At 37.8% G+C, this 144,179-nt stretch overlaps 4 protein-coding genes across 11 annotated transcripts in view; 3 read left to right on the plus strand and 1 right to left on the minus strand.

Moving 5' to 3' along the window:
* Window positions 1-16,972: 16,972 nt before the first annotated feature.
* Window positions 16,973-73,103, plus strand: dnah1 (dynein, axonemal, heavy chain 1). Its single transcript, XM_028446976.1, has 75 exons — window positions 16,973-17,106; window positions 17,648-17,771; window positions 18,890-19,022; window positions 19,104-19,271; window positions 20,107-20,335; window positions 20,411-20,568; window positions 22,352-22,563; window positions 25,595-25,893; window positions 26,005-26,152; window positions 27,347-27,540; window positions 27,626-27,848; window positions 27,939-28,058; window positions 29,106-29,188; window positions 29,284-29,425; window positions 29,572-29,727; window positions 29,830-30,028; window positions 30,126-30,379; window positions 31,774-31,986; window positions 32,067-32,231; window positions 32,310-32,431; window positions 32,718-32,823; window positions 32,919-33,098; window positions 33,227-33,367; window positions 33,450-33,613; window positions 33,695-33,808; window positions 33,877-34,065; window positions 34,148-34,253; window positions 35,541-35,654; window positions 35,742-35,891; window positions 35,972-36,058; window positions 36,129-36,315; window positions 36,400-36,491; window positions 37,346-37,500; window positions 38,868-39,045; window positions 39,119-39,313; window positions 39,421-39,540; window positions 41,341-41,499; window positions 41,598-41,699; window positions 41,787-41,927; window positions 43,309-43,469; window positions 43,578-43,735; window positions 44,200-44,373; window positions 47,280-47,458; window positions 47,667-47,897; window positions 48,091-48,287; window positions 48,874-49,009; window positions 49,793-50,001; window positions 50,086-50,257; window positions 51,264-51,455; window positions 51,550-51,660; window positions 52,541-52,726; window positions 52,801-52,992; window positions 53,649-53,816; window positions 53,921-54,112; window positions 54,393-54,524; window positions 55,428-55,553; window positions 55,687-55,806; window positions 55,900-56,049; window positions 56,823-56,983; window positions 57,074-57,299; window positions 57,379-57,574; window positions 58,281-58,432; window positions 58,505-58,701; window positions 58,792-58,936; window positions 59,925-60,083; window positions 61,008-61,139; window positions 62,022-62,192; window positions 62,284-62,463; window positions 64,377-64,553; window positions 66,560-66,730; window positions 66,813-66,943; window positions 68,100-68,244; window positions 69,762-69,968; window positions 70,093-70,327; window positions 72,719-73,103. The coding sequence occupies exons 1-75, from the start codon at window positions 16,973-16,975 to the stop codon at window positions 72,838-72,840; spliced, it is 12,249 nt and encodes a 4,082-aa protein (XP_028302777.1). The 3' UTR covers window positions 72,841-73,103.
* A 3,443-nt stretch (window positions 73,104-76,546) lies between these two features.
* mapkapk3 (MAPK activated protein kinase 3) lies at window positions 76,547-104,750 on the plus strand. Its single transcript, XM_028447590.1, has 10 exons — window positions 76,547-76,846; window positions 91,653-91,792; window positions 94,883-94,947; window positions 97,373-97,452; window positions 97,525-97,651; window positions 97,807-97,882; window positions 98,978-99,102; window positions 101,067-101,152; window positions 101,224-101,301; window positions 104,286-104,750. Exons 1-10 carry the CDS (start codon window positions 76,547-76,549, stop codon window positions 104,439-104,441), a joined length of 1,233 nt encoding a protein of 410 aa, XP_028303391.1. The 3' UTR covers window positions 104,442-104,750.
* Window positions 104,751-115,787: 11,037 nt separating this feature from the next.
* pfkfb4a (6-phosphofructo-2-kinase/fructose-2,6-biphosphatase 4a) lies at window positions 115,788-139,580 on the plus strand. 8 transcript variants are annotated; one of them, XM_028447586.1, is made up of 15 exons: window positions 115,788-116,080; window positions 117,395-117,460; window positions 124,620-124,736; window positions 124,950-125,046; window positions 125,126-125,189; window positions 125,285-125,359; window positions 125,984-126,040; window positions 126,117-126,238; window positions 127,963-128,170; window positions 128,248-128,394; window positions 129,728-129,832; window positions 132,135-132,264; window positions 134,411-134,473; window positions 134,559-134,623; window positions 135,889-136,472. In XM_028447586.1, the coding sequence occupies exons 3-15, from the start codon at window positions 124,625-124,627 to the stop codon at window positions 135,946-135,948; spliced, it is 1,305 nt and encodes a 434-aa protein (XP_028303387.1). In that variant the 5' UTR covers window positions 115,788-116,080; window positions 117,395-117,460; window positions 124,620-124,624; the 3' UTR covers window positions 135,949-136,472. The 8 variants fall into 8 exon arrangements, with proteins under 8 accessions (XP_028303387.1, XP_028303385.1, XP_028303386.1 ...); XM_028447585.1 differs by lacking the exon at window positions 115,788-116,080 and adding an exon at window positions 116,208-116,346; XM_028447588.1 differs by lacking the exon at window positions 115,788-116,080 and adding an exon at window positions 116,405-116,422.
* A 1,074-nt stretch (window positions 139,581-140,654) lies between these two features.
* Window positions 140,655-144,179, minus strand: part of LOC114463270 (actin-related protein 2/3 complex subunit 4) — a 5,224-nt gene continuing 1,699 nt past the window's right edge. Inside the window, exons 3-6 of the mRNA XM_028446727.1 lie at window positions 144,059-144,170; window positions 143,879-143,974; window positions 141,183-141,353; window positions 140,655-141,107 (exon numbers count right to left, since the gene is read on the minus strand). Of these exons, the coding sequence (XP_028302528.1) occupies window positions 141,102-141,107; window positions 141,183-141,353; window positions 143,879-143,974; window positions 144,059-144,170 (385 nt within the window). The 3' untranslated portion in view covers window positions 140,655-141,101. The remainder of the gene's footprint in view (window positions 141,108-141,182; window positions 141,354-143,878; window positions 143,975-144,058; window positions 144,171-144,179) is intronic.

Genomic DNA, 144,179 nt, shown 5'->3' on the forward strand with positions numbered 1-144,179 from the left:
AAAAATTGGTTACAAAATCAATGAAATTGAAAAGAGAAAATCCTGCAAGGACCGATATTTGTCACTTGCCTGGATATTGTCGGTGCTTTTTGTATCATTTATACCAGTGTTTCTGAAATGGGGGTACGCAATGGCAATACAAGGGGTATTTGAGAAAGAGTGGAAAATTGACAAATGAAAGCATTAAAAATCTGGGTTTATAATGTGTATCTTTAATTAAAATGATCACAATAATAATGATGATGTCATTAAATTATCTTAATTAGAACATGAAGTGAAAATGCAAGGGTCAGTCTCGGTCCCACACCAGGCATAAAATGGCTGGAAATGATCAAAACTATAGAAATAAATCCATTCAGGAGCCACTAAATTTATTCATAAATGTATATTTATATATAAAAAGGGGATGCTTGAGCCAAAAACATTTGAGAACCACTGATTTATACAGCATGTAAAGTGCAAACTTGGGGACATTATTGTTGAAATTGCTAGTTTTACCGCCTAAAATCTGCATCCCACTTAAGATCAAACTACTACGTATTTGGCCCCTGAACTAAAATGAGTTTGACACCCCTGGGTTAGAACAACAAACATTGTCTCAAAAGTTCTGGGCTTGGATACAAGTACAGGACCTCATGCATAGGCTCCTGGTTCTCATGTGATTTTGGGTTCTGACATGTTGTTGTTGTTGTGATCAGGATCCTTCACTCACTGTGACAGAACACACTATTTTTCAGAGATGTATACACATGGATTTATTTATTTTTTTGCTAGTAGAGAAACTTTTGGTCAACTGGTGGTTCACATTCATATTTTATTGTTCAATTTTAGAGAAAATGCAGCAAATATATCACCAAAACATTTAAAGTTTGTCGCCCAGTACAGCAGTTCACAACAGAACTAGAATGTGAGCTTTTTCTTTGCATGTGATTCTGCCATTTGTTGCTTTTCATCTACTACTAAAAGAAAAAACAAACAACAACAAACATACAAAACAAACAAAAACTAAATGTATTGGTTTCCCAGAAACAGCACAAACTCAAAAGTTTCTTCTCGCGGCACAATTGATTGATGCTAGCCTACGTTTCTTGTTTACAGATCGAGCATTATATTATTATTACTGCACCTGTGTAATGTCAAATATTTCAGTTTGGCGTCTAGCATTATCTATTGCCATTGGAGGAACAAATGTGCAATAAGAAGGTTACTGCATGGCTGTGTACAAACACAGTATTTATCAAACTGAGGTGACACTAAAGAGATATTATCTTTAATCTTTCTGCAACAACCGACATTAGACATTGAATCATGGCAAAGTCGGAGAGGAATCTTGTTATTCTTTTCTTCATAATATTGTATCCATTTCTTTATTTATCTTACCTATGGAATCGATCAACAACATTGTCACACTGACATACGGAAAGGCAAAGCAAAGTTATTTGTATAGCAGCAACATTTAGAAGAATCAAAACGTAGTGATATGAGTGGTCAGAACATCCTGAACAATACTTCTGCTTCACTAGATCGATACTGTGTTGATCCTCTGGCTTGGAGATATCATATATCACCTCTACATACGTATATTTGTAAAAGTCAGTGCCTCACCATTAGGGATGTAACGATTCACTCAACTCCCGATACGATTCGATTCACGATACTGGGTTCACGATACGATCCTCTCACGATTTATTTTACAAAATGGGACTGTAGACATGTGATGACTGAAAAATATTCTATACTATAAAAAACTATACTGTTTTCTTTTTATTTTTCATTGTCAAAAGAATCCTTTGATAAACTATTCAAAACAATGCAATTTAACTAAAAATAAATCCTGAATGAAATAAATGGAGTAATAATAAGGAATAATACAAATGAAGAAGAAGCCTATTAATTTTAATTCTGGTTCTATAGTAAACAATGCAAAACTGCATAATAGTTCTTTTTCTTTTTAAAAGTGCAACTGAAAATGTATTTTGTGCCTTAACAATTTGATTTAAAAAAAAAAAAAAAAACAGTCCGCACTGTATTTAGGTCAGATATTTGTTTGGACCAGCAGAGGGTAACCCAGTGGTCGGTTGACATGCACCTAATCTAGCAGTGAAGAAGAGATGCTATGCTAGCAGACAGATCTAATAGAAAAATGTGACTTTTACAGATATTCACGTAATATTACAGATAATCTATTGGTGCTAAAGGGGTAAGGAATCATTTATGAATATGTTTCAGAGTAGAAGGCGGCCAGAAAGAAAATAGTAGCAGATTCCGCCTGCCGCCAACACTTCTGGATAGCGCCCTCTGCTGTTTAAAAAAAGTAGTAATCACGTCAACATTTAGAATAATGACCAATCTTACTTTCATTTTGTGTTTGTTGCTGTTTTATGTTTTTGGGGTCATTTCTATATTTTTCTGTCATATTGTGTGTGTGCTTGAAGTTGTTTTGTATTTTTGTATTTTTATATTTTACATTAAAATGTCATTTAACCTGACTGAAGGCTGCCACTTGTCTGCTCTACATATTCCATCTATTTTCTTTGGTTCTAACCTTTTTAGCTCACTGTTATAGCAGAACTCAGGAATATCTACAACTTACTTTCTCTTTTTTAAGAGAACTCGTCCACTTTTTAGTGCATTCTCTGCAGTTGTCTTTTTCTGAAATCCAACACATCTCCTGCCTGGCCTTCACACACTTCTCAGTTGTTTGTTTACCAATCTCTCAGAAGTATGACAACTTAATTTCCAATCTCATGTGTTTTTAACTATGTTTGGGTTTTAAATGTTTTGCTCAGCTAAAAGTTTGAACATTTTTCCCACGGTCTCTCTCATTGTTTCTGCAACACGTACACCACCCTGCTGTTTTTCACTTTTTATCTCGGTATATTGCACTCAGTAACAGTGTCTGACAGATCTCTACACAATAAAACTCTGAAGGCTGGCCTTCCTTTTCTAAAATCTCACACTCCTGTTGTCTCCCTCCCAGTACGATGTGTGCTGCTTTACTGCAGATTACAGTAAGGCCGTTCATAAAGGATTAACTGTTATCTGGTGATGTTTTTTAGGCAAAGTCATTTGCTGACTTAGAAATCTTTAGCTTGATAGCACGAGAAATTAGATTCCTATATTTTTGATAGATTACGGAAGTAGATCGATCAACTAAAGCAGTGGTTTTCAACCTTTTTATCCCGCGACCCCCAAAATAAATGTTCCAGAGACTGGGGACCCCCACTGTACCCGAAGGTGATTGAACACAGACATGAACACTGAAGAACAGTCATGTGGAGAGAGGGTCATCAATAAGAGGGAATAAAGGGGAGAAATTTTTGGGGTCCATCCATAAAATCAGCAAAATGATGGTCCATTATTTTATCTATCTGTGATAACCACATTTATTTTATTTATCTGAAAAATATCCACTGTTATCCAGGAAGTGTATTATTATTTTGGCCAGTGTAAATAGAGTTGTTTTAATCAGAAATAAAATGGGTTAAAAGTGTCCAAAGATGGTGGAAAAGGGGGTGAAATGAGATTTTAAAAACCACAGAAATTGGTTAAAAGTGGACAGGAAAAGTGGTAAAAAGGGTTCAAAGGTCAATATTGGAACAATTAGTTTAAATGGGCAAACAATGGGCATGACAAGTCGTGAATGTGATTAAATTGGTAAAAATAAGCCTTGAATATGGCGAAAAGAGGATAAAAGTCACAATAAAGGGTTAACACATGCAACATTAGTGGTGGAAATGGTTTAGAAGTGCCAAAAATGTCTTGAAAGTGGAAAAAAATGTGCAGAAGAGGCATTGAAATTTGTCATAAATGGGAGTAATGTAGCAAAAATGCATTAAAGGAGCAAAATATGTCAAGAAAAAGTGATTGTAGTTAATGTAGTTGCAGAAAAAGGGAAGAAATTGGTTCAAAATGGGTTCAAATATTCTTAGTTTTGTGAAGGCTTCTGGTGACCTTCCTCCCAGTGTCTCATGACCGCAAATGGGTTCCTGACTCCAAGGATTGAGAACCCCTAAACTAAAGGAGCGCGGCTATTATCCAGTGAATAAAACATCCAAATAATGTGTGGTCCAGCTGCAGTTTCTGTCCATGTTGATGTTTTATCTGAGTTTGTTCTTCTAAGTCTCTAAAAAGCCATTGAAATTGTAAGTTTCACTGAAGTTTGGGTTCAAAGTTTTCAGGAGAGTCGTTAAAACGTTTTAAGAGCTGAACATGTGATAAAAGCCTGAGCTAGTAAACAATGTTGTTGCTCTTTTTATCTCCAAAATAGAAAACACATTAAACTGTAGTTAAGTAAAGCTTTCTGTGACAGAGGAATGCAATCGTAGCCACAGCCAATTAAAGGCTAGTTAAGAAACATGAAAGACAAAAATAAATATATATATAAATATATCTACGGCAAAATTCCAACATGTGCATCAGAGTAAGGAGTGAAAAATGACACTTTCAAAGCACAACATGCAAAAATCACAAACTTTTGACAAAATTGTTTAACTAAATTCTTGCAAAAAACATAAATCCCTTTATGTATTTAAAAGCTACGGATACTTTTTTACAGGTGGGTGTCTAATTTTTTGAGTTTCACCTGTAAATTGTTTTTTTAATCATACGTGTCTCCTTTGTGTTTCTTTTTGCCTTTGTTATAATTTCTTAGTTGGAGCCATTGAAACAAAAGTGAATTTCCACTTGGAATATTAAAGTAACACTGATTTTGATTTAATTAAGGAACACATTTTGTCCACGTTTTGCAAATCTGTCATGGTACATACATTTTACATGCACCTTATATTTTCATTCATCTATCCATCCTTCATTCTTTGATTTAATTTATGAATTATTTTATGCTGTTTTTTAATTGGGTGGGTAATAAATGTCCATTCTCCATTAACATACAGTGCTAAACGAATGACAAAATCAAACACATACTCATAATAAACAACTACTTCAAGGACTCTTTCCCTCATTTTTGTTAATGATGTCATCAACAATCAAGCTTTAACAAATTTAACCTTGTGCGTCTCCAGCTGCTCCAAATTAACCCAATGTAGCACAAAAAAACATACCCTGGAACTGGTTTCACCCACAGCTAAAATAAACAATGTATAGGATGTCTATACTTGCACTCATGTTTGCGTACATAGACACGCGCGCTGAATTAATCTGTTTCCTCTGTCACTGTTTTAAAAATAAAGTCCATGAAAAGTAACTAAACCCTAAGGTTTTGGCTGGAAATTTAAAAAATGTCTTAATTATGGGCGGGACTCCTGGAGCAATTAGGACCCGCCCAGTCTCTATGTTATCTACAGTTTATGCTATCCTAACTAGCTACTCAATTCTCACTATAGCTTTCTATTCACAATTCTCTCAATCCAACCTACTCACCACAGCTGCTAGTTTTTAGAGGAGGGGCGGAGCCAACTGTGGTGGTTGGTGATGTAAGAAGCCACCAAACCACCATCACAGCCAATAGCAAAATGAAATTCTAATAGCTGTTTTTCAACCATTAGAGGGCAGTCACTCTTACATTTTTGCAACAAAATATGCCAAATTGAAATACTTTGACTAAAATGGAAAGAGACCTTAATACATTTTGGGTTTTGGGGTTGACTGACCAAAATAAAAAAAACACAAAGATGGTCAAAGACTGATCCCAAGAACAAACAGCGATGGATCAAACCTCTATACTGCACAGGAGAAAGACATCTTAAAGACAAGGATCCAACAACCCTTCGGTTTTCAAATGCTCAATTAAAACTGTGGGATCACAGATTAGAAATGAAGAGTTTTGTGCGTGTTTTGTTCTACTCAATATCTATAGAAACAGTTTATCAAGTCACTTACAGCTCTAACAAATGACACATTGTTTTTTTTTGTTTTTTTTTTTAACCTTGTCTGCACATGCTGTTGAAGGTCAACACTACATGTAGTGCAATCATTTTGCAACAGTTATGTGTATTTTATTATTATTGCATTTAAACAAATACATTTATTTGATTGTTTCAAAATGACACATATAGTGATTAAGAAGCGCTGAAAGACAAAAAACAGTGGTGTCAAAACACATTTTAGTTGAGGGGCCAAATATGGACCAGTTTTGATCTCATGTGGGCCACAGATTTTAGGTAATGAAAAAAAAAACAGTTTTATTATTATGTGTGCCCTAGTTTTCAATATCAGTCCATGCCGTATCTTCCCTTCAAAAATTCTTGATTTTTAACCAATTTTTGTGTAATTAAGAGGAATTTTGTGGAATTGTTTGTGAGAAATTAGAAAAATTGAGAAAATTTGCAAGAAAAATGACTGCATTCATGTGATATAAGCAAAGGAAAACTGCAAGCCCTTATAAAATATTGTGGAGTTTCATTAAATTTGTAAATTTATTATTGATTTACACAAAAATTCATGTTTTCTCTCTCATTTGTATTGTCTGCGGGCCAAATTGGATGCTCCAAAGGGCCGGGTTTGGTCCCCGGGCCTTGTGTTTGACACATGTATGTGGTGTAAACTACTCAGCCACACACACATGGATCAGTGTTTAATCACAACTTCTTCACTTATTTTATAGAATAAATAAACTGAATAACATTTCATTTTAAAATGTTGAAATGCCAAAAAACTTTGTCATTGTAATTATTGTATGTTCATTGTTTTTTCCCTCTGTTTTATCTCTGTCACTAACTGTTGTCATGACGACTGTAGTTTGGGTCATTACACGCTAGAAAAACCTCTCTTTGCATTGTCTTTGTGTAAAGATTCATTAATGTTACCTTTTAATAAACTGTGAATGTAGCGATATATATTCATCTATTATTCAATGTGGCCATTCATTCATTCATTCATTCTGACAGCATTCTGCTCCCTCTTTGAAGTGCATTAGTCGTGCTTCTTTTTCACCTAATAAAACATTTTCTTTAAACTTTCTCTCTAAAGTTTCCACAGTCCAATGAGACCAGCTTTCCGTCTCATCTGTTGCCTACAGCGCATGCAACCTCACGTCTCTGATCTACCTCACGTTCTTATTGGGAAAGCCACAAACCTGCACTTATCCTAAACAGTGACAGCTGCCTCTGTGTAAGCTGCTCTTCTTCAGTCTGATCTGAGATCAATGAAATGAAAAAAATACTGTGGTCAGAGGGGGCTTTGGGTAAGACAGGGGTCATTCTATTATCCTGAATCTCCTAATTAATCATTGATGATGTTCCCCACAGGAATGATGAGACAGCAAGAACCTATAGACGGAAACAAGGGAAACAGAAGAAAACAGATTAGTATAAAACCTGCAAACGTGATCAAAACAGAAAACTCAAAAGCTCGAAACCGAATCCCAAAACGTGACACCATGTCGTGACACACTCTTTGCTGAAAAATTTGCAAAACCTCCGAGATTCATATAAATTCTCAATGAGAATTACATTACAAAGAGCTTTAAAGCAGTGGTTCTCGTACTAATTTATGAATCTAAATACCCATTTTGTCTGACTACAACCTTTTGCTCAGAATGCTGTGAAAAAACAACTATGATGGTATGAATGAGTGAAAACAGACATCTTAAAGAATCTAACTTTTAAATAAGTGGAATGAAACAGTAAAACATTTATTTTCATTGTTTTTTTATTATTATTATTATTTGATCTCCCATCTAGTGTCAGACCAACACTGACTCTTGTATTTTCAGTCCATAATTTAATCAAAATCATTTACATCACTATTATGATTAGTTTTAACTAAAAATACACATTATAAAACTTGTAATTTTTAATACTTTCATTTGTTAATTTTCCACTTGCTCTCTCTAAAGGACCCCCTAGAGTGCCATTGTGTATCTCCTTTTGTGAAACACTCCTTTAAAGAACACTTAGTGTACCATAATAAAACAGCATTCAGAAGTACAACACAAAGCTTTTATTGTAGTTAAATATTGAAGGGATCTCTGGGAATAGAACAATACCTTTGGTCACATTTACAACATCACAACTTTATATATATATAAATATAATTTTGATCCCAAACCCAAATCCCGTGCTCAGGGATAACCTACAAGCTCCACACCTAAAAACTGATTACGAAGGCTTGACTGAGAGATGATTTACTGGTATCTGTTGTCATTTCGGCAGGTTCTCAATATTGGAGTTGGGACCAAATTTTGGGTCGTGAGACACTTGGAGGGGGTCACCAAAGGCCTTCAAGAATATATATATTTTTTTTTAACAATTCGAGCCTGTTTTTGCTTAATTTTTTTTACCCTTTTTCTTCAAATACACCAAACTTCCAATATTTTAACCTTTTTCATCACTTTTTCTTGCCATATTTTGCTCCTTTTAACGCATTTATGCTGCATTACTCCAATTTCTGCCACACCTCCATCAAATTTCAATGCCCTTTTCTGCACATTTTTTCCACTTTCAAGACATTTTCAGCACTTAAAAACACTTTTCACCACTTTTCCAACATTTCCATTTCCACAATTTAAAACATTAAAAAACAAACTGAATTGAATGTGAAATGAGATTTTGTAAATGATGCTGCCTATTTAAAGCTGCAGTGTGTATAATTGTGAGACTTGTATGGAATCAACCACACTCCCCCCTCCCCTCCCTGTTTCAAGTTCCCAGGTATGTCACATTTGTTGACCTACTAGTGTCACTTTTAACCTCTTTTCACCATATTTCATGCTTATTTTGTCCTAACCCCCACCTCCCATTTCTGCCTTTTTTAACCACTTTTTCTGGCCATTTTTGGCCACTCTAACCAATTTCTGTGGTTTTTGAAATCCACAATCCACTTTTACCACCTTTTCCACTATTTTTGGTCACATTTAACCCATTTTTTCCTGATTCAACAAGAATTTACATATATAAAATGACTATATACTATGGCTCAAATAATAATACACTTCCTGGATAACAGTGGATATTATTCAGATAAATAAATATATGTGGTTATCATAGATTCAAAAATCTCTCCCCTTTATTCCCCCTTATAAATGGCCCTGTTTCCACATGACTGTTATTTAATGTTCATGTCTGTGTTCAACCACCGTTAGGTACAGTGGGGGTCCCTGGTCTTTGGCACTTTTATTTTGGGGGTCACGGCCTGAAAAGGTTGAGAATGACTGATCTGGGTTGCACAGTGGATTAGTGGTTAGCATGTCTGCCTCACAGCAAGAAGGTCCTGGGTTCAAGCCCTGGGTGACCATGAACACATGGGTCCTTTTTGTCTGGAGTTTGCATGTTCTCCCTTGAGTTGCAAATTTCACCAGGTGCTTTCTCCCACCCTCCAAAAACATGACTGTTAGGTTGATTGGAGTCTCAAAATTGCCCGTGGGGGTGGTTGGTTGTCTTTGTGTTGCCCTGTGATGGACTGGCGCCCTATCCATGGTGTACCCCCGTTACCCCCACCTAACGCCCAATGTGAGCTGAAGATAGGCACTGCACCAGCAGACCCCTGCGACCCTGAAAAAAGGAACAAGTGGGTCAGAAAATGGATGGATAAATGTTGTCATCGAGGTCTTTTTCCCTCTATTCCTCTCCACCGTCCATTAAACCCAGTGAGCCACAAGTCTTCAGTCATTTTAAATCCTTCTTTCTTCTTAAGTCCACAATTTAAAAACCACCAGTTTAAATTCACTTGGACTGTTCTGGTAAACCCTTTTTGTTCTTGCACCACTGACTCTCTCTCATGTTGAGCTTTGATGATTTAAAGGCACTGAATTAGGTTTACCTTCAGAAGTCATTCTAAAAGCAATTGAGCAAAGGAGACGCAAATCCATCTGCTCAGAGTCCAAGCGACTCAGGTTCCAGACCATTTCTCATGTCTGACCACTTTGCAGCTGTGGGGGCCTTTTTTAACTCATTAAACACATCTTTACTAGCATGCCAAGTCCACCTGTGAACCATCTAACACAGGATGGCTACTTCAATGTATAGTACAAGGGCAACTGTTAAGCATCAGTGCTTTGTATGAACGGGAAAGGTCAAGAATCAGGTCTGCAGAGGCAGCCTCGTGCATGTGTTGCACGCATTTGGTCTGTTCTTGTGAAAACACAGAGCCACAAAACACCAGCGTGCTAATGTGACATTTTCTTTGTGTCATCTTTGAACTGACGGTTGTCAGACACTTACTTTAAAAACAGCCTTTAGTGAGCTGTGGGAGTTCAGGATTGATAAGGTCTTCAGCAGTAAGAACTTTAAAAGAAGAATCATGAGAAAAAACTGATAACAAAAGCACTGAGAGAGCGCAAACCAACACCAAATATCCTTTTTTGATATTGGTAGTTATCAGGATCCTTTAAAGGCTTGGAAGAAATTTCCATCACCACTAATAACGATAAAGTAGCTCCAAATGTACTGTAAAACAAATCCACCATTTTTCTAAAGAATCGCGATGAAATGTGCAATCCAATCAAAACCAACAGATACAAACACTTGTTTCTTCCGCCATTTCCCTTCTTAATTCCCGTAAAAGGAGATAGTCATCACACTCATCTATTACCTCAACAAGTGTGATAAGTTAATCGATTTGTTTCTTCACTGGATTTATATTTATATTTGTCTTATTGTTTTTCTGTTACCTTGTGTGTTTTTATTGGGTCAAAAATGCACTGCTACATGTTTTAATGTTGTTATATGTTTTTATGTTTTTATGTACTATATATGTGTTTTATTGTGGCTTGTATGTCTTTTATGCTCCCCATATCTTTGCACTCCGAATTACCCCTATTGGAGACAAATGAGATTGATTGATTGATTGATTGATTGATTGATTGATTGATTGATTGATTGATCCAGACCTGATTGGGATGAAACTCGGCAAGGTAATTCAAGAACCAACCTAACATGGCTGAATCAGATTTTCATAAAGATCTGCCAATCATGAACCGTGATGTACATTTTCGAAATTTCAATGAGGGATAGGGATTGTTTGATTTTTGAGTTTGATCCAGAATCAATATATTGATCCAGATCCCCGCCAACATTTAATGGAGTCTTCCATTACATAAGGTCCGACTTTGGTTAAAATGTGGTCAAAAACCATGAAGCACTTTTTTACTAAGGGTGTAAAAACAATTGAATTTGGCGATATATCACAATATTTCACAGAGTGATTATCGCATTGATCCAAAATATTTATACGTATATATTTGTGCCGACATATGCATAGCACGTAAATGCCTGGTGACGAGGTGTCAGTGAACAACATAAGAAAACTACCTCACTCCTCATTTCATTTTAGCTTGGAAGTTGATTGCACTTTATTTTCATGAAACATACTAGACGCTTTTATAGATGTATATGGTTACTTTTTTTTTTTAAAGAATTTAATAACTTAACAATCAGAATCAGTTGTAGAAGCAAAAGTCAAACTTTTTTGAAAAATGGAATTGACAGTTTAATAAACATTCCACTTGTTTTTGATATTGGTATTCGAATTACAGTTAGTTACCATTTACTTTTTTGCTAGTTTAAAAAAAACAAATAAATAGCATTTTATACAATTTTGTACTTAAAGGTTAAATAAATAGTAAATAGCAAACGTTAAATTTGTAATGATCGATATTGCGATACACAGTATTTTGTACTGTTTAGTACCGGGATATATCGTATCGTGACATGCAAATTTATGGCAATGTACACCCCTACTTTATACATAATCCTGCTAACAGTAAAACAAATAAATAAATAAGTACAATGTAATATTTAATCGTGTCTCTTGGTTTCCAATGATTTTACTGCGAGAAAAAAATATCTTTTCATCTGTTTAATTGGAGCGTGGCGTGACTGCAGGACATGCAACTGCATGGTTTCCATCTTTGTGCTGAAAAAGCAGTGTACGTTGAGGGTGGGCCCACTTTTGTGGTTTTGCATTGTGGGTTTCTGCAGAAGGAAAAAAGGTACGTGGGTATGTGCAAAGGTATGTGAAACCACTTAGGCCTCCTCACGTATTTAACAATGTGACAATAAGAAGGGGATAATGAGTGTTTGATCCTCTCGGCCAACATCTGGCTCTCAGGAGGAGCTAAAGTTAGCGGCACACGCTAACGACGAAGCACAAGTGGTTGAAAGCAGACTTGAGGGGATTTGTGATTACGAGTCAATATTTTTTTTATTGTTAGAATGATTTGGTCAACTTGAGCGTGCTTGTTCATGTTTTATATCCTGTTTTGGTCTGTTAGCCCTAAAAAAGGCATTTTTTGCAGTGAAAGAAGTACAAAAAATTAGATCAAGGCCGTAACAATGCTCATTAGAATGTTACGGTAATTGGTTTTTAAAGAACCACATCTCTATGGTGGCCTTCTGGCTCCAGAATCATCTGACCATAAATGGTAAACAACCAAAGCACGTTGGCTCCTCAAAGCTTTGTGGTTTCTCTGTGGTTTCCTTTGTTACTCTCATTCTATCAATTGCACTGACATGTGTTAATCATTAATAATGGTTGGTGGTCAGAGTGATTTCAGTGCTGAAAGCCCTTTGATATGATAATGTCTTTATTAGATGTGGGTTGCTTAGATTCTACAGGAAGTCTTTCTTCATCATTTCCTTGGTAGGTGAGCTCATAGCACACAAATACATGTATTATGTTGCTACCACAATTTACCACATATTTACCATGCTAATTAGGATATTAGCGACTTTTGCACTTATTGCACTTATACTTATTGGGGAAATGTTTATACCCTTTAATAATAACAATATTAATATTAATAATAAGAGCACTCAGAGAGTGCAAACCTCAGCCAAGCACCAAATATCTTCTTTTGCCAGATATTGGCAGTTATCTGGAAAAACAGTTCACTAAAGTGTGCAATCCAGATGAAACTTGGCTTGGTAATTGAGGAACCCATCCATCATACATGATTAATATTTCATAAATATCCATCAATTACGAACCGAGATGTGAAGTTCTGAAATTTTTCCAATGAATAGATTTTTCATGTTTTTGAAACTGATCCATAATCGGTGTATTGATCCGGATCCCCTTCAAAAATTCCATAGTCTTCCATGGCTTAAGTTCTACCTTTGGTTGTTTTGTCTAACAGACAAACAATTAAATAATAATACTTATTATTATTATTGGTAGTAGTAGCACTACTAATACTAATACTATTACTATTATAGTAATGGCCATGTGCCATATGCCATTGTCCTTATTTTAACCTGTGTGTTTGTGTGTGTTGGATAGGGTTTGTACGGGATGGATGTATTTTTAACTTTGTAACATCACTTAAAGCTGCATTTTTGATATGAAAAGCACTTTTTTATAAATAAAGATTGATTTGATTTGATGATTAATACTAAGAGTACAACTAATACTAATTTTACTACAACAACAACAACTACTACTAACGCTTGTTTTGATTAATAAAAACAATAATAATAATAATAATAATAATAATAATAATAATAATAATAATAATATTGCTAATATTATTTTTTTTTTATTATTGCCCTATCCCTCTGAACCCTGTATTTTTTTTATTACGATCATTTTAATATATTAAAACAATAACGACCACAGATTAGTCAAATCTAAGATCTGCGCAATGACCCAAAGGGACTAAATAAGCCACAAACCTGGTTTTTAAATAAAGAATTCCGTGTTTTATTAAAAACCACATTTTTCGCACGCTGTCTGCGCGCCACTGGTGATGGCGTGCGCGCGCGCGCCAGGCTCATCGTGTCGGTGATTGGTTGATTAAATTGATTGACGTCAGCTGAGTTGGGAAACGCTTTAGTTTTAACAGATTCACCTCCAGAAAGAACAAAAACTGTTTCTGTCAACACTGCCTGTTAAACCAGAAGTGAAAGTAGAGAGCTGCTGTCATAGATGGTGTATTTACTCTTTCAGAATAATGATAAAAAGAAAAGAAAGTTAACAGGGGCTTCCGTGAAATCACGACGGGAGGAGGGACCTCTACGTCTCCATGGCAACCGTGCCACGCTGACACACAACAGTTCACATGCAGTCGGAGATTTGAGCCAATAAGGTATGTACCATAATGTTGAGTTAAAGTATTTTATTTCCTAACTTTCAGATCAAAAACAGGCAAACGCCAGGGACTACTAAAACACTAAAAGCTAATGTTGTTTCGTCTTCATGCTATACTATTTTCATATGTAATAAACTGTTTAGATTATGGTTTAATATTAAACTGCGTTTCCTTTAGTATGAAAATGTTTAAATGCATTGAAAAAGATGTATAAATATGGAGTAGCTACCTATTCTGAATGTTTTTTTATTTAATTTTTTTTTTTACTTATTGCAGTAGTATATTGTTAAAATATACTGCTGTTTCAAAAACATCTTAAACAATTATTTTAAATCACTTCAAATTCATTTACTGTCCTATTTGGCATAATTTCCTAAGTGTTTTGAAGTTCTGTATACAATTTTAAAGTGTTTCTATTTTAATTTCATGTAAAATTTGTCCCGTGAATCTGTGATGCCAATTTTCAGAAAAATCATGCAGTGAAAATCCTTCACCTGTATCTAAAAGCTGCTTTCTTACAGATTTTAAAACACAAATAAGATGTAAACTTGACCCATTTTCGGAGCGCATGTCTTTAACAAAGAAAATTAGACACTATTTTTAAAGTTTTTTTTTTTTTTTAATTCATTTTATTAAACTTGTTTTTTCATGCATTCAAGTTAGGTGTGTTCATGCTTTGGTCATTGGATTATTTTCTGTTTTGTAAATTATATTCAAGAGAGAAATAAAAGAGTGGTTTATTTGAATTTAATTTTAAAACTAGAAAAATAATTGAGATTCAAGGCATTTTTCTTTATCAGTCAATAATGACCAAAACATACACGGACCAAGTTATAACTACCATATGAATATGAAGATAATATAACTACATGTATCTAATCCAAGACTTTTTGATATTATTCAACATGCATAATCATGAAAAAAATAAATATCTCTGGAATTTAAAAATTGATCTACATTGGCTGTTTAGTGTAACAAAGAAGATCAGTCTGTAATACAATTACAACTATTATTTCTTTCAAATAGACAAATTAATGTATAATATATGTATATATACAAATTAGAGCAAAAACAAGAATCAAATCATTTAAATCTATACTATCGTGGGCCATTGTAGATGAGTCAAGTAGCTCACTGTTTGGAAAACTTAATTTAGTTTTTAATGAATGAATGTGTACAAAAAACAATAACATTTTATTCCATCCTAAGTTGTTTTTTATATATAGTTTTAATATTTCAACAGCTTATAAATTCATTCCTTTCACATTCACTGTCCTATTTTACATGGAGATGGGGGACAAATCCATGCTGGGGTCTGGCAAACATTTAGCCCACCAACCTCCAAAATGTCAGACTTCGACCTTCGGTCTGAGGAGCATCCTCCCTTCCTCCAGAAGAAGCAGTCAGTCTGTTCAAAGGAATCACTTTCAGGTATTGCACTGTAAAACAACATCGTATTTTGTGATTTATCTTCTTTTTTTCACATGCATGTTTATGTTTATGACATGAGGCTCTGCAGAATTCAATGAGCCAGTCTACTTCTGAATGCCAAAAAGGTGAGGACCACTGTTTAAGTCATTATCATTTGTTAAATAGTCAAAATTGTAAAAGTATTATATTAGTTCTGCTGGACCTTAGTGCTGCATTTGACACAGTGGATCATGGGATCTTACTCGAGAGGTTAAAAAACTGGGTGGGTGGGTGGTGTGTAGCTCCACGTACGGAGGCTGTAGTTCCTCACCTGCAGCCGGTCCAGGTTCGATTCCCGGCCTGGGACCCTTTGCTGCGTGTCATTCCCTGCTCTCTCTGATCCCTTTCCTGTCAAGCAACTGTCATATAAAGGCCACTAGAGCCCAAAAAAATCCTTAAAAAAAAAAAAAAACTGGGTGGGAATCTCTGGAAAGGCTCTCGAGTGGTTTAGATTCTACCTTGAGGACCAAACTTATTGTGTCGCGATGGGAAACTGTGTCTCAGACCAAATAACACTGCCTGTGGGGTTCCGCTTGGGTCGATTCTGGGGCTCCTCTTGTTCAATCTCTACATGCTTCCATTAAGTCAATTTATATGCAGCAACAATGTGTCCTATCACAAATACGCAGATGATAGCCAGATCTACACTGTACTACTGTGTCATTGTATCAAACAGATTAGTGTGTGGATGCAAAACAACTTCCTCCAGTTAAATACATTGTTTTTGGCCCACAAAGACAAAGAGAGATTGTCATTGGTCATCTTGAGGCTCTTTCACTAGAACCAAAAAATAAAGTTAGAAATCTAGGGGTAATCATGGCCTCAGACTTGAATTTCAACAGTCATACTAAGTCCATTACATTAGCAGCCTATTACCATCTTAAAAATATATATAGTGACTAATTCATGCATTTGTTTCCAGCTGGCTAGACTATTCCAACAGCCTTCTCACTGGCCTTTCCAAACGAGCTGTTAGACGGCTGCAGTACATCCAAAAGGCTGCGACTTGAGTGCTGACCAGAACCAGGAAATATGACCATATTAGCCCAGTGCTCTGGTCTCTGCACTGGCTTCATGTCGCTCAGAGAATAGACTTTAAAATAGCTCTACTTGTGTACAAGTCTCCTCATGGTCGGGCACCAAAGTATATAGCTGACATGTTACAGCCATATGAACCACCTCGGGCCTTAAGAACCTCAGGGAGGGGTCTTCTGGTGGTTCCTAGAGTCCCGACCTAACACAGTAAAGCTGCCTCAACACTGACTATGTTTAAGTCCAGGCTGAAAACATGCTTATTTACTGCTGCCTATGGCAATTTATTGTATTTTAACTCATTTTAATGTCATTGTATTGATTGATTTGTTTTTATTGTATTTTTATTGTTTGTGTGTTTGGTGTTGATGTGAGGCCCATTGAGTTGTCTTGTACATGAAAAGTGCAGTACAAATGCCTTGCCTTAGAAATTCATTATTTTTATTAGCTGCAAGCGCTAGGACCTCATCTGGCCTTTTCAATATGGATGAAATCAAAAATCATGTACCTCGTGCTTTCCTGAACTCTTACTTCCGTGAGGGTGGAGACAGCCCTAAAGTTCAAATACCCTACGAAGTTAAACCTGGACAGATTCCTCGCAAGTTAGCCATTGAAAGGTATGTTGTCGTTCTTCACAACAGAGCAATGGTTCTCAACTATAGTGAGTTTTGTGGAACATGATAAGTCCTTAATAACAGGCCACACCCCAAATAAAGGGAAATGCAAATATTTGCAATATTAAAACATTTTTTGGTTGGTTTTACCATTTCAACTTGTTAGTGAGAAGTTAAAAATCATCAGTAACACTTTACTTGCAGTTTTATTCTTAAGGCTGACATTACGCTGTCATTATTATAACATGACAGCTGTCATTAGCATAAATAAGGCGTCATAAAGGCTGACATTAAGTGTTGTTCACTACCCTTACCCTTAGTTATCCTAACCCCACTATCCCTCCATCTAGCCCAAAAAATGCCAAGATAGCTCCAAAGGTGTCATAATTTAGCAAACGACACTGAATGACAACTTCATGACTCCTTATTCATGCTAATGACAGCGTAATGTCAGCCTTATGTATAAAACTTTAAAAGAAAATGAACCAGTGATTATAAACATGTGACTTTAAAGCAACAGAACAATATTTTTGGTTTTCCACAGACTTCGAAGGGAATACTATAACATAGATTTTGAACAACTGTTAGCAGAGAAGGGCATAGACTCTGATGTCCTGGTATCAACACCAACTTCATCTGATCCTTTGTCACCATTCCTTCCTCTGGAGGTGAGTACTTTATAGTAGATTTTCCTTTTTATGTTGTGTTTTAAATTTCTATCTTTATTGTTTTTGGTTAGATGCAGACATGCGTTACAATAACTTTATACACAGATTATCTCCTGCTCTCGGTATGGTGAAACACACACACGCACACACACACATATATATATATATATATATTCTTCTTTTTTAAACGTACACACAAAGAAAAGAGACACACAATATTAAATGTAAAAGAAATGCTTTCATCATCCCAGGCAGTTTTCTTTTCTTTCTTTTCTTTCACACATTAAATTAAAATCACATTGAGAATGAGCAGGAAACTATTTAAGCAAAGCTGAGAAAAAATGCATATAGGTTTGATAGGTTATTTACATATTAAAGAATCAATATCTAAATAGAAAAAAGAATACATCCACTTTATTTTCACAAAGTCCGGTCCCAGGTGTATAATACTGTACATATTGTGCTCATTTTCCCCCAAATATTGTAAAAAAAAGACCTATTTTAAGTTCTAGTGCAAAGGTGATAGTTTTCCAAATTACATATTTCTGTTATGTCTATCCAATTATTCAATGTTGGTATCGTTTGTGTCATTCACATTTTAATAATTTTTTTACTTGTAAACAAAATTGTCATATTGTTAATAATAATATATTTTTTATATATATTACCAGATAAGCCAATTTATTTGCAATGCAAATTTGTTTGTGTAGCGCAACAGAAAACATTCAACAGCTTAAAAATCAACAAGAACTTTTAAAATCATCAGCAAAAACATTTAAAATCAACAACAAACACAATACATCAACAACATGATGAAAAAGAGTACCTTTAACTTTGATTGAAAAATGTTCCCATGTGATGCTGACTTCAGCTCTGTTGCAGTTTGTTCCACGTCTTTGCAGCATAACAACTAAAAGCAGCCTCATCGTGTTTACTGTGAGCTCTGTGCTCCACTATCTGACCTGTGTCCATAGATCTGAGAAACCTGCGTCCCATATAATCTATTTGACACTTCTCCTTTAATATTTTTTCTTTTATTTTTTTTTAATATCTGCTTTTTAATTGACAGGTCAGGTTTTACATTTTTACAAACATTTCCCCCTTCTTATTTTCTTGAGATTTTTGACGATGAGGAGTATGACTGCCGGACACCAGATGGCTGGCTCTCCCTGGGGACCTCCGACGGCCATTCTGACCATAAACCTATCCCTGCTAAAGCTCTGCTGCCTAATGCTGACCATGCTTCTTCAGGTAACTCCACTGTATTCTTTGTGTTAATAATGGGAATTCTTTTTCTACTCTTTAATTGTTACTTATCTGTCTTTTTTAAAGATGCCACCCTGTGCCAATCTGTGGACTACAGCTGGCATTTAGTGGGAGTTCTTCACTATAGTTTGGAGAAACATCAGTACTTGGTACAGAAAGTTCTCCAACGCAGCGCACTTACCAATAACGATGGAAATTCTGTCAATGGACAAAATGAAAAGAGTGAATTATTTGGTTAGTAGCTTGCTAATGTTGCTTACCGTATTTTTCTCTTATAATCAGGGTTGGGGTCGTTTATAATTGTAATCGTGTAATTGATAAGTCATTACAATTATGGCGTAATTATAATTGTAATGTAATAAAAAAAAATCTGTTGCTGTCGTAATCGTAATGAAATTGTAATTGAGTTTAGATTAATGACTTTGTAAATGTAATTGCCATGAAATTCTATAAAAATTGCCAATTATAATTTACTGCAAAACTGTGGAACCATGTTACAGTTTTATGTACACTTCTACACTTATGTGGTTAACAATTTTATATCTATATATTATATATGGTTTCATATCAAGCTTTCCCACATTTTACCATTTAAAAAAAATTGAAATCTAGGGCTATACTGACACAAATAAGTCTCAGATACCCACACCAAAAATATTAAAACCTATATTTGCATTGATTAGGAAGCCTAACAAGGTAACCAATAGATAGGAAATACATTAAATGATAGATACTTGTTTTTAGTGTATTTTACAGCTTATTTAGGACCCGTTATCATAAGAGATGCTAACACAAGAGGAAGGTTAACTTTTATTAGGTTTTTTTATTTCAGGCTCAGTATTTGTGATTAATTGTAATATAAATTTAGTAATTGAGAATGTAATGGACTTTCTGAGAATAAAAAAATAATTGTAATTTGGAAAAATGCTGTCACTATAATCTTAGTTGAATTATAATTGAACATGGGTAATTGAAAATGTAGTTGAACCCAACCCTGCTTATAATATTCCTTTTTTTTCTTGTCTTGTTTGTCATTGATCTTGAAGCCTTTTTGTTTTCGTTTCTTTAGGAGGCACAGAGTACTGGGTACCCAGAATCAGACTATTATTCAGTGGTGAGGACCCACGTATCTTTGTTGAACGAATTCAGTTTGCCTTAAACCACAGGGCACTGACAGAAGCCCGGCTCTTCCAGCAGCTTGCTGTTGACTGCATGCCTAGAACACCATCCCTCAGTAGTGACAGTTTGCAGCGTATCAAAGCGCTGGCTCTGTCGACTCCTGGCCTCAGATGTGAAACGTCAGTAAAGTCACGTCTAACTGCTGCTTTTGTTCCATTTGTGCGGTTAAAATTAGAAAGTGTGAATGTGTGCAGATTAACAAAGTCTGTAGGTGAATTAGAGGAGGAGATCAAACTGGAATATGACTGCATAATGAACCGTGTGATTTTTGAGCAACTCACCAAGGATGATTTAAAGGATTTTCTGCATTTCACTCTCCCTCCTAAGGAGCACACATTGGCCCCTCTAAAAGGTAGGATCAAACCCTTATTTATTAATACTTTATACCAGGGTTGGGGTCCATTATAATTGTAATTGGGCAGATGTGAAAGTAATGGATTACAAAGACTCAGATTACTACAGTTGAGTTGCTTTTATGGGTACTTGTACTCTTTTGAGTGAATTTGGTTTTACTTATGTGTATATATACAGTATATATATATATATATATATATATATAAAGTACAAGCAAAATGTTATCCTTTATTCTTTTTAGATTTTTTTTCTACTTATGTTATTTTTATTTATGTATAGCTTCTATTATTCTATTGTTCATTTCATTTTATCTTCATTGCACTATTTTTCGAGTGTCTTTTGGTTTTTTCTGTGTGTTGCCTTCTATTGCTTTTTTATTTGAGCTGTCATGTCAGTAAATTTCCCCACTGCGGGATGAATAAAGAATCTATCTGTCTTAAGTACTTTTTAAAAGAAGTACAGTCATTAATTACATTTCTACACCCAAACGTTACTGAGTACATTTTTTGTCTTAAAATAATCAATGGACATTGTGAATCTAACAAAAAATGAAATGACCAGACAACAATCAAATGCATCACATCATAGTCAACCAATCAGATTAAACGTAATGCACAATCAACGTAGCTGTATTTAGAGCCTGAGATTTTAAATTGAATTAATTAGTGTTCTGTTATTAAAAAAAAAAAGTTGTACATTTTGACAAACCTTTTATTTTATACAGATGTTTGTGGAAAATAAATCAAGTTCCAATTCTGCAAGATTTGTTCTCTTCCTTTGTAAGTTCATACATGAGATGTTTACTGTATGCAAGGGAACCGTGGCAAGATTTATTACCAAAAATTAACATGAGGGGTGAAAGTAACTATTAAATTTTACTTTGAGTGCTATTTAATGAAGTAAATTTGTGTATTTTATGTATGATTTACTTGTACTTGAGTACAGTTTCAATCAAGTAACAGTACTTCTACTTGAGTAGCATATATCAGTACTCTTTATATCTCCGTAATTGATAATTAATCACAATTATGACATAATTGTATTTGGAATTGGAAAAATATGTTGCTGTAGTAATAGTTATTGAATTGTAATTCAGTTCAGATAATTGACATTGTAATTGGCAATGGAATTACATAAAACCAATCATTGAAAACGTAATTAAATGCAAACCTGTAAAACCGTGTTACAGTCCTATGGCTTACACATACGTAGTCAACAATTATTAAAATATTTTTCATGTCAAGTTTAGCTGTTAGTTCTCTTTAAAAAATAAATGAAGCAAGGGGTATAGTGACACAAAAAGGCTGCATTAAAAATATTAATACCAATATTTTCATGGATAAAGAACCCTAACAAGGTAATTAAGAGAAACAAATTAGATGATAAATATTGTTTTTAGTGCATTTTACAGTTGATTTAAGACGTGTCAAATGTGTAATAAGAGATGCTAACAGAAGAGGAAGGTAACGTTTTATGGGGTTTTTCATTAAAAGCTCAGTAATTGTGATTAATTGTAATCGAACTTTAGTAATTGAGAGCGTATTTATAATTGACTTTTAGGGGAAAAACATTAATTGTAATTTTAACTGTAATTGGAAAAAATATTGGTCAATGTAATCATAATTGAACATGGATCATTCAAGATGTAATAGTACTTTAAAAGATGTAATTGACCCCAACCCTGCTTTATACACTAAGGATGAGATTAAAAGGAATTAGAATTGGACGTAAAGTACCGTAGTATTCTCTTTCACAATGTTAACATGTGTTTACATTTACAGGGTGTGTTCCTATTCCTGATTATAACTATGAGGAGAATCAAATTGCATTCATCCGCAGCTCATTGCTCGTAGAACCTAAAGTGATCAAGGCGATGACTGAGATCTGGTGTGAATCCAGAAAAGTGGCAAACATGAGACTGTTCAACCTTACCTCCACCAAGCCACTTCGTCTGGAGGAATTTGAAGGAGCACAAACATTAGCTCTTACTCAGGTAGTGTGTTGACTTTTGTCTTCATACAAGTATCATTGTGTTATTTTATTTTTTAATATACATTCAAAGAGGAACTGTGAGGTTTTGGATGATGAGCGTCTAAGTTGGAAATTAAAACAATGCCTTGATTATGAGCTAGGCGTGTTAGAGCCCTATAAGTAACAAGACTCAAATTGTTATTGAAAAAATAATGTAATAAATCTGTAATAACTGGTCAATAATGTAAAAAAAGTGCTGGCCCGAAATAATTTGATTACGTCATAAAGTGAGTCAATGATTTATGGATTAAAGGGCTTATTACTTCAATGTAGAGTGTACTATTACACAAATGTCTACGCGTAAATATGTGTAGATGTAAAAAAAGTGTATATATATTAAAAAGACAAAACGTTTTTACGTTTTGGGCTCATCATCTTGTTTCATTATTGACCAGTTACAATTTTTTTTTATTACATTTCGGGCTTGGCACTTTTGTTACATTATTGACCAGTTTGTACATCTGGGGTTTAATTAAACATTTTTAATAACAATTTAGGTCTTGTTACATTTCGAGTCGTTGTTCTATATTGGGCTCTATCAAGGCTTCTGGAGCTGTTAAGACACGCCCAGTCTATTCTACAGTATAAAATCTCCCAAAGAAAAATCTGTGCTATGCTAACAAGGTATTCAATACTTACTATTAGGGATGTAACGATTCACTCAACTCCCGATACGATTCGATTCATGATACTGGGTTCATCACGATATGATTCTCTCATGATTTATTTTCCAAAATGGGACTGTAGTCAAATGATGACTGAAAAATATTCCTTTATTTTTTTGGGGGAAAAAAATAGAAAATACTGTCCTCTTTTCCTTTTATTTATCATTGTCAAAAGAATCCCTTGATAAACTATTCAAAACAATACAATTTAACTAAAAATGAAATGAATGAAATAAAGGAATAATACAAATGAAGAAGCCTATTAATTTAAATTCTGGTTAAAACTACGTAATAGTTCTTTTTCTTTTTAAAAGTGCAACTGAAAATGTATTTTGTGCCTTAAAGGGATAGTTTGCCTATTTAAGACATGACGTTGTATGCATTCCTCACCAGCACTATAGTGCATACACATTGTCTCACTCAGTGGTCACCTCCCTGGTCCGAGTTCTGGCCACTTGAAGTTGTTCAAGAAAGTAGTCCCGGTTAGTTTCCGGGGCCACAAAACTGCGTTTTTAATAGAAAAAAATACATGCGTTTGAAAGCTTGATTCATTTACATCACAAAACCGCCCACAAAAAAAATTCATACCTCCAGTTTTAATCAGCACTATTTTCTCTTCCGTTTCCATCAATCCGCGCTGCCGTCAACGTCATCGGTGCGCCTAATCCCATCAGCTGTTGATAGCGCGACTCGCGGACAACATGTCTGACTCCGAAACTTCCGATGATGATGAGGATGTAATCGTCCTCGCTGAAGTGAGCACTGCACACACGAAAGTCCTTTGTACTGGATATTTTCGCTCCCGCAGAATAGCCGATGGCAACCAGCCAAAGCTGTCTCATAGTTATATCAGAAACTGGAAAACGATGGAAGCTGAACGGTGATCCCGGCACATTTTTGTGGTCACAACCTGGGAATTTACAAGTTCGTACCATTGTTAATGTACGTACGTTTTACTTTCTCTTGCTTCGGTCTTCCGTCGTTGCTATTAGAGTGTGTAAACCCTATTATCGGAACATGCGCGCTGACGTTGACGGCAGCGCGGATTGATGGAAACGGAAGAGAAAATAGTGCCGATTAAAACTGGAGGTATGAATTTTTTTTGTGGGCGGTTTTGTGATGTAAATGAATCAAGCTTTCAAACGCATATATTTTTTTCTATTAAAAACGCACAGTTTTGTGGCCCCGGAAACTAACCGGGACTACTTTCTTGAACAACTTCAAGCGGCCAGAACTCGGACCAGGGAGGTGACCACTGAGTGAGACAATGTGTATGCACTATAGTGCTGGTGAGGATTGCATACAACGTCATGTCTTAAATAGGCAAACTATCCCTTTAACAATTGGACTTTAAAAAAAAAAACGTCATTGCACTGATTTACGTCATGTTATTTGTTTGGACCAGCAGAGGGCGCTGGTAACCCAGTGGCAGAAATTCTTGCAGTGAAGAAGAGATGCTATGCTAGCAGACAGAGCTAATAGAAAAACGTGACTTTTACAGATATTCACGTAATATTACAGATATTCTTTCGGTGCTAAAGGGATAAGGAATCGTTTATTAACATGTTTAAGAGTAGAAGGCGGACAGAAAGAAAGTAGTAGCAGATTCCGCCCGCCACTTGTCCACTGCTGGACAAGAGAAGGGATAAATATATAGTGCCCTCTGCTGTTTAAAAAAAGTACTGCGATTCAATTTTCAAAGTATCGATGTCAATCGTGATACTTATGAATCGACTTTAAACTGCCTTACGATTAATCGTTACATCCCTACTTACTATACCTCTCTATTCACAATTCTCTCCATCCAACCGACTCGCCACAGTCGCTGAGTCGACAGGTGCTAGATTTTATAGGAGGGGGTGGGGCTAACAGTGGTGGTTTGTGTCAGAAGAAGCCACCAAACCGTCACAAATCACCATTCACAACCAATTGCAACATTTGATCAAAATAGCTGAGTTTCAACCCATAGAGGGCAGTAACTCTTACATTTTTACAGCAAAAGCTTCCAAGTTGAAAGATTTTGACTAAAGTTTCAAGAGTTGGACAATAATCTATCAACAACACTACTTCACACCAAAATACAATTGTTTTCAGCAGGAAAAAGTGGTTTTGACATTTCGTTACTCTTTAAAGTACAAAAAAAAAGTAAAGCATTGGATTTGTTTACACAACAATGTCGACTCGATAAACCTGAGTGCTATTAGGGAACTGTGATCCAATCTATGGAAGTTGTTTATAGCAGTACATTTCCTATTAAGATCAATTTAAACAATATATCTAAATTGTATTTTAGGGAAAAATTATTAAACCTTGACCTCTTTCCTATAGATAAATCTGTATCTGAAGGATGCATGGATGGTCACAATGAGCGACTGCATCCGATCCAACCTGCTGAGTGCTGGCAAGGGCACTTTTGACATAAATCAGTCTAGCTGGACGCTTTACAAGTTGTCCAAGATGTACAAACTGATGACCGTGGTGCGCCTCAACCTGCAAGACGCTCTGCGCTACCTTGTTCAAGACTCACTTACCAGCCTGGCACAGTTACTGTTGGATGCCTGCCAAAGTCTGCTAACATGTCCCTCAGACCTGGTCTGGTGTAATGACCTCCTCTCCAGCCCCTATGTGTAGGTGTCTAACTTCACTTTTATCTGTATAACTTTGGGTCAGCCATGTTTGATTGATATTGAATCCTATAAAATACTGATATTATTTTTTGCACCATTATTTGTGTGTAGGCCAACGAAGAATCCAGTCTTCCTTGTGGATCTGGTTTTGGACCAGACCGGTGTTCATTACAGTACTCCTCTGGAGAAATTTAAAACCACCATTGATCTGTTTGATAAAGGCGTCCTGGCGACTCACAGCTTACCACAACTTGAGACGGTAACCATGAATCTATCTTATAGAGTAGGCCTACAGATAAGCAAATTGAAGAAAATTAAACTTAAACTGATGCGAGTGCAGGGGTCTAACCTTTCTGAAACTGTGAGCTACTTCATGTATAGTCTGAAGGGCTACTAGTTAGAAAAGCACTTCTTAAATACTAAATGTTCATGGTCTCACTTTAATTAGAGGGTAAGATAATAACGAAGGCTAGCAGTAACTTAAAAAGGTCGGAAATGTTTACGTTTCAACATGCAACACTTAATTTCTCCTATTTCATGCAATTGTTTCATTTTCGTTACATTTCATAGAAAATTATCATCTTATTTTACTATCTACTAACAAACAATGTACAAGGTAACAATTACATCATTTTATGAGAATCCACCTTGCGTTTTATAAAAATACTAGTGCAGTGCCCGTAGGAAGTATGTATTGCTTTAGAAAAGTAGGAGGTTAAGTAGCTTTTTTTATGGATGGCCAAATGAGGTTGTGTTTGATCCGCAGAGATATTTGAGGAAAAAACACACACACACACACACACACACACACACACAGACAAACATAGATTATTTGCTTTTAAGAGGTAGGGCTGATGACATCTCTCTTTATACATTGGAACATTAGAACATAGGAATGACATCATCACAGAGTCCATCGACTCAGGGGGTGGGGCGTCCAAACAAATCCAACGTCTCACCCTTGAACCAAACAGCAGCCATGTTGAAACTCTCAGGTCAGTTTGATCCTGTTCCTCAGAGATAGTTGAGGAACACACACACACACACACACACACACACACACGCAGTCAGATTCCTTGCTTTTAAAGAGATATTTTATATATATCATATTATATATAACATACCACTGATTATACACTAAATCTGCAGCACTTGAAAACAAGTGAAAATAAACATTTAAAGATGGTAATTTAGTACTAAAACATTATCAGGTGCAGCAGTATTTAACTTTACTAAGTAAATCTCTAATACGTATTTATCTTTGTGAGTTTGAATTCTGGAAAGTATATCAGATTTTAAATGGCGCTCATTGGAGACTAGAGCTCCTGAGGGCACCTCACATGGTCCACGCAGGCTACCTGGTATTGTATTGGTGACCCTTGTGCTAGTGCATGTTTACTTGTCATTAATATCATATAGAATAATTTATTGTTTTGTTTTTTTACTGTTACAGTTTGTGATGTGTAAATTGTTCACTAGCGGTGATGCAATACTGGAATCGGTGAATTTGTGGGAGCCACAAATTACTGAGCTGAAAGAGAAGGTCGGACATGCTCTGATAAAAGCCTTCATACCACTCAGGGCATATGCTGCTGAATATGAAAAATATTTGGAACTTCAGAACTTGAACATAGACACCTTTCTCAAGTATGTGTGTGGTTTAAAGAGCATTTAGCTGAAAAGGACACTTACTTAAGCCTTTGCCTCTTCATCTCCTTTATTTAAACCCTAGAGCTCATGATCCAGAGCAGACTTCCCAAGAAGTGAGGAAAGAGGTGGAACAACATCTAAAAGAAGCTAAAATAATTGAAGAGTCCTTGCCTTCCATCATCACAATTGGTCTATTTTCCGTTCGTGTTGAGGCTGTACGACAGTCTCTTACAAAGAAAAAGAAAGCTTTAGCCAATGCACTGCTGGGTTGGTTTGCCCAAAACCTCCGTAGGCAAGTTGATGATGTAAGTAATGAACGATAAGAATTTTTTTCCATCTCATCATTAGTGCCCTGTTCTCTTTTTAATTCTATTCCTGTTTTCTTTTGTGTTCAGGCATGTGAAGAGTTTAACAAAATGAGCAGGAAACTCAATGAAAAACCCAACAGCATTGAGGAACTGACTGAAAAGAGTCAATGGATGAAACAGATCCCTGAACAGCTTATACACCATAAGGTGTAGCTTTATGGGATTACATTGATATTTTAATGGCTCTTATTAAGACACGTGGAAAACACAAGGCCCAGAGGCCAAATCCGGCCCTTTAAAGCAGTGGTTCTTCTTTGGTTCAAGCACCCGCTTTCTCTGATTTCTAAATCCAAGTACCCCCTTTGTCTAACTACAACATTTTGCTCAGAATACTGTAAAAAAAACAGCTGTAGCGCACAATGATGGAATGAATGAGCATTAACACACATTTTAAATAATCCCGTTTTTAAAATAAGTGGAAAAAAATAGTGTTTTGTTGCTCATGAATAAATGTTTTTCTTTGGTTTTTATCATTTCTGGTCAACTCCTGCCTTGTATTTTCAGTTCATGTTCTAATTAAGGTAATTTCCATCATCATTATTATGATTATACTTTTTTTAAACTAAAAATAAACATTATTCAACACCATATTTTTAATGCTTTTATTTGTTCATTTTCCACTCTCTCTGTTTCAAATACCCCCTGTAGTGCCATCGCGTACCCCCATTTGAGAAACACTGCTTTACATCATCAAATTTGTCCCGCAGGATAAAGTCGTAATTAACAGAAAACATAAATCATTGTGTAAAAATACTAAGTAGTTCAGTTGTAGATTTCTCAGCCCTTCCAAATACATAAATTCAATTAATATCCACAATATTTGCCAGGGTGCACAGTTTTTCCCACACTTTTATCACACGATCAGTCATTTTTAATTGCAAATTGTTGAAAAATAAATCCTTATCTTTTCCAAAATCCATCAATTTTGTTAAAATTATCCCTCAATTTTTTTTTCCTAAATTAAATAAATATTGGTCACAAACTCAAGGAAATTTAAAGATGGATATTTTCTATAACTTCCAATACTTTACATATATTTACAGGGCAGAATAATGTTAAAAATGCTTGTTTCCCTGCCTAAAATTTGCGGCCCACTTGAGATCAAACTGGTCCGTATTTGGTCCTTGAACTAAAATATGTTTGACACACCTGTATTAAGAAATCAATTAAGTGTCAATCATCTACTTTCAACAGGAACTCTTCGGTGCCATCATGTCAGAATACAAAATGTTTGAAGAGTTTTTCTTCTCGCTTACAACTGACGATGTTAACAAACAGTAGGTGTATTCATTTCATTCTGTTAATGCGTGTGTTTGCTCTCGTTCATCTCAATAGCATCATTAGGACCTGATGCTGTTACCTTTCTGTGCAGGTGGACAGCTCTCGCCTGGCCTCGGAGGATATTGGCTCAGGTGGAGACAGTAGTGAGCCAGCATGTGAAGGATGAGAAACACTTCCATGAAATCCAAATAGCAGAGCAGAGAAACTTTGAGGAGAGCCTAGATTCCCTGCAGGTTTGTGGAGCCTGTAAACATCAGTTAGAACCAATTTGCTCTGGACAATTCATGATTTCAATCACATTTCTTCAGTTTTTCAAAGGTTCTGCACAGTATTTAGGAAAAAGTAGATACGGTATAATGTCTTGAAATTGTGTCTATAGGTGCTGATTTCTGGATTTGCAAACCATACAGACATTGAACATGCCCATGAGTTGGCAAAGGAGGTCAGGCGCATGAGTAAACAACTTAAGGAGTTCCAGACTTTGGCTCAAACTTACAATAACAGAGAACGTCTCTTCGCTGTGCCTCCCACCAATGTAAATGAAGAGTCATACAATCAGCCAAATTCAATTTAGTTCACTAACCTTACAAATATTCAAACTTGTCTTTCTAACTCTCAATTATTATATGGGTTACAGTTTGATCATCTCAAAAAGTTGATAAAGGACTTCCAGCCTTTTCAAGACCTATGGATCACTACCTCTGACTGGCTGAGAGTGCATGAGAGTTGGCTCAACGATCCCTTATCCTCCATCGACCCTGAGCAATTTGAGCGCACTATCACTGATTCACACAACACCATGTTGAAATGTATAAAACACTTTGAGGAAAAGCCAGGTCTGTTTCCACACGTGTGCTGACTCAAACTCTAACTGAGGCAAATAACTTCTGACAGTTTCTCATCTTGACCTCTCTCTATCTCTCATAAATCTAGATTGCCAATTGGTGGCAACTGCAATCAACAACAAAATTGAGGACTTCCTTCCTTACATCCCTCTGATTCAGGGCTTAAGGAACCCGGGTATGAGGAGTCGACACTGGGAGATGCTTTCAGAACGTATTCAGATAAAAGTCAAGCCCAAAGCCAACTTGACCTTGTCTCGCTGTCTGGAGCTTGGGCTGCAAAACTACGCAGATGACATTGCTCATGTGGCCCAAACGGCTGGAAAAGAGTACACGTTCGAGCAGGTACATTTGGCTGTACAGTAACTATACAGTAAAAAGGTGCATGTATTGGTGTTTATAAAACCTTTTCTATACAGTAACTAGGGCTTCATGTTTTTTTAACCCTGCAATATATATGGCGATATGAAAAAATACAGTAATTTTCACCATATGACTCAAAATGCTGCACTGCTGCCATCTTGTAGAAAAATTAATCTGCATCTGTCCCGTGTTTGTAAATCTTTTAGTTCCTTTTCTTAACCTTTATTTAACTAGTCAATGTATCAGTTTCCACAGCCTGTGGATGTGGTGCGTCACGGCTCCAGAACGCGTCCATCAGTCTGGCGCCCTCCGCAACACATACGCAGAGCTTTAGTTTTTGCCAGACGCCAGAGCACGATGGATAACTTCAGCAAAGATAAGCTCATGCGAATCAGGAAGTAGGGCACAGACATAGAATAAAATATCCAGTTTATTTTCAAAATAAAATGCTCCGTGTTCAAGGTGGATCCAGCTTTCTTAGGGCACTAGGTGGGGGCGGATCATATTTCACATACAAATATAGATAATAATCTCCACAAAAGTGGAAGATCTACAGGGCAAGAACAAGTCAATTTCCCTCTGTTCCTCTCGAAGAACACAAACTGTTTATATTGTTTTGTAGTTCTCTTGACTACAACTTGGACCTTCTCGCCTTCAAAAAACACCTCAAAACCCACTTATTTCGGACTGCTTTTAATGTATAGCCATTTTATCTTGTAGTCTACCTATTGTTTATTACTTTGTGTTTTTACTTAAGTCTATGCCTCTGTATTTTTACTTATTGTTTATCCCTGTAAAGCGTCTTTGAGCACTGTAAAAGTGCTATACAAATAAAATGTATTATTATTATTGCTACAACTGGTTATATTGCGCGATTATGCATCAGTTAGGGAGATATCCTGAGTCCTCGCAATACCCGCAATCTGGTGGAGCCACAACCATGGGCATTAAAGACCCAACCGGTCGATATTGACGGACGGAGGAGCACAGAAATGTTCTGCTGTGCAGCCATTCCGCATCCAGTGGAAATCCGGTGTTACTCTTCCCACAACAATGAATGTCGACTCACGGAGATGTTTAGTGGCTTTGCCAGTTCAGTCAGTCCACCAGGGAAGATCGTCTGCACACAATTTATCATCCTAAAGGCTGATTTTACTGGACAAATGTGTGCGTTGTTTGTGTGTAAAAACATTGCAGGACCCGCAATGTAACTTTTGCGCACACGTACATTGTGATGACGATGCTCAAATGATATTATGTGCAATCTTAACAGAAACTGATATTTGTAACTGTGCTGAAAAAATGTAATCTTATTCTTAAAAAGCATCATCATTAAACAGGATTTTTCTTATACTTGTCCACACTGCTCTGTTTAGGCTCTGGAAAAGATGGAACATGAGTGGTCTACAGTCATCTTTAATGTGCTGCCCTATAAGGAAACAGGAACATACATCCTCCAGAGCCCAGACGAGGCGTCCCAGTTATTGGACGATCATATCGTCATGACTCAGAGCATGTCTTTCTCCCCTTTCAAAAAGGCCTTTGAGGAGCGCATCAACACCTGGGAGAGCAAACTCAGGCTGACACAAGTACCTCCTCTTCAGCTTTTGTTGTTTCTCTTTTCCACATCGTATAGTGTTATAATTCTGCCCTCTTTGGGTACAAACAGGATGTGCTGGAGGAGTGGTTGATGTGCCAGCGCTCCTGGCTATACCTGGAGCCAATCTTCAGCTCTGATGATATCAACAAACAGCTTCCAGAGGAAGGAACAAAATTCCAAAGAATGGAGCAAAAATGGAAGAGAGTTATGAACAGTGCATTTAAAAACCCAAAGGTCAAAGCCCTAGCAGCATATTAAACATGGTTTACTCTGATATAGACTTTTTACAGTGGTTTCTACGTCTGTTTATAGGTCATTGAGTTGTGTCCTGATGCTGATCTACTTGAGAAACTTAAGGAGTGCAACATCCTTTTGGAAAAGGTGCAGAAGGGTCTCAGTGAATACCTGGAGACTAAACGTGGCTCTTTCCCCAGGTTAGATCTACTCAGGGGGTCCATTCAGCTCCCCAACTGTTTTGTGTTTGTTTTGAAGTTTAGTTGACTAAATTTTCAACTAAATTCTAATACTTTCTGCTAAACTCCGATCGCAGCACTTATGTATGCTTGTTTGATGCTTTGTTCTGTCCTGGTTTTTTTTTTTGTTTTGTTTGTTTTGTCCTTCATGCTGTTATTATGCCCTTGAATTTGATTAAATGCCTGAAATAAGTATGTAAAAGCAGTAGTTTACTGACAATGTGAAACAGTAAATGTTTTTTTATAGGTTTTATTTTCTGTCTGACGATGAGCTGCTGGAGATTCTGTCCCAGACCAAAGATCCAACAGCTGTTCAGCCACACCTGCGTAAATGCTTTGAGAACATTGCTAAGGTTGGTTCCACCTGGTCTTGGGTTGTTTTCTCCTTTTACTTTATGCACAAAACTACATTTGGTCAAGAAACCTTGTGTTTGTCTTTGGCTTCTAGCTTCATTTTCAGTCAGACCTTGAAATCACGCATATGTACTCTGGAGAAGGAGAGGAGGTGAAACTCTTCTTACCAGTACGACCGACTGGAAATGTGGAGGACTGGCTGAGGGATGTGGAGAAGTCCATGAAATCCACTTTGAGGGATAACATTGATCGCTCGCTCAAAGTTTACCCTGAGGCAATATATCTAATTTTTGCTTTTTTATGTTTTGATTTAATGATTTCCTGTAATATCTGTATCAGGTTTCTTCATGTTTTGGTCTGTATTTTTAAGTTTTAAGCTCTGGTATATATTTTTTCTCTTAGGAACCTCGTACAGAGTGGGTGTTATCGTGGCCGGGGCAGGTGGTCATAGCTGGCTGTCAGGTCTTCTGGACGTTGGAAGTTTCTAAGGCTTTAGAGCAGCAAGATTTGGCCAAACATCTTTACCCTCAACTTAAATCACAGGTCTGGAGCCTGATTGAGCATCAATCAGATTAAATACAGTGAAACCTTGCACATCCTAAATATTTGACATTTGTTTGTGAAGCTGTTTGACTTAGTGCAGCTGGTTAGAGGTCCTCTGTCCACGATGCAGCGAGCTGTGCTCTCCGCCCTTATTGTTATCGAGGTCCATGCTAAGGATGTAGCTGCAAAATTAGTGGAGCAAAATGTCTCCAGCATTGATGACTTTGAATGGATCAGCCAGCTCAGGTGACTTGATTATTTTTTCTGGTATTATGAGACTGTTCTCTGCAATATAAACAATGGAGTGTTACGATTGTGTGTTTGTAGATATTACTGGACAAAAGATGACTTGTGCGTTCAATCAGTGAATGCAGAGTTCTTGTATGGATATGAGTATCTTGGTAACTCAGGACGCCTGGTCATTACTCCGCTCACTGACAGGTAGACGTCTGCCGCCTTTTGTCTGTACCTGGGACACTTTTTTAATCAGGTTTCACTGGTTCTTTCAGATGCTACCTGACCCTAACTGGCGCTCTGCACCTTAAATTTGGAGGTGCTCCTGCAGGTCCAGCGGGGACTGGAAAAACAGAAACCACGAAAGATTTGGGAAAGGCTCTTGCAATCCAGACTGTTGTTTTTAATTGCTCTGATCAGCTTGATTTTATGGCAATGGGCAAGTTTCTCAAAGGACTGGCCTGGTAAAAAAGCCCAAGACTGTCTGCTTAACATTTAAATATAGTAGTAGACACATTTGATTCCTAATCATTGTGTGTTTTGCAGTTCTGGTGCCTGGGCATGCTTTGATGAGTTCAATCGTATTGATGTTGAAGTGCTATCAGTGGTGGCACAACAAATCACGACTATACAAAAGGCTCAGCAGCAGAGGGTAAGTGCAATTATATACCATGATACCCAATCTCTTAATGTGTTGACCAGTCGCTTAATGGTCAAAGAAGTAAACCAAGAAACTGAACATTGCTAGATCGATTCTCTCCCGGATCAACATCACTGCAGATCGTTCCCTAGTACTGTGGGTGGCCAACACCGACCCTTTCCCATAAAAAGTAGATTCAATTGGGCATGATGATAACCTCCAAGCATAATTTCAACATTTGTTGGATTATAATTGTCTTTATTAGTTGTAACTACACAATAGCATTAAGCAGAGATGTAAAGAGTACTGATATATCCTACTCAAGTAGAAATACTGTTACTTTCTTGACTTTGTACGCAAAAGTAAAAAGTAGCTCAATTAAATACTACTCAAACTAAAAGTTACTTGTGACTTTCACCTCCCAGCTTTATTTTTGGTGATAAATCTTGCCACGGTTCTCTTGCATACAGTAAACATCTCATGTATAAACTTAAAAAGGAAGAGACCAATTGGAACTTGATTTATTTTCCACAAAGGCATCTGTATAGAATAAAAGGTTTGCCAAAATGTACAATTCTTTTTAAAATAAAATAACACCAATTTCAAAATAAAAATAAAAATATCAGGGTCTAAGTATAACTACATGTATATACTCTAAAACAGTGCCTTGCCAAATGTGCCATGTGGGTTACAACATAATAGGTAGAAACCCCAACCTGAACCCAAGAAAATAGCTGGGCTTTGATCATAAATTGCACGACTAAGAACATATGGATTATGTTCAATGTACAGTACCTTCATAAACTGCAGACCTGAAATCAGTACAGTACTGTGGTTTAAGGTACTATTTTTTTTTAAATAATTTACTCAGTAACTGTTGGGTATAGAAATGTAACAAATGACTTTACTTCTTTTAAAATGTACTTAATTACTGATTTAGAAAATTTACTTTTTAAAGTATATTTTCTAAATGAAATGTAACAAATCACTTCTTTTAAAACGTACAAGCAAAGTTACTGATTTAGAGTACCCATAAAAGCAACTCATTTACAGTAATGTGAATACTTGTAATCCATTACTTTCAAGTGACACAAAATCATATCGTACAAGTTTAAAAACCCAAGAAGTCTGAACCTAATTGACAAATACAGTATGTTAGAATTACTCTTACAAAATGAATTGGCCTGAACCTTGTAATTTATGCCTCGCTAACATCTCATGTTGACCTACATATCCACAAGAAGTTCACTTTTTATTACATTCAGCCAACAAGTTTTTTTTTGGTGTTTTTTCATTCAGGCTGAGTGGTTTCAGTTTGAAGGGGTGAAGATCCCTCTGGTCTCATCATGTGCAGTCTTCATCACTATGAATCCTGGTTACGCCGGCCGCACAGAACTTCCTGACAATCTCAAGGTCTGAACTTAAGCTTTTCTATCCAATCAAGTGACTGTTTTCTACAGAGAGTGAGCGAATTCGTTTTAACTATTGAGACTTCCACAGGCGCTGTTTCGTCCCGTGGCCATGATGGTCCCTGATTATGCAATGATAGCTGAGATCTCCTTGTACTCGTTTGGCTTCAGTGAAGCCAAGATTCTGTCCAAGAAGATAACCACAACGTTCAAGCTGTCATCTGAACAACTCAGCTCTCAGGTATGAACTTATTAACCTTGCATGTATTTTGCCTTCTATATTGTGAAACTAATTTAAATTTTGCCTGTTTTTCTACAAAGGATCACTACGATTTTGGTATGAGAGCTGTGAAGACTGTGATCTGTGCTGCTGGAAACCTTAAGAGGGAAAACCCGGACATGGATGAAGTAAACTTCTCTTGATTTAAATATCTAAACATTGATAAGCGGCTTAAAGGTTTTTCTTTCTGTCCTTCAGGGTTTAATCGTTCTTCGGGCCATTCAAGATGTCAATGTGCCAAAGTTTTTACAGGAAGATCTGAAGCTCTTCGCAGGCATCCTGTCTGATCTATTTCCAAACACAAAACAAGAACCACTGAATTATGGTCCGCTGGAGGAGTCGATGCGCAGCATCTGCGCAAAGAAGAACCTCAAAGATGTGGATGGTTGGTGTTACTTCAAACTTTGCTAACTCAAGCAGTCTTTTTAATTTGTACAGTGAGTAAAACCTAGCGTTGTGATGATTGCAGGTTTTATTCATAAGTGCATTCAGCTCTACGAGACTACCGTAGTGAGACATGGTCTGATGTTGGTGGGACCTTCTGGTTCAGGTAAAACCAAGGTGAGTAATTAGCATTATCCCTGTGGGATTCTTAGGCTTCTGCATAGGTGAGGGTATGTATCTGTTAGTATTGCAGCCATGGTTGGGGTCAATTATAATTGTAATTGCATAATTAATAAATAAAACAACTTACTGTTTTAATCATAATCGAATTGTAATTGAGTTCAGATAGTTCACTTTGTAATTGTAATTTAAACTCAAAACATACGTAGTTAATTATTAAAATGTGTTTCATATAAACTTTTCCCACTACCTGTCAGTTCTCTTAAGGATCATTTTACCATTTTAATTTTTTTTTATTACATCTAATGGTATACTGACAGAAAAAAGAGTCAGACGCCCCCACACCAAAAATATTAAAACCAATATTTTCATGGATAAGGAAGCCTAACAAGGTAACCAAGAGATGAGAAACAAATTAGATAATAGATCATTTTTAGTGTATTTTACAGCTGATTGAAGACATGGGTCAAAACTGATCCCTTATCATAGGAGATGCTAACACAACATAAAGCTAACATATTTTGATAGCACTTTGAGATGACTATTATTGTAATTTGCACTATATAAATAAAGTTTAATTGAATTGAAGAGGAAAGTTAAGTTATTTATTTCAGGCTTGATAATTGTGATGAATTGAATTTGAACTTTAGTAATTTAGAACGTACATATAATTGACTTTCAGGGGAAAAATTATAATTGTATTTTTAATTGTAATCCGAAAAAAATGCTGGTCATGGTAATCATTATTGAGTTGTACTTGAACATGGATAATTAAAGACATAATTGTAATTTAAAAATGTAATTGACCCCAACCCTGGTTGCAGCCAATGAATGACTACTATGTATTTTAGTGTTATGAGGTCCTAGGTGCTGCAATGACAGCCCTAAAGGGCCAGCTCTCTGTGAGCGGTGGCGTGTATGAGGCCGTTCAGATACATGTCCTTAATCCAAAATCGATCACCATGGGACAGCTCTACGGAGAGTATGACTTACTCACACATGAGTGGTAAGTGATATTTTTTCAATTCAATCCAGGGCCCGGTTTTTCAAAAGGTTTAATCCGAATAAAATGTATCCGGATTTGATAATCAATCTGATCCGGATAGAAACTTTTCAGGATCACCAAATAAGGACAACCTGAGCTCATCTTTGTTTGATGAAGGACAGACCTGACCAACTTCCTGATTTCTGCCAGAACCAGAACCAACAAACAGAACGTGCAACAAGGGACGCAATAGTTTAACACTATTTCTGATTTTGATTTGTTTTGGATTTATCATTGCATGCATCACTAAAAAATCATCTAAAAACTTTCTGATTGTGGTGAATATACATCAGTTAGTGACAGAATTAAATATATTATTTGTGATCAATATTGACAGCTGTTTGAGGGATTATTTTATGAGGCCAAACTCTTTTTTTCTTTGCTGTAGACCTTTACTGTTTTAGCCTACCTAATCGCTGTAGCCTGACAGTTGAACAAATCAAATTAATTTGTTTATATATCTTGTAGGCTACACCGCATGATCTAAATATATTATGAATTTATACACTTTTAAAGTTTCATTACATTTTGGACCTGAAATCCATGCTGAATCCACCTTTCTAATGGGATCAGTTTAATCAGAATCAGAATCAGAATCATCTTTATTCGCCAAGTGTATGTTGTACACACGAGGAATTTGACTCGGTCAACTGTGCTCTCTTCAATAGTGAAAACATTCAATAATAAACAATCAACTAGAAAAGATGATAATAAGTATAAACATAAGTATAAATATAAACAGTAGTTAGACTAGAATGTGCAAACTCGATAAAATAACAAGATGATAATAATAATAATAATAATAATAATAATAATAATAGTATAAAAAAAAAAAAATTAAAAAAAAAAATTAAAAAAAATAAGATAAAAAGAAGGAAAATAATAGAAAAGAAAGATAACAATAAAATATAATAATAATAAAAGGAAAATAGTGCAGTAGAGCATTGATAAGTAGTGCAGGAGAACATTTTAAATTAAAGGTATGTACATGAACATTCTCAGTGTCAGATTGATCCAGGGTTGTTATGTTTGGTTCCAGGGTTTTTTCACAGAAACAGGACTGACACTCTTTGACTGTTTAGTGTTGATCAGAGTGACAGCCTGATTTTTAAGATCAAAGTGATCCCAATCCTACTAAAAAGATCAGAAAAACCCAAACTAAAGGTTTGAGCCGGATCAAAACCGAGATTTTTCTTTTAAATAACTCCTTTTCAAGATTTGATCCAATCCATTATCCAGAATCCGAGCTGAGTACTTTTGAAAAACTGGGTCCAGGAGAAAGATTAAAAAAGGCATCCAGATTTGAATCTCTTTATCCAACCTTGCAGGGCAGACGGTATACTGCCATCTCTGGTTCGGAGTGGAGCAGCGTCTATGGACAAAACTAAAAAGTGGTACATGTTCGATGGCCCAGTAGACGCTGTGTGGATTGAGAACATGAACACGGTGCTGGATGACAACAAAAAGCTGTGTCTTAGCTCTGGGGAGATCATAAAGCTCACTGATGTAAGATTGATTTGTTCTTCCTACCTATCTCTGTGCACTAATCCTTCAGAATGGATTTGTCCTTCTCTTGCAGGAGATGACCATGATGTTTGAGGTTCAGGACTTGGCCATGGCGTCTCCAGCCACAGTGTCTCGCTGTGGCATGGTCTACCTGGAGCCCAGTGTTCTGGGCCTCACTTCCTTTACAGAGTGCTGGTTAAAGCAGATCCCTGAAGGCCTGAAAGTCTACACAGAACAGCTAAATCTTCTATTTGCCACATTCCTGCAGGTAAATGGAGGAGTCAATGTAACAGTGAACATCCAGCAGAAATATTTAAAGCTTTCTTCATGGCTGAGGAAAACAAGGGCAGAACATTTTTACAATCTGTTTTACAGGACTCAATCAAATTTGTCCGCTCATCAGTAAAAGAAGTCATCACATCCCTAGACGGTAATCTTACCTTCAGCCTGCTCAAACTGATGGACTGCTTTTTTGGTCCCTTCAATAACCAAAAGGTGTGTATGAACATTTTTCAAGGACTAGTTTATCAATGGCAAAACTGCACACGATGGCTGTGTTTGAAATGGCATACTCCTACTATACAGTATACACTACAATCTCAATGAGTATATACTGTCTACTTTATACGATAAGTATGGTTAGGAGGATTAGGATGATGAGCGTTTCCCAAGATACATTGGGAACCTACAATGACAAAAACCTGAAGCACACTAAGGTAAAATATCTCCATTGATTCTCCACCTTTGGAAGTTCTGAAAGCATTTTAGGTGAGAAAGGGAACAAGTAGAATATTAACATGTGGTCATTTCATCCATAAAACTCACGAACACACATTTCATGCCGACATCTTGAAGATTTTCAGAGACCCTCCTTTGGGCTGGTTAACTTCAAAACAAGAGCTATATTTACAAAAGCATTGAAAAACTAATGTAAGACAAGAAGAGATGCTTTTGTTTTGAAAAGGGAATGTTTGACTTATAGCTTGAAGCCGGTCCTAGGACGATTTTATGTTCCACTCGGAGTCGCCACGCATCATGGGGTGGTTGAGTATGACTAGACAGTGCATACATAAAAAATGTCCCGCTATGGTACACATCGAGGTATTTCTTGCGTACTCAATCTTTTCATACTATCTAATGTGAACGCACTACTTACTAATTTTGATGTCAGATTTACTATGAGTAGTACGTTAATATGCGATTTCGAACACAATCAATTACTACAGTGCTACATTATTGTTATATATTGTCTTAAAAAAATTGCAACCATCCTCTCCTAACCTCATGTGTATGGGCTGCTGTCCTGTCTCCTATCACAGTTGATTCATAAAATAAGGAGGAGCACATCCAGAACAGGACACCAGACCACCACAAAGCAAACACACAGAGACAGACGAGTTCATTTTTCATCATATACAATGAACCTCACATGTAGAAATAAACCCAGCACCATAGTAACAGACAACTGATCCAAAACCTTTTTCAGCATCATGAGTGCATGGCTGACCCATTCATGTTGTCTCGATGTTGCAGAGAAAAGTCTATATTTAGAGCATGTGTGTGTGTGTGCAGAGGACTAAAGAGCACTGATATATTCTACTCAAGTAGAAGTACTGTTACGTGATTGAAATTGTACTCAAGTACAAGTAAGTCATACATAAAATACTCAAGTTACTAGTTACTTTCACCCCCATGTTTATTTTTGGTAATAAATCTTGCCATAGTTCCCTTCCATACAGTAAACATCTCATGTATAAATTTAAAAAGGAAGAGATTAAATCTTGCACAACTGGAACTTAATTTATTTTCCACAAAGGCATCTGTATGAAATAAAAGCTTTATCAAAATGAACAATTGATTTTTTAAAAATAAAATACCACCAATAAATTCAATTAAAAATCAATAAAATAAAAAGTATAGCTAAATTTATTAACTCTAAATCTGAGAAAATAACATTCAATACTGTTTTGGAGCGGTGCATTATGTTTAATCTGATTGGTCGACTATTATGGGATGCATTGTATTAATGTCTGGTCATTTAATTTTTTGTAGTCTGTTGGTCATTTTGAAACAAAAATAATAATTTACTCAGTAACGGTTGTGTGTTGAAATGTAACAAATCACTTCTTTTAAAACGTACTTAAGTACAAGCAAAATTTCTGATTTAGAAATATACTCAAAAAAGTACAAGTACCCATAAAAGCAACTCAATTACAGTAACGTGAGTACTTGTAATCCGTTACTTTGACCTCTGGTGTTATTAGTGCTGTTTTCTCCTCTTTTGTTGTATTTTAGAGCGGCCTGTCGTTTCCTCCTAAAAAATTAGAGCGTATAAAGGATCTGATCCAGCCCTGGTTCTTCTTCTCTCTGGTGTGGAGCGTTGGAGCCACTGGAGACGCAGACAGCCGCACACGCTTCAGTGCATGGCTCAAAAACCAATTGGCAGAAAAAGAGGTCCTTTCACCCTTAACAGCTTTATGAAAGTGCATTAATTGTTTGATTTTGTTTCTGACAGAATTATACAACTGATCTATAATTAAATTGTTACATAGATTGAGTTAGGTTTTCCTGAGTCAGGCTTGGTGTACGACTACAGACTTGATGATGCTGGGATTAGCAATCCAGAGGAGAATGAAGAGGATGACAACAGAAACGTATGCTTTATGCTTTAAAATCCTTTTGACCATAGCCAAAACTATAAAATACACATTTGCTTTTATTCTCTTGTTGCTACACCACAGGTCCAATGGGTCAGATGGATGGAATACGCAAAAACTGTTGAAATCACACCAGAAACTAATTATGCTGACATAATAGTTCCCACTGCTGACACAGTGAGAATGTCTTTCCTGATGGATATGCTTTTGACCAATAGGAAGCCTGTGAGTACCCATGCATTTTTGCAATGATTGGATCATTTCATCTCAGTTTGTGCTAGAACAGTAGTTCCCAAACAGGGGTACGCATACCCCTAGGGGTGCAGGAGCACATTGCAGGGGGTACTCGGAATTTTTTAACAATTAATTAAAAAATAATTGAGAAATGTTTCCAGTTTCTTTTTAGGCTATTTTTTTGTTTGATAAATTAATCACAAACTACCAGTACTATTGCTCAATAAAATACTATATTTTCTTGTAATTTATTAAAACAGGATTATTTTGTGCTACAAGGGCCATTTTATCACACTTCTGACAATAGGAGACAACAATTAGCTACTTTTCACATAGGAGACCGTATTTACTTAAAGGTGCAGTCTGCAACTGTTATAAAAGTGACTTTTTGTCATATTTGCTCAAGCTGTCACTATGTAAGGACAGCTTTACATGAAACTAGTAGTTTGTGTGAAAAAAACAGGCTCACTGAGGCTCCTGCAGCCTTTGGCAGATTGCCAGAATGCACCGCGACCGAACAAAAAAACCAATCAGAGCCAGGACTGTGTTTGATGGACTGTCTGACAGCTGTTGCTCACAGGCCCCGCCCCCTTCCCGGGGCTGTAGCGCCGTCTTTTTTACAGTGTATGGTCTGGAGGAGTAGAAGATGGAAATAGCGACTTTTCTGATTGAAAGGTAATTACTGCTGCTTGAATGACGTTATATTTGATTTGTAATTGTTACACTAGAACTCTGTGGTGCATGTGTTGTTCGTGTGCGCGCAGCAGCCTTTGTGTGATCTGCTGTTAGTGACACTGAGTTGTTGTTGGTGCTGCTGAGGTGTGTACACATTGAGAGAGAGAGAGAGAAGAGCTGCAGTAATATGCTTTTAACAGAGCATGTTATATTACTGTGATGTTGTTGTCAGACTAACGTTAGCTTGTTAGCTCCTCTGACGGAGGGACTTTGGAAAGTTTGGAGGCAGGGCAAGAGAGCAGCGGGGAGGGAGGGGGAGAGAGGGATCTGAGAGTCGCGGACTGCACCTTTAATAATGAAGTAATCACATAAAAGTTGCATTGGTGTTTTCTTTGAAATACATTTCACTTCAAATGACACTAATTGTTTGGAATTTGTAGATTAAGCTTAGGGAATCAATGTTCGAGACACAGTTAAGGGTTTAAGAGAGTGCGCTGTTCCACAAATAGCCACAAAAAAAAGCATATGATTAAATTATATAGAGGGTACTTATGATATGAAGGGGGGTACACATGATTTGGCAAATATACAAAGGGGGTACACAGGACACAAGAGATTGGGAACCACTGTGCTAGAAGATGTTCAATTTTTGATATTTTCTTAACAGAAATTATTTTTCTCTATGTCTTTCATGCAGGTGTTGTGTATTGGCCCGACTGGTACCGGAAAAACCCTGACCATGTCAGACAAGCTGCTAAAAAACATGCCTGACAAATATATCACACACTTCCTCATGTTCTCTGCCCGAACCTCAGCCAACCAAACACAAGATTTCATTGACAGCAAACTGGACAAGCGGTAGGAAAGCTGCACTGCATTGAATCAAAGTGAAGGCAGCACTCAGCCACTGTGTGCGTAATAATGATTTTATATATTGTTGCTCTGTTTTATGTATTTGTGTGTCAGACGCAAAGGCGTGTTTGGGCCTCCCATGGGAAAAAACTTTATCTTTTGTATTGATGATTTGAACATGCCCATGTTGGAGACGTATGGAGCCCAGCCTCCCATTGAACTCCTGAGGCAGTTCATGGACCACGGTGGCTGGCATGACAGAAAACAGATAGGTAGGAACAAGGGATGGGGTCAATTCTAATTGTAATTGCCTATTTGATAATTAATTAAAATGGAAAAAATTTGCTCTTTTTTTCTATGATAAGGCTATCATAAGACCATAAAAACATATTATGGGGTTATTTATTTCAGGCTCTGTAATTGTGAATAATTTAATTTGAACTTTAGTAATTAAGAACGTAATTGTAATTTACTTTCAGGGGAAAAATATTAATTGTAATGGGAAAAAATGCCACTCACCGTAATTATAATTGAGTTGTAATTAAACATGGATAATTGAAGATGTAATTGTAATTGAAAAATGTAATTGACCTCAACCCTGGTAGGAACACTGATCACCTGTTAATCTTTTACATTAATAGCCATTTCAAAATAATATGATTGTTTCATGTTTACATTCCAAATTTTATATTAGGAAATAGGAAACTTGTGTAAAATCGTGCATATTGTTTTACAGGGACATTCAAGCACTTGATTGACATCAATTTTGCCTGTGCAATGGGACCCCCCGGAGGAGGTCGAAACCCCATAACTCAGCGTTTCACACGTCACTTCAACTTTCTCTCTTTCACTGAGATGGAAGATATCAGCAAGAGACACATCTTCTCCACCATCCTGGGAAGCTGGATGAGTAAGTCCTGGTTCCCAGTGTGTCTGTAGGGTGGTAGGATGACACAATGGATCAGCAGGAAACGAGTGTACAAAGCTCTTCAGCCATAATCCTGTTCATTGTCACTATTAATGTTCAAGTCGGTACATAAAAAATATTTCATGCTGAGGCGAAAATGATAGGGAATGAAGAGAACATTTTCCGTCAAAACAGCTCAAGACCAGCACTGATTTCTGCTAATCTTCAACTTTATTAGTGTGATAATAAGGAGAAGAACTTGGTAAAGTGAAAAATCTCTTCAGTCCATGCATCAATCCGCCCAGTGATGACTGAAACCTTCCCAATGTTGTGAGTGAGTGACTCACACACCGCTGCACACAAGCAGGAGTGAAAGGTGGTGAGCTTGAATTTTTTTTTATTGATTTTGTATTTTTTGTCTGAACTTTTTCTGGCTAGGGATTTTATGTTATTGTTAATGTTGATATTTCCATTGGTTTTATGATATGTAAAATAATTCTGGACTTATTAGTGGCTTTTTAATACATACAAGAGTTTATTTTTTTTCAAGAATTTAGTTAAAGCAACTTGTTGAAAGTTGAGATTTTTACATGTTCTGCTTCAAAATAGTTGCAGACACATTTATCTTTGTCTGTCACATGTATTTAAAAGAAACTATAACTAAAGAGAGAATGCTCTTTAACTGTTCAACATTGTCATGGTTTTTTAAATGGATTTTTATGGTCTCGGTTTGTCTCAGTCTTGGTCTTGACTCTCAAAAGTCTTGCTAGTTGGTCTCGATGCATTCTTTTTTTTTTTTTTTTTTTTTTCTCTTGTCTGCACATTCTGTCGAAGGTTAACACTACAAGAAGTGCAATCTTTTAACAGCAATGCATATTTTGTTATTGCAATTAAATAAATTTATTTATTTCATTGCATAATTGTGACCATCACCAGCCCTCCCTAGGGAAGGGTAAGAAATACTTTATTAAAGGGAGGATGTAAAAAAAGAGAGGGCAGTGTTACACCAAGGTGAGGGGTTGGAGAGGGGTGGGGAAGTTAACAGGGAAGAGGAATACAAGATAGGAAATGGAATGGGTGGGGAGTAGTCGATAGATTTCAAGTGATGCGATGTGAAATTGTGGTTGTGTATATTGTGCTTATTGTTGAGTTATCAAGCCAGTTTGGTGACCAGTGTGCGGCTTAGGAATAATGGTGGTGGCTGTGAGCAGAGGAAGAAGTGAGTGGAAATTCCATAAAACAGGTATTTGGGAACAACGTGTCTGTGGTTGAGCCCAGTATGAGTGTTATCCCACAGCCCAAGGCCAGTGCATCCATGACAAATGTATTTCCAAGAACCGCCACTGCAAAACCCACGAGCCGCCCCCGGGCCCCGGAAGCAGCCAGGCCAGCAGCAAGAGCGGGCAACCCGGGGGCCCCCGGCGACCACCACACGGCCAGGCAGCCCCCCGAACGCCCCCAAGATCCCAAACCGAGAGGCAACCATCGCCCCCCCCCATACACACCCGAGAAAGCCCCAAGGAGCCAAGGACCCAGCGCACCACGCCACCAATCCAACCCCCAACCCCCAGCCCCCCCACCCCATCCCCCCCCACCCCCCCCACACCCCCGCGCCCAACCCCCCGAGGGGAGGGCCCAGAGAGCTCCCCGCCCGAGACCCCAGCGGAGGAGCCGAAGCCCACGCCCAGCAGACGACCAGAGCCACGCCGAACGGGCAGCCGGCGGGCACCCGCCGCCGGGCCCAGAGCCAGCAGGGACCCGACCCCAGGCCAGAGGGACCCGGAATGAACGCAGCACCAGGAGCAGCCCGCCCAGGGAGGACGACCACACCCCAAGCCGCATAAGGCACCAGGGGGGCCGCCGGGAGTCTCCCCGCCAGCCCCCAGGCACCCCAACCTAGCCCCCCATGGCGCCCCAAATCACCTATTGTTGATGTCGCCCGCGCCACGGGCTTTAGTTTTTTTATTTATTTATTTTTTTTTTAAAAGCCAGGGCCCCCTCCAAGGGCCAAGCCAGACCGCCTTGTGCATCCCCAGCACCCTGCCTCACGGGGCACTGCCCAAGCAGGGGCCGTACCATTAGGTATGCAAGGGCGCGGCACGCGGCACCCGCCCGAAAGACCCCCGCCAGGACCGGCCCGGCCAGCCAGCCAATCACCCCGGGCCCCAGGAGCACCCCCCGGGACCAGGACCCCCAAGGGCAAGTCCCCGGGCCAAGCCCCCCGGGACGCACCCCCCACCCCCGCCCAGGACCCGGCCACAGCCCAGCAGGACCGCACAGCCCCGGACAGCCCAAGGCCAGCAGCCCAGGGCCCGCCGCCCCCCGGGCAGCGCCAGCCACGGAGCAGCGCCACCCACCGGCCCGCGAGCAACCGGCGATCCCCACCGCGGGGACGGAGGCACCCCAAAGGCACACATCAAGTGCGGAACCGCAGCCCCGAGCCAAAGATGCCCCGGACCCACCCACCGGTCCGCAGATGGCAGGACAGACCCACCAGGCGGCCGACAGCAACCTCCACCACCGGAACAGCTAGCGCCGCCCCCCAGTAAACAGCATCGCTCCGAGGCACCTAGCAACCCCGCCCCAACCCCGGTGAGGACACCAGCACACCCCCAGCACACCCACCCCCAAACCAGCGAGGCAGGCCGCCCCAGGCCCGCACACCGCGGGGCCCGCCCCCACCGCGGGGTCTCGATGCATTCTGATCTTGGGCAAGTCTTGGTGTTGGATACTGTGGTCTTGAGCACAACACTACGTGGGAGTCTGCTGGTGCATATCCCAGCTGTCATCGGGCACTAGGCAGGGGTACACCCTGGACAGGGCGCCAGTCTATCGCAGACTATTCTGTTTGTTAATTTTTTCAAATGAGACACACACATTGTTCTTCCATCTGTTCTGTGTGTCTTTAGGACCAGTTCCAGCTCTCCAGCCTCTGAATGAAGCTCTTGTTGATGCTACAATCCGAGTCTACTCCACCATCACCTCCCAGCTCCTCCCAACTCCTGCCAAGTCCCATTACACGTTCAACCTGAGAGACTTATCCAAGGTCTTCCAGGGTATCCTCATGGCTTATGCTGACCTGATGCAGGTGATTTGATCCAATCTGATCAAAATACTGTAAACATTATTAGTTATGTAGAATATTGTTTCAGATCAGCCACTTGCTCCTGACCCTATTGGGATTATTTGAAGCATCAGAAATGCTTAACATTGCAGATTCAATACAATCAGCAGATAAAAAGCAGGTGTTTTGGTTCATTGATGTTTGGGTTTATAAAAGTTTTTCCTTTTTAAAGGATAAATCCCAGCTGCTGCAGCTGTGGTACCACGAGAGCTGCAGAGTTTTCCAGGACCGTCTGGTGTGTGCAGAGGATAGAGACTGGTTCAATGATCTTATGAAGAACTGCATTCAGAACTTTGACTGCTGCTTTGAGGAGGTGGTACCCTCCCATCCTGTTTTGTATGGAGATTTTATGAATCCTGGAGCAGACCACAAAGCATACACACTAATACAGGACAAGGAAAGGGTAAGTCGGGTTAAATGTGTTGTAAATGGATGTCATAGAAAAGTTTCTACTTTTGTCTTTTTGTGCATTAAAAACATTTTTTTTTACCTTTCCCAAGCCGCATTTTTTAATATATTATAAACTGAACTGATTGTCAGGATAATTCTGCTGTTTTTTTATGTGTGTTTTGTGTCCTTTTATAACCTTTTACAAGTTGCTACAAGTGATGGAAGAGTATATGATAAACTACAATCAGACCAGCATGACCAAGATGAAGCTTGTGCTCTTCATGAATGCTATTGAACACGTGTGCAGAATCAGTCGTATTTTACGTCAACCCCTGGGCAACGCTCTCCTGCTCGGGGTGGGGGGCAGCGGGCGTCAGTCACTCACCAAGCTGGCTTCACACATGTAAGACCAAAGAACTACCGATTCGATCATTTCTGTAGATTTACACACAAGATACGATTGTATGAAGGTAGATTGGTATCGTTATCATTTTATAAAAGGTTACTTCAATCAAAAGATATTTTGTTTTCAATAAAAACTTCACGTCAATTAAAAAACCTTTTCAATCAAAGAAAAACGTGTGAATGCAAACAAAATATTTGACACCCCTAAACACTTTTTAATCTTTGTTTAAAAAAAAAAACCTCATTGATTGAAGCAATATTTTTTGGATTGAATAATGAAGACACAATTGTCCTACCCACAATAGTGCCCAAATACTTAAAGGATAATGTCAAGCTTTTTTATTTTTTTTTATTATTATTAGATAATAAAAACACAAATCTACCTTCATATATTTGCTGTTATGTAAAGAAATGTGTAAAATATGTGTATTTTTAATGTTTTACCACAGTGCAGGTTGTTTATTGTTGAAGTAAAGTTTTTTATAGTTAATTAAAACACACCTGTTCATTACCCCAATGCTAAGATGTGCAAAACATAATTTTATTAATGCGATTATTCTTGTGATACATTGTTTTACATTCAGGTCAGAATACGAGTGTTTCCAGATTGAGCTGTCTAAAAACTATGGTCACAGAGAGTGGAGGGAAGATATCAAAAGCATCATGTTTAAGGCAGGCCTCGAGAACCAGCAGATCACCTTCCTGTTTGTGGACACACAGGTATACAGTAGACCAGACATGGGAAACTGGCGGCCAGGGGGCCACATGTGGCCCTCGGTCTAATTTTGTGCAACCCCCAAAATAAATCCCCAAAAATAGTTTTTCAAGAAATTGAATGACTATAAAGCCCGTCATAATACACAAAATAATAATGCAAAAATCAACAGCAAAATGCGCAAAAAGTTCCATAAATACACAGAATGACATAAAACACAAAATGACAACAAAGACAGACAAAACAACCACTTAAACAAAATGACTACAAAAACACAAAAAAACACAGTACAGAATAGCTCCAAAGACCCAAACTGTCAAGAAAATTGCACAAAATGACAAGAAAACACAGAAAACAACAGAAAAATGCAGAAAGAGACCTCAAAAATGCACAAATCGACAACAAAAATGCAGAAAATGACAGAAAATTCACATAATTACACAATTACAACAAGAACACAAAAAATAACAAAAACACACATGACTCCAAAATCACACAAAATGGCTAAAAACTGACAAAACAACACCGCAAAGACAAACCCCTTTGTTTTCCCCGTATTAATGCTCAGATCGGTCATTATTCTAAATGTTGACATGAATGTTGATAATATGGCCCTCAGATCAGATATAATCACATTTTTGTGGCCCCTGCTGTGATAGAGTTGCCCATCCCTGCAGTAGACTGTTGTATTCAACAGTTATCACACTTAATTTTGAAACACAAGCAAACTGTATTGGTTTGTTTGACTTTTTTTTTTTTTTACCCATTATTTCTTACTCAATCTCTAGATTAAAAGTGAGTCATTCCTTGAAGATATCAACAACATTTTGAACAGTGGGGACGTCCCCAACCTGTATGCAGCAGATGAGCAGGACCGAATTTTCGCTGCAATGGAGCCAGTGGTGCAAGAGCTGGGGCTGCAGCCGACTAAAAGCAACCTGATGTCTGCCTACATCAGGAGAGTCCGAAGCAACATTCACGCAGTACTCTGCATGAGGTCAACCCTCTGTTTTCTTTTTCTTCCCTCCTTGTGTGTTTCCTCCTTTATTCCTGAATTCTCCTCATTATTTTTCTCATGCAGTCCCATTGGTGAGGTGTTTCGTGCACGTTTGAGGCAGTTTCCTTCACTTGTGACGTGCTGTACCATAGACTGGTTTAGTGCTTGGCCAGAGGAGGCCCTGCAGACTGTGGCAACATCTTTTGTGAGCGAGATGCCTGAGCTTGATGTCAGCCCAACTGTCTTTCATGGATTGGTAAGGATTGAGTTTATTTCTGCATGTCGAGAAACAGCAAGTCATCGTTTTCATTTCAGATATTTTTGGCAATATATTATGAGTCATTCTATGTCATTTCAACAAATTTTCAGGACATCCCACGCACTTTGGCCTAAGAACATTTGGCAATGTTTACCAATTGTTCCTTCATTATTGGCAGACGGTGCATTTTTTCTTTTTGAGATATGGCCAATTCAGTGAGGGGGCGCGTCCTTATTTTTCTTGGATGTATATTGATGTATTTTTAAGGAAAGACACCCCAAAAAAGAGTAAATGTAGAACATGAGAAATTTGATCATTATAAATATTGTTTTCAAAATTAATGTTTTTCTGATGCAATGGTTATTACTTTTTTTTATGTTACTAGTAAAAAACTATTAAATAATAAATGATTATAAGACACAGAGGCAAGCTGCAACGGCCTCATGTAAATGATTTTTAATATTTGCGAGTGGTGAAATAACCCAATGTTGGGGTCCAAAATAAATTAAAACAGAGATCAGATTTTTTTTACGTTCCCACATGCTGTTATGATGAAGGCCCAAACATTTTTAAGCCTGAAACGCCAACACACATTTTTTTCAATTTTGAGGAGCTGGCATATCTGTGAGATACAGTATGTATAGCAGATATTTTTGAATATTCTGAGAGAGTAGGTGGAGCTGTATTACTTTACCAAATTTCAGTTTCCTATGTGATGTAGTTCCTGAGATATTAGAATCTGAAAATGGAAGAAAAATAAGGACCTTCGAAAACCCCCCCTTACTAAATTGGCCAAAGTATTCATCCGATCAAACTAAAAATTTGCAGTGTGCCTATTGAATAATTACCAAACAATTGGTGAAAATGTGAAGATTTTTTGAGACCGACGTGCGTGGGCCATGTACTGAAATGACATGGAATGACCGTTATAATATTGGTGATATTCTAGCTCCATGCACTTCCTCAAAAGTAAAACATACATGTTCTTTTTTTTTTCCCCAAGTCATCAATGTGTGTGAAGATACACCAGGTGGTAGCTAAAAAGTGTGAGCAGTATTTGGCTGAATTAGGTCGACACAACTATGTCACACCAAAAAGCTACTTGGAGCTGCTGAAAACCTTCTCAGATCTCACGAAACGTAAGAAACAAGAGCTGTGCGGTGCTCGCCAGCGCATGAAGACCGGTCTTCATAAGGCAAGTGATTTGATTATCAAACCAATGCAAAATTGAGTTGGATTTTTCTAGCTTAATGTGATTGCTGAGCTTGTGCTCTATGATGGTCCTGTAGCTTTTGAAAACATCTGAGGATGTGAGTAAGATGCAGGAGGAGCAGGAAACAATGAGACCTCAGTTAGAGAAGGCCGCTAAAGAGACCAAAGACACCATGGAACACATTAAAGTAAGACTTTTTCAATCCTCGTCTATATCAGGACTTCTCAACCTTTACAATCTGCAACCCAAAAATAAAGGACCCCTACAGTACCTGAAGGTGGATGAACAAAGAACATTGAAGAACAGTCATGCGGAGACAATAATATCCACTGTTATTCAGGAAGGTTATAGTTATTTTCACCATAGTATATAATCATCAGAAATAAAATGGGTTAAAAGTGACCAAAAATGGTGGAAAATGAGGTGAAATGGGATTTTTAAAACCACAGAAACTGGTTAAAAGTTTCAAATTAGAGTGACCAAAAATGGACTTAAAAAGTGGTTTGAAAAAGGGTTCAAAGTGCCAATATTGGCTTAAAAGTGGTAGAAAAAAGTAGGAACAATTAGTTTAAACTGGCAAATATGCACGGATGAAATCAAGTTAAAAGTGACAATAATGGGTCAACATATGCAACATTTGGTTGGAAAAGTTGTGGAACGGTTTTATACTGTAAGTGCCAAAAGTGGAACAAATTTGAGAAGAAATAGGAGTAATGTAGCAGAAATGCATTAAAAGGAGCAAAATATGGCAAGAAAAAGTGATGAAATTAGGTTCAAATATGACAAGTTGTAGTTGCAGAAAAATGGTAAAACTTAAGCATAAATGGGCTCAAATGGTTCAGAAAATATTATTCTGACGACCCCCTCCCAGTGACTCACGACCCCAAGGTTGAGAACCCCTGATCTATATAACTACATCCTACAGAATACTTAATGCTTAAACCTATTTAAGAAGTTACTGCGATTTTAAATTAAACACCAAAGTTCTTTGTGTGTGGTGTTATCTTTTTGTTAGCAGACTTTGGAGAAATTGTGATTTATTGTTTGCAACCTGTTATCATTATCAGAAAGAAACCTTAGTTGCTGAAGAAACTCGCACTTCAGTGCAAGCAGAGGAAGCCAAAGCTTCAGAGAAAGCTCGTTTTGCAGAAGGCATTGCAGCAGATGCTCAGAGAGATCTGGACGAGGCCCTTCCAGCCCTGGATAAAGCCCTTGCCAGCCTCAAGTCACTCAATAAGAATCATGTCACTGAGGTGATGGAGCACAATACATTTTTTACTTGGCGTTATGATGGCATCTTCATTGTCATGTGGTTTTGTCCCATTAGGTCCGAGCCATGCAGCGACCTCCACCAGGGGTGAAGCTAGTTATTGAGGCTGTGTGCATAATGAAGGGGATCAAGCCCAAAAAGATACCAGGAGAAAAGCCTGGCACCAAAATTGATGACTATTGGGAGCCAGGGAAGGCTCTGCTCAAGGATCCCGCCAAGTTCCTGGAGAGCCTGTTTGAATATGATAAGGTTTAGAAAATACATCTTTATTCATTATATTTGGTAAACCATTGTTTTCAATGATGTTCATTAATACCTTTCATGCATCTCTTCTAAGTTTGGCTGTTTACCAATGATTGCATCATTTCTCGTCTAGACCTAAAGCGTCTGTCAGGGGTGTCAAACCTTAAGTGGGCCACACATTTTCAGTGGGAAAAAGAGCAAATTCAACATTAATGTGCCCTGGTTTGCACTTATCTACATATAAATGATAAAGTATGTAGTATATCAGTCCCTGCAGGATCTTCACTTACGTTTCCCTGATTTTGGAACATTTTGTGAAATAATTTGAAGAAAATATTTCAGATTTTGGAAAAATTTAGAGTTATTTCAACAATTGGAGATTAAAAATGACTGCTGTCATCTGATACAAGAACTGGAAAATTAAGCTTTGCAAATATTGTGGATTTTAATAGAATTTTTGTATTTGGAGTGACTGAGATATCTACAACTAACTTAGTCGGTCATTTACAAAATGTTTCATGTTTTTTCTAACATTTTTACTTTCTCGTGCGGGCCAAATTTTATGCTCTCAGTCTAAAGGGCCGGATTTGGCCCCCGGGCCTTGAGTTTGACACATTGTCTATGTTCACCATAGTGAAAGCAGCTTCTTGTAACTTTTGCAGGACAACATTCCTGATGATGTGATCACCTCAGTCCAGCCCTACATAGATGATAAGAATTTTGACCCTGATGCCATAGAAAAAGTTTCCAAAGCCTGTACCTCCATTTGCCAGTGGGTGCAAGCCATGCATTCATATCACTTTGTGGCCAAGGCTGTGGAACCTAAACGGGTAAATCCTCACTCTTTACTCTCATCATGAATGTAGGGAACAGCTGGAATTGCAAATTTTTCTACCGTAAATATCTTCTCTTGATGCTGTAAATATTTGTGCAGAGAGCTCTCCAAGCAGCCCAGGAAGACTTAGAAGTGACCCAGCGCATTTTGGACGAGGCCAAAGAAAAGCTAACAACAGTGGAGGGGGGCCTTGCTGCTCTACAGAGCCAGTACCAGGACAGTCTGGCTAAAAAAGAGGAGCTGGACGATAAATTTCAGCTATGTGAGGCCCGCCTTGTCCGTGCAGATAAGGTCAGACAGTACAAGAAACACACCAAACATGGGTTACAATTCATAACAGATTAATAATATAAATGCAATAATGGATAGAGAGATTGGCAGATTGTGAGACAATTGTCTGAACATTGACTATTATGTGGTAGCACAGAAAATTTGACTGCATTTAAACATTACTCAATATGTGGCCTTAGCAATTCACATCAAATAATGCATCATCTTTCAAGCAATATAAAAAAGGAGAGAACTGTTAATTATGATGGGAACTGTCATTTTATGCATTGTTCTTCTGCAGCTCATTGGAGGTCTGGCAGATGAGAAAGTTCGTTGGAAAGAAACAGTGCAACATCTGGATTATATGGTCAATAACATAGCAGGGGATGTGCTTCTGTCTGCAGCGTATGTAGCATACCTCGGCCCCTTCACTGTAAGTGTGTCTTAAAGCTGCAGTATGTAAGTTTTTTTTTTTTTGGCTTCATTTGGTCTAAAATCCACACTGACCTTTGAACATATTGTAATTCAAAATGTTCTGAGAGGACTATGGACCTCTGCTCCTTCTCTTGGTCCTGTATTTGAGCTTTACAATTTCAGGAACGTGATGCGACTTTTCAGCCAATCAGAGATCTATAAACAGAGTGCTCCATGAGCTGTTTTGTGGCGTTACTATCATTTATAGCAGTGGTTCTCAACTTTTTCAGCCCACAACCCCCAAAATAAAAGGGCCAGAGACTATGGACCCACACTGTACCTGAAAGTGGTTGAACCCAGACATGAACATTGAAGAACAGTCATGTGGAGACAGGGCCATCTATAAGAAGCAATAATTCACAAAGTCAGCAAAACTATGATCCATTGTTACATGAATCTATGAAAACCATATTTATTTATCTGAATAATATCCACTGTTATCCAGAAAGTTTATTATCATTTGCATCCGAGTATATAGTTATCTTAAAGATGTAAATCCTTGTTTTAATCAAAAATAAAATGGGTTAAAAGTGACAAAAATGGTGGAAAAGGTGGTGGAATAGGATTTTGAAAACCACAGGAATTGGTTAAAAGTTGTAAATTAGAGTGGCTAAAACAGACTGAAAAAGAGGTAAAAAGGATTCAAAGTGTGAATATTGCAATAATTAGTAGAAACAATTTGTTTAAATTGGCAAATAATGGGCATGACAAATCGTGAATGTGGTTAAATTGGCATAAATAAGCATGACATATGGTGAAAAGAGGTTAAACAATAATGACAATAATGGATCAATATATGCCACATACCGGGGAATTTGAAATTTGTTTTTTAGTTTTACATTGTCTGGGCCACATTGTTTAGGGTGAGTATCGCATCGCCATGACAGAGGAGTGGCTGCACTGCTTCAAAGAACTCGGTGTTCCACACACTGAAAATCCCAACCTGATCGGAACCCTTGGAGACCCTCTAAAGATCCGCTCCTGGCAGGTTAGAGGAGGTTTTAGTTTCATCTGAAACTGGACAACAATAAATTAGCACATCATTTGTTAGCATCAAACATGCTCTCTGGGCTTTTTAACATAAAATTAACAGCACTCTTCATGTCTTTCGATGTGTGAAGATTGCAGGTTTGCCAAACGATAACCTGTCAGTGGAGAATGGTGTGATTGCTCAGTTCTCTCTGCGCTGGCCACTCTTCATAGATCCTCAGGGACAAGCCAATAACTGGATTAAAACCATGGTGAGACTAGTGTACTAAGATTATAAATGACTTTATTCATACCTGGTGCTGTCTGTATGTTTTAATCAATGCTTTCCTTCTGTTATCATCTAGGAGCGAGACAATGGCTTAGAGGTTATTAAGCTCAGTGACGGGGACTTTCTCCGCACTCTTGAGAATGCGATTCGTTTTGGTAAACCCAGCCTCTTGGAGAATGTGGGAGAGGAACTAGATCCTGCTCTAGAACCTGTCCTATTACAACAGGTAAGTCATGATACATAAGCAAACCCTGTACGTGTCTGCATCTCTTAAATCCATTCTGTACCAGTTTCCCTAACTACGGAAGTAGATCAGGGCCAATTTTGATGGAGAAAACAATTTTGGTCAAATCAAGAATACATTTGAAATCTTGAAATTTCTAGAATAAAGTTGAAATCTGATGTCGAGATTAAAGTCAAAAAGCAACATTAAAGTTGAAATTTTGAAAATGGCAATATTGTGATATCATTATCGTCGAAGGTTTGATTGTGGCCGTCTACAAAATGCTGTGTATCGATGAATGCGTTAAACTATATTTCGAAGTTGGGTTTAATTGCAAATAGATTATTTCTCTTGTAGCTCATAAACACGGCATTGTAATCTCTTTGAAGAGATATTGCCAAAAACTTAATCTGGAGGAAAAACCAGTCACGGTTGGAAGAGGTGGAGCATTCAGTCCATCTGTGGCTATTGAGGAGCTACGGAAACAGATTAGGGTCAGTTTGGATGGAGACTGTTGTCGTACAGTATATGTTTTTTTGGCCCTAGTCCACTTTCATAGATTTATTTGCAAACCTTCAACTTTTATCTTGTCTTTTCAACTTTAATCTAGACATCATATTACAACTTTATTCTCGAAATTTGCATTTATAATTATAATTAAAAATTAACTTTATTCTCGACATTTCGGCTTTATTCTTGATTTGCCCAAAATGATTTTCTCCATCAAAATTGGCCCTAGTCCTCTTCCATACCTAACACACATCTGTGCCTCTCAGACATTTACACACCAAGGCACCACAAACTTGAAGTTGGGGGATACAGTGATTCCTTACCATAAAAACTTCAAGATCTACATCACCACCAAGCTGCCGAACCCACATTATTCTCCAGAGGTTGCGACCAAAGTCACTCTTATTAATTTCACTCTGTCGCCCAGGTAACGTTCATCCCTGCTTTTTGCTAAGTGATTGTGCCAATTTGGAACAAAAAGCCAGGGAAAAAGAAACTTTTGTTACGTTTTCTTCAGTGGTCTTGAAGACCAGTTATTGGGCCGAGTGGTGGCTGAGGAGCGTTTGGATTTGGAAGAGGCAAAGAACCAGCTCATCGTCAGCAACGCTAAAATGAAACGAGAGCTGAAAGAAATTGAGGATAACATCTTGCACCTTCTGAGCTCCGCAGAGGGAAACCCAGTGGACAACGAGGAGCTCATTCAAGTGTTGCAGGCCTCTAAGAGCAAAGCTGCAGAGATACAAGTTGGAGGATTTGTCTCTAATTTAATACAGTAATGTGTTATTGGAATGACTTTGTAATGCGGTGGCGTCTGGTTTTCAGGCTAAAGTGGTGGCAGCAGAGCAAACAGAAAAGGACATTGATAAGGCCCGACTGCAGTACGTGCCCGTAGCCGTGCGCACACAGATTCTATTCTTCTGTGTGTCAGATCTGTCCAATGTTGACCCGATGTATCAGTACTCTCTTGAGTGGTTTCTTAGCATCTTCCTGTCAGGCATCGCCCACGCCGAAACAGCAGGTAAAACACACACAGGTATTGGGCTTGAAATTTTTCCTTTTCATTTTTCTTTCTTTTCTTTCTATTTTTTTCCCCCATTTTTTTCTTCTTTTTAAAGTTTTTTTTTAAATTTATTATTCCCCCCTTTTTACAGTTGTGCATATTGTGCTGTGGGGTGTAATCAGTTAGGTAACACATCAAATAACTGATTTTTAGTGCTTTAAACTGTTATTATTATTAAACTGAGGGCGCACGGTGGTTAGTGGTTAGCACGTCCGCCTCACAGCAAGAAGGTCCTGGGTTTGAGCCCTGGGGTGGATACTTGGATCCTTTCCCGTACTACGTGGGTTTCCTCTGGGTACCCCGGCTTCCTCCCACAATCCAAAAACATGACTGTTAGGTTGATTAGAGTCTCTAAATTGCCCGTAAGAGTGAATGTGAGTGGTTGTCTGTTTGTGTGTTGCCCTACGATGGACTGGTGCCCTGTCCAGTGTGTTACCCCGCCTAGCGCCCAGTGTGAGCTGGAGATAGGCATCAGCAGACCCCCACGACCCTTATAAACAGGAACAAGTGGGTCTGAAAATGGATGGATGGATAAACTGTTAATGAATACTTAACAATGCATTAACTAATGTAATTAAGGGACCCATACAACAGCTTGCTGTAAAATGTGAATGACAAATCTATGAAAACCTTGTTAACTTGTTCTTTCCTTCGCTTCATACAGACACAGTGGAAAAGAGAATCAGCAACATCAATGATTTTTTTACCTTCAGCTTGTATCGCAACGTATGCCGCAGCTTGTTTGAGAAACACAAACTCATGTTTGCCTTCCTTCTGTGTGCTCGCATCATGATGAATGACAACAAAATTAACATGGTGAGCCGAAGGATAGTTTTTTTCTCATCCTGCAATCAGTGCAGGTCTGTATATATTGTCTGTGTGTGACAGGTGGAGTGGCGTTACCTGCTATCAGGAGGAATACCCGTCCAGGACCGACCCAACCCTGCAGTGAGCTGGCTGTCAGAACGGGCCTGGCAGGACATTCTAGGCCTCAGTAATCTGGAGAACTTCTGCTCCCTCGCAGAGAGCTTCAGCAAACATCTGAAGGGTTTCCAAAGAGTTTTTGACAGCAATCAGCCTCACAGGCAAGCAAAGAACGGCGCTTAATATTTAAAGCGAGACTTTAATTCATTTGGACCTTATTATTGTTATCATTGTTCTGTGTTTGTCTCCAGGGAGCCTCTACCAGGGGAGTGGGACACAAAGCTGGACTCATTTCAGAAGCTGCTGGTGCTGCGCTGTCTGAGGACCGACTGCTTCATTCAGGGTCTGCAGGACTTTGTCTCAGCACAGCTCGGACAACATTTCATTGAGCCTCAGGTGGAGTCAGTACTTTATTGTAGCATCAATGTTCTGTTGAAAATCTGCAGCAACAGAAAGTGAGTTCTTTATGTAATGTTTTCTTCAAGTTCAATCAGTAGAAGAGAGATTTACAAAGATTTGCTAATAGTTCTAAAATTGTCTGTTATTGAAGTGGTCCTCAAACTAGGGTCCTGGACCCATAGCTTGGAGGTCCGTGAAATAATGATAATAAAAAAAACATTTTGTATCTTTACAAAATTATATAAATACATATGAGAATGTAAATTAATTTTGCACAATTTTGCTTATTAGTAATACATTGAACACATTTTATGTTATGTACAAGACTAGTACAGGCACTTTTTAAGTTATTTTTTACTACAAAGATCCTAAATATTTAAGGTATTGATTGTTTTTAATTGATATGAGAATTATGAGGGGGTCTTTGAAAATGTTTCTCCCCTGTACGGGGTCAGTGATGCACTGCTCTATCACTGTGAAGTGCGATGGATGTGTCAATGGATATAGAATTCTGCAAGAAATACCTTTAAATTAATATACACATTTTTTGTTTATTAGTAAGACATTGAACACATTTTATGTTATACACAGGATGATAACATGTACTCTTTAAGTTAGTTTTTACGACAAAGATCCTAAATATTTCAGGTAAATCATTCAAAGAATAGATCATTCCAATCGCATTTAGAGCTGCAAATATCAGTAAATTGTTTTAATTGATGTGAGGATTATGAGGGGGTCCTTAAAATTTTTTCTCCCTTATAAGAGGTCCTTGGATCCAAAAAGTTTGAAAACCCCTGCATTTATATCAACAAAATATTTAATTAATCGTTCACAATATGTAATAAACAAAAAAATTTATTTTAATGTGTAAAAAAATGTCATTAATAGTTAGAGGTTCCTTTACACTGGCAACCCAGAGAGTCAAAACTCATAGTTCTGGACACAAGTGTTTATTGTTTGTCTCCCTGTGCGTTTTCCACAGACATCAGATCTGTCTGCCGTCTTCAGGGAGTCTTCATCAACCACTCCCCTGATCTTTGTGCTTTCCCCTGGCACTGACCCTGCCGCTGACCTTTACAAATTTGCAGATGAAATGCAGTTTTCTAAAAAGATGAGTGCCATCTCTCTGGGCCAAGGACAGGTCAGTGATGCAGGGATCCCAGGAAAGCTTCCCTTCTTTTTAGAACAAGTGAAAAGCCTTTGCAGATTTCTTTATAATTATCAATCTGTTCTCTGATTAAATTTATACTACAAAGGTTACTCATTTATGGGATTTAAAACAATTTTTCTTCATGGGACTTTTTAATTTTTTTTTTGGATTCCAATTTTGCGTTATTTCACTACTCGCGAATGTAGAAAATCCTTTACATGAGGACATTGTAGCTTGGCTCTGTGTCTGATTATCATTTATGGTTTATTAGTTTTTCACTCGTAACAAAAGGAGGCATATGCAAAGTGGTTTACTGAGTTTTCTGTCATGTAGTTCCTGAGAAGCTGAAAATGGAAGAAAAATAAGGTTGTATGAAAATTGACACATACCCCCCTCACTAAATTGTCCATATCTCAAAAAGTATTAATCCAATCAAACTCAGAATTTTGAGCGTGCCTTTTGAATTATTAAGGAACAATTTGTAAAAATGTCAGATTTTTTTTTAGACCGAAGTATGTGGGATGTCCTGAACATTTTTTGAAATGACATGAAATGATCCTACCTTAATTGTGTCAAGATGGGATTGCCACCTTTGTTATTGGTTCTGTCTGACACAAATCTGAGATGTACCCTATAATTTTTTTTATACAGTTATTTGAAATCCAAGTGCTCAAAATACAGTATGTGAGTTATAATCCAGAGTGATGCTGGGCTGCTGTATTATCCCATCATGAAAGTGTGAGAGTGTTTACCCATAGCTTTTTACTTAGAAAGGATAACTTGTAGCTGTAGTTTAATGGGCAACATGCTGCCTCGGTGGGCCTCACCTTTAATGGGAATTAGGGGGATTAAACAGCTGGTATTAAAAGCTCCATCTTAATGTGTGTCTTCTGCTGCTCATTGTGTGGTGTTCAGGGTCCCTTTGCTGAAATCATGATGAATGCTGCCATGGAAAAAGGTCACTGGGTGTTTTTCCAGAACTGTCACTTGGCTCCCAGCTGGATGCCTAGTCTGGAGCGACTCATTGAAAACATTAACCCAGCAAAGGTTTGGACTCAAAGCACAGAGTTGGACAATCACCTTCACTGTGTGCAGGGCTTCTTTTAACTCTCATGTTATCCTTGGGGTCAATTTGACCCCACTCAATGTTTATCATTCAAAAAATAATAGCGTTTTTTTTTGCTTCTTATTTCATGACTTTTCCTGATTTGATGGGTACAACTGATTAAGCATGAAATTATCTTGATGATATATTTCAATGTGCTGAAATAAAAGCTAGCATGGCAGCCCTTTATCCAAATAGTGCCTCATTGTGCTCTGTGTGTATTGCAGTGTCGTCTTGGAAAAGGTTTACTGTCAATGAGGTTTTGGAACAGCTCTTTCACAGTGAAAGTGACGTAGAAGAGGATGTGTCTGCGACTTTATAGTGAATAACCCCACATATGTTACAAAAAAAAAGAGATACAATATGTTTGAGATGAAAGGGGGTCATCAACATCAATCAATATGGTTCATTCTGTGAGTCATGAATGTGCACCCCAAAATAGAAAAGAATGAAAGATTTTCAGGATACAATAACTCTATGCAGGAAAGGTCATATCATCACCACAACCAATAGAGTTCATAGTCTTGTGGTCATTAAGGTTGTCAGTAAATTTGAGAAGATTTGAATGAAAACTATTCAAGATAAATTAATTCTAATTTAAAAGTTTGGCCTGATGGTAGCGCTAGAGAACAGGTCAAGGTGTCATTATCAAGGGGTTATTTATGTATTCACCAAATAAACAAAGTGCCTGACACACAAATTTTGGTCAACAATTTTTTGAAAACTATTTTCTGGAGGCAAATATCCCTGGGGTTAAATTGACCCCAAGGGTAAAATGTGTTAATAGGAGGGTTAAAGGCAGTTATCTCTGTTTTGTATGGTAGGTGCACAGGGATTTCCGTTTGTGGCTCACAAGTCTCCCCAGCAACAAATTCCCTGTTTCCATTCTTCAAAATGGCTCCAAGATTACCATTGAGCCTCCGAGGGGAATCAAGGCCAACCTACAGAAATCCTATGTCAGGATTACTAATGATTTTCTCTGCTCTTCAACCAAGGTCTTACGCATCTGTGTTCATTTTAGGTTTATGAATTAGAAAATGTGTTGGAAAGATTTTCAGTCCCTCTCATCTCGTTTCCGTCCTCCAGGCTTCACACTTCAAGTCGTTGCTCCTGTCTCTCTGCCTGTTCCATGCCATTGCTCTGGAGAGGAGGAAGTTTGGCCCGTTGGGTTTTAACATTCCTTATGAGTTCACTGATGGCGACTTAAACATCTGCATCAGCCAACTGAAAATGTTCCTGGAAGAGTACCAGGAAACTCCATACAAGGTGAAGCTGTAGTTTCCTCATTTTTGATCAGAACAGGATTCGTGTTATAATTCAAACTTTTGGAAATTCAAAGTGGTATTAGTGTGTGCAATGTGTCTCTTATTAATGTGTGGGCAGAGGTGAAAGTAACGGATTACAAGTACTCACATTTTTCATGGCTACTAGTCATGACCGGGGTTCCCTTCTTTTAAACAAAGCAGTATTTACTCATTTATGAGATAAAGTGTTCTTTTTATTACTTTAAAGCACCTTGTTGTGTAATAAAGTTTATGTCTGTGAGATAATGCTGTTGTCCACCTTCCGTTGATAAAATGCTTGTTTTAGCTTTGAGGAAAAATAGTGTAAATAACATAACATACATGTGTGTGAAAGGCCTTGTGAGAAGGATTTATTGAAATGTTTGTCCAGATTAACAATAGGAACAAGACAATTCTTCACTGGAAAAAGGAAAACACTGGTTCTACTGGTTTGCACTGTTGCCTATTAACAAGAAGGCTGTGAGTGGTTTGATTCTCAGGGTCGACCTTTCTATGTGAGGTTAGCATTAGCATTATCTACCAGTGCTTGTGCGGGTTTCACCTACTATAATAGCAAGCATGCTGGGAAATCTTGCTCCCAGTATGTCAGGTTGACTTGTGTTTCTGATTCAATCAATTCATTTTACAATGACAAATAAACATAGGTGAAAGTAATCAATTACAGTGCTCACATTACTTTAATTAAGTTGTTTTTATGGGTATTTGTACTTTTTGGAGTATATTTCTAAACCAGTAATTTTATTTGTACTTAAGTATATTTCAAAAGAAGTAAAGTCATTTGTTACATTTCTACACCCAACTGTTACTGAGTAAATTATTATTATTATTATTATTTGAAATGATCAACAGACATTGTGAAACTACAAAAAATTGAATGACCAGACAACAATCAAATGCATCACTTCATAGTGACCAAACGTAATGCTCAACATCAAAACAGCATTGAATGTTGGTTATTTTCTCAGTTTTAGAGTTAATAAATGTAGCTATACTCAGAGCTTAGAGCCTGAGAATTGTTTTATTTTGAATTTAAATAATTTTGGGGTTTTTTTTTTTTAAGAATTGTACATTTTGACAAACCTTTTGTTTTATACAGATGCCTTTGTGGAAAATAAATGAAGTTAAGATTTTGTTTTTTCCTTTGTAAGTTAATACATGAGATGTTTACTGTATGCAAGGGAACCATAGTAAAGGGGTGTGAAAGTGACTAGTAACGTTTACTTCAGAATCAGAACGCTTTAGTTGCCAGGTACAGTTTAGAACAATACTAGGAATTTGACTTGGTAGTTGCAGCGAAAGAACACGCATCAACACACTGGAGCAGCCATTTGCGGCGCCCACATATTTAGGTTAAAAAGGGATGAACAACAGGAGGAGAGGTGAGGAGAAAAACATCCAGCTTGAGACTGCTTTCCCTAAACAGAGAAGGCAGTGTAAAACCAGGAAAACAAACTGCCTCCGCAAACATAAATCTAAGCAGGACACAGTCAAAGAACACGAGACAAGGCACGTGGGTCGGGTTGGGTAGAAGGTGGGCTGGGGGAGTGGGTCGGGTGGGAAGAAGAACAGGATTCCAGCCATTTGGGGACATGGGCGTGCTGCCGATGGGCGCTGCTACCACGCCTCCATGTCACACGGATGGGAGGGGGGGCGAGATGGCCGACGAAGGCATTTGAAATTGAAAACCCGTAGACCTGTTCTTTGAGTACCATTTAATTGAGCTACATTTTACTTGTACTAGAGTAATTTAGGTATGACTTTCTTGTACTTGTGTACAATTTTAATCATGTGACAGTACTTCTACTTGAGTAGAATATATCAGTACTCTTTACACCTCTGCCTGTGTGTGTATCATGTCACTCTTCACTTGTCCAGGTTCTAAAATACACCGCTGGGGAGATTAACTACGGTGGCCGTGTGACAGATGACTGGGACAGACGATGTCTGCTCAGTGTCCTGGAGGACTTCTATTGTCCTGCTGTTCTCAACACTGATCACGTGTACTCATCTTCTGGAGTGTATCATCAAATAGACACAAGCTCAAATGTAAAGGTAGGTTAAACTCAGCCTTTTATCCAAGAATCAATCCTGAATCTTGAAGTTTCTGTTGTCAACAATAATGTGATGATGAATTGAGCCAAAATAAGTTTTAGAACTGCTGGATAAATGATGTAAATTTGTTGAATTACAAGGCCTACTAACACCCACACATGAACTTTTTCAGAAAAAGAGCAGCTTAGAAAAGAAGTCTGAAAAAAAGTCCAAACAAGTGTGAAATATTGCTGTAAACGTGTTGTTCTCAAACTTTTTTTTGGGTATTTCCCACTTTGAACAAATAACACATTTTAAATAACACATTTTAAAATTAATTTAACTAACAGGGAACAAGTAACATTATGTTTCCTGCATAAAAAACAAATTAAAAAATGCATGTAATAACGAAACATTGTTTGCCATTTGTGCCAAAAAGTTAAGAAAACCAAAAAAAAAAAAAAGGAAATTCAGTACACGTATGAAATTAACTAACAGGGAAAAAGTAACATCCTGTTTCATAATGCAAGTAATATATATTTGATAAATAAATGAAAACTCAAAAACTAAATTAAACTAATTACCTGCATGATTTAAATTGAAAAACTACAGTAAATAATGAAACATTGTTTGTGATCTGTGCCAAAAAGCTAAAAGTTATAGAAAATGTGTTTATTGTTCCACTTCACTTCACACTTCACTCCACCTTAATCATTATTTTTACACTTTAGTTCCACGTTACATTTTTATCCCGGTCACATGTCTAATGCAGTCTAATAATTTAATGCTAATTTCTGCTGCACTTTTAGGCTTCTCATTATTACTTTCTTTCTGTGTAGGTGTTTTGTTTCGTGTTATAATTATTTTTTTTTGTCAATGACAAAAGGCATTGGCATGAAATTGAAAAGTTGCTACTGCTATAAACTCAGAATATGTAAAAATGTCACATTGTATTTTGAATGAACACAATTTAAATGACTGACACTTAAAACTGGTAAATCCTAAAGTCTATTAATATAATCCTAGAAAGATCATACTGTATATGACTATATGCTTAACAAATGTGCTTATAGCTAATTTTATCTGTGTGTGTTTGATGAAACAAAAATTATTATTATTTAAAAATTCCTGTCAATGTGCAAATACCAATGAGAGTTAACACTGGTTTTATGTCATGTCATGATATTTTTCATCCATCTTCATTTGTTCTAAGAACCCCAAAAACACAATATTTTTGGTTTATTTTCCCAAACTTGCCTGTTTTCCAGAGTTTCAGCCTCTGAAAGGTCAATTTCTGAACAAAGCTACACAAACAGGCTGATTTGCGGCCTACTTATGTATATTCATGAGTGGGCGTGTCTATAGACGGGACAATGACTTTCTCCTCCCTGCACGGTGACGTAGGGCCAGAGGACGGCCCGCCCTCCTCCCACCCACTCTGCAGCCGAGCTCATGCTGCTTTATAAACACGGGACAGAGCGTGGGGGCGGGGCGTTCACCTGTACATTCATAGACTGTAGAAAATACATACATAGCACTGCATGAAGGACTCTGAAGTGTTCACCTTCGTGGGCGTGTCTGTTTACATGTCAATAATGGCAGAGAGCTTCCTGGAGGCGTGGCTTCTCCAGCTCAGTGGCGCGTCAAATTTGTCATCAAAGTGGGAACACGTCATCAAAGTGGAGCGAGGTGTTTGTGCTTACCCTGCAGTAAGAAAGGAACCAATCACCCTCTAACTAACGATTGATGGAATCAATGAAAAAAACACTTTGGGCATGTGTATGAAGCCCTAATAGAACTTTATGATGTTTAAAGCACAGAAAAGTCTATTTAGCGTAACATGGGCCTTTTAAATTGATGAGATTAGGTTAGATTTTTTACTAAATACAGATAAATATTTATCTGTGATTCACAGCTGTTGAAATAATTATCGCCAAAAATTGTGATTTAAAAAGAATAAAAAAATTAAACTAAGCTTGAGCTCTGCCCCTCTGAGTGACTTGTTCTTCTATAACTTCAAACCCCAGGGTTATCTCACCTACATTCGTGGTTTGCCCATTAACGACACACCTGAGATCTTTGGTCTCCATGACAACGCCAACATCAGCTTTGCCCAGAATGAGAGCATCGCCCTGCTGGGAGCTGTAGATCGTCTGCAGCCTCACGCAACATCTGCTGAGGGCAAAACTCTAGAGGAGGTACACACACACACACACACACAATGTGCATGAATTATTTTTCACTGTTTTGAGAGTTTCCTCCATCTCTGCTTGTATTTAGATAGTGGAGGAAATAGTGGCCGGGCTTGTCGAAAAGATTCCCAAGCCTTTCAGAGTTGATGAGGTGCTGGAAAAGTACCCTGTGCTCTATGAGGAGTCCATGAACACTGTTCTCATCCAGGAGGTGATCAGGTACGACCAGAACACGCAGCAGCAGCTTACACACCACAACAACTATTCGTAGGAAAGAGATGTTCAGTTGCGTTTACAATAACAGACATTGGAAGAGATGGTTTTAGAAAAATTAATTCAGTTTTCAGTCTTCCATCTATTTTAAAGCCTCCTCATTGTTAGTAATATGCTGTATTCTGAACTGTCTGAGTCACAAATGAATAAAGGAAAATTACTAAAAGAAATGTTATTCAGTTGTCTGGATATTATTTAAGTTTAATTACGATATTTTGTGTCATCCAGTGTTATTAAACATCCCTGATATTCACGAGGAATCCATGATTCTGCCAATAAGACTAAAATGACTTCACCTTTTGTTTTAAAAGGTATCAATCCAACTGAAAACTAGTACAGTAATGATATTAAACATAAACAGCTGAATCTGTCCAGAGAAAGTACTTAGAACACGTGTCAAACTCAAAGCCCGGGGACAAAATCTGGCCCTTTAGACCATCCAATCTGGCCTGCAAGAGAAAGATAAAAAGACAAATAAAATTTAAACTATTGTCTAAATTACCAAATATTTCAGGTGTGGATATCTCAGCCCTTCTAAATACACAAATTCAATGAAAATCCACAATATTTGGAGGATTGCAATTTTCCCATGCTTTAATCGCATGACTGCAGTCATTTTAAATCTGAAATTGTTCAAAGAACTTAATTTTCCTGAAATTATTTCACATAATTTTACCAAATTAAGTTAAAATTTGGTCACAAAATCACTGATAGTTAAAGAGAAAATCCTGCAGACACTGGTATCTGTCACGTATTGCCTGGATACACCCCACATACTTTATGTATCATTTATACAGCGTGTAAAGTGCAAACTTGGGGACATTAATGTTGAAATTGCTAGTTTTCCCGCCTAAAATCTGCAGTCCACATAAACTACTTCGTATTTGGCCCCTCAACTAAAATTAGTTTTACACCCCTAACTTAGGACAACAATGTTTGTTTGTCTTTCCATCAACTTCTGTCATGCATTTAATTTTATTTTCAAATTAAATTGACTAATTTGTGGTTTCTGCATTTATCAGTGCAATGCATAAACAGACAATTTTTGTCTGACAGCGATTGTTGGTGAAATACCTGAAATATATCTTTTCTTATTTTTCAGGTACAGTAAGTTGCTGGTGGTCATCTCTGAGAGTCTCAGTGATCTTGTGAAAGCGCTGAAGGGTTTAGTTGTGATGTCCTCTGATCTGGAGCTGATGGCTCGCAGCCTGTTCAATAATGTGGTTCCTGATTTATGGAAAGCAAAGGTAGGACACACGTCTGTTCATGCACGTTTGAGTTACTGTGGGCACGTGTGAATCTCTGCACTTCACACAGGATTTTGTAACAATCCTGTGTGAATAATCGTGTAAATTAGAGGTTTGGTGCAAACTGAGATGTCTGTTTATGAGCAAACAGTCATTTCAATGTCTGGCTTTGTTGGAGGTTTGTTACTGTTAGAAGGAAGTCATTCTTCTCCTTTGTTGCTTAAGCATGTATTCATAGAGATGGGCTGTTTATTATTAAAATTATATTACATAAGTGTTGTACACATAAATTAATGTAAATTGTATTTTAGTTAAATGAAATTGCATGTTTTTCTCTCTACTTTTTGCTGTATAAAAATACACAAAATTACTGTGTAGAACATACAAAATTACAGAAAAATACATAAAAAGAACAGAAAAGATATGAAATTACTAAAAAAAAATTCACAAAATGACAACAAATTAATAATTGAAAAATATTTAAGAAGAAAACAACAACAAAAATACACCAAAATGACATGAGAACATACAAAATTACAGAAAAATACATAATGAGAAGATATACAGAAAATGACTTCAAAAACACACAAAATGACTACAAATAAATAACTGAAAAATATTGAAGAAAAAAAACAACAAAAATACATCCAAATGATGCAAGAACATAGAAAATTACAGAAAAAAAGAACTACATATAAATAACTAAAACATATTTTTAAAAAAAACAACAAAAATGTGTCCAAAAACACACAAAATGACAGAAATATATTCATAAAACAGCAGAAATACACAAAATAACTAACAAAATGTTGAAGAAAAAAACAACAAAATGACGCAAGAACTTACAAAAATTACAGAGAAAATCATAAAAAGGACATATAAATAACTGAAACATATTTTAAAAACAACACAAATTAGTCAAAAAACACACAAAATGACAGAAAACATACATAAAACAGCAAAATGTATCCAAACAACTAACAAACATACAAATTTATAAAAATTATACATTAAAAACAAAAGATATATAATAATTACTGAAAAATGACTACAAATAACTGCAAAATATACAACTCAAAACAAAAATACACAAAAAATGACTCAAAACACCCATGAAATGACTCACAACAGACAAAAGCACAAAAATACACAAAACCAAAACCAAAATATACAGAAATTATAGAAAAATATGCAAAACCACAAAAAATATAGAAAAACCCAAAAACAACTAAAATACACTAACCAATAGAAATGACAGAAAAACACAAACCCTTTGTTGTCTCCTGTAATATTTCTCAGATTACTAATTTTTCTAAATACTGACATGAATATTGATAATGTGGCCCTCTGACCAGATACAGTAGTATTTTTGTGGCCCTGCTGTGATAAAAGTTGCCTGTCTCTGCCTCGTGGTGACTCATGTCTTGCTATAATATTTATCTATATATTTGTTTAATATTTGCTACAAAATATTTTTCTTCCATAAACTTTCTCTGGGTCATGCTCCTCCCCTCCAGGCCTACCCATCTCTGAAGCCTCTGGCCTCCTGGGTGTCAGATCTGCTTCAAAGGATTGATTTCTTGGATAAATGGATCGTGAATGGAATCCCACCCACTTTCTGGATTAGTGGCTTCTTTTTCCCACAGGCTTTTATCACTGGAACGCTCCAGAATTACGCCCGTCGCTGCAGCATCTCCATCGACACAATCGGGTTTGACTTTGAGGTCTGACAGCGACGATCAAACAATCACTCTTTATTTATATGTATTAATTATCACTGAACCTTTACAACAGGTTTATTTGATGGTTTTATCTCCCTCTGATCTTTATTATTGATTTCTTCCTCAGGTATTAATGAAGTCCATGTCAGAGATTACAGAAGCACCAAAGTCAGGCTGTTATATCCATGGTCTATTTGTGGAGGGGGCTCGCTGGGATAACGAGGCCTGTCAGCTCACAGAGTCCAGACCTAAGGAGCTTCACACACAAATGGCCATCATCTGGTTGATCCCCAAACCCAACCGCTCAGCTCCAACCTCTGGTGTCTACGTCTGCCCCATCTACAAGACTCTCACTAGAGCTGGTCAGTGCCTAAAGTCCTGTCCTCCTCCTCCTCCTATTGTAAACATATACACACAAATTATTACTAAAATTCCATTTAAAAAAGACAGCATTTTGGAGTCATTGTAGATAATAAGGGTGTGAGAAAAAATCAATTTGGCGATATATCGTGATAATTCACCACGCAATTATTGTATCGATCCAAAAAAATGTCCAAATTGATTTTTTTAATCATGTTTTTTATAAAGAAAAACATTTATTTATGCTAACATATGCATAGCACGTAAACGGCCGGTCACTAGGTGTCAGTGAACCACATTAGATCTTGTTAAACTACTTCACTCCTCAATGCATTTTAGCTGGAAGTTGATTACACTTTATTTTCATACATACTGGGCACTTTAATAGATTTATGTGGTTACTTTTTTTTTTTTTTTAAGAATTTAAGAACTTAACAGAATCAGAATCTGTTGTAGAAGCCAAAGTAAATTTTCTTATGAAAAATGTAGTTTGACAGTTTGATAAACATACGACTTGTTTTTGATATTTGCACTTGAATTACAGTTACCATTTACTTATTGTTGCAAGTTTAAAAAAAAAATGAAATAAACTTTATTTCATACCATTTTGTATTTTGTAAAGGTGAAATTTGTAATTATTGACATCGAGATATATTGCGACGTATGTCGTATTTTTTTGTATTGGGATATATATTGTATCGTGACATGCAAAACGTGAATCGTATTGTCAGTTTTATGGTAAATGGACTTGATTTTATATAGCGCTTTATCCCCACACTGAAGCTGTCTCAAAGCGCTTTACATATCATCTCATTCACCCAATCACTCTCACATTCACACACCAGTGGGACAGAACTGCCATGCAAGGCGCTAGTCAACCACTGGGAGCAACTTAGGGTTCAGTGTCTTGCCCAAGGACACTTCGACACATAGTCAGGTACTGGGATCGAACCCCCAACCTCTCGATCAGAAGACGACCCTCTACCACCTGAGCCACGGTCGCCCTACAACCCTAATAGATGTTTGGAAAAATATCAGAATTTGATCCCAACAACTGGAGTCATTAGAAAAATGGCATTTTTAAGCATCAGTTTTTCCGCTTATGGAGCCAAGAAATTATTGTTTGAACTGCATTAAAGGCCTGCAGTCACACCACTGTTAAAGACTTACTGTAATCATGAAGTAGGCCTCTGTGTTTAAATGTTGCTCCTGTGGTGACTTCAGACTTCAGCTCGTGTTTCATGAGACGTCTGAAAGTTCGGCTCCATACTTTCCACTCACCGTGAAGCCAATGCCCTGAGCTGATAATAAGATAGACCGCAAAGAAGCATTGAAATTGTCTCTGCCACCACCAACACAACATCACGATTTACAGATATATTTTGTACATTGCATAGAGGAAGAGGTTAACACAAACAAATATTCCTCCTGTTGTCATTTTTAGAAGTTTTGCACGTTGCATTATGGGATGTGGCGTCCCTTAAACCAGTCCTTCTCAATCTGCATGACAAATCATGAATGTGGTTAAATTGGTAAAAATAAGTTTTAAATATGGTGAAAAGAGGTTAAAAGTGACAATAATAGGTCAGTCTATGCAACATTAGGTGATAAAATGCAGAAATGGCTTCATATTGTTATAAAAAAATTACTTAGTTTCTTTAACACATCTGGCCACCCCCTCCCAGTGTCTCACAAACCGAAATGGGGACCTGACCCAAAGGTTGCGAAACCCACTGTAGACTGATCCCTAGAAGTGTTTTTACTTCATTCTTGCTTATGCCCCTTAAAACACATTTTTGATGTTTTCACAGACTGAAAGTTGTTGCAAAAATATGACAAATGTTTATTTTGGACTTTGTACGGAAAGTTCCAAATCTGGCTAATGTTTAATCTCTCGCGTTGTGATGCGATATCACAGGGAATACCGGGAAGAAACCCGAAAAAAAATAACTATGGTTTTATCTGATTAAAAATGATTGTCTCCAGCAGCTTTAACTTACATTTAATGGGAGTAAATTGACTTACCGATCAATGTTTTGTATCTGCTGCTGTCGTCAGGATCACTTGGCTCAGACGTGTAGCAAACGGCTCCAAAATGCACAGACATTACTGGACGACGCTATTGGTTCATTCATGTTAACACAGAGACGTGTCGCTTCTGCAAAATTGTTCCTCCACCTTATTTTAGAAACATATTGAAAATACCCGTCTTTCTTGTCTTTTAACTCTGAACAGACACGTCAAAATGTCCTAATATTTGCATTTTATATTCATAAGAACCAAATCTGGACAATAACAGGTTTGGTTTAAGCATCGATATGTTGTGTCACAGACACTTAGTGCAGGGATGAGAAAGGACTAAAGCTGTAAACTGAAGTGTTTGTTTCTCACAGGGACCCTGTCGACCACCGGCCATTCTACAAACTTTGTGATGACGGTGGAGCTGCCCACAGAGCACAATCCAACACATTGGATTAAACGTGGCGTCGCACTCATCTGTGCCCTCGACTATTGAGTACACACTGTTCTGAAGTTTATTACACTTGGGTTTAGTGTTCTTTCAGACAAACTGTTATAGGAGCTGTGATTTACTGTCATTGTAGATCAGTGTCAAACTCGTTGTTCAGGGGCCAAATAGGACCAGTTTGACCTCAAGTGGGCTGTAGATTTTGAGTGGGGGAAAAAAACTTTAACATTATTGTGCTCTTGTTTTCAGTTCAATTCGTGTCAAAGATTTAGTTACAAATATTTGTGTAATTTCGAGGAATTTTGTGGAAATATTTGTGGTGAATTTGCAAGAACTGTGGAAAAATTGAGAGCTCTTCTCACTAAAAAAAATTGACTGCATTCATGTGATATAAACAAAAAGGAAAAATCAATGCCCCTAGAAATATTGTGGAGTTGTTAATTTTGAGAAATCTACAACTGGATTATTTGGTCATTTACACAATCATTCATGTTTTCTCTGTCATTTTACTTTCTCCTGCAGGCCGAATTGGATGCTCTAAAGGGCCGTATTTGGCCCCCAGGCCTTGAGTTTGACGTGTTGTAGATGAAGTTTGAAAAATATCAGAATTTTATTTAAAAAAACTGAATTTTTTTTTTTTCCTTTTACAGCATTTTAGATTTCACTCATGCTAACAATTGTAGTGATTGAAAAAACTTTGCATTTTTAAGCGTCAGTTTTTAATTACCCTCATGGAGCCAATAAATCATTTTTAAAAACAACATCTTCATGCTGCCTGGGTGCAAAATGTGTAGTTTTGGATTCTTGCATTGATAAGACAGCCGTTTGAAATCTGTCTTTCAATGCTAACAGTTGCTGTATTGCACACAGGTGACTGGTTTAGTCAAGTAGTGAAGTAGGTGTGGATTAATGGTGTTTAACTTATTGATTTATTGACTAATCATTGCAGCTGTAGAATTCATTTTTAAATATTTGTACCAAAGAAGTTTCTCTTCCTATTAAACAGACATAGAGCATGGTCTAGCCCCTGGTTCCCAAAGTGCAAATTGTCATAGGGGCTACATGAGAAAAAAATAAAAATCAAAAACAGCGTGACAACATTGGAAACTAGAATATAAATAGAGCAGCAGTCAGGAGCCTCCATGCATTGCCACAAATTACACATTAACCTCTGTAAGACTGCCCTCTAGTGGTCACAGAGAAAGAAACTCATCAAAATATGCAAATATGATAACTATTTCTTTGCGCTAGTGGCCAAAAACGTGGTAAAAAGGGTTCAAAGTGTTAATATTGGAACAATTTAGTTGGAAGAATTAGTTTAAAGTGGAAAATAATGAGTATGACAAATCATGAATGTGGTTAAATTGGAAAAAAATATGCATGAAATATGGTGAAAAGAGGTTAAAAGTGACAATAATGGGTCAAGATATGTGACGTTATGGGTGAAAAGGGTTTATAAGTTTAAAGTGGAAAAAATATGCAGAAATAGCATTGAAAGTTGAAGGAAAAGTAGCAGAAATGGGAGGAATGGAGCAAAAATATGGCAAGAAAAAGTGATGCAAATAAGGCAAGTTTGCAAAAAGGGTTAAAAACAAAAAAGCGCTCAAATTGTTCAAAAAAATTTAGTTTCTTGAAGGCATCTGGCGACCCCCTCCCAGTGTCTTGTGACCCCAAATGGTGTCCTGACCCCAAGGTTGAGAACCCCTACTTTCAAGCACTGCAGTTAGACCACGTGTCTGTTAAAGAGTTCACATCATGACGTCTTCCTGTGGTGGAGTGACTGTGTTTGTATGTTTCTCCTCCTGCTGTGATTTTGTTACTGCCCGAAAATAGACTTGAGCTCGTGTCGTGTTTCATGAGATGTCTGAAAGTGTAGCTCCATACTTTCCACTCTCCATGAAGCCAATGCCCTCGGCTGGAAAGACCGACTGTAAGGAAGCATTTAGGATCAGTGCAGGGAAAGGACAACAATTAGAACTTCAAGTCTAATATCTTAAATGGTTTTTCATCACAGCAAAAGTCAATCACACAGCAGCAACAATGCATTAAACATTCTGACCTAATAATACTTAATAAAGCCTGATCAAATTTAAACTAAGCATTAGAACTAACAGAATAGATGTTTTAATTGTTTTATGATCATGTCAACATGGATCAAGATCTCTGTCATAGTTTTTCTGCCCATTTTTGACTTTGTGTCCCAAAAAAAAGTAAAGGTCCAACTAGTGGTAGAGACATTGGCAACTCGCGGCCTGGGGGCCACAAGCAGCCCTCGGACTAATTTTGTGCGGCTCCCGACATAAACGCCCCAAATTATGACAAAATAAACACAAAGTACAAAAAGGACAACAAAAACAAACAAATATACTGTAAAATATACAAAACAACAAAAAATACACTAAATGACTCCAAAACAAATATACAATAAGTACAAAAATAACAGAAGAAATACAAAATACCAACAAAATATAAATATATAACTGGCTTTAAAAGCATAGAATAACAAGAAAATGTACAAAATAACTCATGACGCAGACAAAAGCAGCAAAAACAAACAGAATGACTCCAAAAACATACAAACATGTAACATAAATGTAAAAGTTGAAAATAAATAAACTTTGCATTAATTCTAAACATTTAGCTTTACACTTGGTGTCCGACTTAACATTTAGATTTACATTTTACATCTAGCTTCAAGATTTAGATTTACATTTAACATTTACCTTCAAAACTTATATTTACATTTAACGTTTAGATTTATATTTAACATTTATATTTACATTTAACATTTAGATTTATTTAACAGGACGCACTGTGGCTATTAGGTTGATTGGAGTCTCTAAATTGCCCACAGATGTGAGTGTGAGTGGTTGTCTGTCTGTGTGTTGCCCTGTGATGGACTGGCAACTGGGGGGTACACCCACCTAACGCCCATTGAGAGCTGGAGATGGGCACCAGCAGACCCCCGCAACCCTGAAAACAGGAAAAAGATCAGAAAATGGATTGATTGATTTAGATTTAGATTTAACATTTAGATTTACATTTAACATTTACATTTAACATTTAGATTTACATTTAACATTTAGATTTACATTTAACATTTAGATTTACATTTAACATTTAGATTTACATTTAACATTTAGATTTAACATTTACATTAAACATTTAGATTTAACCTTTACGTTCAGATTTATTTTTCATGTGTACACATTTTTAACAATGATATAGAACATGCAGTTTTACATGCATTTCTGTCTCGAATAAAAGAAAAATGAGCCAAATGTTCAAAATATGTCAGCTATGAAACAGTGACAGAGGTTTTTACTTGTGACACCACATAATCAAGTGGTTGTTATATCTGATGGTAGAACTAATGTCACCTGTTGATCAATGATCTCCATGTGTGCTGCTCCTTTAAGCCAGAGGAACTATGGGTGGAGGTGGTGCCTAAACAAACAGTGACATGTGAGTGAGAACTACATGATCTGTGATCTCTGTCATAGAAACGTCAGATTAGTGGCACCACAGAGTTTCATTTGTAGGTAAATCTTGTCTTTGTGGAGGACAAAGCTGTGTGTGTTGACTGGATATTGATCTTTATTAATCATTTGTACTCTGACCTGTGGGGGAACTCTGAGCCATCCTGGCACAGGCTTGGTTCACTCTGTGCGTCACTGATCCTGGAAGACCACAACCCGCAGTTTTGACCTTGTTTTAGTGGCTTTAGTCCCTGCCTGTGTCTGTCGGTGTGATCATGTTACTAAATGATAACGGGAAGGAGAAGAAACCGCTTCCAGCAACAAAAGCTGAAGAAGAGGAAGACCCGGAGCTTCTGAGCGTCACCGCGAAGCGCCCTCAGCCGCAGCCGGTGGAGGCGCAGCAGGACGCGGGCATCGAACCCACAACCACAACCACATACTACCCCAAACCAGAGATCAAACGGAACGCAGTGACGGATGATTATAAGATCTCCTCTCAGGTCCTGGGACTGGGAATCAATGGGAAAGTTCTGGAGTGTTTCAACAAGAAAACTGGACAGAAGTGCGCACTGAAGGTACTGGAGGACCTCACTATTCATTCAGACATGGTGTTTATGATTTCATCTACATTTATGTTCCTCAGCACAGTCTGATGTGTCCAAAATATTCCATATTTACATGTGTGTACAATAGGACAGGGTTTCTCATATGGGGGTACGTGTACCCTTAGGGGTACGCAATGGCACTACAGGAGGTACTTCAGAGAGAGAGAGAGAGTAAAATTAACAAATGTGAACGTGAAAAATATGTTTTATAATGTTTATTTTTAGGTAAAAGTGATAATGATAATAATAATGATGACATGATATTGATTAGAACATGAAATTAAAATACAACGGTCAGTCTTGGTCCCACATCAGTAAATGATAAAAACTATTAAAAAAAAAAATCTATTCTGGAGGCACGAAATCTGTTTTTCAACCTTGGGGTTGTGACTCCATGTGGTGTTGTCTAAAATTTTAAATGGGGTCACCTGAAATGTCCAATAATTGATAAAATAAACAATAATAATAACCAATTAAAAATATGTTCTTTAAATTTAAAACAACACACAATCTTAAATGTATTCTGTACTTTCACCTTCTCAAATATGAATCTATTTCAAATAGAATGCGCGACAAATATATCTGAGCTGGCACAACGTGGCACTAATCCTGGCTGATCTGTATTTGTAACACAGTAAAACAAACATGATCAAAAACTCATTCTGGAAGAAAAAAAGTGCCTGAAATGTTTGATATCAAAATGGGGTCATGATCCAAAAAAAGGGTGGGAACCACTGTGCTAAATACGGTTTGTTTTCACTATTACTGGTATTCTGAGGAAAATGATGTAGTCGGACAAAGGGGGTACTTGGATTCAGAAATAAGAAAAAAGGGGTACTCGAGCCAAAAAAGTTTGAGAACCACTGCACTAGGGTGTCCCTAGGGCTGGGTAATAAGTCTAAAATTAATATCTCAATATTTTTTCTCATAATGGCGATATATGATATAAATCTCTATTTTTTACTCTCAAAGTCTGACCGGAAAGGCAATTCTGGGTTAAATTTTCTGATGCAAAATGCCTCACAGGCTCATTTATTAACAAACTGCTGCACAATATGTGTTACTTTTAGCTTTTTTCATATAAGGGACATCATGTGTGAGTGAGTTCTGTAGTGTTGTGTTGTCAGGGTTAAGACGCACTCAGTAATCCATCTAACTGTGGTTTTCATGCAGTTCTGAGAAGTAGCAGAAATAGCAAAAGCAGCAACTACTAAAACAAGTATTTTAATACAGAATAAGCTGAAAAATTTAAAAACAATATCAATATAGGCAATATTGTAATTTTCTATATCACCAAAATATTAATTTCGATATATCTTTAATCATGATATATTGCCCAGGCCTAGGTGTCCTGATACATTCAGTGTTGGCCGATACCGACGTCAACCGATTCGATATCAGCCTGAATCGTACATACTGTACTTTTATGACTTATTTTGTAGTGTAGGATGTTAGAAAAGTTTTGATCAAGTGAAATTACTCAAAAAATAATTTTCAGCAACAGAAGGTTTGAGAAAAACGAACCCATTTATGATTATTAACCCAAGGGTTTACCTTAAACCAGTGTTTTTCAACCTTGGGGTCACATTCACATGTGGGGTCGCCTGAAATGTCTAATAATTGATTAAAATAGTTGTTTAATGTTTCAAATTAAAACACAACACACAAAATTAAACAACCGTATTTTGTAATCTTAACTTTCTAAATCTAATCCTGGATACTCTGCATTTGTAATGTAATATCACAAACATTATGAAAAACTATTGTTTGTAAGAAAAATGTATTTGGGTCGCCAGAAATCCTTGATATCAAAATGGGAGCCATGATCCAAAAAAGGTTGGGAACCACTGCGTTAAACATAACAATATTCTACAATTAAATAAAATAAATAAAAATTGAATGATATAACCCTGAACTATAACTTCAATAAAAACAAAGAATTATATATTTTAAGTATGAATGAATGAATAAATGAATGTTTTTATTGAACTTAAACACAAGAACATTCTGCATGTTACATTCCAAAATGTATCGTAGTGTTTATATCAGTGATTCAGATGTAGGCCGTTATAATATGATACTCTTTTTTGCTGAGCTCGTACCTATATCAGATATTAATATCTGATCAGGACAATAGTGTTAAAAATATTCATGACCTTTGAGAAATTAGTAACGTCTGCTTGAAATCTTCATTCCTACTGTTCATAATCATCAGGTGGAACGTTACAACGTTCCCAACAATGTGTTGTTGTTTTTTTAAAAACAACAATTTTCCTGTAAAACAGTGGATATAAATGCAGAATAGGCTACTCAAAACTTACACCATTACACCCCCCACACCAGATGTACTTCCTGATTTTGGGTACAACTTCCTGTCTAACAGCAGAACAAACTGTTTCCAAGCAGCAGAATATAATAAAGATTTATTTATCTTTCTAAAATAACAATAATCATTGCTTCATTTCTTAAACAAACACAAACAGGAGTTGAAGTTAAAAATAAAAATAAACTTACTGAATAATAGAAAGGGCTAAAGGTTTGATATACATCTCTTGAATACTGAATTTTAAGGAAAACTAGCAGTTACTTAAAAAGGTATAGGAAACATTTCAACATTTAACACTTTCTTTTTCATGCAATTGTTTCATTTTCATTACATTTCATAGGAAATCTTACCAATCATAAAACATTTAACATTTGCACAATTTAACAATTTTACAATATTTTACAAAAATCCACTTTGCGTTTTTTTAAACACACAAACAGAATCTTATCTGCAACATTTAAAACAAATTTGTCCCAATATTTCAGTGAAAATAAACATTTAAAGATGGTTAATTTAGAGGGGCTGTATTATGAAAATTCACGTTATAATGGTTTTTGTTACAGTGACATACATTCATTTAGCCTCATTCAGAGGGCCAAAGTTGAAAAAGTTCTGTTTCCTCCCTCCCTTGTTATTCCACATTTTGTAAAAAGTCAGGTCTAAACGGGTGAGTTAGATTTCTCTCGCTACTTGACATCACGGAGCGGAAACTCCTCCTCCTGAAAATCCTGGCTCCTCCTACCCTATATAAGAATGTGAGCCCCTCCCTCTCAAACTACCTCACAGCTAAAACAAACACTGCGGTTTAATATTTAATGTATATTAGACTTTAATGCCGTATATGTAAAGCTACATACACAAAATGTGTTCTCCACATTTAACCCCTCCCTGAGGAGCAGCGGGCAGCAACGTAACACCTGTAGCAGCTCCATTTTGTTCCTTTGTTCCTTTGACATGATCTGACGTGTTTGTGACCCAATGCGACGCAGCGGTTGGACAAAACAGTGGACTATCACCTTGAATGGGCTATTCCTGTAATCAATAGTGGAGATGATGACAAGAAAGCAACGTAGCAGCTCCGTTGAGTGTTTGAAGCAGCTGAATGACTCCACCGCTGCTGCCGTACCCACACTATGAAACGGTGCTTGACTCACAATCACAATAGCCGCTTAAATAGCCATGTGTTTTACTGTAATGTGCAGTTTTTTTGGCTGAAAACACGAGTGTGTTGATAGCAAAAGAAAACTGCTAATGATCAGCTGTTGTGTAAGTCAGCGTCTACAGATACGCCTACTTATGAATATGCATGAAGGCCCCAAAACAGCCTGTTTTTAGAACTGCTTAGAAAGTCACTTTTCAGCAGCTAAAACTCTGGAAAAAAAAAGGCAAGTTTGGGAAAAGCAACCTCAAATACTATGTTGTTAAGGTTCTTAGAACAAATGGGGATGAGTGAAAAATAGCATAATACTGGACCTTTAATACAAAATAACACTACTAAGGCACTGACTACATCTGTCATCTGTATTTATCTTTGTGAGTTTGAAACCCGGCAAGTAATTAAGATTTTGACAAAGCTCATTGGTTACTGGTCGTCCTGTTAGAGCAGACCAGAGGGCACCTCTTGTGGTCCATGCAGGCTCCCTGGTTCCCACAGGCACCATGTTGGTGACCCCTGCTCTAGACATTCATTCCCCCATTTTCCAGTGAAAGATAACATGTAAATGCGAGATATTGTCCCAAAACGTGCATGTGAGGCACTTCCGTCTCATGTTGTGGCCCAATTTTAGAAAAGAGAGAAATTAAATGAATAAAAAGAACAAGTCATGTTGCTTTCTCCATTTCAGAACGTGGATTAAGTTTTTTTTCCTGTCTTTTTTCCGTGATTTCGTAGAGATTCGGTGGCCCTAAATATTACAAAACAGATCTCACTATTATTGACGACTGTTCACTTGTTGCCTTTGATTGGAGGTAATGCTGTTACATTGGAGATGCTTTTGCATGTTTAGTTTGGTAGTGTGATGTTCTCACCAAAGGTTTGGTATGTTTTGTACACCTTGGACTCTCGTGCAATGTGTGGTGTGACCATGTTGTGATCACGGTGCATCTTTTCCTAGAAGTACAGGAGGTTAACAATTTCAGGTCCTCGTGGCCTGACATTATACCAGCCTGATGTGACACCCATCCTGGAACCAATGGAAAGAGTGCCACACTTTAACATTAGCACACATGCGAGGGTCATGAGGCTGTCCCCTGTCACCACAGAGCCACACACACACACACACACACACACACACACACACACACACACTCAGAGATTTATGATGAGCTCAAAGTAATCCATGTGGATCTGAGCTGTCAAAACAGACTGAGAGTCGTAGAGCTGGAGATGGAAAGGAGGATGGAGAAAGATGGAAAATATCCAACAAAAGATCAACAACTGCACAAAATAAACAGTTATGGAGAATTCAAATGGACAGGTCACTGAGTGACTATAGTGAGAGTTATATTGCTATTAAATTACAGCAAATAATTATAACTAGAACTGCAAGCAGTTATGAAAGGGGGACAATCCTTCTCGCACAACTTCGCCCCCAGGTTTTGCGGAGCCCATGGAAGTACGTCACGAAGGATGACGGCCATACCAGCCTGTCATTGCCAGATCTTGTTAGATCTCAGAAGCTAAGCAGGTCTGGACCTGGTTAGTATTTGGATGGAGACCACTGAGAATTCCAGGTGCCACAGTGGGGTGGCAGTCACCCAGTGGTATCTGTCATTGTGCCCTTGGGCAAGGCACTTCACCCACAATGCCTAGCATGAATGTAGTGTGAGTGAGTGTTGGTGATGGTTGGAGGGGCCGATGGCGCACTATGGCTGCCTCGCTTCCGTCAGTCTGTCCCAGGGCAGCTGTGGCTACAATAGTAGTTTACCACCACTAAGTGTGGAGTGAAAGAATAATCCCTTAATTCTGTAAAGCGACTGAGTGTCCAAAAAAGCGCTATATAAAATGGATACATTATTATTCTTATTATTATGATGGGCTTGGGGCGAGCATCAGGACACAGGCCAATGTGTCATTTGCACGGTTGTAATAGTAATGGGTGTGGCCCAGCCCAGATAATTCAGTGCTATTCCGGAGTGGGCGTGGCCTATGTCAGAAGAAGCGACTCTATTTAGGGAACACGTGAGCATCAAGTTTATGAAGATGTGATCATTTGCACCCATTATAGCGCCACTTGGTGGTACACTTTTTGGTATGGGTGGTCTGTGTGCTCTTCTATATATACCCTGTAAGTTTTACAACCCTCAACATAATACTTAAGTAGGAACTGTTGTCTGAATAAATGAAACCTTGACATATTATTCAAAAAGAATCTTGTTGGAATTATTACGGGGAAGTTGGAAACAACAAAGGACACATCAAAGCAATTAGCAGACACCTCTGACGAAGACAGGCAGTTGACAGTCGAAACACGTTAGGAGATCAGAGTAAATTTCCTGAAAATAAATGAAACCTTAACATAGAGAAGTCTAAAATTAGCCCTGCCTTCTGTTTGTAACCTCAGAGTCTTTTTTTGTTCCTTCTCTACGTTGTGGATGTATTTGAATCATATTAAGTATGTTGTATACAGCAACACCCATAAAAGACTCGACTTGGACGACTTTAATGAAAAGGGGAAATAAATCATCAGTAGGGTTGATAAGCAGACAGTTTTTAAACCCAGCGTTGAATCATGATGATAAATAGGTGTTAGTTCCATAAACTTTACAGCTGTGCTTTAATTTAATCCACTGTGTGATTCAGAGGCAGGTGGTTTATCTGCATAAAACCTTCTGATATCTGACCTGTTCTTATTCCACTGCTAGGTTTAGTTCGTCAAAGCTTTTTGGAGGTCTCGACCAATCAAATTATTGTACAGATCATCCTGACACGCTCACACACACGTCACACATACAGTTTACACATTTCCATTTCATTCCTTAATTAGATCATCAATCATTACAGGCTATTAAACTTCCCAAAATCCTGACAAACATGCCTAAAGAGTGACTAAACCCTGAGGATTTGGCTGATGTGTGTCCAGGCTGGAAATTAACTTCATTTTGTCTAATAATATGTTAAGGTTTCATTTATTAGGACAACTTTTTAATCAGGAAATTTACTTTGATCTCCTGACATGCTTCAACCTTCAACTGCCAGTCTTCTTCAGAGGCGTCTGCTAATCGCTTTGATGTGTCCTTGACTTCCGCGTAATAATTCGAGCAAGTTCATTTTGTCTTGGAAAAAAAGTTTTCTGTATAAATGAAACTTCAACGTATTATGCCCAGTCTATATCTCCAAACAACAATCCATGCTATGCTAACTAGCTCATTGGGGCTAACATTGGTGGTTCATGACATAAGAGGCCACCCAAACGTCTTAAACCACCATTCTCAGCCTATAGCCAAATTCATTTCTAATAACCCGGTTTCAACCCATAGAGGGTCATCACTCTTACATTTTTACAACAAAATACGTCAAATTGAATTACTTTGATTAAAATGTCACACTGCTTTTTACCAAATATATTCTTTTTCAGCAGAAAAATATGCTTAACATTTAGTTACTCTTTGATAAGGTTGATGGAGTTAATTATTGTCATTCATTTTATATTCATACAAAGCACAAATAAGCTGAAACCAACAAGAGATCACATGTGATCACCAGCTGTTTGCCACGCTTGTTAAAGCTAGACATCAGACCACCCGTTTTATGACCAAAAATATGGTGGGAAGGAATGATATTAATGTTGTCCCAAAATATGTGATTTTGCTATTTCCATTTCAAAAGGTGAAGTTCATCATTTCTCGTCTGATTATGTCGGATTTTCTGTGAGAATTTACATTTTCCTCTCTCTGAACGTCCGTTTACGAAGACAAATTGTGTGTACTGGTATATGGTCACATGTATGTTAGGGTATATTCAGTGCCATATTGCAATTTACGCTTGATTTAAAAAAAAAAAAAAAAAAAAAAATCTAGTATAAGATATATAATATTAAAATATAAATAACAGCAATGATGTTTCCGTTTCAGGAAGTGAATTAAGTTTTGCTTTTACGGAAAATCAGGGAGAACATGCACACTCTGCAGAGGGAGAGAACCAACGACCTGCACACTGTTAATTACATTACCTCTAACAAATGTTTCTGTCTTTATTCAGACATTTAAATGGCTGAAGATCAAACACACGGATGGATGAACACAGTAACGCCACTATCAGTGGGATGTGGCTTATATCCAGTTTGAGGTTTGGTTTGTGCGACTCTGTCGATGACTAAAAGTTGTCTGGAAGATTCATTTCCTGTTGCTGTTTTTAGACGTTATTACATCACTCTGGAACTTTATGCTTTTATTATCGTGTGTGGACTTTCACTTAGAATGATAACCACAAGGTTTGAACTGTCTTTTTTTTTTTAAAAAAGGGAAAATTTAAATTGAAAAACATGTTTGATGTGTTTCTACTGCTTATGCTGGAAAATGATGTTTATTCAATGTGTCCTTCAAATTTAGGTTTACTTACAACTAGAGGTTCTCAAGGACCCAGAAGTGGGTCGGGAGGATTTGCCTGAGCAAAACACATGGTCTCAAAAAAAATAAATAAATTGTGGCCATGAATTAGCTACGGCATGCAATTAAAATATTAACTCGTGGCTATGAAATAAGTACAAAATAACATGCATACACAATGGTAATTAATAAAAGTAGTATCTAAACTAAAGCTACACGTTTGACAGGCATAGTGTGATTACATTTTATTTTTGTTTTAGAATGAACTTCAAAGACATTCTGTAAAATCTGACATTGTAAGGAAGCATTATTAATGAGAGGTATGTAAACAGAACATCATGACCAGGTTGCTTTATTCGCACTGAAACATCTTTCGTCCACACTTTATACCTTTTTCATGGCTACTAATGTAACTTTTTTTAACTATGTCATGACTGGGGTTCTGTTCTTTTATGAGATAAAGTGTTCTTTTTATGACTTGTTGTGTAATTAAGTTTGTCTGTGAGATAATGCTGTTGTCCACCTTGCGTTGATAAGATGCTTGTTTTAGCTTTGAGGAAAAATAGTGTAAATAACGTAACATACATGTGTGTGAAAGGCCTTGTGAGAAGGATTTATTGAAATGTTCGTCCAGATTAACAATAGGAACAAAGACAATTCTTCACTGGAAAAAGGAAAACATTAGTTCTACTGGTTTGCACTGTTGCCTATTAACAACAAGGCTGTGAGTGGTTTGATTCTCAGAGTCGACCTTTCTGTGTAAGATTAGCATTAGCATTAGCATTATCTCCCTCTACGTACATGGGTTTCACCTACTGTAATGGCAAGCATGCTGGGAAACAGGGTTGGGGTCAATTGAAATTATAATTGATAATTAACAACAATTATGGTGCAATTATTAATGTAACTGTAATTGAAAACATCCGTTTCTGTTGTAATAGTAATTTAATTAATAATTGACTTTGAAATTGTAATTGGCATGAAAATTCTCAAAAAACTACAATTTAATTCAATGCAAAACTGGGCAACGATGTTTGAGACTTAGACATACTTTATGTAGTTAACAATCATTAAAATTAGGGATTTCCCGATGCAAATTTTTCACTTCCAATACGATACCGGTATTGCAGCCTTTCGTGTGGCCGATACCGATATTGATCCGATACGATATTAGCACGAATCATACATAGTTTTATGACTTATTTTGTTGTGTGGAATGTTAGAAAAGGCTTGATTAAGTGATGTTTCTCAAACAGAGAATAATATTCAGCAACAATAGGTTATTTTGTTGGAGTGTGAAACACAGTCACCTATAGATAGAAGTGCTGGAGTGAAAAATTTTATCTGAGAGCTTATATTGGTGAGCGTTACTCGTTTTCTGGCTGATATCGGACTGATATTTGATATCAATATTGAAACGGGATGCCTCTAATTAAAAAATGTTACATATCAAGTTTTCCCCACTGCATTTCATTTTTTTTAAATAAATAAAAGGGTATGCTGACAGAAAAAATGCTCAGACGCCAACAGCAAATACATTAATATCAATATTTTAATTGATTAGGAAGCCTATCAAGGTAACCAAGAGATGAAAAACAAATTGAATGATTGATCATATATTTTAGTGTATTTTACAGCTGATTTAAGACATGAGTCAAAACTGATTTTTTTCAGGCTCAGTAATTGTAATAATTGTAATTGAGAACATAATTTTAATTGACTTTCAGGGGAAAAACAGTATTTGGAATTTTATTTGTAATTGAAAAAAATGCTGATCACCATAATCATAATTTAGTTGTAATTCAACTCGGATAATTGAAGACGTAATTGTAATTGATCCCATCCCTGCTGGGAAAGCTTGATTTAATCAATTCATTTTACAACGACAAATAAAGCTCAATAATGTGATGCGTGGAACAAAGATCACTATGTGTGTTACTATGGAAAGGCTGTGAAGTACAGTCTGATAACAACTAATATCCAATGTGTCAACATGTGAGTGATTAGTGTGTATGTTTTAAATGTATAAACTAAATGTTTTATGCCTCTTTTTTAATCAGTCTTTATTTAAATTCAGCTTTACTGCTTCCTCTGTCCACATTAGGGATCTAAGCTTTTATTGCAGACGATTCTCTGCAGGAAATGAAGGAAAGCCAGAGACAAACTGTCACTAAGCTCGATAAGCAGAAATAAACCCACTGTGACTATAGGTAAACACTATGAAGCCTTTGGTCAGAGTCAGGACCCCGGAAACCCTCGGGTTCTTGTTTCTTTGAACAGTCAGCAGAAGTCAACACTCAGAAGTCTGAACCACTTCCTCATTTACTTCACACTGTAGGTAGTGTAGCTCTGAACTCTGAAACACACACAGTCACAAGATCTCAGACTGTTTAGAAGTGAAGCTGTTAAAAAATCCAATCACTTGATTAAATACAATAGATAACTCTGCATTGTGATGCCTTTGTAACACAACACTGACTCACTTCACGTGTTTGGCACCAAACTGTGACCTACCCTGTGTGTGTGTGTGTGTGTGTGTGTGTGTGTGTGTGTGTGTGTGTGTGTGTGTGTGTGTGTGTGTGTGTGTGTGTGTGTGTGTGTGTGTGTGTGTGTGTGTGTGTGTGTGTGTGTGTGTGTGTGTGTGTGTGTGTGTGTGTGTGTGTGTGTGTGTGTGTGCTCTGTGTGTGTGTGTGTTTGTGCTCTGTGTGTGTGTGTGTGTGTGTGTGTGTGTGTGTTTGTGCTCTGTGTGTGTGTGTGTGTGTGTGTGTGTTTGTGCTCTGTGTGTGTGTGTGTGTGTTGTGTGTGTGTGTGTGTGTGTGTGTGTGTGTGTTTGTGCTCAGTGTGTGTGTGTTTGTGCTGTACGCATGTTTGTGCTGTGTGTGTGTGTGTGTGTGCTCAGTGTGTGTGTGTGTTTGTGCTGTACGCATGTTTGTGCTGTGTGTGTGTGCTCTCAGTGTGTGTGTGTGTGCGTGTGCTCAGTGTGTGTGTGTGTGTGTGTTTGTGCTCAAAACTTATGAGCAGCAGGAGATCCACTCCCTCACTGTCATATCCAAAAATACACAGTGACCATGTGTTATGCTACAGTCTACCACCTGCTGTGTGTGTGCGTGCGTGCGTGTGTGTGTGTGTGTGTGTGCGTGCGCGTGAGATTTTTGGTTAACCTGGACGTACACTTTCATAAGTGTTCTATTTAAATCACCTTCATTGTTACTTCCTACTTTCTTCCTCAGTTTCAAAAACAGTTGAGGATGTGGACGTAGGCGTACTCCTCCTTCCCTGGTTCAGCCTGTGGTTCACACTCTAAATTGGGGCTTCTCAACCTTGGGGTCAGGATCCCATTTGGGGTCGCGAGACACTGGGAGGCGGTCACCAGATGCCTTTAAGAAACTAAGAATATTTTTTGAACAGTTTTTGCTTATTTTTATTTTTTTGCAACAACACCAAACTTGCCATATGTTAACTTATTTTCATCACTTTTTCTCGTCATATTTGTGCTCATTTTAATGCATTTTTGCTACATTACACCCTTTTCTGCCACTTTCAATGCCTCTTCTGCACATTTTTTCCACTTTCAAGACATATTCAGCACTTAATATAAACCCTTTCCACCACTTTTTCCACCTAATGTTACGCATGTTGAGCCTTTATTGTCACTTTAAACTTCTTTTCACCATATTTCATGCTTATTTTTTGCCAATTTAACCACGTTCACAATTTGTCATGCTCTTTTTTTTTTTTTGCCAGTTTAAACTAATTGTTACTACAGTACTGATATTGACACTTGGCCACTCAAATTTGCAACTTTTAACCAATTTCTATGGTTTTTAAAATCCCATTTCACCACCTTTTCCACCATTATTGGTCATTTTTAGCCCATTTTTATTTCTGATAAGATTTAAAATGACTATATACTATGGTACAAATAATAGTCTCATTTAATATTTTATACCCATGCACTTTTATACTGATGAATGTTTTATTTCGACAGATTTTACCTTATCTTATGTTGCTTTTTATGATGATTGTCTCTGTTTGGTTGAATATAGAGAGCGTAGTTGAATGTTGTTAGGAGGGGTTATGTGCAATTTAATTTCATTGTTCTTATGTAATGACTTATTAGCAGTTTACCTTCTGCTGTTAGCGTGACTATTACTGTAAAAGTGACTAAAGTCTCTGTTTATCACAGGGGGATTTTCTGTGTTTTTCATTCATTTAAAGTCAGCTGACTTCCTGCCTGTAGTTGTAGTTCTGTTGTGGTTCAGACTCAGTCTGGAGATTCTTTGGAGGCAGAAACACCCAAAATAACACTCAATGAAGCTTCTTTATGTCTAAAAATAAATGCTGTTACTGCACTACAGTCTGAGGGCGAATCAACTACGAATGGGAATTTGAGTCTTTTTTGTAGCTTACATTGAATATTACTAAACTATCACCGCTCCCCTCCATCCCCCTTCTTTTAATTACACCCCATACATTCACCAAACACACACATTCACACAGGGGATCGGGAAGTGCCTCTCCATTGGGGAATGGAGAGGCACCATAACAGGGTGGTGGGTTGGTACACATATTTGGGCCTCTCCGGTGGGGGCCTGGCCCCTCTGTTGGTGGCTGGGCCACTGCATAGAGTAAAAGCACATCAAGATGGTGCGGTCGGGCGTGGCGGTGGGTCTCGGGGGGGCTTTGCCGGGGTCTCTCCTTGCGGGGTCTTTCCGGGCTGTGTCGGCCGGGTGGGGCGCGGGGGTGCCTCTCCCCCTTGGGTGTGGCTTGGTGCTTGCTTTGTCTCCTGGTGGCCTTGGGGGCGGGCCCCGCGGTGTGCGGGCCCGGGGCGGCCTGCCTCGCCGGTTTGGGGGGTGGGTGTGCTGGGGGGGTGCTGGTGTCCTCACCGGGGTTGGGGCAGGGTTGTTTGGCGCCTCGGGATGATGCTGTTTACTGGGGGGGCGGCGTTAGCTGTTCCGATGGTTGAGGTTGCTTTCGGCCGCCTGGTGGGTATGTCCTGCCATCTGCGGACTGGTGGGTGGGTCCGGGGCATCTTTGGCTGGGGGCTGCTGTCCCGCGCTGGATGTGTGCCGTTGGGGTGCCTCCGTCCCCGCGGTGGGGGTCGCCGGTTGCTCGCAGGCCGGCGGGGGGCGCTGCCCCGTGGCTTGCGCTGTCCGGGGGGCGGCGGGCCCTGGGCTGCTGGCCTTGTGCCGTCTGGGGCTGTGCGGTCCTGCTGGGCTGTGGCCGGGACCTGGGCTGGGGTGGGGGGCGCGTCCCGGGGGGCTTGGCCCGGGGGCTTGCCCTTGGGGGGTCCTGGTCCCTGGGGGTGCTCCTGGGGCCCGGGGTGCTTGGCCGGCTGGCCGGGCCGGTCCTGGCGGGGGTCTTCTGGGGCGGGGGGGGGGGGGGGGGGCCTGGGGTTTGGGGGTTGGAGTCGGTGGCGTGGTGCGCTGGGTCCTTGGCTCCTTGGGGGCTTTTCGGGTGTGTATGGGGGGGGCAATGGCAGCCTCTCGGCTTGGGACCTTGGGGGCGTTCGGGGGGCTGCTTGGCCGTGGGGTGGTCGCCGGGGGCCCCTAGATCTCTCGCTCTTTCTGCTGGCCCGACTGCTTCTTCGGGCCCGGGGGCGGCTTATGGGTTTTGCAGTAGCGGCTCTTGGAATCACATTTGTCATGGATGCACTGGCCTCGGGCTGTGGGATAACACTCATACTGGGCTCAACCATAGACACGTTGTTCCCAAATACCTGTTTTATGTAACTTCCACTCACTTCCTCCTCTGCTCACAGCCACCACCATTATTCCTAAGCCGCACACTGGTCACCAGACTGGCTTGATAACACAACAATAAGCACAATATACACAACCACAATTTCACATCACATCACTTGAAACTTATTGATTATTCCCCACCCATTCGTTTTCCTATCTTGTATCCCTCCTCCCTGTTAACTCCCCCCCCCCCACCCCCCTCACCCTGGTGTAACACTGCCCTCTCTCTTTTACATCCTCCCTTTAATAAAGTATTTACCCTTCCCTAGGGAGGGCTGGTGATGGTCACAATTATGCAATGAAATAAATTCATTTATTTAATTGCAATAATAAAATATGCATTGCTGTTAAAAGATTGCACTTCTTGTAGTGTTAACCTTCAACAGCATGTGCAAACAAGGTGAAAAAAAAAAAAAAAAAAAAAAAGAATATTACTAAACTATCAGTAAAAACATGTATGAAAATAACATAAATTGTATGCATTATTTCTTTTTAAGACTTTAATTGTACATTTAATATTGAACGGAGTGCTTCAATAATTACTAATAAAAAACAAAAAGGTTGTGTCAGCGATGGATGGACCGTTCTCATGTGTCTGTGCAGGTTGTTTGTGAAGCCTGTGATAATGTTTAGATCAGTGTTTTTCAACCTTTTTGAGATATGATACATATTTGCAAAAAATCCAAGCCACACTAAAATGTAAATAAAATTAAACTTAGTAGCCTATATTAATAATATACAGGCATTCTTATCAAAGTCTCATTAATAAGAATCAAATAAACAGTTAAAAGGTGCAATTAACAATCTGTGTCTGTTTTTAACAGAAATCAAATGAACCTATTATGTTTTTTTTATATTTATTTTTTAGCATTATGCAGTCATTCTTATCAAAGTGTGTGCAATACAAATATAAAACAAAACATTTAATATGATTTGAATTACAATTGAACTTTATTCTGTTAAATATTGTTTTGTTTTATATAATGCATTTTTTTTTACATTATATATATGTATTATAGTAGTAGTAAACACATTCATAATAAATAAATATAAAAAAAATACATTTTTGTAATTAAATTTTATTCTATGTTTTTCTTAGATCACTTAGGTGAAATTGTCCTTTAAACTCCACCATCGTCACTCACCTCTTCTCTTCCAGATCTTGTACGACAGTCCCAAAGCCAGACGAGAAGTGGAGCTGCACTGGCGAGTGTCGTCAGGGCCGTACATCGTACGCATTCTGAGCCTCTACGAAAACATGCATCATGGGAAAAAGTGTCTGCTTATCATCATGGAGTGGTAGGACTTCACCCACAGTTCATCCCAGCACTCCTACCTACTGTACATGACTTAATCTATACTGTAATGCAAGAAAGGTCTGCGTGCATGCGTGTGTGTTTGTTTGTTTGTGGAGCGAATATCTCTCCGACGCGGTATCTGTTCGACCTGAAACGTTGTCAACGGATTCCAAATACTCCAAGTTTGTGCATCGGTTATTTTGGAGTAATTTAGTCATTTCAAAACGTTTATTTTAATTTTATTTCACAAGGACGGCACCTTCATGTAATGACTTTGACTGCAATGTCAAAATTTGGACTAGAATTCATCAACGTTTCTACTTCATGCACAAATATATTAATTTTTAACATAAAAAAATATTATTAATTTTTAGCATAAAAAAATATTATTAATTTTTTAACATAAAAAATTGGTTTTTGGGTTCTTTAAGTATAGCCTTTGATTTTGCGTGACCATGTAAAATGGATGGAAATAACGGAATTCCCATTTTTTCAAATTTTTTCAAATTATTAAATGTTTTTTCAAACAAAATAAAATGGAAATATGATAGGGAATAGGAGTGTGATATCTCGATACGGCAATATATCGCAATATTTTTTTCTGCACGATCGATTATCGATATACTCACGCTAAGTATCGATTTTTATTTTTTATTTTCAAAACCTTTTCTGCTTTTTCACTAAAATGTGCAGGTACGTCTTCACAGAAATTTTCTCACTGTTTGTTGAAGGAACCAATATATTGTTTACTGGAATATTGCACTATAATGGTGTCACTGGTAAGAAAGAAAGCACTATTAGACATAGTTATTCGTTTACATTGGTATGTTGACACTTATTTACAGAAATTTTGCACTAAAATAGTGTCACTGTTCATAGGACACTTTTTCAATTTTTTGTCTTTCAGAGATATAAAATTAAAAAAAAATATTTTTCCACTTAATCTTTATTTTTTCTTGTTATGTCATAGATTATTGTAGATTAATTTCTGACCAATATATCGATAATCGCAGTACCATCATATCGTGAGATAATCGTTATCGTGACCTTTGTATTGATATTTGATCGGAAGAGAAAAAGTTGTATCGGACCATCCCTATACAAAGGTGCTCTGTGTGTGTGTACGTGATTCTGTGTGTGCGTACATGCTTTATCACACGTGTGTACTTCAGCCTTCAACTTTTAATGAGCTTGTTTTAACAATATGGGAAAATAATGAAACGCACAGGGGGAGTAAAAAAAAAAAAGGAGTGACCCTCTGATGACCATGGAAATGGTTAAACAGTCACTGATTCTCATCGTATTCTCACATTCATTGACACAGCAGCAGTAGCAGCTTGTGTGGTGGTGTCTATGCTGTGTCTGTGTGTGTGGGCTGTGTAACGCATGGAGGACTGAGAGTTTGTTGTTGTTTTTCTGTGTGAACGAGGTCAAAGAGGACATTATCTCAGTCCTCTACAGTCTGTTCATCCCTCAGCCTCATTATCAGCTCATATGGAAACCTCTGACATTTCTGCTCTTCATTGGGAGAAAGAACATTTTCACTGAGGAACAGGGAACAGAATGGTTTCACTGAGGAACAGGGAAAAGGGGGAAGGCTTTCAGATACTCGTGATTTGATTGAGCTGATCAATACTAGTCTAGACGTTAGCTGTAAGACTTGTAAACATCCTTCACGCAGACGATACGTGGGCGACTTTTATCACAGCGGAGGCTGCAAAAAATGTGATTGTCTGAGCCGAGGACCATATTATCACTATTCATGTCAGTGTTTAGAATAAAGGTCAACCTGAGCATTAAAACAGGAAGGTTTTTGTGTGTTAAAGTGGTCATTTTGTACTTTTGTTTTTGTGTGTTTTTGTGCATTTCTGTTGTTGTTTCTTCTATTTTTCTGTAATACATGATTTTCAATTGGAGTTTTGTATGTTATTAGTCATTTTGTGTGTTTCTGTTGCCATTTATGTTTTGGTTTTAGTCATATTAGGGTTTTTTTTTGTTGTTTTGTGTGTTTTTGGAGTCGTTTTGTTAATGTTTATTGTGGATTGTTTATTTTACTGTGATTTTGTCTGCTTTTTCGAGTAATTTTGTGTGTTTTTCTGTTATTTTTTGTTTGCTTTTTTTTCCCCCGAGTAATTTTGTGTATTTATTTTTTGTGTTTTCTGTCATTTTCTGTGTTTTTTGTTGCTATTGTATGTGTTTTTTGAGCTATTTTGTGTATTTTGGTGGTTGATCTGTATCATTATAGTTCATTATAGTCATTTTGTGTATTCTTATGTAATTTTGTGGTTTTGGAGTCATTTTATGTATATTTGTTGATTTGTATCTTTTTGTAGACATTTTGTGCATTTTTGTCGTCATTCTGTCTAAATTTCTGTCATTATGTGTGTTTTGGTTGTTGTTTTGTATCTTTTTGAAGTCATTTTGTGCACTTCTGTTGTAATCTTAGGTATTTTTCTGTAATTCTGTGTATTTTTGGATTTATTTTGCACATTTACTTTTGGGCACATTACAATATCAAGTAAGTTGTCCATATCTGATGTAGATTAATTTATTTAATATTTCGATTCTCTTCATTACTAAAAATGCTGCTGTAAATTATACTGTGAGCTGTAATAAATGTGTGGTTAGTGGGTGGAGCGTCAATGGGTGAGATTAGATACATTAAGTTAAGAGTTAATGAGTGTAAAATGTATCCATTGATTATTAAAAATGTGTATCTTGCATTCCGCGCTCTTATTGTGAAAGGAAGAGTAATAAAGAGAGTAGTGTTGACAGTGTGTAGGAGAGGCTTCTTAACAGACTTTCTGCAGAGCTGCATTAGAGCAAAGCGAGGACTAGAACCTTCCAGGACTGAGTTTAAACAACCTTGCTTTAAAACCTTGCATTTCCCAAATTCATCCAACCAACTAATGAGGCGCGAGTAATGGGAAAAACAGCATTCATTAGCATCCCAAGAATTTGGCCACAGCATCAAACCACATAGTGGAATTTCATCCACACTTGAGTGATGACTCGCACTGTTCACACCATGTCCTACAGCCACTGCAAAAGGTCTGCATGTGTTGCAATAACCATGTGTTTCTCTGTCCAGTATGGAGGGAGGGGAGCTGTTCAGCAGGATTCAGGCCAGAGGAGACCAGGCCTTCACTGAGCGAGGTGAGAGCAGAATGCACCAATAGATATACAGCAATTATAATCAGCTTAATTACATAAATCTGTATTTCATCCAAAAGCTGTTCTCATCCACTATTGATGCACCAGAAACTCTGCCAAAGTGACATTTCTGGGGTTCCCACAGATTCAACGTTGTTGATGGTGGGGAGCACGACATTTTGCTAAAACGTCATCGACTCATGCTGCTTGGATCATGTCCGAACTCCCCAGTTGGATCTGAGTTCAAGGGCCGTTTTATTGCAGTTCTCTGATTCGTTCTGTCAGATTTATCTGGGTTCCCAGTGCAATGGAATGCAGCATAGTCACATGACCGTTTGTCAACAAACCCATTGCTATTGTTGGTGGAGTCAAACTTTCTATAGAAATTCCCACCATTGACATTTATTTGTGATGAAGTCCCTATCAGAGGATTTATGAGAACAACTTTTGGATGACTTACAAAACATTTTTAAAACTGTGTTATGTGGTTAAGCAGAAAACTCTTAAAGTCTCAATCTTTTCAGAATGTTTGTGCTCTTTATTATAATTCACCACCGTCTATTCATTTGTTTATTTGTCTGTAAGCAGGATTTTATTTAATTTAATTTTTATTTGGCAATGCTTAAAATACAATGAAACATAATTATATCAACAGTGGACAGACATTAACAGAAATCAATACGCTTTAGAGGCATGCCAGGGAAAAGCAAAAACCCCTCAAGGTGCTTGTAGAACAATTTAACTAAAGAGGAAATAAGAAGAAGAAGAAGAAGAATAAGAAGAAAGCAACGTCAAGACAGCAAAACTTTGAAACGGAGCAGAAAACAGGAAAAAGATCAACTTTAACATCAAAAGACAAACAAAAAGCAGAACCAAAAGCAACCATTGTTTGGTTATTCACTAAAAAGTAGGTTTTTGATAGAATTTTTAAATGTGCACGGGGAAAGTTTGATCAGATGAGGAGGATTATCCCATGGAACATTCCATTTTATTTTGGGGGAGATCCATATCAATATGCTGATTCTGTATCAGTTTTAAAAAGTAAAAATTCCTCTGTCATTATTGGTGAAATTTCAAAAATTCATATATCTGTTCGTAATGACTAATCTTTATGAAATTTAACTCACATGTTAGGTTGGTTCCTCAATTATACTCCACTGCATTTCATCCAGATTGGCTCTGGATTGTGAACTTAATTGGGATTTTTCCAAAAAATGGAGGTGCCCATATATTTTGGACTTAGGGTATGTCTATAGATGGAGATAGAAATGTATAACAAGCCTTCAAAGTGTCACTAATCTCTGATAGTGTTAACAAGTTCTGATGAACTACGGCCGGGCCTGCAGAACGTCTCCGCGCCAAATAGCACTTACCACCTTCTGGAGAATTCAGTCAAATCACTCCGTTCCACTGAGTAAGACAAATGAAATGGTGTGATGTAAAATCTTAATCTTCGTTGAATTGCCTTTGAAACAATATGTCGCATTTAGAAATGACTGGAAAAGAGAAAAGTCCCCCCATCCTTTCAAAAAGGTCTCAGAGAGGATCTTGACATCCGCTCATAGAATATCCATGTCAAATTGCAACTCGATTCAACGAGCATTACCGGAGGAGTAGTCATTTGAAAAACGGGGCCCCCGGGAGCCCCCTGGTGCCCTACGGAGTAATGGGCCCCATTCATATATTGGTATGTGTCAATGATTCGGCACCACCAACTGTTGCAATATTTGACTCACAAATAAATGAAAAAACGACTTTAATGGAAGTTGCCTAAAATAGTGTGAGGCATAATCTTAATCTAACGAGAACTAACTGAGGAGTAGTCATTTGAAAAATGGCGTCCCCATGACACGTACGGGGTAATGGGCCCCTTTTATATATTGGTATGTGCCAATGTATCCATAATATTTGACTCGCAAATAAATGAGAAATTGACTTTCGGGGGGAGGGGGGGCGGCGCCTTGGGGCTCCCTTGGGCCCCAAAATGGAAAATTGGGCTCCGAGGGTTGATGCATACACATCCATAGATTATACCTACCAAATTTCAACTCGATTCGTTCACAAATAACAGATGAGTAGTGATTTTAACTAGCGTACACAACAAGAACTACATTAAGAAGAAGAAGAAGAACAACAACAAAGTGAGTGGCGTTTTGAGTCCGGTCTAAAAAGGCTGAAACACCCCTGATTCAAAGGAACACTGCTGATGATGCGTCCCAAACTACATCCGTCCCATATCTGAGACACAGCTCCCGTGCTCCTCTCAAATGGTAAACCTCATGTTGAATACCATGTTTTGGCACAAAGGACGGCTTAACATCACGTCCTGTGTTTAATGATTCTGATAACTGCCAATATCTGGCAAAGAGGATGCAGATAGTTCCTGGTTTGAGAGAAGATGTGTGTGTGTGTCTCTCTTTCCTCCCAGAGGCGTCTGAGATCATGAGAGACATCGGCACGGCCATCAACTTCCTCCACAACATTAACATCGCACACAGAGACATTAAGGTACGCACAGATCAGACCCTAACCCTTCCATGTGATCAGCTCTCTAATGGATGTTAAAATCTCCGCCCGCAGCCTGAGAACCTGCTGTACACGACCAAAGAGAAAAACGCCATCCTAAAACTGACAGACTTTGGTTTTGCTAAGGAGACCACTTTACACAACCCTCTGCAGACGCCCTGTTACACGCCCTACTACGTTGGTATGGTCATCATGATTAATGTCAAATATGTCATCCTGCTGGAATATTAATTTAAACTGTGTGTGTGTGTGTGTGTGTGTGTGTGTGTGTGTGTGTGTGCGTGTGCGTGTGTGCGTGCGTGCGTGTGCGTGTGTGTGTCTGCGTGTGTTGATAAGCTCCTGAGGTTTTAGGTCCGGAGAAGTACGACATGTCATGTGACATGTGGTCACTGGGCGTCATCATGTACATCCTGTGAGTACAGACCGTGTGTCTTGTCATGACCCCATTTTTATATCACTTTTTTTTCTCTCTAAGTAAGTCAGTATTAGTGCACGTTAGTGATAATATGTACCAGCTTAGATATATTTACACTGCATTTTGTTTTAACTAGGTTTCTATTTGAGAAAGTGAAAGTATAGAAATACAATGGTTTAGGATGGTGTTTACATTTGAAAAAGAATCCTTTTTATTATTTAAGCTTATGGAGCTTTCTTCCTCTTCCTGCACTGTATATTTATTTCTGTGTGATGTATTGTTTTTTTCATTGTGCAATATATATATATATATATACACACACACAGAAAAAAAAAATTTGAATATCAAGGTAAAGTTGTTTAAGGGTGAGGAATAGAACCAAAGCTGCTTGAGGTCCAGTGTGAAATATCCACAATCAGTAATGATTTGGGGTGCAATGTTCTGTTCTGTTCCTCACCCGTCTTCCTCCGAACACTTGGACCAACAGTCCAGTCCTTCTTCTCCTCTTTTTTTCTGCAAAAACTGAGAAGTAAATGGTGATTTCTTCACAGTATTCTAATTTTTTGAAATCCTGTTTTTGTAGGTTTTATGAGCTGGAAGCCCAAATTATGTAAGAATAAACAAATAAATACTTGAAATCATTTAAATTGTGGGCCCTGAATCTATAATCTATGAAAGTTTAACTTTTTGAATGGGATTATGCAAAATAAACAACTTTTCCATGATATTCTAATTGTTTGGAAAGGGTCTGTATGTATGTATATATATATATATATATATATATATATGAGTATTTTTTTTATTTTATTACTAGACATTTCAGGCGACCCCATTTTTTATTTTATTTCCAGGTGACCCCAAGGTTGAAAAATCCTGCCCTAAGGACACTGCTACAATTAAAAAATAAATATTTTTTTTATATATACAGCATATATGTAATTTTAATAAGTCATTTTTTAAATTTTATTATCACTAGACATTTCAGTCCCCATTTTAGTTCCAGGCAACCCCCACATGGGGTCACGACCCCAAGGCTGAAAAACCCTGCTCTGTGTGATGACGTCATACGTGTCCCTGTGCTGCTGCTCACAGGTTGTGTGGATTCCCTCCGTTTTATTCCAACACGGGCCAGGCCATTTCTCCAGGGATGAAGAGGAGGATCAGGATGGGACAGTATGAATTCCCTACGCCAGAATGGGCCGACGTGTCCCAGAAAGGTGAGTAAATTAAATGTTTGTTAAATAATGATCAGATCAAAGCCAAGATGCGGTCCTAAGCAAAAGAAGAAGATGGTTATATAGTCACATATAAATACTGTTGCAACTTCAGTAAAATTTAAATTCTTTACGTTTTTGTGTTTGTTTTTAGTCTCGGTTAAACCTGAATTATTGTGATTTCCTTTTTGATTCTGATTTATTTAATACACTCCTGACCGACATGTTAAGAAAGCAAGAATATGCATTTTGCACTGTTGGATTTTAAGGAAGTTCTACTGTAAGTATTACTTCAAAATGCAAAAAAGAAGAACTGGGACCAAAAGACAAAAAAAAAAAAAACTTTTAAATTACGAAGCTAAGCATATTCTGAGTATCTAAGGCAAGATCATCAAAACAGAACATGGAGAAAAATAAAAGATGAAACAGGAACAGAGGTGTGATCCCAGCAGGATTACAAAATAAAAGCTGAGGATAGAGTGCACAGCAGCATATAAATGCTATTTCTAGGGCTTTTTAGTTCTAATTGTGAGTTAAACCCAATCAAAATGATCAGATTGGAAAATTTTTGGTATCTTAGTGCATTTTGCCATTACTTCTGGAAATTCAATGTTGTCAATTAATTTGACTCAAAATTCATACTTGTCATTTTTAAGTTTTTAATTTGAATTAGTGCAAGATCAATGTTATGTAATTGTATTATTGTCTAAGGGTTTCCGTCTGTTGCACTCATCTGATACAATGTAATCCATTCTTCTATATTTGCAAAAACAAATGCAGACTGACTTACAGGCTGCTGCTGGCTGTTTCTTGTGAAAAATGACTGAATGAATGAATTTTTTTAATGTACCTACAATATATGCAATGGTGGACGGTCACAGTAAATGTACTTTATTTTGTTTTTAAGTAATCATTTTGAATATCTTAACTTGAGTGTTATTTTTTGGGGGTACATACTTCTACTCCACTACATTTGAAAGGAAAATATTGTAATTTTTACTCCACTACATTTTTTTATGAATACTCTCATTACGCAGTACTTTTTCTGTCCTTTTTTTCATTGCTTCAGTTCTGATACTAAAACGTTTCTGTTGATCCTCATACGGTTTGTCCCAGTTCTACCATAGCTTTCATATATCAGGCTCTTCAATGCAAGAACCAATCAGAGAGGCAGGTCACGTCTAAAAACTAAGCATCAATTGTCGTATTTTAGCCCCAAAATGAAGTTTTTTGTTTTTTTTAAGGGATTTGTTACATAAAAACTGCAATATAAAGTCTGGTTAGTGACACGAGAGACACAGTGAACATTGCGTTTTCTCAGTTCTTTAGTGTTTGTTAAATATACCTCATGATGCTCGAATATTACTAAAAGTAACAAATATATATGTATAATTTATTAATAATACAGTTATTGGTTAGGTTTATTTTTTGGCAAATAAAACAGTTGTATTGATTAATGCAAATTAGTTATTAAACTCAGACTTTTGACCTTTATTTGTGTATTGTTGAGCCTATTGATCAGCTCTTCGTTCATTCTGTGAATAATATTGATTTATGATGGTTTGATCTGATTTGAATAAACATAAACCTAAATGTTATTATTGTAGTTAATGAAACATCACAGTGTTTTTCAATTTTACTGCAGTAAAATATAAACATGGAACAGATTGTGCAGCAGTGTTTTCTTATTTGCAATTATGATGAGTGAAATTACAGTATGTTGGAGATTTGTAATTTGTTTTAATGCTTAAGTAATTGTTTTATGCAAATACTTAAGTAGTTTTATTTAAGAAATAGTTTGACTGAGCTACTTTTACTTGTATTGGAGTAGTTTTAACAATGACTATCTGTACTTTTACTCAAATAATGAAGGTGAGTACTTTGTCGACCAAGTCTGCACTAAAAAACACTGCATATAAATGAATCTGTGTGTCACATATTTAATATTTCTGATCTCTGCTCTGCAGCAAAGGATCTGATCCACCAGCTGCTGAAGACTGACCCCAACGAGAGGATGACCATCACCCAGTTTATGAACCACCCCTGGATTAATGTCAGTAGCTACATCTGCACTGCTGGTGCTTTCATTGTGTTTTTATTTACATTTGTGTGTTTCTACTGCAGTCGATGGTGGTTCCCTCCACCCCGCTTCACACCACCAGGGTCCTGACAGAGGACAGAGAGCTGTGGGACGACGTTAAGGTGAGACCCCCTCTGGTTGTTTGATAGAAGTACAGGCTGTAGCACATGAATTCTGAGATGAAGGTGCAACATGCAGACATACCTGGGGCTCGGGGGCCACATGCGGCCTATACTCTAATTCTTTGTGGAACCCCCTCCCAAAAAATACACAAAATCAAGATAATAAATAAAAACCACAACAAAGACACAAAATCAAAATAATACACAAAATAAAAACAACAAAGAGACACAAACTGAAGATGACACACAAAACGACAACAAAGACGCACAAAATCAGGATAATACAGAAAAACAACAAAGACACACAAAATGAAAATAAAACTAAAAAAACGACAACAAAGATGCACAAAATCAAGATGATACACAAAAACAACAAAGACACACAAAATGAAGACAATACACAAAAATGGCAACAAAACACATAAGATTACAACAAATAAAACAAAAATACACAATGTCTGAAAACACACAGTTACACAACGAAAAACAAAACTAAAGTAAAACAAAAACCCACAAAATCACATAAAAGAATTCAGAAAATGCACAAAATGACTCGAAAAACACAAATAAGTACAACAAAAATTGACAAAATGACGACAATGACATGCAAAGGACCTGAACTACGAAGCTGGATTTCCTCTTATAGCAATAACTTCCTGGATTTATTTGTGTCCTGTACTACGACGCTGGTTAAATTAATTACTCGGTTAATAAAACCTGCGTGCGTCGGACGCTTTCAGATCGATGAATTAATTCATTCATTAATTCATATATGCTGTTGACAATACAGAGAGCCTCAGTCCTGTTAAATAATACAGGCTGTATAAAATACAAATATTGTCCACCTTATGATGTTGGCTGAGCTGTATGAACACAGCATCAGAGCCACAGACTGTGGCTACGTGAATAGAAACACGCCTTAATAAAGTGAAACTGATCATATTGTCCGTTTATTCTCCAATAAATTAATATTGTATCATCTCACTAATTAAAACATTAACGATCATCAATTCCTGAATTATTTTCTTTCTGCTTTTTCTGCAGCAACAGTGTTGTTTTTTCGGTCTAAATTATGGATTTTAATTCTTCATATTTTTAAAGAATTATTCTTCATTTGTGACGCAAGTCTGCACAGTTTCTCCATATTTGTGATTGGTCTGACGCTGCAATCTCCACCCCTTTCACTGGAGCGTGCACATAGCCAGAATGAAATCACCTGGGTTAAGTGAATGTGTTTATATCCTACTTTGTAGTACAGCTGCTCTGTGATGGAGAATGTTTGGTTAGGTGAAGCCCGCTAACGGAGAGATATCCAGGATATACTTATCCTGCTTCATAGTACAGGCCCTAGGGGGCAAAAAATAAAAAGTGACGAGAAAAACACACAAAAGGTCTGATAAAACCTACAAAATGACAACAAAAATACACAAAATGACCCTCGGAGATAAAAGTTGCCCATTTTTTATTTTGTAGCATCTTCTTCAGATCTACTGTTTTTATTGTATTTTTGTGCGTTATTAGTGTGTTTTTGGATTTGTTGTGTGCATTTTGCTACTTTAACGGCCGCACAACCTTCAGGCTGCCAGTTGGCCATTTCTGCAGTAGATGATCAGAATGAACCAAAGTTGATGTCATGAGCTTCATGATCCTCTGACCGCCACTAGGGGGCAGCAGTGATCACAATCAGAGCAGTCAAACGCCATAAACAAAAGCTGACTTTTTTAAATTAACTTTATTTTTACAGTGATATATTGTAATATTTCCCAATGTTTCTACATGATGGGGACAATGTTTGTGCTGTGCACAGCAGACAGATAGGCAGGTTTAAAGAAAAAAAAAAAAAGATAAGTGTTGAAAGGACCATTCTTTAGAATAACACACCTAAGGTTACTGCTTTGTTGAGAAAATATGTCATAATATCATTTCACAAGCACAAAAGAAGTGAAGAAACACAAGTGGAGAGCAGCTGTAGACGTGTTCACAGAACAATGAGTAAGAGCAGATTGTGACACCAGCGTAGGAGAAACGTCTGTGGACATCAGTCAGAGCTGCTGGGAATTAGAAACCACTGTGTGTTTGTTGTTGTTACTGCACAAACACATTAATGGTTAAAAAATGTTTGACAAAAACAGTTTGTTATTCAGTCCGCATCCTATTCAGGGGTAAACTGCAGTCTTTCATCACCACTTTACAGGATAAGTGTGTATAGAATTTTGATAAAAGTAAGGAAAGGAAAATAAGAGTCAGACTGATTCAAACTTTTATCACAGCGGGGGCCACAAGAATATGTTTGTCTGATCTGAGGGCCACATTATTAACATTTTGTGTATTTTTCTGTTATTGTATGTTTATTTTGTTTGTACATTTTGTCTATTTTTGTTGTGGTTTTTGGTTATTCTGTGCATTTTTTTGCTGTTCCTGAGTGTGTTACGAGTCATTTTTAGCATTTTTCTGTTATTTAGTATGTTTTTTTTTTTTTTAAATTCATTTTGCGCTTTTGTGTATTTTTTTGTAGCCATATGTATATTTTCTGTTATTAGCGTGTATTTTTGTGAATTTTTTTTTTTTTTGCTGATTTTTTGTTTTTGGAGTGTTTTTTTGTATTTTTTTGGTGTATTTTTTTTTAGTCATTTTATGTATTTTTTTTTATTTTTGTTATTTTGTGTGTTTTTGTTATTTTGTATGTTTTTGGAGTCATTTTGTAGATTTTTTTTTTTTTGTCATTTTGTGTTTTATTTTTTGAATTATGTAATTTTGTTGTTTTCGTCATTTTAGTGTCATTGTTGAATGTTTTTTGGAGTCAGCCGGTGTATACTGTCTTTTTTGTCATTTTGTGTGTGTACTTTGGGGGGCTGCACAAAATGAGCCCCTGGGCCGCATGTGGCCCATATGTCTGGATTCAATCTAATAAGTGTCATTTGGCTTGGATTCCAATGATTTGTATCTAGTTTAAGTCTTGGTGACCTCTGCTCCATCCATCACAGGAAGAGATGACCAGTGCTTTAGCGACCATGCGTGTGGACTACGACCAGGTGAAGATCAAAGACCTGGACACATCCAGCAACCCTCTGCTCAACAAGAGACGTAAGAAAGCGGCTGCGGGGGCCAAGAGCAGCTCCACCGTGTGCCAGAGTCAATGAGTTGAGGACCAGTGCTGTGTTTACAGAGCTGCTGCTGCTGCTGCTGGACTCAAACATATCAGTGTGTCATATCACCTGTTAGCAACCTGTGCTGAACTCTTTTTATGCTTCTATGGGTTTTTAGAGAGTCTGTGTGCTGACATGAAGGATTTGTTGTGAAATGTTGTCTGAGTGTTTTTAACGCAGACACAAAGACTGAAACTAAAACACTCTTTATTACCTTTGTGCTCTTAACTTTGTCTTTTCTTCTCAGAATGGAAACAAAGTCAGACACTGGTGGTCCTGGAATAAACTGATCTACTGTTTACATTCTTATGTGGGTGTTTTAACAGAGGGGTTCTCAACCTTGGGGTCATTATCCCATTTCAGAACAATTTGAGCCATTTTTTGCTTATTTTCACCCTTTTTCTGCAACTACACCAAACTCACCATATTTTAACCTACTTTCATCACTTTTTCTTGCCATATTTTTGGCACTTCATCAAATTCTGATGCCTTTTCTGCTCATTTTTTCACTTTCATGACGTTTTAGGCACTTATAAACCCTTTACACCACTTTTCACACCTAATGTCACATACAGTATGGTGACCCATTATTTGCCAGTTTTTCCAATATTGACACTTTGAACCCTTTTGACCTATTTTTCTTTCTAATTTGCAACTTTTAACCAATTTTTAAAATCCTGTTTTACCAACTTTTTAACCGTTTTTGATTCTCATTAAAACAATGATTTACATTTTTAACATGACTATATACTATGGCACAAATAATAATAAACTTCCTGGATAACAATGGATATTATTCAGATAAATAAATAAATGTGGTTATCACAGATTCATAGAACAATGGACCATCATTTTTCTGACTTTATGGATGGACCACAAAAATCTCTCCCCTTTATTCCCCCTTATAGATGACCCTGTCTTCACATGACTGTTCTGCAATGTTCACGTATGTGCTCATCCACCTTCAGGTACAGTGGGGGTCCCTGGTTTCTGGAACCTATATTTTGGGGGTCGCGGGCTGAAAAGATTAAGAACCACTGGTCAACAGAAGCTGCTGCTGCAGGTCAGCACTGTGTCCATAAGACGCTACAGGACCAATGCTGTGTGCAACTATAAAGCATCATCACTCTGTACTTTACTAAGTAACAGATCTTGATCTTTAGTCTGATTCTCAGCACGAAATAGATTTAAAAGCACGTTTTCACAATGACAAAACTACAGAAGACTTGGATACATCAGTAGCTTAATGTAGAGATAAATATGCACAATAATAAGCTTCCATGACCAATTGTTATTTTTCAAGATCTTCTGTTTTTTCTGAGGGAATCCTACTTCCAATGCACAAAGAATCACCAAATGATGTACAAAGGTTCAGTTCCATCCCAGATCACCTCAGCTTCAAAATCAGGCCAATCGTTCTGAAGGTGGAGCTACAGCAAGCCCCTAAAGTTCAAAATGTAGGAAATTCACAACAAATCAACCATATGTGCTACAGATTTGCAACTTCCACAAAGAAGAGACTTTTAGACCTATTGCACATTATGAGATCCATCACTCCAGAGATCCAGTTTTTGTTCAATTGACACTAAACTTGCTACAGCTCATCTTTAGACCATCCACACAGATTTTTGATTCATCAGTAATTGAGCCTACAGTGCATCAAATTTTTGCTAAATATTATATTTTAATTTAGTATTTAATTTATGCTCAAATTTGAATGTTTTTATGTTCATTTAAAAATAATGACAAAGTTTTAGTCATAAATAGATGTCTTGAAAATACCAGCGTTACAGCGTTTTGAACTTCGCTGAGTCATTTCTAAACAGTGTTTCATTTATGGAGCCAATAAACCATTGGTAAAACCAAATTACCAACATATCCATGCTGTCTTGATGCAATCAGTGGATTTTTTTTTTTTTTTGTCTAATTACTACATTTTCGACAACCATTTCAAGTCTGCCTTTAAACGCTAACAGCTGCTATTTTGTACACAGGTCATTGGCTTATTCAATTTGTGAAGCGACATGTGACACTTCCATTTGCCATTTAGCTCAGTGAGATAGATGATGTTTCTTGTGACAGAAATTGTGAGTTCAAGCTTCAACTGATGTGAAATACACATTAGAATGCCACTTTTGTAACTTCCTACATTCTGCTGGTCGCCCAGAATTGCCTGGCCCCAAGCACTTCTGCACAGCAGATATAATATAAAAGCTTAAGATTGGAATGACGTTTTAAGAGGCTCATGGGCAAACCTCATGATACATGGAATAAATAATACATTTTTATTAATTTCAATAAATTTTTATTAAACTTTTTTTTTTTAAAAATGTATCTTACAAAATCATACATTTCAATTCTATAAGTTTTAAATAAAGTATTTAATTAATTCCCCAGCTTGTGATAGATATGTAATTCAAATAATTGTTCCTAAATTAATAATTAAAAAGTTAAAATTGATAGATTAAATCCAGGGTGTCAAACTCGTTTTAGTTCAGTGGCCAAATACAAAGTAGTTTGATCTTAAAGCTGCAGTTGGTAGAATCCTCTCTCCGCTCCGTTATGAAACCGAAACTCAACTTCCCTTACCGGTGTTTTTTGTGAACGCTCTAAGTGACTTTTTTCTCAAGGGAGCGTGAGCTGGGTTTAGACAGTCGTGAGACAGGTTAGTTTTACCCTAGTGATGATGTGTTGTTGCAATAGTAATTTAGTAATATAGACTCGTGACAAATGTATGGACTTTATCTTGTGTTATTGGAGATGTTTCTGGTGTTTTAGAGACTCTAACATGAACGCACATATCATTCTGTAGTTACTGTCCTGAGCAGCGGCTGCTGCCGTTGGCGCATCCCCACCAGGGATCACACGGATGGGACTGTGCTCTAGGCTGCCTGCCACTCTGAGCAGACTGACAACCATTACTTTGCCTCCAGAATATAAAATGAGTTCACCTTGAATAAGCTTGGTTTACACGTGATTTATTACGTCTGTTCTCACTCTCTGTCTGACACTAGTGTGTGGGGCGGACCCTGCACAGTCCTCCTCAGTGTTTGTGGCTTTAAACTGTTGCTTCTCCACCTCGGTCTGCTTTTTTCCACTTGATTTGTGTCTTACGCCGCAATAGAGACTTTAGCTGGGATGTCCGTCATTACACTTTTACTACCGATGGTACGTGAACTCATCTGACATCAGTCTGACAGCAAATAGCTCATGGAGCACACGTGTTTGAAGAAAGATCTCTGACTGGCTGACATCCAGATTCCAGGAACATCACACTCCTGGAGTAATAAATGTAATTTTACAGAGCCAGGAGAAGTAGATGAGATTCACTGTTCACTCAGAACACTTTGATTACAGTTTACTCAAAGATGATCATGGATCTTTAACCAAATGATGCCCAAAAAAAGTTACATATTGCAGCTTTAAGTGGGCCGCAGATTTTAGGGCAGGAAAACGAGAATTTCTAACATTAGAGTCGCCAAGTTTCGATAATGTGATAAAAGCATGGGAGAATTGCTCCTCCAAATATTGTGGCGTTTCACTGAATTTGTGTATTTAGAAAGGCTGCGATAATTCATGTTTTTTTTACTTTCTTTTGCGGGCTGAATTGGATGGTCAAAAAGGCCGTAATGGCCCCTGGGCCTTGAGTTTGACACTAGAGTAAAACGCACAGCAAAATGTAACCCCAAACATTAATTAGAGAAATAAAACTGTGTGTTAAAGAAATAAAACCAAAGTTAGACTAAACCAACTCTCTGTCATGTATAATGACACTTTCCTGGAGAAACGGATTATATGTTGCAATAGTAAATAGTGGCTGCAGTTTCTTTTCATAACACCTGAGCTGGAGATAAAGTATTTTACCCACAGGTAAATAATAAAGCACAGCCTACAGTAGAGTTTTTGTTATAAGGGTTTAGTTTCTTGTGTTGTTTCTTCAGGCTTTGTGATGCATCTATGAATAGATGTGATGGAGTGGATGTTTGGGAGACCGCCATCGGACATGTTGTTCAACCTTAAGCTCAATGATGTTGTGTTTAGACTCAACACTGAAGACCTTTGGCTCACTTTGATCACATGATTCTTCCAGTATTTAGGCTGGAGGTGAAGAGAAACCTATCATGTTTTGTGTGTGACATGTCTGCTCGTCGTTTTAGCTCTGAAAATAAAAACCAAACTATGGAGGTGTGTGTGTGTGTGTGTGTGTGTGTGTGTGGGAATCTACAACATGTGGCGATTGACCTTTAATAATTGCCGAGCTCCAGTGACACTATTTTCTTTCCTCTCTTGGTTCGTCATTTTATATTGAGCTAACTCGTGCTTCGTATCGTAATATCATGCTAGCATGCACGGTTTATGCACACCAGTGGTCTTTACAGTGACATAAGCATTTACTAAGGAAAGCCGTTTCAGTATGAATTTGATATTGGTGTTATCAACCATAGTTAAGCTCTACTAGCACTCAATTTTGTTAAACCTAAACCAGAACCATAATAAAACCTTCTCGTAGTCCCCGTGAGGGTAATAAGTGTTTATGGGGTGATTGGGGGGTCTTTCATCTATCCCTGCTGTCTCTGGCCAGAAAACTACACTTGCAACTTTCCCTGCCAGACTTACTGCTTTACGACAGCCCATTACAAACTAATGCTAGATTATGACCAGCCCCGTAGCTGCACACGGTTGTCTACAAATTCATTTTCTCAAACTTATATCATGGCCGAGCCAGCAAAAAAAAGGCAGAGAAGACCTTTGTCCGAGGAACGGAGCAACTCCATGCAGTGACAGCTCAGCAGCAACACACAGCAATCACACACTGTCGTAGCAGCAACAGGCACGCACACACACTCGCAACCCAGCGCGTCATCAGGCAGCACACACACAAATATCCATCCATCCATCCGTTTTCAGAGCCTCTTTGTCAGCACACAAACACATCACAAGGCAGCACCCACTGATTTGCCGGTTTATGCGGGGAGCACGTAGGCTCCTCCCCGTGTCCAGACCACTGGTGGCACCGTGGGATCTGGCGGTGGTTTTGGAGGGACTTAAACTTTCTTCTTTCGAACCACTGGAGGAGGCGGTCCTGAAGTCCGCCTCTTATAAGGCTGTCTTGTTACTGGCTCTGGCTTCTGCCAAGAGGGTCAGTGACATCCATGCACTCTCGGTTCATTCGTCGTGCGCTCAGGTTTTCCCAGGTGATATGAGGATCATTCTGAGACCCAACCCTCCCTTTGTGCCAAAGGTTGTGGGCTCGTGTTCTCCCATTGACCTTTCGGCCTTTTCTGCCTCACAGGGTGAGCAGCAGCTGAATGTGTTATGTCCAATTCGTGCGATCTGCACTTATATGGATATGACGAGGAGCCTCAGGAGGAGCGATCAGCTGTTCGTCTCCTGGGCCAACCTGTTACTAAGCAACGCCTGTCACACTGGGTGGTGGAGGCTATTGCTTTGGCTGACTCATGTTAGGGTCTGCAGCCACCTATGGGTCTGCGTGCACACTCAACTCGGGGTCTTGCCACATCCTGGGTTTTGTTCAGGGGAGTGTCTGTTTAGGACATCTGTGCGGCGGCGAGTTGGAACTCGCCCCTCACGTTTGTCCACTTTTACATGCTGGACGTTTCCGCCCCGTGCATGGCACGGGCGGTTTTACTGTCCTGAGGTGATAAGACTTCTGCCCTCTAGGCTGGTACTGCTCGATAAGCATGTCTGCACTACGGGAGTTTCCATATCCCTTAGTGAAACATCTCACGAAATGTTATAAAATAGAACTTTAGGTTATGTATATAACCCTGGTTCTGAGTAATATGAGTGAGATGTCTCACCAACCTTTTTGCTCGAATGAGAAGAGGTGTTTATTTTGAATGGTGTGCGTCTGTCCGGGTCCTCTTTTTATAGGAGGTGGGTCTCCCCCTAGCAGACGGACGGCTTCACCGGCCAATCAGGATTGGCAGATTGAAATAAATGCTTCTGAGGAATGCAGACAGAGGTTGCATCCCATAGTGAGACATCTCACTCATATTACTCATAGAATCGGGGGTATATACATAACCTAAAGGTAAGCACGCATTTTATTTTCATTTTCTGCTGTGTTGCTGATTCATTGGAGGTGTTATGGTCTCAATGGTGTAAACATTTGTAAATATTTTCTATTTGTGGGTGTTTGTGTCCTCAAAGTTTAGTGACATTTGTGATGAGTAGCTAAATTAGCGGTGATTTTGTGCTGTCCTTGTGCTGAAATATGACAGATTTTTCAGCTGTCACTCAGAGTGAGAGATGGTGTCCATGCTTCTTTAAGGCTGAGTCATCATTCTTTTATTAAATATTCTGGTTAATTGGTTGTTTTTGTTCACATGATATTATCAGCCCATTTAGTTAGCAGATGGCGCTTTAAAAAATGTATTCAGTGTCTCTCTCTTACTGCCGGAACAACACCTGGCCTGTGTTCCGGGACCTGATGATTTACTAAATGAGTATACATATATTGTCTACTATATACTGTAAGTATGATTAGGATGATGAGCATTCCCACTGTAGCGTACTTCCAGGTTTCCCAAGATGCATTTTGAACCTACGACAAAAATCTGAAGCACACTGAGGCTAAATATCTCTGTTGATTCTCCACCTTTGAAAGTTCTGAAAACATGTGAAGTGAGAGAAAGTGACCAAGTAGAATATTAACATGTGCTCATTTGATCCATAAAACTCGCGGAAAACAAATTTCATTCCGACATTTCAGAGATTTTCGGAGAGCCGCCATTGTGCTACTGACAAAACTTCCAATTAACTTCAAAACAAGAGCCCTATTTACAAATACGTCAAACTAATGGAAGACAAGAAGAGATGCTTTTATTTTGAAAAGATGATGTTTGATTTTTAGCTTGAAGCTGGTCCCAGGATGATTTTACATTCCACTCGCAATGCATCATGGGGCAGTTGAGTATGACGAGTGTGCCCACCGTGCATACTTAAAAATGTCCCCATTCATTATATATCCGGGTATTACTCGCATACTCAGTCTTTTCATACTCTCTAATATAAATCTAACTCACTACATAATCATCATTAGTATGAGTAGTACGTTACTAGGAGATTTACAACACTTCCAGTTTGTTGTAAAATGTGAGAATGACTGCCCTCTATGGATTAAAATTCTGTGACATCATTGGGCCATCTTGAGTCACAAACCAGCACTGTTAGCCCCGCCCCCCTATAAAAACTAGCCCTTGTGGGCTCTACAATCTGTGGTGAGTTGGTTAAATTGAGAGAACAGAGAGCTATAGTGAGTATTGAGTAGCTAGTTAGCATAGCATAACATAGATTGTTCTTTGGAGATTTTATAGTATAGACTGGGCGTTTCTTATCTGCTCCAGGAGCCACGCCCAGAATCAAAGCATTTTTGGGGGAATTTCCAGCCTCGTGGCAGGTCAGCAAAAACCTGGAGGTTCAGATACTCATTAGAATATGATAAGCTCCAAGTAAAAACTCAAAGATATTCTAGTAGTAGGAACACTACATTGTCTAGTAGATCATTTTTAGCTTCACTAGTCAGGTCTACTCATGCACCAGTGTACCAAAAACCTTTACTAGTAAAACTAATATTCAGAAGTCAATGGCAAGCCTGAAATTGATTTATCAGCACGTAATACCAACTTGTAGTACTAGACACTATTTGCTTCACTAGTATCATCTTCCTAAACTTTGTCTTTATTATTGTTGTAGCACATAGCCTTTTATTATTATTACAACAATCATGAGGAAAATGTTTCATTTCCAGCAGCTTTAGGTTTATGCAGCTTTTTTTCACTTGCTGTGAACAACTGCTGCTGTTGTTTGATCTGTTTATCACACAAGACGTTACCACCCTTGGATGAAGGCGGATACTTGGCTCCATTTACTGTTTTACTCATTTAGTGAGTGAAAAACACAACAAACACTTATTATGCTATGGTTTCATTTAATCAGACACCTTTTTTTCAGGAAATGTACTTTGATCTACTGACATGTTTCGACTGTCAACTGCCAGTCTTCTTCAGAGGTGTCTGCTGAACACTTTGATGTTTTCTTGATTTTGGCGTAATAATTCCAGCAAGTTAATTTCGTCTTTTTTTTAATAATATGTTAAGTTTTCATTTCATCGGGAAACTTTCTTTCAGGAAATTAAAAAAAAATTCAAAAAGTAGGCAAAATGAATTTGCTGGAATCACAACAAAATTGAATTGCAGGCCACTGGTTTATAACTGGTTTATTTTAGCCAGTCTCTGAGTCACACTGCTTCACCCCCTTGTGTAAGGATAAAGGTGAAAGGTCATTGGTAAAAAATGTGACCTTTAACCATCACTTACCCTATATATTATATTTATTTCTCACTGCTTGAGCCTTTAACTCTTGTTTTTTTTTCTTACAGTTTGTTCACTTTGTGTATCTTTTTATGTTCATAAGAAGATTTCCCAGTGATACGTCAACATACAGCTACAGGCTTTGCCTCACAATCAGAGTCATTATAATAGTCTGCTGGCAAGGGTTTCATCACTGCCACTAAAATAGTCTCAACTCCACACTGAGGTCACATGACATTTATAGTATCTGAGGGTCACAGTGCTGGCAGCACAAGGAGGGTTTGTGTTTCCTCTGGTTGGATTACTCACTGTGTAATGTGTGCTTGTGGTTACATTTCAACTGTTTATTGATCAAGTTAAAACCAAACTATTATTATGAATTTATACGTCTCACACGCTCATGTCTCTAGCTTTTAATTATCTCCATTGATGTCTGACGACCTCATTTAATCTACAGCAGGGATGTCAAACTCATTTTAGTTCATGGACCAAATACAGACCAGTCAGATCTCAAAGTGGGCCAAAGATTGCAGGCAAGAAAACAAGCAATTTTAACATTTCCTTGTTTATATAATATATAAAATATGGGTAATTCCATGTGATTTCACAAATAAATGGCGTATGCACTTTGGTCTGAAAAAAAATTCAGAAATAATTGTTCCCCTATTATTCAATAGGCATATTGTTAATTTTTATATGAATCGGATAAATACTTTTTTAGATATGGACAATTTAGTGAGGGGGATATGTGGAGTAATTTTTGAGATATTGGAAGCTGAAAATGGAAGAAAAATAAGGATGCACGAAAATCGAAAAACATACCCCCCTCACTAAATTGTCCAGATCTCAAAAATAATTCATCCCATTAAAATAAAAGTTTAGTGTGCCTACTGAATAATTACAAAACAATTGGTTAAATTGTCAGAAGTTTTTGTGACTGAAGTGCATGAGATGTCTTTCAAATTTTTTGAAATGACATGGAATGACCCTTTATTTATGCACGATCGTCACTTAAATTTCCTTGATTTTCTGACCGTTTTTTTAAAATTCAATTTAGGGACATTTTGTGTATTAATTTAAGGAAAATTGCAGGAAATAAAAAAAAATCAAGAGTTCATTCAACAATTTAAGATAAGCATGGTGAAACTGTGAGCATCTGCATATAGTGTGGAGTTTTATTGATTTTGATTTGCTGAGAATAATTTGAATTATTCTTTATGGTAAATGTTCTTTTAAATACTGAATATTTGTTGACAATATAAAACCAATGGTAAAGAAGTGTTAAGCTGTCTTTCCTAAATGTCATGGGAGGATTCACCATTACCTACAGTATAGTTGGTTTCAGTTTGTTTTTCAAACTACGACAACGTGCTGCGAGAAACTAGTTCAGCAGGTTAAGACATGCACTTTCTGGACTTCCGCTCTCTGTATACCAAAACAAACCTGATGGTTGGATTGGTACATTATGCATGATGTGTTTAATGTTTTTTTTTTTTTTTTTTTGTATCATACTGAAGATACAGCCAAATAGGCACAGTCATTATGTACAGGAAGTACTTTTCCTTTGAATAAGGCTTTCTTCAGTTGGCTTGAGATGGATTGGCAAATGCAATTCATTGCATTACTCAGCAAACTGGAATTCATCATAGTCACCAAACACAGTGAAGTAGCAGTTTTATTACTTTTAAATGTAATCCCATTTATAAGGTTGTAAAAGGAAAATGAGTTCATGTTATCAGTTAATAAGATATCAAGCATTTTCTTTATGTATTTAATTATCACACAGGAAGTTGCACCCATTACCAGGAAGTTGTTGCAACAAGAATACACGAAAAAGGGTCAAAAGCATGTTTCTTTTTCATGCCATCCACCCTATGTGTGTTTTTTTTTTGTCACGTGTATTTGTGTTGTTGTTTTGTGTGTTATGAGTCATTTTAAAAAATGTCGTCATTTTTTAAATATTTTTTCTGTTGTTTATGTCTACATTTGTTGTTTTTTGTGCATTTTTCTGTAATATTGTATGATTTTTGGAGTCATTTTGAGTATTTTTGTTGTCATTTGGAATAATTCTCTGTTACTTTTAGATCATTTGTTGTGCTTTTGAGCATTTTTCTGTGATGTGTTTTTTTTTTGGAGTTTTGCTGTTTTGTTTTTTTCTGTCATTTTGTGTTTATTGAGTCATATTGTATATTTTTGTTGTTCAGTACATGTTTCTGTTGTTTATGTGTACATTTGTTGTCTGTGCATTTTTCTGTAATTTTCAAGTAATTTGTTGTCCTATTGAGCATTTTTCTGTGATAATATATGTATGTTTTTGGAGTCATTGTTGTGTCTGTGTGTGTCTGTGGCAGACAGAGCTGAGACTTTCAACATGGCTGCTGCTTGGTTCAAGAGTGTGCAACGTCAGATTTGTTTGGACTGCAATGGTACCATTCATTCATAAATTATTTCATTAAATTGTCTTGAATGCAGCTTTGCAGAACAGCTCAATGTTGGCAGGTTGTCGTGGTAACTCAGGATAGGTTAGAACCGCTAAATGTTGACAGGTTAGGGTTAGGGTTGGACTGCAATGATACCATTAATTAATTATTTCATAAAATTGTCTTAAATGCAGCTTTGCAGAACAGCTCACTGTTGACAGGTGGTCATTTTTCTGTAATTTGTTATCCTTTTAGGCATTTTTATGTAATATTGTACAATTTTTGGAGTCATTGTATATATTTTTGCTATTATTTAGTGCGTTTTTCTGTCATTTTGTGTGTTTATTTTGGAATGGAGATGTAAATGAGTGCATTTATCCTCTGATGAAGAAGATATGGGCTGCAGCTCTGGTCCATGACTTTAAACAGGACAAGTGATCTTTTCTTTACAATGACTGTGTTCCTTTGTCACTTTTCTCTAAAGGAAGTGCAACTAAATATTCCATCTGAAGTAATAACCACTGTTTGGGAAATTCTCTGAATTATGAAATGTGTGTGTGCATTCTTCTTATCTGACTGTAAACTTTTAGAGGTGTGTGTGTTTTTCTTGAATGTCACGTCCTGCCCAATCAGGGCTGGGGACATTCTCCAGCTGTCAAAGGAGCAGGAGGAGGAGGAGGAAGAGGAAGAGGAAGGTGCAGGTACTGCCTGCCAAATGATCATACCCATTTTTATCCAAAGAAACGCACACGAACAGTGGGAGTGACACATATACACGGTGAGTGTGTGTGAAGGCAGCATCAGAACAGCTCTGAGCTCCATCTGAAGGACAGACACACCATGAGAGGCAACGGCTCCACAGCCAGGGGTGGCTCTGGTAAGAGAGAGAATACACACACACACACACAGGGCGAGAGATATAGACGTAAACAGGAGTGTCTCTGTGTGTGTGTGTGTGTGTGTGTGTGTGTGTGTGTGTGTGTGTGTGTGTGTGTGTGTGTGTGTGTGTGTGTGTGTGTGTGTGTGTGTGTGTGTGTGTGTGTGTGTGTGTGTGTGTGTGTGTGTGTGTGTGTGTGTGTGTGTGTGAGACCTTTAGCCCAGATCGACAGCTGCACGAGCCACTGTGACACCAGCATTAAGAGTGTAAGAAAGAAAAAGAGTCGATTCAGCAATATATCGCGATATTTCACAGCATGATTATCGCATCGATCCAAAAAATGTAATTACCACATCAGACCATGTTAAACTACCTCACTCCTCAATGCATTTCAGTTTGGAAGTTGATTGCACGTTATTTTCATAAAACATACTGAACACTTTTATAGATGTATGTGGTTAACTTAATTTAACTTAACAGATTCAGAATGTACTGCAGAAGCAAAAGTTCAACTTTTTTGAAAAACATAATTTGACAGTTTGATAAACATTAAACAGAAAAATGCTGCTTATCAGGTCTTTGAGGTTGTAAGTCAGTAAATCTAAATAACCACACTGTTTATTTGTTATTTTGATTTGGTTTTAAAACAGAATAACCAAAGAACAAACAGTACACGGATTGATAAATATACCACTTGTTTTTGATATTCAGCAATATATTGTGATATTTCACTGCATGATTATCGTATCGTCCAAATCGATTATTACTTTTAGTCATGTTTTTTAACAAAAAAATCATGTAATTGTCACATTCCTCAGTGCATTTTTACATGGAAGTTGATTGCACTTTATTTTCATAAAACATACTGGACACTTTTATAGATGTATGTGATTATTTAAAAAAAAAAGAACTTAACAGAATTAAAGTCTGTTGTGTTTTGAAAAATGTAATATGACAGTTTGTGATGAACATTCCACTTTTTTATTAAATTACAGTTAGTTACCATTTACTTGTGCTTGCAAATTTAAAAAAAAGATAAAATAAATTGTATTTCATAGCATTTTGTACTTGTAAAGGTCAAATTTGTAATTATTGATATCACAATATTTTGCAATGTTTAGTATCAGGATATATTGTTTCACGACATGCAAATCATGAATTGTAAGTATTAACATTAATAATAATAATAATGGTAATAATGATTTCACTAAAGAATCTCAGTGAAGATGCTGGGGTTTGTTTTCACTACTCTCTGTTTGATGATGATGATGATGATGATGATGATGATTCAGCTGAAAGTGCTTCCCTGTGCAGATGATCCAGTGCTGTAGTTCAGCCGAATATGGACCACTTTGATCTCAAATGGGCCGCAGGATTTATGTAAGAAAACAAGGAATTTCCAAATTATTTTGCCTAGTTTGCACTTCCACGTGTAAATAACAATGCGTACAAGTCTGCAGGATCTTCACTTTAATTTTATATTTAATTTAGGGAAGTCTTGTTGACTAATTTAAGGAAAATTGCACGTTTAATTGGAATAATTGTGAGCTCTTTCCACAATTTGCAATTAAAAATGACTGCAGTCATGTAATATAATGACAGGAGAATTGCAATTATCTAGAAAATATTGTAGAGTTTCATTTCATTTAAGTATTTGGACAGGCTAAGATATCGACAATTAAATTAGTTGGTAATTTACGCAACGATTCATGTTTTCTCTGTCATTTTCACTTTCTCCTGCGGGCCAAATCAGATGCTCTAAAGGGTCGCATTTGGCCCCCAGGCCTTAAGTTTGAAACCAGTGCTGTAGGGGGATATGCTCCTAGTGGTGCATGGACATGCACTTTTACATTTTACTTGACTTTATGTTTGTTTGTTTTTCTTTATTGCAAACAAAATATACAAACCAGTCAGGCAAATACTACATAATGCAATGTTTAGCATTAAAATATTCCTTCAAGAATACAAACATATTAAACAACACAGAAAACATAAAACATAAAATAAAACACGTAAAAATAACACTAAGAAAATACATACACACGTAAAAAAAATATATAAAAAATTAAAGTTTCAATAAATATATTGTTTTTTAATAAAGATTAGAGGTCTTTGGCGAATTTGGATTCCATACATTTTAGGCATTTAATGCAAAGTTGAAATTGATTTAAGAATAAGATGAATAGAAGGTTGAGAAATTTGGCTTTATGAATAAAGAAATGACATGACTTTGTTGTAGAGCAGGGGTGTCAAACTCATTTTAGCTCAAGGGCCAAACACAGACCGATTTTATCACAAGTGGGCCACAGGTTTTAGGCGGGAAAACAAACCATTTCAATATTCATGTGGTAAAGTTTGCACTTCCAGTTATAAATTAGACAAAGTATGAAAGGCATCAATAATATCTAAGCAATAAGTGACAGACACTTAAATGTCCTTTTATTTTATTTTATTTATAGTTTTGACCAATTGTTCTTTTACTTCAGAATCAACTTTATTGGCCATGTAATGTATGTTATACACACAAGGAATTTGCCTTGGTGAACTGTGGTCTCTCATTAAATAATAACAATCAACTAGAAAAAACATATAAACAGTAGTTAAAAAATAATACGTGCAAAACTAAATAGGATAATATAGCTAGATAATAATAATAATAATAATAATAATAATAATAATAATAGTGCAGTGGAGATTAAGGAGATTTGTGGAATAATTTGAGAAAAAAAAACATGATTTTGGGGAAAGAAAAGTGTTCTTTTAAGAACAATTTACAACTGAATTATTTGGTCATTTACACAATGATTCAGAATCGGAATCAGAATTGTTTATTTGCCAGGTACAGTTTAGAACAATACTAGGAATTTGACTTGGTAGTTGCAGTGAAAGAACACACATCAACACACTGGAGCAGCCATTTGTGGCGCCCACATATTTAGGTGAAAAAGGGATGAACAACAGCAGGAGAGGTGAGGAGAAAAACGGCCAGTTTGAGACTGGTTTCCCTAAACAGAGAAGGCAGTGTAAAACCAGGAAAAAACCGCCTCCGCAAACATACATTTAATTATGTTTTCTGTTATTTTCACTTTCTCCAGTGGGCCAAATCGGATGCTCTGAAGGGCCAGATTTGGCCCCCGGGCCTTGACTTTGACACGTATTGTAGAAACTGTGTAGGAGGAGCTCAGATTAGCTTCCTCTTCCCATACTCAGTGACTTTATCTCCTTAAAAGATCAGAGCTGACAAGGAAGCATATCAACACATAAATCTTGTTATTATGTAACAATGTACTTTTTATGCACATTAAAATGTAGGCTACTGCATGTGTGTGTGAGCCAAATAATGATGAGCTGACACAGATTAGATTACAGTCAGAGGGAGAGAGAGGTGATGCTATTTAATAAGAAAAACATCATCTCAGCATATCCAGGTCACACATGCTGTATCTCCCATAAACAGGCCATGCCTTAGTTTAATGTAATCTACGCATCACATAAACAGATGGACTGATAATGACTTTTCATGTCAGCACTACTGTATAAAGTCCCAGTTATTGTTTAGACTGTGTGAACAAATAGCTATGGTTTTTATTAGGGTTTTCACCCTTAGTAAAGAGAAATAACGTTGCAACAGGGCCATCTAGTGGCTGTCTTTATTATTGGAAATGCAACTTTTCAAAAAGTATTTTGAAAAAAACATCCTTCAAATTAGACCTAGGCAATATATCCCGATTTACAATAAATAATGATGATAATAATAATGATAATAATGCATTGGATTTTATATAGCACTTTTTCATTGACACTCAAAGCACTTTAGATAGCATTGCATTTCTCTTTTATTCTACACACAGTGGTGGTGAGCTACTATAGTAGCCACAGTTGCCCTGGGGCAGACAGACAGATGGATGGATATATATCTAAGACACACTCTAAGACACACAAACATACCGACACACCTTCCAAGCCAGGGACATAGGCAAACCTTTCTTAATTTTTAACCTTATATACATATTTTTAAAAATATATATAATTTTGTTTAACTTTGCATGGTGATAAATGAAGAAATGTGCATTTTATTTTGATTAATGAATTCAAACAGTTCAGTGTAACACAGGGTTATAAGAAGAAAGCATATTAGTTAAAAAAAAAAAAATCCTGACAATTTGTAAAGAAAAAAAAAAAGAATAAGATTGTGTATTTTGATTAATCAGGTTTTTCTCCAAAATATTCAAATTGAATTGTTGGTTAAGTGTATCCTTTATTAATAATAAAGCTCAATTATCTGAACATAACAAAACAACACTTACTCAAAAAAAATTTTTTTTTTTTTTATTGAAGTCATCTTTTTGTATTTGGGTCATAATATGGGTAGTACATTTGTTTCTTTATTATTCAATCATAAATAAATAAATAAACATTTCATTTGAAGAAGACATTTTCAATCAAAGTTAAAAAAAAAAAAAGTGTTCACATCTAAAAAAAAAAAAAATAATAATAATAATAATTTGAGTCCCAAATAATAGCATTTGCATTTGAACAATTTTTTCTTTGATTGAAAATATTTATTTTTGATTGAAAAGTTGTTGTTGTTTTTTTTTCATTGAATAATAAATAAATAAATAAATAAAAAATAAAATAAAAAATAAGTAAATAATTGAATAATAAAGACACAAATCTATCTCCATCGTTGCTAAATGTTGCACCAAAAAAAAAGTTGCTGTTTAATTTTGATCTATGTTGAAAAACGTGTTGTTCTCGTTTCAATGGAAGCTTCAAAGCCTCGCCCCGGTGTTCGACAACGCGATCATGTGACTACTGCGCATGCTCTCTTGCGCTTTGATGTTCCCTCTCCGCTGACGTTGAGCCGCGCTAATGAAACATCGAACTCCCTCCGAGCCTCAGCACGGGAAGAAATCCCGTGTTGGAGCCTCTGCCGCGGACAACCTTAGCGACTCTCCGGGCGTCATGGCGGACAAAGCGCTGAGCAACCCGCGGGAACTCACCCAGAACCCGCTGAAGAAGATCTGGATGCCGTGCAAGAACGGCCTGCCTGAGACTCACATCTCCCAGCGGAGAGGTGCGTAGTGTACGGGGAGGAGAGTCGGTGTCTGGCTGTTTGTTTGTTGGGTGGATAATGAACTACCGCCAGGATGATGGTGCTCATCCTCCCGGGTGGCTGCGGGGTGTCCCCGGGTCACCGGGTTCTCCGTGAGTGGATGCGGCGGTTTTCTGTTACGTAATGTCCACTGGTACCTAGGGATGGGAAATATATCGAGATATATCGCATTTTTTCTTTTGGTGATATAAAAAATGACTATCGCCTATATTAGAATATATATATATATTTATTGCTTATTTTGTATTAAAATACAGCATAAAATGCACAGTTGGATGGATTTCAGAGTGTGTCCTAACGCAGACCTTCCCCTAAAAAAAAAGCTACACTACAGAACTCACTCACACGTGCTGTCCTTTAAAGGATAGAAAGCCCTAAGTAATACATATTGGTCAGCAGTATGTTACTGAATGTGTTTGTGGCATTTTACGTCAGCAAACCCTGAGATCCTCATCAACTGTGTCATAACTTCATTCCAGCAAGTTCATGTTGTCTTCTTTTTTAGAACATGTTTTGTGTGTTTTTTGAAGCTGGCATACACTGTGCATTTTTTTCTTTTTTTCAATCATTGCACTGAGCTCCAGCTCAAACTGAGACTCAATTGCAGAGCCTGAATGTGTGCAGCTCACCATTCATGTTCTCACACTGTACGGATCGACACTCTGACACAACCTGACTGCTCACACTGTACGTCCATACACGACACGTCGGAGTCTTGTTTCTGGAGATGCAATGAACAAATTAGAAGAAGAAGAACTCTGAAGCGTCACCATTGAAACAGAAGAAGAAGAAGAGATCGGTTAGGAGCATGCGCACTACCGGAAAATCAATTTATGCTACTTCCGCTTAGCTTTTTTCTACTTCCGCCGTGCTGAGATAAAAAATTTAATTTCAAAGCTAATATTATTTGACGAGTGCTGAATGGCTCCTTTTCTTGCACAAAAATGCACAACTGCTCAATATACGAGGCAGGAGAGGTTCCAACGCCACCAAGAAATGATAGACAAGTTCATCTTCAGACACCGCCATCACCAGACACCGACAAGAAGGAGCTCAGGAACATGATTATAATAAAACTTTTTTTTTTTAAATCAGTATAACCCAGTACGGGTACATCTCAGTACGTTACAGTCACGTACTGAGATTTTAAGAGGAACTCAGTACGATGTGAACTCAGATCGTGACAACGGAAGTGGAGAGACACTCTCAAATCTGAGCAGAGAGAAAAGGCAGCGATGTGATGGACCAGGAACTGGCTGGACAGACGTGGACAGTACGGTCCGTCACTTTACAGTGTGAGAGTTTGAGGTAAGATGGTCCATGGCACTGCTTCAACAGTGACACCCTCACGAGGAGCGACCAGGATTTCAAACATGTTTGATTTTCTTACGACCTTACGATTGCTGATCAGGAGCTGGTCGTGAGGTGTTCATTGCTTCTCGTGAGCCCATGTATACTAGAGTTGTCACGATACCAAAATGAGTCACCACGATACTATACCAGTCAAAGTATCACGGTTAGATAGAGTTCCTTTATTGTCATTCAACATAACATCAGGGATGCATTTGAATTAAATTACGTTGCATTAGCCACAACAAAAACAGTTGGATAAGCATCGAGAATACAAGAGTAAAAAGGATACGTTTTTCATATTTTAAATTTTGTGATCATTATAGATAATTTGTTGCCATTTTGTGTATTTTTGTTGTTGTTTTATTATATATTTTTTTATTTAATGTGTGTTTGTGGTTTTTTGTGTGTTTATTAGTCGTTTTGTATATTTTTAACACCTCACTGATTTTTAACACCTCACTGGAGACATGCACCGTACCAGCCTGTTTTAAGGCCTCCACCATCGTTCCTGTCCCTAAAAAGCTGAGGATCACAGGACTTAATGACTACAGACCCATCGCTCTGACATCTGTGGTCATGAAGTCCTTTGAACGCCTCATGCTCTCCCACATCAAGGACATCACCGACCCCCACCTGGACCCCCTGCAGTTTGCCTATAGATCCAACAGGTCAGTAGACGATGCTGTAAACCTGGCTCTCCACTTCATCCTCCAGCACCTGGACTCCCCAGGCTCCTACGCCAGGATCCTGTTTGTGGACTTCAGCTCTGCTTTTAATACAATAATCCCAGCTCTCCTTCAGGACAAGCTTTCCCAGCTGAACGTGCCAGACTCCACCTGCAGGTGGATCACAGACTTCCTGTCTGACAGGAAGCAGCACGTGAAGCTGGGAAAAACCATCTCTGCTCCCCGGACCATCAGCACTGGATCTCCTCAGGGCTGTGTTCTTTCTCCTCTGCTCTTCTCCCTGTACACCAACAGCTGCACCTCCTCTCACCAGTCGGTCAAACTCCTGAAGTTTGCAGACGACACGACCATCATCGGTCTCATCGCTGATGGAGACGAGTCCGACTACAGGTGGGAGACAGACCGGCTGGTGTCCTGGTGCAGCCAGAACAACCTGGAGCTCAATGCTTTAAAGACAGTGGAGATGATAGCAGACTTCAGGAAGAACCCAGCCCCCCTCACCCCCCTCACCCTGGGAGACTCTACAGTGAGCTCTGTAGAGTACTTCTGCTTCCTGGGGACCATCATCACTCAGGACCTCAAGTGGGAGCTGAACATCAGCTCCCTTATCAAAAAAGCTCAGCAGAGGATGTACTTTTTGCGGCAGCTGAAGAAGTTCAGTCTGCCAACAAAGATGATGGTGAACTTCTACAGCTCCATCATCCAGTCCATCCTCTGCTCCTCCATCACCATCTGGTACGCTGCAGCTACGGCCAAGGACAAGGCCAGACTGCAGCGTATCATCCACTCTGCAGAGAAGGTCATCGGCTGCAATCTGCCCTCCCTCCAGGACCTGTACGCCTCCAGGATTTTGAGGCGTGCAGGAAAGATTGTGGCCGACCCCTCCCACCCCGGTCATAAACTGTTTCAATCTCTCCCTTCTGGTAGGAGGTTTCGGTCCATCAGGACCAGAACCTCCAGACACAAAAACAGCTTCTTTCCCTCTGCCACCATCCACATGAACACACCCCAAGTCACCCACTGAACCCCCCCCCCCCACCCGATCACCACCTCCACCAGCTTGATACCTGCTGCACTGTATATATATATTTATATTTATATTTATCCTATTTATCCTTTATTCTCTATCTATCCTTTATTTATCCCTCATCCTTTATATTTATCATTATTATTATTATTATTGTTGCTGGGTTGTGCTTTGTTGTTCTGTTTTTATTTCTTTTATTTCTTTTTGTTGCTTGTTTTGTGCACCAACCACCAAGTCAAATTCCTTGTACTGTCCTCAAAACTGTACATGGCAAATAAAACATTTCTGATTCTGATATTTAGTTTTAAGTTACTCACGACCACCAACCCTTCCTCCTCCCTCTCTGCTTCTTTTCAGTGTGTATGACCAATTGTCCGACACTGATCGTGACTGTAGGACTTCCTGCCAGAGGAAAGACCTACATCTCAAAGAAACTGACTCGCTACCTTAACTGGATTGGAGTTCCCACTCGAGGTAAGATGGAGAAATGGTGCTTTGGGAAAAAAAGAGGAGACATTTATCAAATTTAAAATTGTTTTTTACTAAATATATATATTTAGTAAATAGGTCAAGAATCAAAAAACAAAACAACAATAAAAACAAAAAAAGTGGGGGGAAGCAATCGTTAAAAAGAAATACATAAAAGGAAATTTTAAGTTTTTAATTAGTTTATTGTAACCCCACCAGAGTTCAACGTTGGACAATACCGGAGAGACTGTATGAAGATCTACAAATCCTTTGAATTCTTCAAGCCAGATAATGAGGAGGGGCTGAGGATCAGAAGGTAAAATATTGTGTGCTTATGCTGCTTTGTGACGGCTTTGTGACATTTGTGTGTGTGTGTGTGTGTTTGCTCGTCACAGACAGTGTGCGTCAGCAGCGTTGAACGATGTGCGACAGTACCTCACAGAGGAAGGTCAAGTCGCCGTGAGTACTTCTGTTCAAAGAGCAACGTGTTGTACAAATGTTAGCATCCAGCGCTAACGTGTGTGTGTGTGTGTGTGTGTGTGTGTGTGTGTCAGGTGTTTGATGCCACAAACACCACCAGAGAGCGAAGGGAAACCATCCTGCAGTTTGCGGAGCAGAACGGATTCAAGGTAACCTGTTGAGTTTAAGGCCTGTGTTGCTAACGCTGTTAGCGACAGCGCTGAGCAGGGTTGGTGTTAATTATATTTGTAATTGTGTATTTGGTAATTAATTACATTTATGGCGGAATTGTAATTTTAAAAGTCTGTTGCTCTCGTAATTGTAATTTAATTGTAATTGAGTTTAGATAATTGACTTTGTAATTGTAATTGCCATGAAAATTCTATAGAAAATTGTCAATTTTAATTTAACGCAAAACTGGAGAACCATGTTACAATTCTATGTACAGTTGTACACATAACAAATATTAAAATATGTTTCATATCAAGCTTTCCCACATTTTACCATTTAAAAAAAATAAAATAAAAGCCTAACAAGGTAATTAATAGATAAGAAAGAAATTAGATGATAGATATTTGTTTTAATCATAAGAGATACTAACAGAAAGCTATCACAACTTTTATTAGGTTATTTATTTCAGGCTTAGTAATTGACTTTCAGGGGATTAAAAAAATATTTTAATTGGAAAATATGCTGGTCACTGTAATTTAAATTGTAATTAGACATGGGTAATTGAAAATGTAATTGACCCCAACCCTGGTGCTGAGTCGACGTTGTGGTTCTGCTTTTTTCAGGTGTTCTTTGTGGAGTCTGTGTGTGAAGACCCAGACATCATCCAGGAGAACATCGTGGTGAGTGTTGTTTAGTCATAAAACCACCTCCTTTCTACAGAGCGCTCACTCCTCTGTTGTTTGTGTGTGTTTGCAGCAAGTGAAGCTCGGCAGCCCTGACTACACTAACTGTGACTCTGAGGAAGCAGTGGAAGATTTCATGAAGAGGATCAAGTGTTACGAAAACTCCTACGAGACACTGGATGAAGTATTGGACAGGTGAGGGACAGAGGGCTTAGAAAATCACTTCAGTAGACCTTCTAAGAATTAACGTCTGTTTTAGCTAACGTTGTTACACATTAGACCATCCGTTTTATGTCGGAAAGTTGTGTGTAAATGTTTGATATTGTCCCAACATTTGTCAGTGAGTGGTTTCAAGAAGTGAACTCTGTCATATTACATCATATTTTGTGTGAGAATTGACATCTTAGCCTTGTAGCCATAAACTTGTTTATGCTGAAATACAGCGTGTAAATGCATGTGAGGATATATTCCCAGTCATATAGTAATATCCGCTTGATTTTGTTTAGAAAAATAAATAATAAATAATTATATTTATATTATATAATATTGCTATTTCCGTTTCAGGAAGTGATTTCCTTTTTAAATAGGTAATATTCTCACAGGCATTTTTGTGTTTGTTTACCTGTTGTAGCTTTATAGGATTACATCAAACTGGATTTCGACTAAATCTAAAGCAAAAATTCTGGAGGGGAGCCAGATTAATATACAGAGTTGGGGTTAATTACATTTTTCAATTACAATTATGTCTTCAATCGTTCATTTTCAATTACAACTCAGTTGCTATTACGGTGGCCGACAAGGCAAATACGTATTTGGCAATTTAAAAAAAAATTGGCAAATAGAATTGTTGGTGTGAAAGACATCTTATGTGTATTTAGTTTTTGATTAATGTCCTTTTATGTTGTTCTTGTTACTAATTAAATTGAAAGTAATAATGCAGGAGAAGCAAAAGACTGACCGTGACCTTAAATATGACCTTGAGCGAAGGTAAAGGTCACACATTGAAAGGAAATGTTGTTCAATGGTACCAGTCTGAGCACTGTATCTCAATTTGTGGCGAAGTTATAGGGAAAAAAAAATACTATTATTATTGATGTTTTTTGTGACTTCATGAACTTTGACCCCTACCAATATTTTCACTGGTAGGTCGTACAGCTTTGGTCCAATTAAATCAAATACTCCACTTGAGATGAGCTTTTCATAAATGTAAGCATCAAACTTGTTTGATAAATATTCATGGAGATATGGAAAATTTTGGTTTTTGACACATGACGCGACCTTAACCTTGACATTTTGGCTCCAAAAAAGGTCAACAAATCATCCTTAACATTGCCCTTATTAGATGACATACTGTACGTGTCATTAGTGCTGCATTAATAGCCTAAGAGGAGTTCTATGACAAAGGAGTTGCAGAAGAAAAATAATAACTCCAGTAAGAATATTTTTTTCCCCGTGAAAGTCAATTACAATTATGTTCACAATTACTAAAGTTCAATTACTAAACTTTTAATAAATATATATTTCTATTCTATAGCTCATTTTGTAATAAAATACTTGATTTAGGAGTCGCTGCTTTTACTACTTTTTAGAACAGCATGAAAAACACAGTTTGATGGATTACTGATAACAAGATAGACTCCAAAACTTACTCACATGTGCTGTCCCTTATAGGAGTAAAAGCCAAAAGTGACACATATTGTGCAGCTCTTTGTTAATAAATGTGCCTGTGTGGCATTTTGCATCAGCAAATTTAACCTAGAATTGTTAATTCTGGTCAGACATTATTGAGCTAAAAATATTGAGATTTGAACTTTGAAGGACTGACTCCATCATCTTTCAGAAAAGTCCCAACATGTAGCTAATCTGTTCTAAACCGTTAGAATGAACTGATCACAGGTCTTCTCCTGCTCTCCTCTCAGGGATCTGTCTTACATTAAGATCATGGACGTGGGTCAGCGCTACCTGGTCAACAGAGTGCTGGACCACATCCAGAGCCGGATAGTTTACTACCTCATGAACATCCACATCACCCCACGCTCCATCTACCTGTGTCGCCATGGGGAGAGCGAGCTCAACGTCAAGGGACGGATAGGAGGAGACTCGGGCCTCACGGCCGGGGGGAAAGAGGTGGGACTGACTTCCTGCTGCAGGACGATCAGCGTTAGTTTAACCCTAACTGTAATTACTTTTCCTTTTGTGTTTAGTTTGCGAAGAAACTGACCCAGTTCATCCAGGCCCAGAGAATCATTGACCTGAAGGTGTGGACCAGTCAGATGAAGAGAACCATCCAGACCGCAGAGGCGCTCCATGTGCCGTACGAACAGTGGAAGGTCCTCAACGAGATCGATGCAGTGAGTGTTCTCTAAACTCTAAATCTTTAGGTGTGAAGTAGTGCTGTGCGATATGGATACAATTTTATATCAAGATATAGATAGATATATACCCTGATAATGATTTATATCCCCATATAGTATTTTTTTCTTAAAATTACATGAAATGAATGGAAAATTGCAATTTTTTTTTTCAAAATAAACTAAAAACAAAAATATGCCAAAATAAATGGCACTTCTCCTTTAAAAATCTTCTCAATGAAGGAAGTTTTGTGACTTTTGCTACATATACTGTGGTCACGTGTTCAGATTTGTAAATTTGTATGTGGAAATGCCACCAGGGGGCACAAAAAACAACAATTATGGCCACTAGCAGCGTTCTATTTTCTGCATCTTTGTGGTGCTAAGCTAAACACTTGATGCTCATGCTGGAGCACGGCCTGGCCAGTGTTAAATGATACAGAATTAGGCTGAGATCTGACCAGCCCATTCTAGTGGTTGAAACAATTTCAACATTAAAGGGGACATTTTATGAAAAACCCACCTTTGCTGTGTTTTTGAACACATATGAGGTAACTTCAGTGTCCACCGGCACACAGAATGTGAAATAAATCTGTCCAGTCCTTTGTTTGTGGTGCAAACAGAGAAAACGAGTTGAATCGGGCTTTGCTTCGAACTCCAGCTGCTGAAGACACAAGAAGGAAGTGGCTGGATTTCATTTTTAATGGCAATTTCTCCTCCGTAGTTGGGAAATACTTGTTAGCTTGTGCCAATCACTTCGACCCCGACTGTTTCCATAACCTCATAACTCGTTTCGGGACACCCCGCGGAACAGAGGGGTTGGAGGAGGGGGAAAACGGAGCGCTCTGAAAGAGCTGTTTTGTACAGGGTCTTAAACCTCCCCATTTGCGTGATTCATGTTATGTTTTGACCAAATCCAGCACAGATATGTCATTTAGACCACAGGGAGCAGTTTTAAAAGGTGAAAAATTTGTATGATCGTCCCCTTTAATGTGCCCAAATTTGCACTTCCAGTTATGAATTAAACAAAATATGGAAGACATCTAAGCATAATAATTTTTGCTTAATTTTTTACCAATTTCTATTTAAAATGTAGAGTTCTTTCAACAACAACTTACAACTGAATTATTTAGTAATTCAGGTAAATCACTTTCTCTTGCGGGACAAATCGGATGCTCTGGAGGCCCCGGGCCTTGAGTTTGACACATGCGATAGAGGATTATATCGTACATTAGACATTTTTATATCGCATTTTTATATATGTCCTTTTAGGATATATATTTATATCGCACAGCTTGAGTGTGGAGTAAACGTGTGTGTGATGTGTTTTCAGGGTGTGTGTGAGGAGATGATGTACGAGGAGATCCAGGACCATTACCCCCTGGAGTTTGCCTTGAGGGACCAGGACAAGTACCGATACCGCTACCCAAAAGGAGAGGTCAGTGAAGAGGGTCCTTTTTTTAAATTGATTTTAATCATTGGTTATGTAACTACAAACGCACCCTGAGCCAGATGGCTGCTAGCCACAGATGCTACGCTCATTAGCGCAGCTTCTCAGACAGATTTGTCTTAACACCAGATGAGAGTAAACAAAGACTTTAGTCACGTTAAAGCGCGCTAACAGGCCCGTTATTGTGAAGGATCAAAGCCTGCTGGTCTGTTCCCACCTTTGCTTCATCCCATTAGCGGCCCATTAGTCTCACAGGAGAGGATGGATGTTGGCATTAGCCGGTGTCTGCTGCATGCTGTGTTCTATCAGAGCAGTGGTTCCCAACTCTTCACAGTCCCCTACCCCTTCAGACATTTAATTTGAAGCCATGTACCCCCTACTCCTGCACACGTTAAAAACATATTAATATAATGTCATACACAATGTAGCCCTACAGAAAAATTTGTCTCGGAATTTTACCTATCCTGTTATGGAATATTATATAATGAAAAAATTACAATAATCTATAAGCACACATGAAAACATCTTTTTCAGAATTATCATTTGTTCACTTTATTTATTTATTTAATTAATTAATTAGCCTACTGGCATTTTCAATAATTAACCAATCAATTTTTTGGAGAAAAATAAATCTACCAAACATTTGTTGATTGAACAATATCAGTAATGCAACATATTAATTAGTGATGCACTGAAATTCCGGCCAACAAATGTTCTTTTCTCACCAAAAAAAAAAAAGCAGACCGAAACGGGATGTTTTGTTAATTTGACTCTCGTTTAGAAGCCCATTCAGTTATCGGCCTGTACAATATTATTTAATGTATGAGTGGTGAGTTAAACATTTTATTTTATATTGTGCAATGTTGGACTGTCATATTTTTAATTGATTCATTCTTTGAAGCATTAATATTAGATAATAAAATTGGAATGTTTTAATTTAGTGAGGTTAGTACACATTCAGAGCCATAAATGCAATCGGACTAATAATTTGCATTATCATTTTTTTAAGTTTTCTGTTTTGATTTTTAATTTTTTTTTTTTTTTGTTTTGACCAAGAATTTTAATTTCAGTGCATCCCTAATATTAATCACCCTGAAACTGCGAAATACAACTTGTTACATCTTCATTGAGAAGGGTGAGGTTGAGAGGATGAACAGAACTCTAATGTTTGGCTGTAGGGTTGTAACGATTAATCGTAAGGCAGTTAAAAATTGTATCACGAGTCATATCGATTTTCTGAAAATTGAATCGCAGTACTTTTTTTAAACGCTATATATTTATCCTTCTCTTGTCCAAATGCTGAGGCGGCTGGCGGAATCTGCTACTGCTTTCTTTCTGGCCGCCTTCTACTCTTAAACATGTTCATAAATGATTCCTCACCCCTTTAGCGCCGAAAGAATATCTCTAATATTATGTGAATATCTGTAAAAGTCACATTTTTCTATTAGCTCTGTCTGCTAGCATAGCATCTCTTCTTCACTATTAGAATAGCTGTATCCCAACTGACCACTGGGTTACCAGCGCCCTCTGCTGGTCCAAACAAATATCTGACATAAATACAGTGCAGACTGGTCCAATTGTTAAGGCACAAAATACATTTTCAGTTGCACTTTTAAAAAGAAAAAGAACTAATATGCAGTTTTGCATTGTTTACTATAGAACCAGAATTTAAATTAATAGGCTTCTTCTTCATTTGTATTATTCCTTTATTTATTTCATTCAAGCTTTATTTTTAGTTAAATTGCATTGTTTTGAAAAGTTTATCAAGGGATTCTTTTGATAATGAAATAAAAGGAAAATAGTACAGTATTACTAATATAATACAATATTTTTCAATCATTTGTCTACAGTCCCATTTTGTAAAATAAATCATGAGAGAATCGTATCGTGAATCGTATCGGGAGTTGAGTGAATCGTTACATCCCTATTTGGCTGAATTTCATATTTGCATTTTTTTATGAGATTGTTTCTCTATGTGAGGCTGTATGAGGGGGCTCTGCATCTACTGTCCATTGCCATGCTAGTATAGCTCAGCTAGCCACATGTAGGGTTGCAAACATCTTTGTCCACTGTACACCTTCAATATTATATTTCTGTGGGCTGACTAGTGCTAACAGTTCTTGTGGAAGACTACTGACTACTGGTCATTTATATTTTAGTTTCCAATGTTCTCACACTGTTTTTAATTTGTATACACATACCCCCTATGACAATTTGTATACCCCACTTTGGGAACTTAGGCTCTATCAGTTTGAATTGCTTTGTTTTAAACTCCCTCGCTCTCCCTCAGTCCTACGAGGACCTGGTCCAGCGGTTGGAGCCGGTCATCATGGAGCTGGAGCGGCAGGAGAACGTTCTGGTCATCTGTCACCAGGCTGTCATGCGGTGCCTGCTAGCATACTTCCTCGACAAGACAGCAGGTCAGTCCATATGTACAAGGAATAGATCCAATGTTGTTCACCTGAACCTGAAGCTAACAGGCAGACTGGGTTGATTTAATGTTGATTTCCATCTTTGCTTTATTTAAAACCCTGCACATCCTGCGTGTGATGTTTGCAAACACCAAGATCTACATCAACAGCATCACAACTTAATTCCATCAAGCTCATTTTGTCTTCCTTTTTGGAATAATAGGTTTCATTTATTCAGACAACTTTTTTCAGGAAATGTTCTTTCATCTCCTTTCAACATGTTTTGGCTGTCAACTGTCAGTCTTCTTCAGAGGTATCTGCTTGTTACTTTTAATGTGTCCTTCTGAGGACACATCAAAGCAATCTTAAAACATATCAAGCTAACCTTATGAGGACACATCAAAGTAACCTTATGACACATCAAAGTAACTTATGACACATCAAAGCAATCTCATGACACGTCAAAGTGTCCTTATGAGGACACATCAAAACAATCAGCAAACGCCTTTTAGGAAGACTGGCAGTTGAAACATGTCAGGAGATCAAAGTAAATTTGCTGCAAAACTTTTTCTGAATAAATGAAATATAACTTTGTTGTAATAAATTAAATTTCTTTCACTGAGAGATAAAGCTGACATGTCGCCCTCTTGTGGTCATTTGAAAATTCTTCAGTCAGAGCAGAGGGTAATCATTTTTTTACTTATTGGACAGCCATTTACTGATTTCTATAACCGCTTGGCTAGTGTGAGACGAGTTGTATCAACCTGCAGAAGTCTGCAGTTGATTAGACCACTTCCATTTAAAGGTACCTATGCTAGTCATGTTTAAACAGGATTCCCGCAGATCCTTAAAAAGTCTTAAAAAGCCTTAAATTCATGAAAATAAAATTAAAATAAGGCCTTATTTGTCATTAAAATGTCTAAAATCAATGTTTCAAAGTCTTAAATTTTATCACATAATAAGTATGATTTTATGGTTGTGATTAGTCTCACTTTTCAAAATAAATGGTAATATTTGTTTTTAGGAATACTGTATATATAATTTACTGTAACATTGTGCAATCATGACAGCGGAACCAACTACAAAACAGAACAGTGACGTGGTTGCGGCGGGACTCTATGCAGATGCGCGTTCTGATTGTAGCAACTTTTTACAAAATGGGGAAATGTAAATTTAAGGAAAATTGTGCTTATTTTGTGACGTACTTTTTTGCATGATTTTTAAACTACAATTCATAGGGATCAGCTGTGATGTCAAGTTGTTGATCTTGGTCCCACCTGATTTCTGATTTTCCGCTCTATTCTGGAGATCTTTTCCCCATATTTTGTCGAGTATTGCTTTATTTATGAGCTCTTTCTGATGTGTATGAAGCTGTAATTGTGAGCTCTTGTTGTGAATCGGAGCAGCCACAGCCGGCAGTCAGCTGAACTGTTTACATACGTGACGTAACGGAGATCGCTCTACACGACTCCAGGGAGTAGGAGAGAGAGACAGAGATTGACAATTAAAATCTGTTAGAGAAGTGCACTTCACTAATGCTACATCATGATGTCACTACGAGCGTCTGGGGTGGACATATTGACCACCACCATGTAAAGAAAGTTACCAGACTAAGTTTCTAGTACTAGATATGATCTGTGATAGAGGTGGCAGGTAAAATCTACTACAGATACTCTTTAAAACTCCACCAAAAGGAGGAGAAATCTGTTCAAAATAAGAAGGATTTCCTCTTTTCTTTTAGCTTTTTAAGTTTCATTCATAAACAGTTAGAACTGTTGAAGTATAAGGTTCAATAAAGCTGTCTTGGTAGTAATAATTACTCTTTAGTCAATGTTTGCACATGTATTACTGTAAGTTAAGTCTATATGTCATAGACACTAATCCAGTTTACCAGCTTTTTGTCTCTTTAAAGAGAAAATCCTACTTGATTATTTAATTACAAAGTTGTTCCTCCCTTATTATGTGAATACTTTCCCATGCCTTCACTGCCCTGTTGAAGTCATACTGGTCAGACTGGATTCAGTTTGGCCTAAAACCAGTTGTGTACCAACCCATTTAGAAACATTGTGATGTGCTCAAAATAAAGCTTTTCTGTTTTCTTTGAGTTGATTCATGACGTGTTTTAATTTGTATTTATTTCTGTGTCCACATACAGAGGAGCTGCCGTACCTGAAGTGCCCACTACACACTGTGCTGAAACTCACCCCAGTGGCCTACGGTAAGACTGCGCTGTGTGCTAATGGTGGATAAATAATGTGCATGTGACTCCTCTGATCACCTCACACTGTGTTCACTGCCCTCAGGCTGCAAAGTGGAGTCAATCAGCCTGAACGTGGACGCAGTCGACACACACCGAGAGCGACCAGAGGTGGGTGGAAACACACACACGCGCACATATTAAACAAACTATACTGACACACAGACAGAAAAAGGTTCTTACTCACCTTTTCTTTCACTTTGGTTTATCTGAGTGGTTTTTAGAAAGTGTTCTAACAAAAGGTCTAATGCTCTCATTGCTGCATTTTTCCCCACTCTCTGTTGTAGATTAGGGTGTCCCGATCCGATATCGGAAATTGGTCTGATATCAGTATAAACCTTTTTTTTTTTTTTTTTTTTAAAGGATCTGACTGTATCTAAAAAATCTGATACAAGCAGTCCATTCCAGACTCTGCCATAGCACTTCTAGAACTAAAAACTAATAGTAAAAAATAACTGAAGTTAACTTGATTTGTTATTTTTTACATGAATTATAATTAGTTTTTAGGTTGTTTTTTAGGGTCTTTTTTTTCTTCATTTTTTCTATTGTATTGTGTAATATTTGTATGTTGAAGTCTGACTTTTGGTAAAATTGTACTATTAGTATTGGATTTATCAACCCTGCGATGGACTAGGTGTACCACCGCCCAGTACCCAATGAGAGCTGGAGATTGGCACCGGCAGACCCCCGCGGCCCTGACAAACAGGAATAAGTGGGTCTGAAAATGGATGGATGGATTTATCGATCTCTTCACATGTTTCGACTGCCAACTGTCAGTTTCCTCAGAGGCGTCTGAAGAGAGACTCTCTTCTCCAGAGACCATCGGGCGACAGGGAGAAAGAACTCACAAGAACACATCAAAGCGATCAGCAGATGCCTCTGTGGAAGACTGACAGTCGAAACATGTCAGGAGATCAAAGTACATTTCTTGAAAATAATTCTGTCTGAATAAATGAAACCTTTACATATTAAATCTTTCATTCATTCATTACTTATTATAGAGTGTGGAAACAGAGAACATAGTCCACATTTCTTTAACCAATGGGTTACAGACATTTTAATAGTAAACATTAGAATATTCTACAACTGAAACTATACTTGAATAAAATACATTTAAAAAGCAATTGAAGACACTGAAAAAAAGTTTGTCTGAACCAATGAAACCATAATATATTATTTCAAAAAGAAGACGAAACAAACCTGGGGGCATTAGATTAGTATGTAGGATTCATGCTGGATCGGGACACCCCTAGTTTTAGATACATTTGTGTTTGGTCTGATCCTGAAAGAGATTTTTATTCTGGTGATTGTCCGTCACTAAAAAAAACATCTCATGCTTTGTTTTGATTCCTCCTCTTTGTCTCCTTATCGAACAGAATGTAGACGTGTCGCGGATGTCAGACGAGGCTTTGCTAACAGTGCCATCTCACCAATGAGGCCCTCGCACCACTCTTTACGCTCTTTGTTACACACTCTGAGCCCTTCAGACGCACAATAATACTTCACCGCACCGTTTTTAGTTTTTTGTGATTTTGCTTTTTCATTTATGTTTTTTAGCTGATTACATCTTAAGACATGGTGATTGTTGACTGGAATCCAGTTTCTAATAATCGATTATTAATCCTGTAATGGATCTTGTCGTCCACATTCTCCCATTTTTGGAGAATGAATTAAAAGCTGATGAAGGTGTGTTAACGCTGATGCTGGAAACTCTCACTGTGAAGAAGTCACTCTTTTAATCTCAAATAATGGATGACAGTTTTATTTTTGTAATGCACATCTTGTTTGTTGAACTGATTTAATAGTGTTTACTCATAGTTATTGTTGTTACACTTTTACAGCATTCCAGAGTCAAACTGTGCTTTTTTAACGGAATCCTCTAACATAAAAATGCCATCTGTGTACTTTTTTTGTTTGATCTTGTCCGAAGTCCATGAACCTGTGATTACTGTACGTTTGTGAAGATTTCAACAATCTATGAAGTTTATCTGTTCACTTTCTGTAAATAAACTCCACTCTAACAGTCAATGAATCCTTACCACACTCTTTTTTTTTTTTACTTTCTGCCATTTGAAAAACAATGGCTCTGCTTTTGTCCTCTGTATCTTAACATCAGAGGCTGATTGCGGTGCTCACTTCCTGCCACACATACCAGTGCCTCACATTCATTAACATTCAGTTTCCAACTGGGACGAAGGAATAACTGCATTCATTCATTCAGGCCTTGAACAGCTCACCCATTGTAGCTCACGCTTCATTGCATTTCACACAAAGCCTCTATTTGTTTTAATGTTGACACTTTATTTGAATATCAATATTATTTTGGAAGGCAAACAGCTGCACAATCATTAAACATGGGACGTCATTTTAAACTGTCCTTTGTTCCAAAAGATGGTAGTCACATGAGTGGCGTGGGAGCTGTGTCTTAGATATGGGAAGGATGTAAATTTGGGATGCACATCAGTTGTGTTCCTTTTAATCAGGGGGTGTTTTGGCCTTTTTAACATTAGACACCCTCATCAAAGGTGGCCAGCTACAGGGTGATCAAGCATGAGCTTGCATCCCATAACTGTTTTCCACTCTGTCCTATCTGCAGCTTTAGGCCACCTTGGCTCAGGTGGTAGAGGGGTTGTCTTCTGATTGAGAGGTCGGGGGTTTGATCCCAGTCTTTACCTGTCTATGTGTCCTTGGGCAAGACACTGAACCCAGTCCTATTGCTGTGTGAGGGAAATGAGCTATATAAATTGATTCCATTTACCAAGTGTCTTCTCTTTGATCTCTTCCTTTGATGTTCTCTGTGGCTGGGTGGAGTCCTTCACCAGGCATTTCTGAAGTTGTACCAACCTCTTTAGAAACATGGGTGCTGATGCTCTGAAAACTGTGGTTTTGTTCTCGTCGCTGTGCTTCAATCGACTAATTTGGCTGGTTGCTTAGTAAGAAGTACTGATCAATGCAACTCCCTTGCCGTTCAAACATCGTCCCTTTCCTTGGTGGATTCTCAGCCCCTCTAAGTGTTGATATTTCTTCAGCCACTGGTGCACATCTGTCCCATGCCCAATCATGAGCAGCCTGGGTGTTTTATTGGCACAGCCCACAGGACTATGTAAGGCAGGGGGAGTGTCCTCTTCCCTGAGTCAAGCCTAAAGCTGAGCGCATACCTCGACCCAGGGGTGGACTGGGACAAAAATTCAGCCCTGGCATTTTCAATTCAGATCAGCCCACGATCGACAGACACCACGTAAAATCGTCATTAAGTCAGCGATGCATAATTAGTGGCTCTCAATTTTAATTATTATTCACCCAGAAAACCTTAAAAGGGGGAAACTTTTTAACCCCTTTTTCCAACTTCCCCCCATTTTTAAAAGGTTCTGACACTTTTTTTTTTTTACTTTAGCGACCTTTTGCCAATAAAGATCTTTTTTCCCCTTTTTTTGTTGAGTTTTGCAAGTTCTTTTTGACATTTTGATCCAATTTGTCCTTTCTTTGATTTTTTTTGGCCACTTTTAATCCAAATAAGCTACATTTTTCCCAATAATTACCACTTGGTTTTTTTCCCTACATTTTGCCCTTTATCGCTTATATTTGCCACATTTTGCCTATGTAAGCTACCTTTTTTCATACATGCCAACTGGTTTCTCTTTATTTGCCCATTTTTTTGGCCACTCTTAACTGTTTTTGGGCCATTTTAGTCACATTACACTTTTTTTTGCCATGTTTTGGCCACTTTTGGACCTTTTTTGGCCACCTGATAACATGTTCCACTCGCTCGTACAAAAATAACCCAAAAACCTAGCTGACTGGACCAGCCCACTTTGGATCAACCGCCCACCGGGATGATGTCCGGTATGCCAGGTGGCCAGTTCACCCCAGCCATGTATAAGCCTTATATCAATCTGAAGTTTCAACATTTAAAGAGAACTGCATCATATGTTAAGGTTTCATTTATTCGGACAATTTCTTTCTCTGGGAAATTTGATCTGACATGTTTTGGCTGCCAACTGTCAGTCTTCCTCAGAGGCATCAAGTGATTGCTTTGATGTATCCCTATAAGTTATTTCATAAGGAAAGCATCTACTGCTCACTTTGATGTGTCCTTATGAGTTCTTCCTTAAAATGTTCCCTCATTCTTGTTGACGTTAAAGCTCCGCCTCCTGATCTCGTTGGCTTAGTTCAAAGCTTTGACGCTTTCCTTGTGAAAGAACTCTCATCAAAACAATCACTGGATGCCTCTGAGTAAGACTGGCAGTTGGCAGTCGAAACATGTCAGGAGATCACAGTAGATTTCCTGGAGAAAATGTCTGAATAAATGAAACCTTAGATATATTATTTCAAAAAAGAAGACAAAATTAATCTGATGGAATTATTACGCGTATCACACGCAGGGTTTAGAAAAATGTATAAAAATAGAAAATCATTTGATCTTGGAGCAGAGAAAACAGGAGCGATGTGATTAGTAAATAAAAATTGAGAACTAAGCTTGTGACGTGTGCTGCGTTACTTCTTTCTTCCAGGTTGTGAACATCAACCGTACGACTAAAGATGCTCTACAGACGGTTCCTGCTCACTTCTGAGGAACTCAAACACTGATGGAGTCACTGCCTGCTCCTGATTCTTATCCTCCACATCTGTGTGTGTTCTTATTTAAAGGCTGGACTGTTGTCTTATTTATGAATCAAATCGTTACTTTTGTGAATCCTTATGTGCTTAACTGTGTTTATTATTATGCAGGTCACTGTAATGTACTTTAGAGTTTTAAATTATGATTCTTCTGCTGCATGTGACTTGTTACTGCGTTGTGCAGATTGTAGCTTCCAACCTGGAAATGAAGTTGTACTTTTTTGTAAACCAATGAAAGAGGAACAAAATTGTCTAACGAAGATCAAAAATGTAACTTCATTTGTTCACACTTGGTTACATTTATATTGTGTATTTAAAATATCTGTCGAGATCGATGTCTTATCAGAAAGGATTGTACTCAGATGTTTTAGTGAAATACCAGCACAGCTGTAACACATTTAAGAAAATGTAAGCCCAACGTCACAAAAAATAAAAATGTTATTTTATCAAACGGTAATCTTTTTTACATTATGTACACATACACATTCTGATGTGTAGTTTTCAGCCTTTTTTCCAATGAAATTCTAAAATACATTTTTAAATAATATGGTGTGGTTTTATTTATCCTGACCACTTTTTTTTCAGGAAATGTCCTTTGATCTCCTAACATGTTTCAACTGGTAGTTTTCTTCAGAGGCGTCTGCTGATCACTTTGCTGTGTCATTGAATTTCGAGTGATAATTCCAGACTGCCGTGAGACAGGTTAGTTTTACCCTACTGATGATTTGTTGTTGCAATAGTAACCCTGTCATTTTGTCTTATTTTGGAATAATTTAAGGTTTTTCAGTAAATTCACTTTTGATCTACTGTCAGTCTTCTTCAGTGGTGTCTGCTGTACGCTTTGTGTCTTTGACTTCCACATAGAAATTCAAGCAAGTTATTCAAAAAGAAGACAAAATGACCTTAGTGGAATTACTAAGCTGAAGTCAAAAACACATCAAAGCGATCAACAGATGCTTTTGAAAGAGACTGGCAGTTGATGGTCGAAACATGTCAGGGCATCAAAGTAAACTTCCTGCAAAAATGTTGCCTGAATAAATAAAACTTTATTATATTAAAAAATCTATTTAGAATCCAGCAATGTTTCAACTGTCAGTCTTCTTCCGAGGTGTCTGGTGATCACTTTGATGTGTCCTTGACTTCCACATAGTAATTCCAGCAGGTTACTAAAAAAAAAAAAAAATGACAAAATGAACATGCTGGAATTACTGTGTCAAGGACACATCAAAGCGATCAGCAGACGCCTTTGAAGAAGACTGGCAGTTGACGGTCAAAAAAAGTCAAGAAATCAATGTAAATTCTCTGAAAAAATTAAACCTTTACATATTCAAAAAGGAGAACAAATGAACTTGCTGGAATTATTCCGCGGAAGTCAAAGACACAAAGCGAACGTCTGAATAAGACTGGCAGTTGACAGTCGAAACGTGTCAAGAGATCAAAATAAATTCCGTTAAAAACAGCGGTCTGATTAAATGAATCTTAACATATTAGATAATAGTTGCTACAGAAACAGAAATAAACAGACTAGAAACAATGGACTTTATTAATTTTCCCTATTATGGTCCCACATTATTTTAGTGGCTTCTTGTTTTCATTTAATGCCACAGAACAAAATATCCTGAACAGAGAAAATTTGGAGACTTTTTTTGGGACATGACAGGACGTACAGACAAAAATACAAACACCTGGTGGTTTTCTTTGCATCAGCCCGTCCTCTGGGCCCCTGTACTCATGACTATCAACTGGATCAATACTTTAAGGACCCGCCTTTGTTTGGGGATTTGTTCTACGGGATTGAAACTGGTAAATATTCCATTATATACAGTCATAGATATTCATGAGTACAAGGAAATACGAGGCAGATGCAAAGAGTAGTCGTGATCCTCATGTTGGTGCTGCTTGGCTCTTTGGTCCTGGTGTTTGGGCCTTTTCGAGCGTCCCTCAGGGGACAAAGACAAATACAGCACTGCCCTCAGAACTGTGGAGACAAGAGGACATCGTCAATTCATTCGATTGAGACATTTCACTTTACGAGCACAAAAACACGTCTTACATTCTTCAGGAATTCTTCTGCGACGATTCGAGCCCTGGCATTAACGCTAAGCTTCATCTCGCTTATTTCCTTGTCGATCTCCTCCATGAAATGGATGACGAAGTCCACCAGCTTGTGTTTGTACATCTGCTCCGTGTGGAAGTTGGTGATCAAAAAACTAATGTCATAGCCCTAAGGAAAGAATGAGGAGGAGAAGGTTCAATGAGGCTAATCAGCAAGATGGGACAAAGTTTTATAGCATTTATCAACAGAGGTGAAAGTAATCGGGGTTCTCGCGAGCGCTGTTGAGCGTAGGGGACCCCGACATTGTAATTTTGTTAAATTAATCACCTACGAAGCAATGGTGCCCCTATGCTCCATTTTCAGCAACATAGGGGGGAATTCTATGTTGTGTTTCTTTTTTTTAAATCGATACCGTCATAATAATTGTTGCACACTTGGACACAAGAGGGACTCCCAGGTGTGCACGGTTTGTTTTAAGTCTTTAATCTGCATAACCGAGAAACACATACATCAGCCACATCTATTTAATGTCGGCGATTTACCAGAGGACCCCTGCCACCACTTAGCTGCCCCCGATGCTGCCTGTCTGCATCCTCTGCTAGCACCATAAACAGTTCTTCAACCAGACGTAGCATGTAGTGGCACATGAAGCTGCTTGTCATGATTCTAACTCACAACGGATCATTCTACATGTGTGCGCACTAGTGATGTAACAATTAATCGTAAGGCAGCTAAAAATCGATTCATAGGTATCACAGTTCACATCGATGCTGTGAAAATTGAATCGCAGTACTTTTTTAAACAGCAGAGGGCGCTATCCAGAAGTGTTGGCGGTGGAAGAAATCTAATACTTTCTTTCTGGCTGCCTTCTACTCTTAAACATATTCATAAATGATTCCTTACCCCTTTAGCACTGAAATAATATCTGTAATATTACATGAATATCTACAAAAGTCACGTTTTTCTATTAGCTCTGTCTGCTAGCATAGCATCTCTTCTTCACTGCAAGATAACTGCATGCCAACCGACCACTGGGTTACCAGCGCCCTCTGCTGGTTCAAACAAATATCTGACATAAATACAGTGCAGACCGGTCCAATTGTTAAGGCACAAAATACATTTTCAGTTGCACTTTTAAAAAGAAAAACTATTATGTAGTTTTGCATTGTTTACTATAGAACCAGAATTTAAATTTATTTCATTCAAGATTTATTTTTAGTTAAATTGCATTGTTTTGAATAGTTTATCAAGGTATTCTTTTGACAATGAAAAATAAAGAGTACAGTATTTTTCCAAAAAAATAAAGGAATATTTTTCAGTCATTTATGTACAGTCCCATTTTGTAAAAAAAATCGTATCGTGAACCCAGTGTTGTGAATCGAATCGTATCGGGAGTTGAGTGAATCGTTACATCCCTAGCGCGCACGCACGGATGTGAATACCATCTGATTGAAATGTGTTCGGGCTTAAAGAGACATTGGCTTCATTCAGGTCGGATGGGTTTGGGTTGTGTTCTCTCCGGCCGGATCTTCTTCTTTTGGCCTGATTAAAGCTCTACTGTGTCCATCCACCGTGTGTGCGCTAGGCTTTGGCATTAATACCATATACTGCGGGGTCATAAATACCAACGGTATTCAATTTACAAAACACACACACACACCAGAGAGAGTGAGAACAGACGTGTGTAAACCAAGAGAAGCTTATTCAACAGCCCCCTCTGTGTGTGCTTGTGGTGGGGAGGAGCTGACGGCAGCAACAGTGATCGGGACAGTAACTACAGTGTCACAAACATTCATGTCAGAGTCTCTAAAACACCAGAAAAATCTCCAATAATAGAAGATAAAGTCCATACATTTGTCACTAGTCTATAATGATAAAAAAAAAAAAGTCATTAAGAGCTTTCAGAAAATATACCAGTAAGGGAGGTTGAGTTTTGGTTTAAAAATTAAGCAGAGAAATGATTCTAGGAATTGTAGCTTTAACTCCCTGAATAAGCCCACATTCTGTGTGAACTCATCCTTTAGCGACTCCCTAAGTTAATCATTTAAACCGTAAAAGCAGTGCTGTTAATGATAAGTGCTGTAAACATAAGGCCGAGGAAGAAGGAAAAGCGATCAGTCCTCTCCCCTGTCACTCGGCTTCACAGAGAGAGACACATGCGTGTGCTCGGTGTGAATGCACCCTGAGCCTTAGACTACATTCATCATCATCATCACCAATTCAACAATTGACTTTTAGCTTTAAAGTAAGGCTGGAACAAAGATTGAAACGACAATAAAAAAACAACTTCAGCTGTACTTCACTAAACGTGGGCCTCAGAGTTATAAATTCCAAAATTCTGAAAAATTCTTGGTGAGAACCCTACAACCTGATCTTAAAAATAACCTCAAAAACAATGAAAACAAAATACATTTAAAGTGAAAAATAACAAATTAAGTCAAGTTCAGTTATTATTTTTTAATGTCAGTATTTAGTTCTAGAAGGAAATTAACTTTAATAAATCCAATAAAAACAAAACATGTATTTTTTAAGTGCAAAAAAACCACTACTTTAACTTGATTATTAGCACATCCTACAATGTATCAGAGTGCTTATATTGCAGATGTGAGTGTGTGCGCCCTGCTTTAGATGTTACTGAACGTTACTTCCTTTGCAGTTAAAGCCAATAATTCATTTCCACTTTCACACTTTACCTCCACTGGTTTCCTCCTCAGAATGAAGAAGTTCTCTGCTCTCATCATCATGAAGCGCATGAACTTGTGGCAAAGAATCTTCTCAATCTCGTCCGCCTGCGCTCAGTCATACAGAAAGTAGTTTAGAACGATGACAAGACAAAGAATGAAGGGGTTCAAAGTGGTGCTGCGTTCACTGACCTGTTTGACAGCAATGCTGACTCTGACGGAATTGATGGAGCCCTCGACGAGAACTTTCTCCTTGTCGTTACGGCTGATGACCACAGGTTGAAGCAGCAGCTCCTTACTGCTCCTGTAAACA

This window comes from Gouania willdenowi, chromosome 5, assembly GCF_900634775.1.
Source record: "Gouania willdenowi chromosome 5, fGouWil2.1, whole genome shotgun sequence".
NCBI lineage: Eukaryota > Metazoa > Chordata > Actinopteri > Blenniiformes > Gobiesocidae > Gouania > Gouania willdenowi.

What these genes read in the sequence shown, in the direction of transcription:
- dnah1 (XM_028446976.1), top strand. Translation starts at nt 16,973, where the DNA reads ATGGATGAAATCAAAAATCATGTACCTCGTGCTTTCCTGAACTCTTAC. An exon ending in TCGCTGTGCCTCCCACCAAT is followed by an intron (nt 29,728 to 29,829) that starts GTAAATGAAGAG and finishes TATGGGTTACAG; the next exon opens with TTTGATCATCTCAAAAAGTT. An exon ending in CAATCGGGTTTGACTTTGAG is followed by an intron (nt 69,969 to 70,092) that starts GTCTGACAGCGA and finishes TTTCTTCCTCAG; the next exon opens with GTATTAATGAAGTCCATGTC.
- mapkapk3 (XM_028447590.1), top strand. Translation starts at nt 76,547, where the DNA reads ATGTTACTAAATGATAACGGGAAGGAGAAGAAACCGCTTCCAGCAACA. An exon ending in GGCGTCATCATGTACATCCT is followed by an intron (nt 97,883 to 98,977) that starts GTGAGTACAGAC and finishes TGCTGCTCACAG; the next exon opens with GTTGTGTGGATTCCCTCCGT. An exon ending in AGCTGTGGGACGACGTTAAG is followed by an intron (nt 101,302 to 104,285) that starts GTGAGACCCCCT and finishes CATCCATCACAG; the next exon opens with GAAGAGATGACCAGTGCTTT.
- pfkfb4a (XM_028447582.1), top strand. Translation starts at nt 120,953, where the DNA reads ATGAAACATCGAACTCCCTCCGAGCCTCAGCACGGGAAGAAATCCCGT. An exon ending in GAGGGGCTGAGGATCAGAAG is followed by an intron (nt 125,047 to 125,125) that starts GTAAAATATTGT and finishes TGCTCGTCACAG; the next exon opens with ACAGTGTGCGTCAGCAGCGT. An exon ending in CTTCCTCGACAAGACAGCAG is followed by an intron (nt 132,265 to 134,410) that starts GTCAGTCCATAT and finishes GTCCACATACAG; the next exon opens with AGGAGCTGCCGTACCTGAAG.